General features: G+C 51.6%; 5 protein-coding genes across 11 annotated transcripts; 2 read left to right on the top strand and 3 right to left on the bottom strand.

The window, feature by feature from the left end:
* The first annotated feature begins 9,544 nt into the window (after nt 1–9,544).
* Nucleotides 9,545–42,251, top strand: WDR48 (WD repeat domain 48). Of its 3 annotated transcripts, none has more exons than XM_079795538.1 (20): nt 9,545–9,608; nt 19,277–19,417; nt 21,267–21,345; nt 22,526–22,608; nt 22,735–22,894; nt 22,958–23,040; nt 24,752–24,859; nt 25,242–25,343; nt 26,543–26,767; nt 28,639–28,713; nt 29,573–29,675; nt 30,471–30,568; nt 30,988–31,095; nt 31,397–31,493; nt 32,149–32,244; nt 34,389–34,494; nt 35,426–35,513; nt 38,461–38,537; nt 39,891–40,083; nt 40,547–42,251. In XM_079795538.1, the coding sequence occupies exons 1-20, from the start codon at nt 9,561–9,563 to the stop codon at nt 40,640–40,642; spliced, it is 2,166 nt and encodes a 721-aa protein (XP_079651664.1). In that variant the 5' UTR covers nt 9,545–9,560; the 3' UTR covers nt 40,643–42,251. The 3 variants fall into 3 exon arrangements, with proteins under 3 accessions (XP_079651664.1, XP_079651662.1, XP_079651663.1); XM_079795536.1 differs by lacking the exon at nt 22,958–23,040 and adding an exon at nt 36,815–36,850 and having other exon boundaries at nt 22,735–22,864; nt 24,771–24,859; XM_079795537.1 differs by lacking the exon at nt 22,958–23,040 and having other exon boundaries at nt 22,735–22,864; nt 24,771–24,859.
* Nucleotides 42,252–42,388: 137 nt separating this feature from the next.
* GORASP1 (golgi reassembly stacking protein 1) lies at nt 42,389–52,455 on the bottom strand. 3 transcript variants are annotated; one of them, XM_079795540.1, is made up of 10 exons: nt 51,826–52,240; nt 50,832–50,979; nt 49,516–49,596; nt 48,778–48,981; nt 47,001–47,087; nt 46,746–46,876; nt 46,166–46,493; nt 45,300–45,450; nt 44,690–44,839; nt 42,389–44,464 (listed from the first exon to the last, which is right to left on the bottom strand). In XM_079795540.1, exons 4-10 carry the CDS (start codon nt 48,904–48,906, stop codon nt 44,214–44,216), a joined length of 1,227 nt encoding a protein of 408 aa, XP_079651666.1. In that variant the 5' UTR covers nt 48,907–48,981; nt 49,516–49,596; nt 50,832–50,979; nt 51,826–52,240; the 3' UTR covers nt 42,389–44,213. The 3 variants fall into 3 exon arrangements, with proteins under 3 accessions (XP_079651666.1, XP_079651665.1, XP_079651667.1); XM_079795539.1 differs by lacking the exons at nt 50,832–50,979; nt 51,826–52,240 and adding an exon at nt 52,261–52,455; XM_079795541.1 differs by having other exon boundaries at nt 48,778–48,997; nt 50,832–52,240.
* Nucleotides 52,456–52,512: 57 nt separating this feature from the next.
* Nucleotides 52,513–79,992, top strand: TTC21A (tetratricopeptide repeat domain 21A). 3 transcript variants are annotated; one of them, XM_079795534.1, is made up of 29 exons: nt 52,513–52,639; nt 53,842–53,971; nt 54,789–54,899; nt 55,581–55,747; nt 57,041–57,163; nt 59,040–59,197; nt 60,535–60,619; nt 61,087–61,185; nt 62,538–62,730; nt 65,067–65,164; nt 65,272–65,472; nt 66,144–66,273; nt 68,172–68,329; nt 68,543–68,758; nt 71,082–71,320; nt 72,018–72,090; nt 72,184–72,294; nt 72,648–72,786; nt 72,999–73,102; nt 74,802–74,990; nt 75,852–75,962; nt 76,715–76,796; nt 77,597–77,747; nt 77,963–78,124; nt 78,251–78,443; nt 78,535–78,759; nt 79,309–79,429; nt 79,609–79,676; nt 79,808–79,992. In XM_079795534.1, exons 1-29 carry the CDS (start codon nt 52,613–52,615, stop codon nt 79,883–79,885), a joined length of 3,942 nt encoding a protein of 1,313 aa, XP_079651660.1. In that variant the 5' UTR covers nt 52,513–52,612; the 3' UTR covers nt 79,886–79,992. The 3 variants fall into 3 exon arrangements, with proteins under 3 accessions (XP_079651660.1, XP_079651659.1, XP_079651661.1); XM_079795533.1 differs by having other exon boundaries at nt 77,963–78,443; XM_079795535.1 differs by lacking the exons at nt 77,963–78,124; nt 78,251–78,443; nt 78,535–78,759; ... (1 more) ...; nt 79,609–79,676; nt 79,808–79,992 and having other exon boundaries at nt 76,715–77,265; nt 77,597–77,742.
* Nucleotides 79,993–84,530: 4,538 nt separating this feature from the next.
* CSRNP1 (cysteine and serine rich nuclear protein 1) lies at nt 84,531–95,329 on the bottom strand. The gene is made up of 5 exons (XM_079795763.1): nt 95,128–95,329; nt 88,304–88,537; nt 86,465–86,724; nt 85,699–86,013; nt 84,531–85,599 (listed from the first exon to the last, which is right to left on the bottom strand). Exons 2-5 carry the CDS (start codon nt 88,512–88,514, stop codon nt 84,667–84,669), a joined length of 1,719 nt encoding a protein of 572 aa, XP_079651889.1. The 5' UTR covers nt 88,515–88,537; nt 95,128–95,329; the 3' UTR covers nt 84,531–84,666.
* A 24,190-nt stretch (nt 95,330–119,519) lies between these two features.
* Nucleotides 119,520–124,578, bottom strand: XIRP1 (xin actin binding repeat containing 1; the record flags this gene model as incomplete). The annotated part of the gene is given in 2 exon segments (XM_079794610.1): nt 119,520–119,546; nt 119,548–124,578. Coding segments are annotated over 2 exon segments (5,058 nt in total).
* Nucleotides 124,579–139,869: the final 15,291 nt, after the last annotated feature.

Here is a 139,869-nt window from a genome sequence, read left to right on the forward strand (position 1 = left end):
TAAAATCATGGGTTTTCCACCTTCTCTGAACGCTGTACATTATCAAACTTGTAGATCTTTTTCAACCTGGTAGGTGAAAAATGAAATCTAATTTAAGTGTTTCCTTTATTATGAATGAAATTAAGTATATTTTCAGACAATGTAAGCCATTAATTTTCTTTTCCTGTAAGCTGCCGGTTTATGTCCTTTGCCTATTTTGTTTTCCGATTGTGTTATGGTATTTTTCATAGTCACTTATAAGCTCTCCTTCTATGCTAAGGAAATTGGCTCTTTGTCATGTGTGTTGCAAATACATTTTTCTACAGAGGGACCAGGGCAACAATGAAGAAGAAATGGCACAAGGCAAGCACAGTACAACTCAGTGGGTTCAGGATGTGGCTGTGTAGAGAAAGGCTGCCTCTCTCATCTCTTCCTGCCCTCCAGATGTGATTAAGCTGTTACCTTCTAATTCACAGCAGATCAGCAATGAAGATCTAACAAGAGTGAGTGCAAGAAAAAGGGTGCATTGAACAGTCACCATGGAAACTGCCCCTCCCACAGCATTTACCATTCAAAAGCTTTTGCAGGCATTCATGTACAACAAATTAGCAAAGGAAGATTTACAGACTCACAACCATAATTTTGAATGCACTTTGAAGGTGTTTAGAGGCATAAAGAATGCTTGTGGTTTTTGTAGGGTGATTACTAGGGGGAAATTGTCTTCAATTCCAGCTTCTGCAGAGGATAATTGGTCGAAACACTAGAGTGTATTTTGTTTTTGCTGTACTTTTCCTTCCTTCCCAACCTTGTGCTGATGATTGCCGGTCCGCAGTGCTTGCTGATCTCAGAAGTGCTTTGTATTACTGGGCCTTAAGCAGAAGCTCTTAAAGACTACCCCTGGTCTAGCCTTTAGTGAGAGCCCAAGCTCCCTGAAGAAGCTGAGCTGTGAATCTGGGTGGGAAAAGGTGTGCAGGGGACAAATGAATTCTCTTTGTAGGTCAGAGAAGTCAGTAAAAGCAGGAGAGGTTCTGCAAGGTCAAGGACTGTGACTACTGTTGAAAGCATCCAGGTTGGTGATGGAAGCTGGTCAATGATGGCAGGTGATCTTAGGGAGGTGGGGCCTGGACACTGGGATTTCTAGCTGTAACAAAAAAAGCCCAGTGCCAGAGGCCTGTTCACTTTCAAACGACACTGGGCATCTCAGCCGTAACCAGTGTAGCCTGAGAATTGTTGGTGCCTCCAGTATATGACCCCTGGGATTGATGAGTAACCTTAGAGTGGGTTACAGTAGCCAGAGATCCTTAACAACGACTGAGGTTTACTTTTCCATCATTTTGATTGGCTGTGAGCTCCAATTATAATTAATTTTAACAATCTAATATGACATCCTATATAATAAAATCCTAATATGCAAATCGACCCAACTGTGGAACTACCAGCAGAACGACCGATCGCTATGATGCATACTCGTGGTCAGTGCACTCCCACAGGGGGAGCACCGCTCAGCCAGAAGCCGGGCTCATGGCTGGCGAGCGCAGCGGCGGTGGCGGCAGCCTCTCCCACCTCCGTAGAAGTGCTAAGGAGGCAGGAGGAAATCCTCCTAGGGGTCCCGGACTGTGAGAGGGCGCAGGCCGGGCTGAGGGATCCCCCCACCAGTGCACGAATTTCGTGCACCAAGCCTCTAGTCTTTATATATCAGTTTGTGGGATAAGATTCACACCCACTGTACTTTTGTGGCCTAGCATTTTAGGAAGCCTCACTCAGTTCAGCTCCTATATAAAAGTCCCATCACAAAAAATTACATTTGTGATTTTATGGGATCAAATAGATTTCCTAAAAAGGTACTTTGATTGTGGCATTTTATCAGCAGGAAATATGTATTAAATTTTAAGGTCTGACTTGTCAGGTAAGAGCCTGGAAGGTCCAAAATCAAGGATGGCCTGAATGGTTCTCTACTGCCCTCCAGTGGATAAGTTAGACAAAGACTGAAACATTTTTGGAATGGAAAAGAGACTGGTTTGTATTTCTAATACTGTAAAAAATATAGACATGTAAAAAATATAGACAGAAAGAGATAAAAGAACTAACGGCTATTTTTTCCCACTGTGTTAAAAAATAAATGCACTGTGGAATGATGAACCATTTAATACCATGCCTTATAAGAATGTATTTAAACCTGAAGATTTGCTGACAAGACAAAATAGCACACAACTTTTAACAAACACCTCAAACATTCTGTGATTTGTGTCTCTATATTTATTTATATGATAGTGTTTTATTTATGCAAACTTATTTAATTACTAAAGGCCCGGTGCATGAAATTCGTTCACTCGGGGGAGTTCCCTCAGCCTGGCCTGCACCATCTCACAGTCTGGGAGCCCTCAAGGGATGCCCAACTGACGGCTTAGGCCCACTCCTGGAGAGCGGGCCTAAGCCGTCAGTTGGACATCCTTAGCGCTGCCGCAGAGGCGAGAGAGACTCCTGCCACCACCACTGCGCTCGCCAGCCATTTGCCTGGCTCAGGGCTTCTGGCTGAGCGGCGGAGCACACTTGATCACCAGGGGGCAGCTCCTGCATTGAGCGTCTACTCCCTGGTGGTCAATGCGTGTCATAGTAACAGGTCATTCGCAGTTCAGTTGATTTGCATAGTAGCCTTTATTATGTAGGATAATCTTGTAGTCTATTATATATAACAGCCTTCTTGATAGAGAACCATTAAAGAGTTATAAGGAAATTATGCAGCTTCTCAATTTCTCCACAAATCTGATTGATATTATGACCAGCTTGCCCAAAGAAGTTTATTTATTTAGCAATTCTGCATTAAGATTCTATTCTTTTTAAAGTTGATCTTTTAAAAAAATATTTTACTTATTGATTTTTTTTGAGAGAGAGAGAAACATCAATTTGTTGTTCCACTTACTTATACATACATTGGTTGAGTCTTGTATGTGCCCTGACCAGAGATCGAACCCGCAATCTTGGTGTATCGGGACAATGCTTTAACCAACTGAGTTACCTGGCCAGGGCTAAAATTAATCTTTAAAGTATCTAATTGAGCCCAGCTGGTGTGGCTCAGTGGTTGAGCATCGACCTATGAACCAGAAGGTCACGGTTCAATTCCAGGTCAGGGCACATGCCCAGGTTGTGAGCACAATCCCCAGTGGGAGACATGCAGAAGGCAGCCAATCAATGATTCTCTCTCATCATTGATGTTTCTATTTCTATCTCCCTTCCTCTCTAAAATCAATAAAAAATATATTTTTTTAAAATCTCTATATATAAAAGCCTAAGCGACCGTTACAACTAGTCAACCGAATGACTGGTTGACCGGTTGCTATGACAACACACTGACCACCCACCAAGAGGCAGACGCTCAACGCCGGACCTGCCCCCTGGTGGTCAGTGCACTCCCACAGCCAACCTCCCTTGTTCCTTCCTCCCCCCCCCCCAGCCAGCCGCCCCAATCGGCCCCGAATGATCGCCAGCCAGGCTGAGGACCCCACCCATGCACGAATTCATGCATCGGGCCTCTAGTAAATAAATAAAAAATAAAGTATCCAATTGAATGCATTAATCACTAGCAGACAGTAGTAGTTACATACCAAGCCTCTACATGATTTTGTGTTTTTAAACACATTTTTAAAACCTATTAATTCCTCTAAATAATTAAAACAAAAGAACACTAAAGCATTCATGCCCACCCCCCACTCTGGTGATAGCAAGTCTGCAAGGACATACCTGGTTACCTTCCCTTTGTTCACTAAGCAGACTGATCGTGGAGCCAGAAAACATGTATTTAAAGCATGAGGACAATATGTAAAAAGGCTTGATCACAAATCTTTTTCCAGGATATTGAGAAAAAGGGAGAAGGCAAGACCCAAAGACATGACATTTCAAGCTGGTTTGAAAACTTTAAAAAGTGATGAAGCCTATATTACATAAAACTTATGAGACAACCTGCTCTAGGAAATTATGACACTAGCAATGTTTCCTGAACAAGGTGATGATTAAAAATAATACCTAAAATATATTGATTTCCCACATACCAGGTACTGTGCTAAGATTGTTTCATTTACCTTGAGATAGGTAATGTTTTTATTCCACTTTACAGATAAAGAAACCTAAGTTAATTATTTGCTCAAGTAACTGGCAGAGGGAAGGACCAACCTCCAGAGCAAGATTTAACAAGAACAAGCCTGGTTTATTTGGAAGCAGAACCCTCTAGAATTCATATTTGCTTTTATTTTTCAAAAATATATTTTTATTAATTTCAGAGCGGAAGGGGGAGAGGGGGAAGGGAGGGGGAGGGGGAGGGAAAGTGGGGGAGAGGGGAGGGGAAAGGGGAGAGGGAGAGGGAGAATTATTAATGGGCTGCCTACTGCCCCACACCGGGGATCGAGCCCAAACCCAGGCACGTGCCCTGACTGGGAATCGAACCATGACCTCTGGTTCATAGATGGATGCTCAACCCCTGAGCCACATTGGTCGGGCTTCATATTTACTTTTAAATTTTACTGCATTTTTATTTAATATGTGTGTGCATTTCTTTTTTTGGCAGGATGTCAAGTTTTCATGTTGTCATTAAGCAGAGTTCTCAAAATCTGAGAACAATATAATAGGTGTCAAGCCTTCTTACATTTTGAATAGAGATGCCAATCTTTCTATGCAGGAAATGCCAAGAGGAATTCCAACAGGATAAGCCTCCTGGCAGTGACACAAGAGAAGACAAAGAATTAAATGGAGTTTGATGAGGCTGATGGTGAAAATACCTTCGTAGAGTTGTGAAGGTACTCTGACATTTCCCCTCCTTGTGGAGAAGGGAGGATGTATTAGTTTTCTATTGCAGCATATAAATTACCCTACCATTAGGACACTTCAAACAATAAACATCTATTATCTCATACAGTTCCTGTAGATCAGGAATTTGGGATCAGTTTGGCTGAATGGTGCTGACTCAGAGTTTCTCATAAAGTTACAGTTGAGATGTCATTTGATTAACCAAGCTGAGGTCACATGCACGCATTCTTGCTGTAAGAAGGCTAGAAAAAAAGAAGTGAGTAACTGTCTTTTTCATTTTCTGTAAGCAGTGCTCACCACCACCAAGATACATAGCGGGGAATTCCTCCAACACAGAAAGAGAATTCAAATGATGAACAGCGGTAAATAAAACCACAAAAATGTCAAAGAAGTCATCCCTTTAGCTGCCCAACACCAATATAACCACTGCTTTCAATGTTTATATGTCAATTAAAATTGTCACTTAGAATACTGCAACTATCCTTCATAATCAAAGGTGTACTCACTGTCACCCTCTGAGGAAGTCAATCCAATGTTTCATCAGTTACCACATCCATCCATCCATTTCTAAGTTTAGAACCTCATGGTGATATCCATTCCTCTGTAACTTATGGACTAAATAACGAAATTTACCAACAATAGCACACCCCACAAGCAATAGTGAAGTAAAAGGTAAAGAAAGAAAATAAAGGTTAAAACATATAAAAATACACATGATCTATAATAATAAAAGCAAAATATGCTAATTAGACCAGACAGCTGCAAGACCTTCCAGATGTCCTTCCAGACAAAGCCAGGGCTTCAAGGCCGAGGCAAGCCAAGGCAAGCCACCGCAGCTGCGAGGGCCTAGCCCCATGCGTGAATTTCGTGCATCAGGCCTCAAGTACATTAATAAAGGAAATACAAATAGCAATGACAGCTCTCATATCTTTCCCTGATCATGAGGATTTTACCTCCATTATTTACTGCCTTGCTTTACCAGCCAATCTGTGTTCCCTTTACCTTCAACTAATACCTTCATTTCTAAGGAATCTGAGGGTCTGATTTCTAAGGAATCTGAGTGTTTATGTAAACCAGCAGACCTATTTCTGCTTGGTTATCAGGGTTAATCACTCCCACCAATACCATAACCTTGTTCTTCTCCTTCTCTTGACTATCCAGTGACACAAGACATACAAAATAGATAGCAGACTCAGCTCCAAATCAATGGAACCACTGTTCAGCCTTCGTTTGAAGAATTCCTTTCTTGCTGAAACCGGTTTGGCTCAGTGGATAGAGCGTCGGCCTGCGGACTCAGGGGTCCCGGGTTCGATTCCGGTCAGGGGCATGTACCTTGGTTGCGGGCACATCCCCAGTGGGGGGTGTGCAGGAGGCAGCTGGTCGATGTTTCTCTCTCATCGATGTTTCTAACTCTCTATCCCTCTCTCTTCCTCTCTGTGGAAAATCAATAAAATATATTTTTTTTAAAAAAAAAAGAATTCCTTTCTTTAGAATATAAATGTTCCACATTTCCTCCTGCCACAAGATCTTTGCTCACACCGTTCCCTCTCCTTGCCTAGTTAACTCCTCAGATCTTGACTCAAGGATCATTACCTGTCTTATACCCATCTTTCTTCATTGAAATTAACCTCTAAACCAGCAAGGCCAGTCTCAAAGAATGGCAGTTTTTTTTAAAAAAAACTCTACGTGGGGGTCACTAGGTATATTTCTTTGTTCCTAAATCCATCAAATTTTGCTTATGGAACTGTGGTGGTTTTAAAAACATATCCACAAATTCTTTTGACACTTCTACCATAAAAAAGAAATCTGCTTAGATATAACCACCTTTAATAAGTCCTAATGAACTAAATGTAGTTTGAAGTGATGCTGCAGAACTTCCACTGGTAGTTTAGAAAAGGCATTAATTAGTGTCCACCCGAATTTCTCTTTTTTGGGGTGCCTGCGCTTGGAACCCAGCTACTATGTTGTAAGGAACCTAACAGCACTCTGTAAAGGCCATGAGTAGGTGTCATGGTGCAGATTCAGCATCAGTCACCAGACAGTGAAGGAGTGAGTGTCCATTAGATGATTTCAGTCCCCCAATTTTCAGCTGCCCCAACTGAATCACGGGAAAAGTAGAACACAGCTAAGCTGTCCCCACTGAGCCCTGCACAAATTACAGATTTGCAAGCAAAGCATATTTTGTAGTTGTTTTAAACCACTAAGTTTTTGGGGTGGTTAAAGAGCAATATAGGAACAGGAAGAAAGAGTGCCAAATATTGGACACTAGTTCAAAGCATATACTGCATCCTAAAAGTCACATCAAATAGGGTTATCTCCCAGAAGGCACCATAACTAAGGCTTCAATAAGACCGGGTACTTCTTGGTGACATAATATACAATTAGACCAATGAATTCTATGGACATTAGCCCATTGTACTGCTTCTTTCATTACAGAGTGAGTTTCTTGGTCAGAAGCATTATGGCGTCAGACACAACAACAGGCTATGCAGCATTCTGTAAGTCCCCAGATGGTGGTGCTGACAGAAGCACAGCAAGCAGGGAAAGCAAATCTCAATCTACAATAAATGTGTTTCAGAGAGGACAGATAACTCTTCCCTCAATGACTGGTAAGGGCCAATGGAATCAACTTGCCTCCAAGTGGTTGGCTGATCCTCCTGGAGCATGGGGTATATCACCAGCAGAGGACTGGTCACTGCTGCTGGCAACCTCAACATTCAGCAATGGCTTGGTGATCCCAAGCATAGCTCAATCCTGTCTATCATTGCCATTTTTTTTTTCATAATTCCACTGAGCAACCACTGAGCCTGAGATAGGGGCTGAGTTTCATCCACACAGTGGTTCATGTCATCCATATTGTTCTTCAGATTTATTCTGCAAGGTCCAGAACATCCCTTCCTGAGTATGCCTTATCACCAGTTCTCCATTCTTATTCTTTCCATGTCCTTGACTAACTGGCCAATTAGTCTTTGATCATGAATTACTTCCAAAGGCCATTTCTCCTTTCAGGCAACGTGAACTTCAAGACATACTGCAGGAATTCTGCCCATTAAACAGACTTCACAACTTTAATGTTCTTCAGGTCCCAAGTGAGAGCACAACCACCTAACAATCCATTTCTGGCAGGTATGAGCATATTGTCCTGAGTAACTTGGTGCCTGGCACATCATGGGTAGCCAATAGGTATTTTTCAAATAATCTTTTAAAATGCAGATTATGTCCCTTCCCTGCTTAAAGCTTTTCAGTAGCTTCCCACTGATATAAAAGATCCTGCTAGGTATGGCCTCTGTATACACTCTTTCCTCTTGTTCTCTGTACTCTAAACCTTGGTCCCTAATTCCTGGAATGTTCCAAGCTCCCTCCTGCCACAAGATCTTTGCTGACTGTTCCCTCTCCTTGCCTAGTTAACGCCATCCTCAGATCTTGACTCAAGGATCATTTCCTGTCTTATAACCATCTTTCTTCACTGTAATTATCTCCATATCCATTTATATGTTTAATTCCTATCTTACCCAGGATTCTAAGTTCTATAACTATGTGCACTTAACACTGATTCCCTGCACCTAATACAGTGCCTGATACTAAATAGGTGCTAAATAATATTTGAATAAATGAATAATGTGTCTGTAATAAAATGCAGTACAGGTAATTTACCTATAAGTTATCACTGCCAGTTTTGCTTACGAAGCTTTCTGCCATTCGTTTCTACTCTTCTAATTTGCATGTATTAATTTAAAAAAACATTTGTCTAGACAAGAACTTTCCTAAGCATTATATCTATCCTAGCACTATACAAAAAACAAAAGTGAATACATATGAAACTTTAATTATACGAATAGCCACGTTATAAAAAGGAAAAAATGATGGTCTTTATTTTATTTAACCCAGTATATCCAAAACATTATCATTTCCACATGTAACCAGGATGAAAATTCTTGAGATACTCTGCATCCTTTTCTTTGTACTAAGTTTCCGAAATTTGGGGGGCATTTTAGTTACATATCCCAATTGGAGCTGGCCATGTTTCAAGTGCGCGCTGGCCACCGGTGCCTAGTGGCTGCTGTGTGGGGCAGTGTGGTGCCCAAGGATTCACTTTCACCAGAGTCTGCGTGTCCCGGGCACCTAGACGTGTCAGGAACACTCCAAGTCAAACCTTCACCCACCAGGGCCTCTCAGGATGAGATGATTTAAACCAGGTTCCAGAGCGAGCCCAACTCCTTCAGCGCCTGCAACTGACGAAGCTGTCCCGGAGAACACGTTTGGGCAGTGTGTATTTTTTCACCTTCCTACTATCCTTTTACCTCGTAGTTAAACCAATACTTGGCTCCTCCTGAAGATGGGGGCCGCCTCCTTTGCAGTCTCCTCCTTTTTGAAGCCAGTTTATGGGGTGTCATGGCACATCTGCGGGTTCCCTTGGCTGCCTAGGGAAATTTGGGGGGAGGGTTTCTGTCCGAGCCGCCCGTGTCCGGCATTATTAATTCTTTCATTCAGCGCTTCCCTCAGGCCGCTTGGGCCTCTGGAGATGGCACTGGGGAGGGAACAGCCAGGGGAGAGGCTCACAGAACTGGACTGGATTGCTCCCTCGGCCCGGAAACTAGCTCTCTCCAGCATGTCACTCACGCGACAACTTTCCGGTACTTCCGCCTCCCCACAGGGCCACCGGCCGCGGCGACACCCAGCCTAACCCTCGCCTCGCCGCCAGCGCTCGGCCCCAGGGGAAGAGGCGCGACTTCCGCCTGGACCGAGCCACTTCCGGAAGTGACGTAGGAGTGTCAACATGCAAGATGGCGGCCCATCACCGGCAGAACACGGCCGGGCGGAGGAAAGTGCAGGTATGGGAGCCCGGCTCCTCGACCTCTCGGACGTGGCTGCCAGCCGGGGGCCCACCTCCAGCGAGCAGATGCCTCGGGCCGCGATCGGCCGGGGTAGCGGCTTGGGGCGAGTGGGACGGGGCGCGGCGGGTCGCGAGGGGTGGGGCCGCGGCGCTAACGGCTTCTGGAGGGGGCGGGGGGCTGGGGGCGGCCCACCCAGGCTTCCTGGGCCCTGTCCCGGGACCCTCTGGTGCTCCGCTCGGAGCCCGGGGTTGCCGATCCCCCGCTCTCCCAGGGGATTGGGCTTGCGAGGTCGGGAGACGCTCGTTCTCCGCCCACCAGCCTCCCCCGTCCGTAAGCGCTCTGCCCGAGCCGCGTCGGAGCGGAGGCCCCCGGGCGCTTCCCCGCTGGCTGGCGGCCGCGGCGCGAGTGGGCCTGTGCGGGGGCGTGGCGGGGCACAGACCGCTCTACGGGATCTCTGCGGGGGCTTGTGCACGTGAGAGCCCCCTGCGGCCTTTTATGCAGGAGCTTTTTGCCTGATGAGGTGGAAACGGCGGGGGAGTGTGGCTGGTGTTAGTGGGGGAAATAGGAGTTTTACTGTTTTGGAATTTAATTTCGTCTTCACCATTTCGTCATCTCCACTGTGCATCCTTGAATTTTCGTTTCTGTTTCTATAATCTGTTAGCCAAGGGTAAAGAGTTATCTTATCCTTCCGTGTGTGCTTTCTGCCTTCGTGAACCTACTTTTGTTTTATGGGTACGTTTGAGAGTTACTGTTAGCTCTTTTCAGCGATGCAGGGAGTAAAGCCTTACTACAGGTGTTTGCTGCAGGTATGTCTTACGTAGTAGTGAGGATATGGTGCACTTATTCATTAAACATTGCTGAGCACTTCGTTTGCAATTCATTAAACATTACTGAGCACTTAGTTTGCAAAGAATGGAGAGAGTAGAGGAATAAGAAACACCCAGACTTTCTTTATGAAACAGCATGATATGTAGGTTGAAATCAGTGAGTGTTCCTTCAGTAAGGTAACCCCAGCAAGTTGCTGTAAGCCATAAAGTCCTCTGGACAGTTCACTTCTTTGTTTTATTGATCTCATTGATGAGTACAGTAGCCAGGCATTCAGTAGATGTTGAATTGAGTGAAATGAATAAAGATCTAAAATAGCTTACCCTGTAAGGTGATTTAAAAAAACTTTTTTAATCCTTACCCAAGGATATATTTTTATTGATTTTAGAGAAAGGGGGGGGGGGGAGAGAAATATCGATGTGAGAGAAAAACTGATGGGTTGCCTCCAGTACATGCCCCATCCCACCGGGGATCAAACCACATCTTAGGTATGTGCCCTACTGGGGAACCAAACCGGAAATCTTTTTGTGTCTGGGACCACACTCCAACCAACTGAGCCACCTGGCCAGGGCTGTTAGGTGATTTTTAAGTGTATCATTGACAGAATTTAAGTAACCCAGCATGCAAACCAGGTGGGGAGAATGTCTGCTTCTGAGTATAATGTAACTCAAAATGGTAACAGTATTCCAGACACTAGAATGGTACACTCCTTAGGATAGTAAGGAGAGCTAATCAGGCCACTCCGTTTCTTGTGTTTAGACTTAAAGGCAATATAAAAGTATAAAATGGGCAAATATAAATCTGCAGTGTGTGTGGAAAAACTGAGTGTTTTAATAAGCTGAATATGAGCTATTGCATGTAGAATGAGAGAGGTGATAATTCCACTCTCGCTGATCAGAGTACAGAATTAGAGTTTGAGATATGGCAATCAGATTAATAAAGTGACTTTAAACTATTTCCTATGAAGAGCGCTCAAAAGAACTAAGACTAGTCTGCTGAACAGAAGATTCAGTGAGTCTTGTTAGCTGCTTTCAGAATTTTCCCCCAAGGTCTAGAACCAATGTGAAAAGCCACAGAGATTGATTTTATCTCAACCTGAGGGAGAACTTCTGTTTATGGAAGTGTTTTTGAAACTAGAGCATGTTCACTGCAAAAACCCACAAACAGTACAAAAGTATAAATGATAATTGTCCTCCACTTCAAAGAAAACTATGGACAGTGTGACATATAATCCTAGACCAGGGATTTTCACTGTGAGTGTTACTGACATCTTGGGCGGGATAATTCTTTAGGCGGGGTAGTTGTTGTCCTATGCTTTGTAAGTCTTGCATCTTCCTGGCTTCTTCCCACTAGATGTTAGCGCCTTCCCTGTTGTGACAACCAAAAATGATTCTAAACATTTTCCAATGACCCCTGGAAGGCAAAATTGCCACTGGTTGAAAACCAGTGTTCCGTAACTCTTCATTACGGAGTTGAAGAGTGACGCCCTGGCTGGTTTGGCTCAGTGGATAAAGCGTTGGCCTGCGGACTGAAGGGTCCCAGGTTCAATTCCGGTAAAGGGCACATGCCTGGGCTGCGGGCTTGATCCCCAGTTCGGGGTGTGCAGGAGGCGGCCAGTCAATGATTATCTATCATCATTGATGTTTCTATCTCTCTCTCCCTCCCCTTAACTCTCTGAAATTAATAAAAATATACTTAAACAAACAAAAACAAAAAAACCCTGTGATGTCAGTTTAGAACAGGGGTCTGCAAAATTTCTCCAAAGGGCTAGATAATAAAGATTTTACACTTTGGAGGCCATTCTGCGTCATAACCAGACCTCTGCCATTATAATGTGAAACCACCCATAGAAAATACCTGAATGCATAGGTGTGACTGTGTTCCAGTAAAACCTTGTTTACTAAACAGGGTTTGGCCCGAGGGCATTTTTTTACTAACCACTGAGTAGGAAAAGTCAGGCAAGACTGCTTTTCAGAATGCTTTTTAAATTAACACTCTAAAAATACAGGTTCAAGCAGAGAGTCATGGTCCACAAGATTGAGCGGGAAAAACAGATGTGAGAATTATTGATATTTAGCCAGTTTTTCTTGGCCAAATTTAGCCTGAGTTGGCTTGATAGCTAGAAGTAGCCTTATATAAAAGAGCTGTGTGATTCCATTTACAGGATATTATAGAACAGGCAAAGCTAATCTATGGAGAAATATCAGATCTAGATTGGGAGTTGGGGTATAGAGGTTGGGGACAAGGATGAGGCAACTTGGTAGGGTGGTGCAATGTTCAATGTCTCTTAGTAGGTGTTTGTACTACAGAGGTATATTCATTTGTCAGAAGTATCTATGTACACTTATATCTGTACATTTCACTCTAAGTTTACCTTTTAAAAAAAGGAGCCATGAATAAATAATGAACTCTAGTTAACGATATACATGCTGAAGTATTTAGGGGGAAGTGTTATTGATGATGTGCAACTTACCTTGAAAGGCATTGAAAAATAACATGGATCAAATGAATAGATGGCTATGAAGTAAAGCAACTATAGAAAATGTTAATTGTAGACTAGATATATGTGGCAGGTATATGAATGTTTGCTGTGTAATTCTTTCGACTTTTGTGTTTTAACTTTTTCATAATAAAAGGCTGAGATAAAATAAGTTTTAAAGGTTAAACAATAGTTAGATAGTGATAAGCAGCAGAAGATGAGGAAGTGACATTTTAGTTGCAGTGGCCAGAGAATGCCTTGCTGAGAGGCTGACTTCTGAGTAAGGATCCAAAAGAAATGAGGAAATGAGATAGCCAGGGAAGGGGCGGGCATTCCAGTGAGAATATCAAATGCAAAGGTCCTGAGGTGGAATGAAGATGCCTTTGTGGCTGGCAAGGAGTGAGTGAGGGGAAGAGGAGCAGGAGATGAAATCAGAGCGGTAACTGCAGACCAGACCATGTAGAGCACCAGGGCATAGAGGTCTAGAGTGCAATGGGACATATTGATGGGTTTTGAGCAGAGGAACATACAGGATATGCATGTGTTTTAATAAGATTGGCCTGGCTTCTGTGTTCAGAACAGACTGTGTGGGCACAGGGCAAAGTGGGGAGGCCAGATGCTGGGTGATAGTGACCCACCAGGCTCGTGAGAAGTGCTTGAAATTAAAGTAAGGATGGCACCAAGGTTTTGCGCCTGAGCAACTGGAAAAATGGAGTCACCATGAACTCCATCAATGAGGAAGACTACAGGAAAAGCTATTTTGGGGATGACTCTCAAGAGCTGGGTTTGGAACATGCCATGATTAAGATGTGTGTGAGGTGCCCAAGGGGAGATGAGTTAATGCACACACACCTCAGGGGAGCCTGGGAAAAGAGCCCAGAGCCGTGGTTGGCAAACTGCGGCTCGTGAGCCACATGCTGCTCTTTGGCCCCTTGAGTGTGGCTCTTCCACAAAATACCATGGCCTGGGCGAGTCTATTTTGAAGAAGTGGCGTTAGAAGAAGTTTAAGTTTAAAAAATTTGGCTCTCAAAAGAAATTTCAATCCTTATACTGTTTGTTGATATTTGGCTCTGTTGACTAATGCGTTTGCCGACCACTGGCCCAGAGTATCCCCTTTGTGAACCGGAAATGCTTTCAAAATCTCCCTTCTTTTCTTAAAAGTATTGTGAATTTTGTACTTATTCCATAATATATCCACATTTGTTTTCACATAAAAAAAAGTGTTTCGTTACTGTAGTAGGCAGAATGCCTCACCACCAAAATGCCATGCCCTAATCCCTGGAACCTGTGAATATGTTATGTTACTTGATAAAAAGGACTTTTCAGATATAATTAAGGTTATAGACCTTAAAATAAGAGGGTTATCCTGGATTATCCAAGTGGGTCCAATCTAATCATATTAGCCCTTAAAAACAAAGAACTTTCTGCAGCTGGCAGAAGTCAGAGAGATTTGAGGCATGAAAGGGATCTCTGGAGAGGGTGGGAGTAAACAGAAGGGAGACATTGGAATTCAGGAAACAATGGCTGTAGCCCAGAAAAGCAGTAAAGGGAGGCACTGAAGATGAGGCTGTGCCAGCAGACCGAGAGGGCAGCCAGCCCAGACTGAGTGCAAGGTGGAGGGTGCTGAGGGGCAAGCCTGGGAAAGGGGGATGGGTGGATTCTTGCTGTAATATCTAATATGGTGCAGCAATTAAAGAAAATTGAAGTTAAAGCATAGGAAACCATTGAAGAAAGGAAGAAAGATAGAACTCTAGGGAAAAGAAAAAGCTCTCCGAGGAAGGAAATGTATTCATAATATAGTACTTAGCTAGTCAGCAGATAGCAATTACAAAGTCAAACAGTGGAGCACTGATTATTTATTCAACCGAAAATAGCGATATGTCTATATCAGAAGAGGAGAGGGAGGAGTTATTGGGGGTAGATTCAGAGTTACATCCTAATCTACCATAGGCTGAGTAAATAGGTGAATCTAAAATGGATAAGCCAGAAAGCTGTAGAATAAACACAATATTTCAAGAAATGCAGTAACTATCCAGAAGAAACCAAGAGTTGAAATTAGTTACTCCTAGGGAGTAAGACTGGTGTGGGGAGTATTACACAGACAATAGGTATGTGATTTTTCATTACAGTCTTTCAGTATTTCATATTCTGAGTATAGGCAAGAATTAGTTAGATAAAAATTAAATTATAAATTCAAAAAACTAAGTAATATATGCCTATTGTAAAACGTTAATACCATATAAAAAAAGGCATGAGTGACAGTCACCATTATTCCATTGCTTGGGATAGTTTTTTATGTGTATGTTTTTCCAAACTTGTATATGTATTTTTTAAATATATATTTAATATTCTGAAACATTTTTATAGTAATGATTATTATACACGGCTGTGTTAGGCCACACACATTTCACTTAAATATAGCATGGCTGTCTTCCCATGTCATTCATTCTAGATCTGCGTCAACATTTTTTTTAATATATTTTATTGATTTTTTACAGAGAGGAAGAGAGAGGGATAGAGAGTTAGAAACATCGATCAGCTGCCTCTTGCACACCCCCTACTGGGGATGTGCCCGCAACCAAGGTACATGCCCTTGACCAGAATCGAACCTGGGACCTCTCAGTCCACAGGCTGACGCTCTATCCACTGAGCCAAACTGGTTTCAGCTGCGTCAACATTTTTAATGATTAAATAATATTCTGTTTTATGGATGTGCCAAAATTTATCCGATTAAGATACTTCTAATTCTTTGCCATTTTTAATCACGAATCTGTGGTAGATACCTTTGAAGAAGTGGCCCAGGCTTGTTTGCTAAGAATTACTTTCTACCTGAAATGACCTGACCCTTCCCCACTGGACCAATCAGATAATCTCGAGAAATCTGAAAATTAAGATTTACATGCTACATAGTCTCTGTTAAAGGAAATGTGTGGAGAAAAGCAGATAAGGGGTCATAAAGCCCCAGAGAAAGAGAGATTGAGAGAGACTGAAATTGACATTGAAGCCAACTTGGTTCCTGATGGTTTTCTAATATCTGATTCATGCAAAAAATATTTATTAAATGCCTTCTATACCAGACACTATAATGAGTGGTGGGAGGAACCAGGCAGACAAGTTTCTTGATCTCTTGCAACATTAGAATGAAGAAGATGTCACAAAAAAGATAAATATGGAGTGTGGTAAGAACTGTGAGAGAAATAAGTAGGGTAAGTGATAGAGGGTGGAGATCAGGGAAGGCCTTTGAGAGGAGGTGACTTTTCTGCTAAGACCAGAAGGGTTCAGGTGAGCCAGACAAGATATAAGCTGGAGAAGAGTGCCTGTGGGGATTGGAGAGGGGGAATCTTCTCGGCATAGGGAACAGTAGATGGGAAGGGAGGGAAGAAGAAAGCTCGATGTGTTGAGGAACAGGAGTTTGGTGTGACTACCATGAAAGAAGCTGGGGTGGGGGGGGAGTTAGTTTGAGGAGAGTGTGAAGGTGCAGGAAGCATGTGAGGAATTTGAACTTTAAATGTAGTGAAAAAAAGCCTTTGGAAGGCTTCAGCAGAGAAGTGTCATGATTTTATTTTTAAATGTCTTTTGTGAGTCATAACTGTATTTCCTGCCCCTGGGCTGTTAGATATCTTGTATCCTTATGTTAAAATTTTTCTTTTCTCAATTTAAGCAGGCTTGAGTAGATTTCAGCTACAGTTACTTGTACCCAAAGGACTGAGTTAAGACAACATCCTTGTTGTCTTTATGTATACAACTCTGACCCTTTTCATGTCATTGACTGTTTATGTTCATTGGCCATTTAAAAAAAAAAGTCTCCTCTTCATGATCTTTATTCCTCTTTCTGTTGGAGAGTTTGACATGTTACTATGTTGTAAGGAATCATTGTATGTCAAGAGTAAACTTTTGTCTTGTGTATTTATTTCATTGTTTTCCCAGTTAGATGTTTGCCCTTTAACCTTGCTCATACTCTTCTTTTCAGAAAGCATTTTTTAAAAAGTAACAGCTTTATTGAGATACAATTCACATATTATAAAGTCACCCTGTTAAAGTATACAACTCAATGATTTTTAATATATTCATAAAGTTGTGCATTGATCACCCAGTTCCAGAACATTTTCATCAGCCCAAAAAGAAACCCCGTACCCGTTAATAGTCACCCCATTTTCCTCTCTTCCAATTTCATGGCAACCACTAATCTACTTTCAGTCTCTGTGGATTTACATATTTTGGACATTGAGAATAAATAGAACCATAAAATATGAGCCATTTTATAACTGGCCTGTTTCACTTAACCATGTTTTTAAGATTCATTCACATTATAATATGTGCCAGTACTTCACTCCTTTTATGGCTGAAAAATATTCCATTGCATGCATATGCCACATTTTGTTTATCCTTTGTCAGTTGATGGACATTTGAGCTGTTTGCACTTGTGAAGAATGTTGCGGTGAACATGGGTGTACATGCAAAAGGTTTTGACTTGTATTTAGTCAGATCAGCATTGCTCTTTTCCTTTGTAAAGATTACTGTATTTCTTGTCATGTTAGCAGAGCCTTCTCAAAGTAGTCTATGTAAATATTCACCTGTCTTTTTTAATGTATTTTTATGAGTAAATTATTCTATTTCAACCTTAAGTCCACATGAAAATTCATTTTAGTTTAAGATTTGGAAAAAGGATATATAATTTTTCCCAGTATAGTCACTAGATGTTCCTGGATAATTTATTATTTAATAATTATCATGCCCTCATTGACCTGAAACACCATGTTTACATCAAAATTAAAAATTTATAATAGAAAAAATGTTTCCAGATTTTGTTTTATTCCATTGATTTTTTTTTTTAATATATATTCCTGTTGTGGTACTTCATTGTAATTCTGGTAGGTTTAGCTTTATAATACCTCTTAAGATCTTTAAAGAATATGCTTTCATTTTTTAAAATAATTGGGTATTCCACACACACACACACACACAAAATTATCTTTTCTATAATAGACATATATTCTTTCCAAGTTAGGAAAAATTTAGGGGTTACTTAAAAGTCTATCTATCTATATATATAAAAGTCTAAGTGACCATTCAACCATTTGACTGGTAGCTATGGTGTGCACTGACCACCAGGGGGCAGACGCTCAACTCACAGGCATGGAAACATGGAACAGACTGATGAATCTCAGAGGGAAGCGGGGAGAGGGGAGGGTGGGGAGAGATTAACCAAAGATCTTATATGCGTACTAAGGGCTGGTGCACCGATTCGTGTACCGGTGGGGTCCCTCGGCCTGGCCTGCGGGGATCAGGCTGAAACCAGCTCTCAGATAACCCCCGAGAGGTCCCGGATTGCAGCCAGGCCAAGGGACCCCACGCACCGGGCCTCTAGTACTATATATTTTGTCAGCTTCTAGAAAGCAATCCAATGTGATTGTGGCCAAAGTTGGGTTTAAATTCACAAATTTAGGAAACAGTTGTTAATTTTGAATCTTCCTGTGCCATAATATGGCACCTCCTTTATTCAAGTTTTTCTTTTATGTGCATTGTTCTGTTCTATTAGTTATTTTAGGTATTCATTCTTGTTGCTATTGTAAATAGATCTCCCCACTTCCCCCGAACCTCCTGTTCTTTTCTTAACTGTTTATTTCATTAAATTAGAAAAGTTTTGCTTTTGGCTGCTAGCCAGTTTGTTGACTTTTTCATAATTGTAATTGGTTGATTCTCTTGAGTTTCACATGAAGCCAACAGAACTTTAACTACAGTAACAAAATAGTGGAAAGTGCTCAGAACGAGAAGTTGATTGTGTTAAAGGAACCCAAAACTCATTTGCTTGCCAGGTCAGAGAACACCTTTTTGAGGAAGCATTATTTAAACAGAAACCTAAAGGCTGCAGCAGGAGTGGCCAGAGAGAGGGGAGGAAGGCCTTCCAGGCCTTCCAGGACATGTGACACTCTGGAGGCACGGTGTGTGCAAGGAACAGGGGCAGAGTGAGCAAAGATGAGTGAAGGAGAGGTGAGCAAGACACTTGCAGCCGTATTGAGGAGTCCTGGTCACACCGGGAGTCTAGGAGAGCAGGCCCTGGAGAGGTGTTTGAGCAGAGGTGAAGCACTCCAGTTCGCTGCTTTGTGGGAAATGGATTAAAGACAAACCACAGAGTGTGGGAGGCCAGTTAGGAAGCGGTTATGGTAGCTTGTATTAATGTCATTCTTCTCTCCTCAGCTCTTCACTCTTTTATAGAGTAAAATAAAAATTTTATTGGATTGAAAAATAAGTTTTATATTGGAAAACATGGGATTTTGAATTTCAGATCTGCCACTAGTAGGCTGCATTTTACTGCATGTTCTGTCACTTCATAAAAAGCAAATGTTGACTCACTTGTCAGGTTTCCTATGTTATTCGAGATGAAGTGGAGAAGTACAATCGAAATGGAGTCAATGCACTGCAGCTGGACCCAGCCCTCAATCGACTTTTCACAGCAGGTCGAGATTCCATCATTAGGATATGGAGCGTCAATCAGCACAAGGTAAGGCAGGGGTTGAGTTGACACTTGAAATCCATACTCGGAAAATTTTGCTCTAAAATGGCAGGCCTTTCCGAGTTTCAGATGTAATCTCTGAGCACTGAGTTATTTGGTACACTCTATAACTACCTTGCAACCAGCATTCTATGAGCCTTTGAGAAAAACACCCCTAGGGGAGTTTCAGAAGTGTTTCAGCTAAGGCAGGGACTCCATAAAACGAGGTCTGTGATAAGAAAGACATAAAGAGATTTGTCTGGTGGGGGAATTACTTCCAACCATTTATTTTTCTGCTGTAAATATGTTCCCAAAAAGCTTCTTGGCAACCCTTTTCACTGCTATCAAGAAAAGGTTGACTATGCTTTTACAGTTATGACTAATCTTGAACAAATATTAGATTTCTTCAAGGTTGTTGTGAAAGTATGAAGTATGAACATGCTGCCCTTCTTCAGATTTAAAGCCTGCTTTCTTAAACAGGGACCAGTATTTAAACACATGTGAAGACAAATCCCCAGTCAAATTGCAAGGAATTCTTTTTCTATTTTGTTTGAATGTCCGTATTGTGAATGACATAGGCAGATTCGGGGAAGGAAAAAGACATTTATTGAGCTCCTAGCTATGTACCAGACACTCTTAGCACTTTCATATCCAATATGGTCTTGATTCTCACAATCCTCCTTCAAGGCAGCTGTTAGGGTTCGTGTTCATAGATGGAAAACAGGCTTACAGAAATCCATGGTTAAATCGCTCTTAAGTGGCAGGGAGTTAGAGCCCTTCTACCTTCAAAGCCCTGGTGCTGATCCTTATAGTATTAAAGGCTGTGGCCTCCTAGCGAGCTCTGCAAGTCTGATGTTCAGTCCAAAAAGACCCACTATTTTGCACACTTGCTAGATGATGTTTCTTTAAATGGACTTGGGTCTAGTGGGCTTTGCATTCTTTCAACAGTGGCAATAGAGGTGGCCCAATGTCAGAACATGGAAAGTAAGAAAACCATGGCTTTTAAGTGCTTCTTGAAACTTATAGTTTAATTGGAATGTCACCTTTCTGGGAATTAACAGTACTGTATTTCAAACAAATTGCGGGAAAACATTCACAAAAACTAACCTGGGAGAATCTAGAAAGCTGCCTATGCTGCCCTTAAATATCTTTTTTTCTGATCTTTGTTTTGTGACAAGATTGAATAGTGTCATTTCTCAAATAGACTTGGAGCGAGAGCTGTTCTCTGTGCCAGGAAGTGTCTTGAACTTGCCTATCTTGGGTGTAGGATGTAACTAAATACTTGGCTTGGTAATTAAGCCAAGTGAGAGGAATAGAAGAATCTCAAATTACTGAATTGAAATGGTGACCAGGGTAGTACTCCTTTAGCCCTTGGCTTCCATTTCTTCTCTGAAGGACCTTAATTCAGAAGGTAAAAACCACAGTAGGAAGCTAAAAGCAAAAGTGTCCATCTCCCTGTGCAGTAGGCTGGGCTCCTCACCACTCGGCCGCCTCGTTTCTGCCCTGCTGTCTGCTGTGAGCCTTCGGCACCACTGATTCCCACCCCCAGCCTGCAGATGGGTTCCTGTCCTGTCCTTTGCAGTAACGCCTTCCTGTAGCACTGTTGCCTTCACTGACTCTAGGCATAAAAATTAAGCATTTGTCCTGGAAACCTAGGCTTTTATCAGTAATAAAACTGTCCTGAAACAAAACTTCTATGCACATGTTATCTGGAAGCATCAACTCTTGGGGCTAGATTTTAAGGTCATAGAGCAGTGGGTCACACTAATTGAAGAATCTAAACATATCTATAGTTTGTAATACAGCTCATTCTCTAAGATAAGCTAATGATATCCTGTGATTTTTCTTTTAATTTCAGCAAGATCCATACATAGCATCTATGGAGCACCATACCGATTGGGTAAACGACATTGTACTCTGTTGTAATGGGAAAACATGTAAGTATTTCTCTGATATTGGGCTTCAGGAAACTTTTAATTTAATTTGATGTGTTTTTTTCATTTTTCATGTAAGCTTTTTATTAAAATACTAGAGGCCCAGTACACGAAATCGTACACGGGTGGGGTCCCTTGGCCTGGCCAGCAATCGGGGTCGATCGGGCCAGGCCGTCTCACCCAATCCGGGAGGAGGGACCGTGGGAGGTTGTGGGGCTGGCCCCAATCAGGGTCGATTGGGCAGCCGGCTGGGGGGAGGGACCGTGGGAGGTTGGCCACTGCAGGAGGTTGGCTGTGGGAGTACACTGACCACCATGGGGCAGCTCCTGCATTGAGCGTCTGCCCCCTGGGGGTCAGTGTGCGTCATAGTGACCAGTCAACTGGTTGTTCGGTTGCTTAGGCTTTTACATATATATAGATAGATAGCATACATACAGAAAAGCATACACACCTTGAGAGTACAGCTCAATACAAGTTTGTGAAGTGAACACCCTTATAAGAAACATTACCAGAAGTGTCCCCTGCCCCGGGCCACCCTTTCAGTCACTGTCCCTTGCCCCACTGTCTTCTAAACACTATCGATTCATTTTGCCTACATTTGAACTATCTATAAATAGACTCACATAATATGTATCTCCTTTTAACCTTATTAATATCTCTTTCTGTTCTTATTATGGTAGGATCCATTTCTTGGTTTTTCAGTCTGTGTTAGAAAAATTTTCCCAATCAAATTAGTTCAACTGGAACTTTAAAAAATGTTTGCCTTAGCTATTAAAAAAATAAAATTTTGAGGCAGAATACAATAGGTTCTAGAAAAAGCTTTTAAATATATATATATTTAATTTTTATTGATTTCAGAGAGGATGGGAGAGGGAGAGAGAGACAGAAACATCAATGATGAGAGAGAATCATTGATCGGCTACCTCCTGCACGACCCACACTGTGGATCGAGCCCGCAACCCTGGCATGTGCCCTTGACCGGAATCAAACCTGGGACCCCTCAGTCCACAGGCCAACGCTCTATCCACTGAGCCAAACCAGCTAGGGCTAGAAAAAGCTTTTAGATTATAAATGTACTATATGTGTGTATAAACATGAACAGATGTTTGAATTAATAGTAGGAATATTATAAATATTGAAGTATATATCACTAAGGTGTTTGTTAATTCTTTGCATCTTCTAGTAATATCTGCTTCTTCTGACACGACAGTAAAAGTATGGAATGCACATAAGGGATTTTGTATGTCAACATTAAGGACACACAAGGTAAAAGAGCTAACATAACATTTCAATTTTCAGTGTCTTTATTGTAATATTGGGGTCTCAGTACTTTAAGTGGCTCATTTCTTATTGATCTACAATGTAGATCATAGTACGTGTGTTCTGTTACAGGATTATGTAAAGGCCTTAGCATATGCCAAGGATAAAGAACTGGTAGCATCGGCTGGGTTGGACAGACAAATATTCCTTTGGGATGTGAATACTCTAACAGCATTGACTGCCTCAAATAACACTGTCACAAGTAAGGTGTTTGAAAAAAATGTCTTTGAAAGTGCTCCAAGTTGACATTAAAAAAGAATGGTTTATAAAATATCTTTGATAAGTTTGCATTGAGACAGTGGTTCATATCTAGAGAGTGCTTCTACCTCCAGCGTTCTAGCTCCCAAGAGTATGCTTGGACAAGGAGCTGGTTCCTCAGTCTAAAGTGGTAACTTCCCCAGGTGTCAGCTGTACATGTGCATGTCTTAGGTCCCCAGCTGAAGTGTGAGCTCCTGCAGCCAGGAGAGTCTGTCTTACTACTACTTTGTATCTCCCACAGCATCGCCTGCCCAAAGCCACACACTCAGCAGACACTGTTGATGGAGGTGGTAACCACCTGACAAAGTAGGCAGTTTCTGACTTTCAAAAGTGTTACTGTGTAGTAAGAACCTTTGAGTTCATGGCCCAGATGGAAAATACCCAAAGCAAAGAAAGAAAAGGTTGTCAGGGCGAATTTGCAGGACCTTTTTAGAGCAGCCCAAAGAATCCAGCCAATTCCAAAAGAGTTCGGCAAGGCTAGGGTGTTGCGAAGGGCAATTCAGAACGTTCACAGCAGGTAAATAGCATGGATGCCTCTTCAACTAAGAGATCTCAGGTGACCAGGTCAGACCCATCCAAGTCTAAACTTGAAACTCAGCCTCATGCTTGGCCCAGCCTACTAGAGTCCAGTAGGCCAGGTGCCAGAAGGGACTCTAAGGAGCACGTTTTTGGGCCAAGCTGGCCTGGAAGGTCTGTGTTCAGGACGTGGGTTTGAACTCTCTAGATCCCTGTATTATAGATTCAATTTGTCATGACTGTGGACACTCACACTGACATAGCCCGGGCAGTTCTAATACAACCTAGTATGTGCCAAGAGGGGCAAGTTGGGAGGCTGGTTTATAGTTTTTTTAATATTGTTTTGCTTCCCCTTCCTGCCCCCTCTCCCCCCCCCCCCCCCCCCCCCGCCCCCGGAGAGATATGTGAAGGTCTAAACACTGTTCTCCCCTTGTTCTTGATTTTTCACCTGTACACTATCTCAGTGCTTCAGTAGCTGGTCCCTGCTGAGGTTATCATGATCCATTTACCTCTTTGAGGATGTAAGGCCTGCCTCAAAGAGACACTAACAAGATGGAACAAGGCAAAACAGCAGGATGGTCTCAAGGTCAGAGACTAGGCTTAGTGGTTACAGATTCTGCGACAGATATGTCTTGGCTTAGAATAGTTTAGAGAGGACCTCACATAAGTTTATTGTGATTATAGAAATTATACTAATAGCTAATATTTATTGAGCACTTCTACAAGTAGTTACTTTTCTAAATACTTCACATATATTATTCTTTATTGTAAAATTAGGATCATACTATATAGTTGTATATGCTTTTTTTTTTTCCACTTCAGTGATACTTTGTTCTGGATCAAAGGGCATGAACATGATTCTTGCTACATGTTGCCTAGTTTCCTTCCAGAAGAGTTGTACCAAATGGTCCTCCCACAAGCAATGTATGAGAGTGCCGTTTTACTGTGTTTTCTGATAATTGAACATTACCTTGTTGTTTTCTTTTTAATCTGATTTGGTGAAAAAAGTATTTTTGTTTATTTGAAAATAGTGAGTTTGGACATGTTTTTCATATATATTGGTGGCACATGAATATCTTGGAAAATCTATTATTTATGTGGATAGGTTTTAAATGGCAGTGCAGTTCAATTTAGCAAATATTTATTGAACATTTGTGTATACTCAAATCCAGAAAAGAGGTGAAACTTGATATCTCTGTTATAGATAGATTTCTTTAGAGCACTCATAAAGATAAGATTTTTTAAAATTGAATAATTAAACTTGCAATTTTTGCTGACTAGCTACTAAACATCTGGTAATTTTGTTAACATGTAGCTCCTTTTATCCTTAATAGCTTCGTCTTTAAGTGGGAACAAAGATTCCATTTATAGCCTGGCCATGAATCAACTGGGAACAATCATTGTATCAGGGTCCACTGAGAAGGTAAGGGGGAGCTTAAAGGGTGTATCTTAACTCTAGAAAACAAAGAAACCAAAATAATTTGATCTGTGTCATTACTAAACATATGGACAGTGGTTTTGCCTGGTGGAATGCTAAAAGAAAGGTTTTATCTGGACAAATAAGCATAACTGTAATTACTGTCGTGTGTGGTAACGGGGGTGTGGGCGGGTGGGAAAGGCTGTTCATTTTTGACGTTAAAGAGGCTTCCTCCCCCTTGAGAAGGGGCCTTAGACAGTGTCCGTTGGCAGGAGCAGCGTTTCTTTCTCAGAATTTAGTGGCTGTCATTGATTTATAGAAGTCATCTATTACTGAAATTTGATCGTGGATACACTCAGTTTGTGTAATATTTTGTTAAAATTTGCAGGTATTAAGGGTATGGGACCCAAGAACATGTGCAAAACTAATGAAGCTTAAAGGGCACACGGATAATGTAAAAGCGTTGCTGCTGAACAGAGACGGCACCCAGGTACGCAGCTTCGCGTGGGCATTGACCTAATGGCTTTACCAAAGTTTCATACAACAGAAATCCCCCCCACTTCGTGTACTGCTGCCTATACCGATTGAACAAAGCTGTATCTGTTATAAACGGTGGACTAATTTTAAATCCTTAAAATACTAAATTGTACGTATAATAACCCCAGTTTTGAAAAACGATCTTTCATCAATGTAGATAAAAAGTGAAAACTAAGCACCATTTATTTCATTTCATTTTTCAGAGCCAGAAGAGAGGCTCTCAGTTAATGTGTAGAAGGCACTCAGTGTTAATGTATTGAGTGGCCTGGAGGAGAGGACTTCATCCTGGTCCTCAGTTAGCTCATCTGCAAAGTGGGAATCATATTTAGTTTGTGCAGTAGGTGAGAAGATTAGAAGTAATGAGTATATTCTTGTCGTAATCCCTGGATTTTTAGAGCTCTTGAACCCTTTGCAGCCCCATTTTCACGTGAGTTAAGAAGCCTAGTGCAGTCAGCTCCAAGTTTTGCAGTGTAGCTGCTGGGCTGCGCGGGAGATGGGTCCATGCCTTGTTCTCTAAGCTTTGTCCAGGTTGCCTGGATCCTATGGTCTCCATGGGACTGCCCTTACATATGAGCTATAGACATGATGGTTTCCAGAAGGGGCTCTGGGCCTGGCAGACTTGCCAAAGCTCCTCCTGACTGCTGCACTCCAAGCCTTGTTTCTATATGTAAGTTTATGAATGTGCTCTTACCCAAGATGACTTAAATACAAGTCAGTGCACTTCACTAAAGTCAGCTACTGATTGTCAATCTCTTGTTTGAGACAGAAGCGCTAGGTATCAGTTACTGGGCCAGAGTCTATTTTGCATCCTGCAGAATTACCCTGCAAGCTTCTAATGCAGGGTCCCTGGTGGCATTGTGATTCAAGGACTTATGATATATAACAGGCCAGTGAATCCCATAGACAGCAACCTGTTGCCTCACTTCCTCTGTTGTAGCATAAGATCCTTAGTTAGCAAATCTTATGATTTGAGGTCCGTCACCATTGCAATTATTTTGATTGGTGTCAACATACCTGGGCCAAGCCACTTTTCAGAGGCAGAAATACAGGTTGTTAGAGGCGTGCGCCTGACAGTGTGGCGTCAGGAGAGAAGGCTGGGCAGAGCACAGGAACTTCGGACAGGTCTCTAACCTTTACTTGCTTTGTTCCCAGTGCCTTTCTGGCAGTTCTGACGGGACAATTCGCCTGTGGTCCCTCGGTCAGCAGAGATGTATAGCGACGTACCGAGTCCATGATGAAGGCGTTTGGGCTCTGCAAGTCAATGACGCCTTCACACACGTGTATTCTGGAGGAAGGGACCGGAAGATTTATTGTACAGACCTAAGAAACCCTGACATTCGAGTGCTGATTTGTGAAGAAAAGGCACCAGTTCTCAAGGTATGTGATACATATTTTTAAAATTTTTAAATTGATTTGAGAGGAAGGAAGAGAGAGAGAATAATATCAACATGAGAGAGAAGCATCGATTGGTTGCCTCCTGTATGCACCTGTATGCAACCCGACCAGGGATCGAACCCGAAACTTGGGTATGTGCCCTGACTGGGAATCCAAACCACAACTGAGCCACACTGGTCAATCAGGGCAGCCTGTCATATATTTTAGTTTATATAATTAAGATTGTTACATTGTTCCTGAGAGCGCCTGGCTGTCTTAACCTGTTATTAGAGGAGGAATATGAGGAGTTCAGTTATCTGTAAGCAGAAATGTGTCCACTGCTCAAGAGGGAGGGAGGGTGTGGAAGAGCGCTCCTCAGGAGGAGGGAACGAGCTGGCTCATACCCCACCCCGTGACTGCTCAGAGTGGTCCTGATCAGGGTCTGGATGTGGGCGAACGGGTACTTGGGAAGCCACCCATATCGACACCTATCAGAAGTAGAGCCTAGGCTAAAAAACGGCCAGGCATCACGGGACAAACGTCCAGCCTCACTGATAATCCTAGAATTGCACACTGAAACACAGTGAGGAACTTTAAAAGGAGCATAAAGACAGACTACCCTGTCTTCTCAGAAACCATCTGACAACAACAGGGAAAGCAAGAAACAACTGCAAATACCCATCGTCTGTGAAGCTGAGTGACATCTGAGACCCAGACCACAGCATAGGAGGAAGGGCTGCAGAAGGGAGCAGCGGTCCGAGGAGACCTTGGGAAGATGCCTGTGGTCTGGCTGAGAGCAGTTCTTTAAAGTAGATGGCACACCCTAATGGACAGGCCAGTAATGCTTTAGAGAAAAGCAAGAGAGTTAGGGCTGCAGTCACAGACACAGCGTGTGTGCAGGAAGCAGCTGGTGGGGTGACAGGGGGGCGGAGGAGCACTGCGCTGTGAGTCCTGCAGCTGCCAGGGTCTCTTGGCTGGAGAAAAGGACCTTAGCGCAGACAGCCGTGTGTTACAAGGAGCGTCGCTCTGAACTGAAGAGGATCCGGCTGGCCAAGAGTCCGGCCCTGTCCCCGCAGCTCCAGTCCTGCAGCTTCCTGGTACAGGAAGAACAGTGGGCTAATGGGGAGTGATTCCCGTTGCATAATGCATGGGCATTTGTATATTTTATACGTTTAGTATTTTAAAAATACAGACGGGCACACAGTAAACTGTTCACAGGTGCACTGTCCTTGGATGAGGGGGTAGATAATGTGGGGGTACTTTTCACTTTTGCTGTGTTGTATTTTTACTACTAACATTTTCAAAGAAAAAATAAATCCATTTCTTTGTTATTAAGAACATAAAAAAAGGGTAGCAAAAACAAAAAAATTCTGATAAGTCATCCTTTGGCCTGTACCCATTTCGATCCCTTAAATCGGGGGTGGGAAACGTCCGGCCCGCAGGCCATGTAAGGCCCGAAAATCATTTGGTCTAGTCCTGCCAAGGCATGAGGGGTGAGTTAATTAAATGTTTGACCAAATCTAGCAGGCTAATTTTAAGTGGATAATTTTGTGTGGCCCTCGAATGATGTTATAAATATCCAAATGGCTCTTGACAGAAAAAAGGTTCCCCACCCCTGCCTTAAATTAACCACACTTAAACCTTTGAGCCGTTATTTTTGGTGAGAAGTCACTGTCCTACACTTTTATAGAGTCATGAATTTCTTGAGCACAGACTCCCTCATTCACTTGTTGAATCCCTAGCTTTTAACACGTGCCATGGTCTAGTCAACACACAGTGTTGAATGGAGGGGTTATTTAACAATGTAGAGCTGGTCCTGGCAGCTCAGAAGAGTCAGCATTCCACACAGCAATATTTTTGTGCCTTGTTTTCAGATGGAGCTTGATAGATCAGCTGATCCACCTCCTGCAATCTGGGTTGCAACAACAAAATCTACAGTAAATAAATGGGTAAGTGAGCCAGTATACAGCTGACAAAGGATTAGAAGCTGATAAAGGATTAGAACCAGTAGCAAATGCTCAGTATGAACTGACTCAGCATGCCTTTCAACAGTGCAAAAATCTGAAAGCCCCTATGAATGCAGGTGTGGGCCGAAGGTTGTACAAAAATTAAGGTGGCAGTCAAAATGGTGCTTCGATGTCTTTGTCAGGAGCCAAGAAATATATTTGACTGCTTAGAAAGGCGCTGTAGCCTGATACAGCCAGTAGATGTACAGCTCCGACCTCATGGAGCTGCATTTGAAAATCGGCAGCCCAGTACCAGCACAGCAGGGAAACGGGTCAGGCTTCTGTTTCTCTAAACACAGAAAACTGTGCTTTCAGACTCATTTCCTTTTCTTCATAGTATGAAAAACAGGGAGAGAAATAGGATGATCAGAGAGAAGTCATCAAAGGTACTATTAATTCTTAAATCGTAATTGAAGACTTGAAGTTTTCTTACCAGACTGTTTGTGGATAACCAAAGAGAAAGTGTTTATATTTATTCCTGATTATATGCAGGTCAAATGGTATTTCTCTGTGCTTGTAACAAATGTTACATTTCTTGTCTACATTTCATTGGGTTAATTTGAGATCAACATAGTTTACCTGGAAGAATGGCTACTGTTCTCTCCAAAAAGACATTCCCTTCTTAATGTTTGTTTGGGTTTTTTAAATCCTGGTAGATAATCATACTTTGTCACTATGTATTTTTGGGTTGATGTTTTTATTATTGGGTTCTCATTTGTTCTTTGTTTTTCTTGCCACTTTAAACAGATTGGCAAAGCTTATAAGGCATAAAATGATTAAATAATGAATTTTGTTCCTTCAGACATTGAAGGGAATTCACAACTTTAGAGCCTCTGGAGATTATGACAATGACTGTACAAATCCTATAACACCCCTTTGTACACAACCTGACCAGGTTATTAAAGGTGAGTAAGGAAATTGGAACGTATTGTACCTTTTGTGGAGATTAATTGTAGTTACTAAGAGACTGACAGAAATGGAGATGACCTTCCTTTAAATATAATTCTGATGTCAACAAAAGACTCATAATAGCATTTTGATTTATTTTTAATAGAAGAAAAGCTTTTAAAAACTGCTATTTAGTGACTTCAAAATGTGGGCTTTCTTTAATTAATCTTTTTACCCAGCATCAGAATAGTCACGGTCTTGGTAAAGCCAACAGCCATTTTGAAAAATATATAGAGTTTAGTGTTGTCTTTTAGCACAAGCCAGAAAAGTCAGATCTGGTCCTAGAATTCTACAGACTACAGCTGTAATGGCACCTCTGACTCAGTGTCAGAGCTTAGGATGAGAATATTGAATGACACATCAAGAACGATGTTCCTTCCGGAGGCGTAAAGAGCAGGAAGATAAGAAGCAAAAGCTGATGAGAGCTGGGGCTCAGGCAAAGGTTTCCTGTCATCATTAGGACTTTCCCAGCGGGTAAAACTGTCTGCCCTTAACAGTTTTCAACCAGTAGCCCTGTGTTGAAGTGAGGATTCTTTTCATCTATAATCTGTATTAAAACCAGACTATTTTCGTTTGATTGACCTTAAATTGCCTTAGATATAATGACATAGTCTTCTGATTTGCCTTCTTCTTCCTGGGGGGCTGGTATGATTTATATTCTGTTAGATACCAGTTCACAGTTATTGCCGCACAGTGAATTTAAATGTAGTAGAAGGATTGTTCTGCTAATTGTGTGGATTTTTCTCCTTTAGGCGGTGCTAGTATTATTCAGTGCCACATTCTTAATGATAAGAGACATATATTAACAAAAGATACCAATAATAATGTGGCATATTGGGATGTATTGAAGGTGAGTATCTTTTTTATTAAATATAGGTTACTGGATCATGTATTCCATTTATTTTTATGATATAGATATAAATATACGTAGATGTAGATATGTAGATAGATATACACCAAGATAATAAATATATAAATTAAGATTTAGTTTCAATAATACTTTATTTGGGGGTTAGATACTTTCTTATGTGAATATTAGATAAGGCTATAGTTTCCAAAATGAATATTTTGTGGGGGTTTTTTATTTAAAATTGTAATGGTTATTTAACAGTAACTGCTCTAAAATAAAAATGTTTGACCATTTCTTTTTAAAATGTTTTAGACTGCATATTAATAGGCAAAATGTGAAAATGTGTAAAATTTTGAGTAGCTAAGTCAGAATCAAATTAAGTTGCCACTTAATTATTATACTTTCTTTCTGATGTATAGGCAAGTAAAGTGGAAGATCTGGGCAAAGTGGATTTTGAAGATGAAATTAAAAAAAGATTCAAGATGGTGTATGTACCGAATTGGTTCTCAGTAGACTTAAAAACAGGGGTAAGTTAGCAATTGATAGTTGAAAATTTCTAATGTAGCTCAAAATTAAGTATCATTAGTTACAGAGTCCTACGTTTTTAAGTGTGAAAGGGAAAAAATTATTAATTCTTGCAAAATGCAGTTTAAATATCTTTTGGTATCCTAGTAAATTAAACTGTAGTTGCATAGAATTGCATGAAACCCTTTTTGGTTCTGAATCTGTGGCTTCGCACGTTAGTTAAATAGTACAAATAAAGGTTTAACTACGCGTTTGGAGAATGTATCCAAATGGCATGCCACTAACAATTTTTATTTCTGGCAGATGTTGACTATTACTTTGGACGAGAGCGACTGTTTCGCTGCTTGGGTTTCTGCCAAAGATGCTGGCTTCAGCAGCCCCGATGGGTCAGATCCGAAACGTGAGTGTGTCCTTCCTTCTCTTCCTCCTTTCGAGAGAGGAGGTGGGTCTGTGCTTTCTCCTTTGTGCTCGTCTTTCTAAGAGTCTGTGCTGTTGTGTTGATGTCTTTGGTCAGAATTTTCCTAAGAATATAGCATGTACCCAATGTATACAAATACCATCCTAGTGGCTTTATATGGAAAAGCCTTTTAAAGAATTGCTATATCTGAACAACCAAATAGAATATGTTTGCTCCATATTACCACTGCTTTAAACATTCAAAGATAAAATTTTAATAGACTTGGCAAAATCTCTGAAGTCTTGCTTTTAAACATCATTGGCATTGGGTTGAGAATTTAACATCAGGATCTGGCCAGGTGGCTCGGGTGGGTGGAGTGTCATCCCATACACCACAGGGTTGTGGGTTCAATCCCCAGTCGGGATACATGTGGTGTTTCTCTCTCACATATCTCTCTCTCTCTCTCTCTCTCTCTCTCTCTCTCTCTCTCTCTCTCTCTCTCTCAAAGCAATAAAAACATATCCTTGGGTGAGGATTAGGAAAAAGAATTTAACACCAGAATATGTGGAAACTTGTTTTTATTTCTTTCCCTCTATTTTTAGGTAAAAACGAGTAATTCTCTTTTCCATTTTTTTCTTTTTAATTAACTCTGTTGCAGTGAACTTAGGAGGACTTTTGCTCCAGGCACTCCTAGAATATTGGCCTAGAACACATGTGAATCCCATAGACGAAGAAGAAAATGAAGTAAACCATGGTTCGTGCTTTTATATCAGGATAAATGGTTAACAATTACTCAGAAGTTAAAAAGACTTAGACTGGTTGTTATTTTAAGAAACATTTTAAGCATTTGCTAAATTGTGACATAATATTTGTGATGTGCCCAATTTATTGCCTTCCCTTCCACATCCCAAAGAAGGAACATCCATCCAGTCTTCACTGAAAATCCAAGGAACTGTCAATCAGTGAAACTGCTCAATATAGAGAGAATAAATCCTGTACATTCACATGACCTTTGGCCTTAAAAGTAGACAGCTTAGCAGGCTTATGCTGAAGCAGTTTCTCAGAGTACCCATGGACCTGCTGGACTTAACCTCCAAACCTAGCTAGTTAGCTGCATCAGAAAGCCAGGTTTGGCCTTGTATTGTCATAATTCTTGTTGGCCTGAAATGTTGCTGTTACCTAGTCTGATGATCTGCCTGATCCTGGCTCTGAATGTTTCAAAAAAAATCAAATTCCAACTCAGAAGTGTCAGGAAAAGTGAACACGTCTATATAAAGCATGAATGCCCTTGAGGACATTCAAAGACCGTGTGTGCCACAGGCCGGGGCAGCAGCCTTCTCCTAGGCTCAGTCTGATTAAAGAAAGGGGAGGGAAGGTCTTAAAATTTGACAACTCATGTGTAACCTACAGCCAGCTGAGGATTCCTTGTGTCCTGCCTCCTGCGGGCCTACTCTGCTGAGGATTCTGAGCTCCCTGAAGTCTGCTGAGGATGCCCGCTTCTGGTGGTCAGCAGCGATGCGCACCAAGCAGAGACTTCGCTCTGCTCACTGACTCGTCCAGAATGATTTTTGGACTTTAAATCTCTTTTGTAAGCATGGCATGCTTCCTTGAAAGCCAGTCCTCTGATGTCCCTGCCAGAGAGAGGACACTGATCCCCCCATGGTGGCTTTTCTTTTATGTCACCTCCCCATCAGAATAGTCCAGTGGACTGTGGCCCAGAGAAACCCAGTGGAAAGATCTCTCCACAGAGGGTTGAGAAAGCTAGGCTCTGGTATGGCTCTGCCATTTATCAGCTGTGTAGCTGTGCGCATGTCATGTCCTGTTCTTGGCTTGTCCTCCATCTATAACATGACAGTTAAACAGGATGCCCTCAGAGGCCCGTGTCCGATAAAGATTAGTCAAGAAACAGTCAGCACCTCTTGGATCCAGGTTTTGGTTGGAGGAAGAAGTCCCAGGAAACCCCAAATCATTCTTCAAGTCAAAGTGCCACAGTAAAGCAGGGCAGGGCCCGCCCACCTCCCCAGCCAGAGCTCAGGACACTATGGTGTCCACCTGTCTGGTAATCTGCTGTACCTGCTCCGTGCTCAGCGTATACTCAGGAGCTGCTTAGATTAGATTATTGAGCTCAAGTACTCAGAGGCCTGTAGTGAGTTGTAGGTGGGGAGAATGCAGATAAATGGGCATGGACCCTGTCCTGCAGGGACTGACGTTCTGCTGGGCAGAGAGCTGCCTACAGGAAGCACTGAGTTCAGGGAGAAGTGCCGGGTGCCATGGGAGCGGTCTGAAGGTGCTGTAGGACTTCAGAGGATGGGGTTGCTTCCGGGTTCATTGGGGAAATACTCTGAGCAAGTTGGCACCTGAGTGGGGGTTAACTGCACTTGGGTCAAAAGATTACAAAGAAAACAGTGAAATGAGATGTGCAGAGAACAATATGAACAAGAGCATGACCCCTGAGGATTTTATTTTTCACTGGTCCCTCTGCTGTTAGTTATGGCCACCATTAAAATATTTTTTTTTCTGACCCAATAAGTTTTTCCGAGCTTGGAGTTCTAAAAACACACACCAGATTACCATTTATAAACACACTTTCCTAGACTTCCCTGTGGTTCAAGTAGATGGTTATGCTTTTGCTTCAGATCTCAAACATTAATCTCTTCTACTAAAACCCTCTAAAATGCAGTCATTTCTCATGGGGCACATCACAAGTTGCTATACCAAGTATTGCTTACTTTCAGGAATTAGACTTGGTTTGTTTTTTGCCTTTATTTTTTACTCTGGCTGACTTAAAGGACTTTAACTTTAAAAATATTGCAGTGTTTGAAGCCTGGGTAAACAAAATGTTTAGAATCTGTTCATTGCACTAACTCTGCATCTGACGCCATCTGTATCTTTCCCTAGTAAATGGGGAGCAGGAGAACCGAGTACAGAAGGGGAATGGCTATTTCCAAGTGCCCCCCCACACCCCCGTGATCTTTGGCGAAGCGGGAGGCCGCACACTGTTCAGGTATGAGCAGGGGGAGGGCAGAGGCATGTCTAAGGATGCATCTCATTGCTCAGAAGTAGTAGTCCAAGCAGAGGCTATAAATGGTTTATCATCACCTCTAGAGGTGTCAGAGATTGGGAAGCTTTTCCATCTCCGTGAGATAGTTAAGTGATGCTATTAGACCACGTTCTAACTGGGAGCTGAGCCTCTGCTGTTAAATGAGGTCGACACCTTGCCTCGAGGCAGCTTCTCTGGTGTTGTCTGCAGGAAACTCACTTTCACTTCTTCAGCATGACTGCCGGGTCAGGGAACAGATGGCAGCACCAGAAGTCCCTGTCCACAGGGCAGCGTCAGGGTAGGTGACGGCCCGCAGGCTGGGTCAGGCAGGATGGACGGGGCTGCTCCTGGGAATTGTTGGGCCCAGCGATGGCCCGATGTGAGGTGCGAGGCTGGCCTTTGTGTGGCCCTGCAGGAAAGAGCTACGCTGGCCTTACCTCCACGTTGCCAGCAAGGCCTGCTAGAGAGATGGGGAGAGCTCACAAGAGCCTGCTGTAGGGCCATGAGTAAGAAAAGGGCTTGTCTTGCCGGTGAGCGCAGAATTCTCTTCCTTTATGGTGGTTTCCTGAGCGCGTTACCAAAATACCCTGCCCCCGCTCCGTGGGGAGGCCTGTGCCGTGGGCTGCAGCGCTGGCAGGGGATCTTTCTTGAGGGCTTTGCCTACACACAGGCTTCCCGCCCTCACGCAGGGACTCAGAGGCAGCGCTGGTGCTGCTGGCCTCGGAGTCTGCTCTCGCTCTAGCTGAGGGAGCCATTCGGCTGGCTGCACTTTCTCTCCTCAGCTCAGTGGGTTGTCCTGAATGAACTCTGTAAGGTCCTGGCCCTTTGTCTGGTGTTTATAACGGGTTTTGTCATCTTGCTGTCATGTCACTTACTACCTGATGGCTGTGTTTAGGCTGCTCTGCCGGGATTCCGGAGGGGAGACGGAGTCCATGCTCCTTAATGAGACGGTGCCACAATGGGTAATTGACATCACTGTGGATGTAAGTGTCCTCCACTCCCACTTTGCCCTTGTGTTTTTTCCAAATCATGAAGCCCATGCAGAACTGCTTTAGACTGGATAACCTTAAAGTGTAATAAAAACTAGATTGCCAAAGAAAACAGATACCAAAAAGCTAACAGGACAGCAGTTCCCCGCATCCTGAGCTCCAGCTTAATCAGTGTTCCGCCTCCCGAGGCTCCATCAGAAAAGTGCGGGAGAGTAGCCTTCCCGCTGCGGCCGCTGAGCCTGGGGAACCGGGCCAGCGACAGAGCCAGGAGCCCCGTGTCAGCTCTAAGCCCTTTGCAACCACCGGGCAGCGTCCACCGGGGCCACTGCTCAGCCCTGCGCCGGTGCCAGACTGGTTGGCGTGTCTACAGTGACTTCCTACCTCCTGTCAGTGAAAGCCAGGCGGCACCCAGGGAGGGCTGCGTGCAGTTCTGCCAGCTGACGCGGGAGCCACCCGGTGCCGGTGACACCCCTTCAGACCTGGCAATGTGAACCGCTCCCAACACCTTAAGTCCTGGGCTCCCCATTCACCTCAGAGATGTCTTTTTGATGGAGGATGAGGAGGGAGTGGTTGTAACTCCCTTTTTACTTGATGTTATTACAGCCTTCCACCTGGAGGGTCCCTTGTCTCCCAGCCCTATATACAGAGCCCTCCAGGCCCCTGCCCGTGGACCCCCGACCCTCTACAGTCTCACTTTCTGTGAATAAATTTATTAAGTAAAATCTAGACTGCCAGGTAGAATCCTGTTCTGCTTCCCTGTAGTTCCAAAGTGGCAGAAGTAGTATTGGTATTCATCTGTTTATATCTGTATTGGTTTTTAACTATAAAAATAATCTATGCTTATTAAAGAAAATAAATGAATAAAGTGAAACGCCCATCCCTTTCTCAGTCACTCCTTCTCTTCCATTTGCTCCCTGTCCTTCTGCCCAGAGGTAATAACTGTTACTAGTTCAGTGCAGAGCCGCTAGTGCTTTTTTCTATGCTACACAAGCATATATTACCTGTATATATGCATATAGCTTGTTTTATTTTGCACAAGATCTATTACTGTTCTGCAACTTGGTGGGTTTTTGTTTTGTTTTTTTTACTTAAAAATCTATCTTGAGCATTTTTTCATGACTCAACAGATTGGATCATTTCTTTTAAATGACTGTATACTATTTCGTTGTAAAAATGTACCATAATTTATTTAACCAGTACCCTATTAGTGGGCACTTAGGTTGTTTCCAATGTTTTCTATTACAAACAATGCTTCAGTGAACATCCTTGTACATATAACTTTGTGTACTTTTTAGGATAAATTCCTAGAAGTGGAATTGCTGGATCAAAGGGTATGCACATTTTAAATTTTGATAGATATCGGCAAATTGCCCTCCACAAAGGCTGTACCAGTTTACACTCTCACCACAGTGTATGCGTGCCCACACCCTCACCCACACTGGATACTTTCAATCTTTGCTAAAAGATAGGCAAATACTATCTCATTGTTTTAATATAATTTGGGGTTTTTTTTAATATGTAGTGGGGTTAAGCATCTTTTCATATTGGCCATTTCTATTTCTTCTGTGAATTGCTTGTTTGTGTTATTTACTTATTTCTCTATTGAGTTAGTTGTCCTTCTTATTAATTTATAGGAGCTCATCATATTAAATATTAACTCTTTGACTATTAAGCCTCTTAATTGAATTTTTACTTTGTTCATGGTATTTTTGTCAGGCAAAAAGTTTTAATTTTATATAATCAGATTGACACTTCAGGGTTCTGAGTTTCATGTCTTGCTTATGTATTTCCCTCTCCAAAGTAGCAAAAGTGTTCTCCTGTATTCTCTGGCATGTTTATGATAATTGTTTATATCTAGATCTTTAATCTGTTAGAAGTTATTCTGTTTGGTGTGAAGTAGGATGCTAACTTTCTACAAATGGACAATAGCCAGGGTGCCAACACAATTTTTAAATAATCTATCCTTTTTCTACTAATTTGAATGCTGTCTTTTTCATATACTAAATTTCTGTATATACATGGGTCTGTTTCTAGACTCTCTTCTGTGCTGTTGACTTATTTTGCATACCCCTAAAGCCATATGAAAAGAGATTTAATCTCTAGAACCTTCAGAAAATACTTTGTCCCAGATATACCACCCCCAAGCCAGTGTGACACCTGGTGGATATTCTGTGGTCTTCTCCAAGTCCGAGCTCCCCATAAACCACTACTCCTTTGAGTGTGCAACTCCCCTGGGTTACTTAGGCCTGTGGCTTATTCCTGAGAGGAGACATCTGGATGGGCCAGGGCATGGAGGCTCGGAGGGGATTAATACCCAGAGAAAAGGTGACCAGTTAGATTTATCCTTCACCTAAGTATGTGGTTCACTGCACGGTGGATGTCTAGCTAGTTGGCTGGCGTTTCCACTCTTGTGGAAAACCTCAGCCCTCACTCTGACGTCAGAGGGAAGGAGCGTGGGAGGACCTGGTTGGCCTTTCCATTGCATGAGGGGCCTCGCCAGCGTAGAGAGTATGGTTTTGCTCAAAGACAAATGTTGTGGGTTTCTCTCAAGACACTTAATTTTTTGTTTGGGCCTTTAGGGACCAGCCTTAATATTTTAATGTAGAATTTAGATTTTGGTTTGTATGGCTTCAAGAATTAAAATAAAATTTTTCTCCCTTTAATACCTTGAATTGTTACTTGAAAAGAGCCATGTTTGCAAGTTCATATTGCCGCTGACATTACACATGATCTTTGATTACAAAACTGAGCATTATGCTTTTCTGATACATTTTGTCTAAGGCTGACTTAGATAATGTGGTAGCTTACTGTAAACTTCATAGAAAGTGACTTTTAATTGTAAAACAACTATTAACTTGTAAATCATGTTCTCCTGTTGACATCATTTTAATCTATCAGCTAATAGAAACTATTATACCATTTTTTACTTTTAATATTTCAGAAAAATATGCCCAAATTCAACAAAATTCCTTTCTACCTCCAACCTCATGCATCTTCAGGAGCAAAAACCTTAAAAAAGTAAGTAAATGTACTGTCATGTGATGCTTTTACCTAATTACCAGACAGGTTTTTTATTCCTTATTATTGCTTTTATAGCAAAGGAGGCAAGGACTAGATGTAAGGCTAGTTTTATAATATCACTTGACACAGTTTAACCATTTACCAAGTACCTGCTGTGGTAAGCTCCAGATGTTCAAAAATAAGACATGGATTTCGTCTCTTGCCATAATCTGTGCCCTACACTCTCCTATGGAAGAGTGACGGTGACCTCACCCTCCATTACTGACAAGTCCCCGTGCCGGGTGGGTGCGTGCTCCTGTGTATCCGTAACAACTGCCTTTATGGGTACTGAAGAAATGATGAGCGTCGGGGACAGAAATGAATTTTTGGAGCTTTCCAGAAAGGCTCCTCGAAGGACCTGGGATTTGAGCTAGACATGGAAGGGTGGATAGGGTTTCCAGAGAGATTCCAGGCGCAGGAAACGGTTTGGTCAGGGATGTGGCAGTGGAAGTGGAAGCAAGCGCAAGCACTGGAAACCAGCGAGGACCTCTGTGCCGCAGCCTGGGGTTGGGGCGGGGGTGGGGGGGATAACTTAAGAGGGAAGTCCGAGAAGAAATTCCGGTTTCATTGGTGTATATCCTAGCAAATAAAATCCACAACTTTAAAACCTTTTGTTGGGGGATATTTCCAAACATATACCCAACAAAGAACAGGAGAAGGAACCCCCATTATCCCATCCAGCAGCTTCCATTCTCCACACACGGCCCAGCTGTGCTTCATCTGCTACTTCCCCCTACCCTCCCCCCACCTGCCTGCACTCACACAGGAGCAAGTCCTAGATCTCACTTCACTAGACGTAATGACCGGACACTCAGGATGCTTTCGGAGTTTGAGCCCGAGCCTACTTGGTTCGACCATTAACTGACATCAGAGAAACAGAAGTAGGTTTGGGGTGAGGCAGTGGATGAATCTAGATGTGGACATGCAGAGTTTGAGGTTCCTGGGGAACAGCCAACTGGAGATACCCAGTCAGCTACTGGGCTTGTGGGTGTGGAGTGGGGGCAGGAGGTTGAGACTCAAGGTGTCAGCTGTAGGGAGGCAGGCCCTGGGGGAAATTGGCCTGGGCGCCCGGGACCCCTTCCCTTCCGGAGCAGTTGGTGTGTCTGTTCTGGTGCGGCAGCAGCACGGCTTACAGGGCACCACGGAGATCGGTTGGCAGTTCTAAAAATGGTGTAAGGCGATGACTAAAAATTGTATTGGTTTATGTTTCTGTGGTATGTTTTCACCTTTATAAAATGTTAACACCGAAGAATATGGAAGAGATAATATCCAGTGACTTCCTGATGTCAAGTCTGCCCTTGCTTTTTACAGAGATAGACTTTCTGCTAGCGACATGCTCCAAGTCCGGAAAGTAATGGAACATGTTTATGAGAAAATCATCAACTTGGATAATGAGTCTCAAACCACTAGCTCTTCCAATAATGAGAAACCCGGAGAACAGGAAAAGGAGGAGGATATTGCTGTGTTGGCAGAGGAGAAGATTGAACTTCTGTGCCAGGACCAGGCAAGTGGACTTGCGGACCAGAGCCCCACTTGGCCAGGGCGGTGCTCGGACAGTTACATCACGGGGTCCGATTATGGTCCCAAGTCTGTTGCCTTTGGGGGGGCTTCTGCTTTTAAAGAGGCTCTAAGGAATTCTGGGTGTCTCCCAAGGAAAGGACACGGGGTCACCTTGATCTGCAGAGCAGGTTCTGTTGTTGGTTTAGGAAGTGAAGTGGAGGTGGGTGGAGCTGTTTTAAATTAAGATGCACTGAAGGCCTTCGCGAGGAATGGCTGGAGCTGGTGTCCTGCGCCCAGGGTTGTGCCTGTATGCGTGGCAGTCAGGCCCACAAGAGCAGGCCACCCCAGGGTGGGGGTGGGGTGGGGGTGGGGGAGGGGAGGGCACTCTGGATCACCTGTGAGAGGCAGCAGTAGAGGCCTTAGATGGCAGAGGCTTTGACATTTCTAATTTATGTTTTGCTGTGCAGGTTTTGGATCCAAATATGGACCTTCGGACAGTGAAACACTTCATATGGAAGAGTGGCGGTGACCTGACCCTCCATTACCGACAGAAGTCCACGTGAGGGGGGGCGAGCGCTCCTGGGTATCCATTTACTGACCTTCCTCTGTGGCCCCGAGAGTAGTCCTAGGAAGCCCACTGAGCCAGTGGGAGCCAGACTTCTCACGGCCGATTGGTATGGACAGATTCTCTTTCAACTGCAGTGACTAATGGAAATGTAATATAGAAACAGTCTCCTTGTGTAGAGTAAGCTGTCCCCAGGGAGGCAGAGTCCGAGAGCAGAACCCCAGCCAACTGTCTCTCGAGGTGTACAGAGAACTGACAGGCCAGCGCAGGCCTGGCTTCCTCCTTTTATTTCAAAGGACCTTATCTTCGTTAGCACTTGTTAGAAACACATCCCGTTGGGCCACATCTGTCACCGTGTTTCCCCTTCACACACGCTGTGTAGCTTTTCTAAGAGAGTACATTCCATTCGTGCAGTACCTATGAAGGCTTTTTCCACGTTTGTCATTAAAAACAAATTGTTTTCCCACTTAAGACAGTTATTTTTAATAGGAACTTGCTGTTGCACAATTCGAGAGCCAGCCCATTTCACAATAAATGACTGTGTTGGGCTTGTTTTTACTACTGCACCTCAGATGTGTTCCTGTGGCTGGGTCTGTGGAACCTCCAGGGGCGGGGCCATCACACTTGGACTGCTGTGCCCCGGACCGCCTGGCAGCCACAGGGAGGTGCGGCGGGCTTCCTCCTTCCTCCTCTGTCATTTTATTTACGGGCAGAGCCAGGGGGTGCCAGAGGTACTTGCTCTGGTGAGCAGCAAGGCGCCATCAAAACTGAAGACCGCGGTGAGATTTTAACTTCGTTTAAAATGCTACCTAAAATGTATGGTGTCCGTGCAAGCCTATCCTGGGAATTCATAGCCTGGAAATACACATATTTGTTTCCCAGTTTTATATGCAGGTTTTTGTTGTGGTACCTATATCCAGATTGCTTTTCACTGTTCTTTCTAACAATCTAAAGCTTTCATAGAACCATTTGGATCTTGTACAGAATATAACTTATTGGGGATAAACACTTCCACTTTTGGCATAAGAACACTTGGGATTCTCCCCAAGGTCATTTGTATTCAGACTAGAGCAGCCCGACCAGACTCCGTGAGACACGCCTCCTGTTGGAGCCAGAAGCACAAGTGCCTTCAGAGGCAGTTTCTTCCCGTCCAGGGGCCTCCCCAGCCCGTGCGGCGGCGCCCATAGCGGCAGGGCCTGGGGCGGGGGTGGGGAAGGGTTTCTTTTCTACATCTTCACGGGTTCAGCTGAAGGCAGCCGATGGGCCTCGGTCCAGACCTTACCGTTGGAGACTCTCGGATTCGCACAGCCGTAGGGCCAGGGCTCCCGCACCGCGGGCAGCCTCCTCTGGGAAGTGGACAGGTCACTGCCGCTGGCTCTCTGAGGCCGTGAGCCCCCTCCCTCCGAGCCCTCCCCTCACGCAGAGAGCAGCCCACTTCTTTTGTAAACAGCCCTTTCTATCTGTTGGATACACAGTGCACTTTGGCTGCACATTTTTTAGCAATAGGTGTGAATTCATGTCCAAAACACCACCAAACTCATTAGCAGCCCCGTTGTGTTTGCATGAGGGGCCCTTGGGCTGAAGGGATGGGTTTTGCTGTGGGCCACGTGGCCCTGCTCCCGAACCCCGAGGGGCGGCTGTGCTCCCCCCCTGCCATAGATCTGACCCCAGCATGGTTGTCCTTTTTTCTTTTCTTCCCATCAAACCAGTAAGTTTCCGGAAAAGTTGACAGTCTGCAATGCCAAAAGGGTAAAAATCTGTATTTCACAGTTGTACAGAATAAAGGCTTTAGTTAAAATATTCAAAGCATAGTACATGTTTATTTTTTCACTTGTCATTTTCCTTCAGAGCAGATGATAGAGAAACTGAGAAACCTCTGGTTTTCCTGTTTACCCTGGAAATAATTATCATTGATACCCACTTTATCCTCCAACTTAGGAAGAGGCGAGTGTAAAGCGAGGAAGAACCAGAACCCTTGGGTGAGGGTGACGGGGCCAGGGGGCCAGGCTGCCAGGCTGCAGCGCAGGGACCCTGCCCTCGCGCAGTCCCTGGTGCTTGTTCTTCCTGCAGCTCTGCAGCAGAGCTGGGCTCCCCGGCAGCCCAGGAACAGGCCACCCAGGCCTCCTGCTCGGCGTGGACAGGGCTCGCTGTCCGTGCGGTCAGAGAGCTAGAAACTTAGTGTTCACTAATTGGGGCCTCCCTCCATACTCCTGGCTTGTGCCGCCTTCGGCTGATAGTCCTTGTGCTACGGGCTAAAGCTCTGAATTTCCTTGTACATGCGGACGTTACAAATCAAGCAGCAGCGGGGACTCAAAGTGGACAGACACTAGAGGACAAGGCCAGAGGCAGCCTTCGTGGTAACCAGCAGGGAGTGTGGGAAGGCAAGGGACTCTGGCCGGGGCAGGTGAGGACCCCGTCCCTGGGGGAGCCCTCCTCTTCCTGCAGGACAGAGCACAAGACCCATGCGTGCCTTAGCCTCCCCAAGGCACCTGGTGGTAGGAGGAACCACACACACACCCACACACACACACACACACACTATGGGAAAGAACAGAAGGGCCCTCACCCACTCTTGCCCTGGCCTCTCGCTTCCCCTTGTGGTGGGAGCTGTGTGTAGAGATCTAGTCAGGACTGGCTTTGAGAGTGTGCTTAGGATGAATTTAAATTTGTAACCTATTCACCACTGGGGCTGGCTGGGTGCCTTGTGTATGTAGAAGAGATTGTTGTGTAACTTTGGGGATACTAGGTCTGTAGGGAGTCAGCCCTGGGGAAGAAGAAACATCGTGGTCTAAGCACAGGTAGGTGTCTGCTGAAGGTTCTAGAATTTCCAACCCTCCTCTCCCATGAGAGGTGGGCAAGTTCACTGCCTCTCTTTTCCAGCTGTGACTGGCAGGTGTCAGTCAACCTGAGCCGGCTGTGCAGCGTGGCACAGGGATGGGGGCACATGACAGAAGAGACAGTAATTGGGGCTTCAAGGGTCCCCGGGGCTTGGGGTGCCTTCCAGTAGATAGCACTGGCTCAGCTGTGCAGGAAGAATCAAGGCAAGCTCTGCAAAGCTGTTAGGCAAACACCACACCAACCCCTTCCTCCCTTACCCCATGATCACGTCTGGACCCTGCTGTCCTGGGAAGCCACAGTGACCACGCAAGAGCAAGCACTGGGCCTCAGCGTACACAGCCAAGATGCCCTTCCCCAAGGCCCACGCCTCCTCGCCCCACCAGCAAGGCTCCGTGTGCCACACAAGCAGCCAAGAAGCCTTTCCTCTCCTACCCCAGCTCCCTGCCACCCCAAAAGGATGTGCTCAGGATTCTCAAACAAGGGCTCCATTCCCCAAAGCCAGACCATCACGCAGAGTGCTGCTAGGTCATCTCTTGGAAACCAGGAGGGTGAGTGGACACGAGCCCCCCACCTGCAGAAGTCCCTGCACATCACTCGGAGCCACAGCCTAGGAAGCTGGACGTGCTGGGCTGGGATCGGGCGAGGGGCTGGGCCCGCAGTGTGGCCTGAGCCACCTCCCCACACCTGGACCTCAGGACATGCCATCAGGGGCCTGGCCGTTGCCCAGGGTGTTATTCGGGGGTAGCGAGCTGGGCCTGGCTGGCTGCCTCGGCTTCCGCCCTGAGACCTGGACTTGCTGTGCTTGCCGGCTCCTCCTCGGCCTGAGCTTCGAGCAGCTCAGCAGACAGCCCGTCCTCTGGCGAGGCTGCAGAGGTGAGGCTGTCGGGAAGGGTCAGCTGAGGCAGGTGGTCCTGCTGGGCCTGGGCACCTGGGCTGTCCGGGAAGGAGACCTCAAACTCTGATCCAGACCACGTGGCCTCACCTGAAACACACAGGATGGGGCTCAGGAGGCCTGCAGAACCTGGGGCCAGTGTGCTGGGGGCAGTAACCTCACTGACCTCCAAATCCCACCCCAGACACTGAGGGGGAGGAGAGAGCCAGAGTAAAAACACCTGGACGTGGCTGGATTCCTCCCAAATGCCAGCCTCTGACCCACTGCGAAACGGGGCGGCCTTCCCAGAGGCCTCGGCAGGTGCCAGCCACTCACCGGCACGCTCGTGAGAGCCACTGCTGGAGCAGACGTCCTCCGGCGCTGCGGCGGGCACGGCGGTGGAGGTCAGCTCTGAAAAGGAGGGCAGGCTGGGCCAGATGCCGGCACTGCTGTCCGAGAGGGAGATGCCCGACACGTCCAGGAAGCCTAGGGCACGGGGCACAGTTCTTTGCTAGCACAAGACCCTGCCTGCTGAAGGCCGGTACCCTGGCTCACTCTGCCCCGTTCCTGGGGCATCTGGCTCAGCCTGAGACTAATCTCAGCCCAACCCAGAGGTTCCCCTCCCCCCCCCCCAACTGCTTGTTTCACAGGAAAGAAAGGGGCCTGGCGTTGGGCATCATGGGAGTAGCACAGTGGCAGAAGGACCAGGCCCTGCTCTGTCCCCAATTTGCTGAGACCTTGAGCAGGCCACCTCTCTCCTCTGGACAGTAGTCTCCCCGTCTACACGCTGTATGTGGTCACTTGCAACCATCCTGGCACAGGGTAGGGGTCAGTAGGTCTGAGGAAGGTTTCGGTACTGTCGCCCAAGTCCAGGCCTGAGCCTGGGGCCCATTTCGGCACCAGGGGTTGCAGGTGCCTAGCCTCCTTGCCAGGGCCTGCTCACTACCTGGGTCCATGACTCGCTGCACCGGAGGCGGAGGCTGGAGAGGCGTCTCCATGGGCCGAGGCAGTTCCCCAAGGTCAGGCACACCATAGCCGAGGTGCCCAGGCTCGGGAAGCAGGCTCTCTACGGAGGAGCCAGGTGCCTGCAGCAGGGCCTAGGGGAGCCAGGGAAAGAGGGACAGGGAGAGGGCCGTTGGACAGTGTAGTCCAGCTTCACCCCCAGCCCCCACTTGCCCCAGAAGCATCGCTCTGCCTGAAGGAGCCAAGAGCCTTGGTGGTCGGTCCCTCTCTATGGGTGAGGTGAAGTCAGACGGGCCTGGCTGGCCTCCCTGGCAGTGCCGGCATGGAGAGGGAGCACTCTTGCCACTCGGCTGAGGAGCCCAGGTGTCAATGACCCACAAGAAGCAAGGGCCTCCCTGAACCCCAGCATGCTTAGAAAGCAATCCTCCCATGCCCCGGGCACAGATCCCAGGCACCAGCCGTGCCTAAAGGCATTCAGGGGACCTGCTCAACAGCCGTGAAGACAAGACCAGCACTCTCCGGCAGGCGTGGCCGGACCACCAGCCCAGCTGGGACTCTGGATGCCAGCCTCTGGCCCAGCCTTCCCACAGACTCCCTGAGGCCCAGAGCAAGGCTCCGCCCACCCGAGCCTGCTTCCCACTCAAAATACAAATGACTCCTAGTGCCTTGCCACTACCCTCACCTCCCCTCAGTGGCAGAACCAAAGCGGGTTTCATTGTCCCAGAATGGGCCCACCTGCTCCCATGGGGTCCCACAAGCAGGTGGGCCTAAGGGCCTCCAGAACCCCCTCTTCCTTCTGTCCACATGAAGCTCCCCTCACCCCCTAGTTGACAGGTGTTCCCCACGTACCTCCAAGTAGTCACCCTGCCTGGAACCCATCTCTGGGCCAGGAGGGGCAGGAGACTCCAGGGGGGTGGTTCCAGGTGGCAGGGCACCAGGTGGTGGGGTACCAGGTGGTAGGGCACCGGGTGGTGGGGTACCAGGTGGTAGGGCACCGGGTGGCGGGTTACCAGATGGCAGGGCACCGGGTGGTGGGGTACCAGGTGGCAGGGCACCAGGGAGTGGGGTGCCAGGTGGCGAGGTACCAGATGGCAGGGCACCAGGTGGCTTCTTGTGGTAGCTGGGGGGCTGGATTGGGATCCGATGCAGATACCCGTAGCCGATACCACACCCCAGACTGCCGAAGTCCAGAAACATTCAATCCAGGAGTTGTCCCACAGCCTTTCCTATCTCTGCCACCCCCACCCACCAATGGCAGTGAGGGGGCTACAAGGATGCCTCCTGGACCATGGTCAGCCTCAGGATCCCTAAACCAGGGCCCAGCCCTCCACCCCCAACCATGGGACTCTGGGGTCCATGCCCACCGGCCAGGCCCACCCAAGGGCCCCACCAGGACCCCACCCTACAGCCCTCCGACCCCCGGAAGTACCTGCCCTCTCCACCCCAGGCTGCGTTGGGAGTTACAGACACCTCCCGGCAGGAGTCGGACTCGGAGTTATAAACCATCAGCTTCAAGGGCTTCCCCTCGTGGGACTCGATGAGAGTGAAGAAGTCCTCAGACTGGGACAAACACACAGGCCTGAGCCCGGGCCCCAGCGCTGGAACTGGAGGCACTTCTCGTGGACAGCACCCACATCTCCACACCCACTGGGGTCTGCAGAGGGCTGGGCCTCGGGTTCCTCACCTCCTGCAGGAGCTGGTCTGAGCCAATCACATAGTCTGTGTAGGGGCACAGGCCAGCGAGGGAGGCGGGCGAAGAGGGTTCCACTTCCTGGGGAAAGAATTGAGATCCATCACCTCACTACTGGAGTGGAGGAGGGGCTGGGAGCCGTCTCTCCAGGTAGTCTGTAGGACACTTGCCCTCCGTCCCCAGGCCAGGGCCTCGAGCCCAGACTCTCCTACCTTACCCCCGAATTCCCCTCCGTCCCCCAGGTCCACAGCCTGCCCAGCAGAGGGCAGTACCGTGACATGGCTCACAGCACTGAGCTCTGGCACCTGACCTGGGTTCAACTCCTGACTCCACCAACTGCTAGCTGGGTGACTGGACAAATACTTAACCACTCAGCCGCAGGTTCCCAACAATTAAAACTACGGCATGCAGCGCTTACTCACAGGGCTGCTGAGAAGATTTTAGAAATAATATACGTAAAGAATGAAAACCACACTTTGGCCCACAGTAAGTGCCCAATTGCATGGCTGTTAAGACACCTGGGTAGGGGATGGAGGCGAGGGCAGTGAGCAGGACTGGGTACAAGGATACCCTCTCCCTTAGAGGGGGGCCTTGAGACACTGGACCAGTCCTAGCCTCTTAGAGCAGTGGTCGGCAAACTGCGGCTCGCGAGCCACATGCGGCTCTTTGGCCCCTTGAGTGTGGCTCTTCCACAAAATACCACGGCCTGGGCAAGTCTATTTTGAAGAAGTGGTGTTAGAATAAGTTTAAGTTTAAAAAATTTGGCTCTCAAAAGAAATTTCAATCGTCGTACTGGCGATATTTGGCTCTGTTGACGAATGAGTTTGCCGACCACTGTCCTAGAGGAACGCGCAAGGATCTCCACCATCGCCCCGTGGCACTAGTGGACAAGCTGAGGTAGGTCAAAAGGTTGAGAAGGCTCCCCAGGAAGTCGGTGAGCAACAGAGGAGGCTAGAAAACCAGCCAGTTTCCAACTCGGGGCACCCTCCTGTCACCAAGCCGCGGGACCAAGCATTCTTGCGAACTTGGGCACCATCAGTGGCCGCACGTGTCACATGTGCACGTGTAGCTGTGATGGACACTAACAGCAACGTCGGTGACAATTCCGTCACTGAGATTCACAAGGTTCAGACCCCAGGCACCAGCCCAGTGCCGAGGTGCTCTCAGAGGACCTGCCAGAAAAAACACCGAGGCGTCCCGGCAGCGCAACCACCCTCCAGTAGATGGCAGCACCACCTTTCAAAATCAGAAGCCGTGTATAGAGCAGGGGGGAACCTTTTTTCTGCCAAGGGCCATTTGGATATTTATAATATCACTCGAGGGCCACACCAGATTATCAGCTTAAAAATCAGCCTGCTCTATTCAGTCAAACATTGAATTAACTCACCACTAATGCCTTGGCAGAGCCAGACTGAATGATTTCACAGGCCTTCTATGGCCCGCGGGCTGGAAGTTCCCCACCCCTGGTCTAGAGGGTAAAAAAGTGCCCAAAGTCATCCGGCTAACAAGAGGCGAGGCACACCATGCAGGTAGAGAGCTGCCCTCTCTGGACACTGGGATGAGTGAGACCCTGCCCTCAGGGAGTCCTCGCATAGTCCACCTGGCTCCGGACCCTGTCCCAGTTGCCCCCACACCCTGCTCCCTACCCCCAGAAACCCCCCAAACGCCCTCACGTGTTCTGGCCCCACCTTCCCCTGCAGTGCTTGGCCTGGGGCCCGAATGCCCCACTCATCGCCCCACCCACATCCATGCCCAGCCCCACCCCACTCACCAGCACGTGCCACACGTGCTCGCTGGCCCTGTGGAAGCTGCAGAAGCGCACGCTGGCGCCCAGCAGGCCCGGGCCGCCCCACATGTTGCTGGGCACCACCTCCACCTCGCGCACCCTCATGGTCTTCATGTTGAACACCTCCAGCTTCACCGGCTTCTCCACGTTGGCCTTCAGCAGATCCCTCAGCGTGTCCGTCTCCTTGTTCTACGGGGGCAGGGGGCTGACTCCGAGGACCCCCACACCCCATCCGGGCCACTCAGACAAGTCTGGGTCTGAGGTGGGGCAAGGGCCTTGGTGGCCAGCTGCCCCAGCAGGGCCTGGGGTGGGATGGGTCATACACACACACACACACACACACACACACACACACACACACACACCCAAGTAGTGCTAAATCTGCCTCCCTCCGCTCCCCCTCTGCCCCAGAAAGCACAACAAACACATCAAAGAGCCTCCTGGGTTCAGGGCCCTGCAGGCTGTCCCACTGTGCGCTGCCCCTTGGCCAGAGCCCTCACATCTCTCATGCCCCAAGAGGCAGGTCCCTTAGGCCCCGTGGCCACCTCCAAGCGCCCATTAACCTCCAGTCCACCCCAGAGAGCTCAGGAGCTGAGCGCTGGGCAGGGCCTCCCTCCAGAAGGAAAGGGAGGTGGGAGCTGGGCTGGAGCCTCCTTTGGGACATACGAGACACACACACACACACACACACACACACACACACACACACACAGCAAAGCTCACCAGCCTTGAGTGCCCGATGGTGATGATGAAGTCAAAGTAGGGCTCCAGGCCCGCCTGCTGGGCGGGGGAGTTCTCCTGCACCTGTCCCAGGGCAGAGGCCGGTCACTGAGCCAGCCCCGTGACTTCCAAGAAGCCCCAGCCCTCAATTTCAGAGACCAGCACCACTCCCCGTGTCCCAGCGAGGAAACGGGCACTGGCATGAACTGTCCCGGACAGGCCACACGTGGGCATGGTTAAGGTGACCTCCCTCCTCTCTCACCACCTTCCCGGGCACACATGTGTCCTCTTTAGGAAACAGCTCTTCCCTGACCCTGATCCACAGACCACGCTCCCAGGGATGCCTCGTAGGAGAGCCCAGGGCAGTCCTGCGGGCTACCAGGAGGCCCCACGGAGCAGGGTGGCGCAGGCCTACAGCGAGCGCCAGGAGGGTTCCCAGAGAGGTTAAGATGTGGGCAGAAAGGGAGGGCCCTTCGTACGGAAGTGGGCGGGGCCCCATGGTGGACAGAACCAGGGCTGTGGCCAGAAAGAGGCAGCGGGGAAGGCAGCCTGTGGCCAGAGGGCCCCAGACCCTGTGGTGACAGAGCCAAGGTCAGCCCAGCAGGTGACGGGGGCTGCTGAGGAGAGCAGACCGCAGGGGCAGGAAGGAGCCTCAGCCCTGGAGCCTGGTGAGCAGTGCCAAGTCCCCGCCTCACGATTCAGCCTCCGCTCCTGTGCAGGACAGGGGAGTCGTTCCTGGCCCCAGGGTGCTCCCTCCCTGCCCTGGACTCCCAACTCCTGCCATCGCCCAAAGCACAGCAACCAGGGCTGCAGCTACAGCCCCAATCCCTCTCAGAGGCCCCATTTACAGAGCCTGGCCCAAACAATGCGGCCTTTATCTCCGGTCCAGGTCCCAGCCCCGAAGGTGGGCTCCACCCCTCAGGCCTCGGGTGTCCTCACTTGACGCCCTGATGATCAGGCATCTGCCAGGCCCCAGCCCAGAGGGCATGGGGCTCCTGTGGCCTCCGGTTCCGCTCACCTCTGCCAGGGCAAGGCCCTGTGGCTTCTGCCACCCACCAGCCCCTCCAGTCGTGGAACCCCCAAGCCCGTGGTCGGCAAACTGCGGCTCGCCAGCCACATGCGGCTCTTTGGCCCCTTGAGTGTGGCTCTTCCACAAAATACCACGGCCTGGGCGAGTCTATTTTGAAGAAGTGGCGTTAGAAGAAGTTTTAAGTTTAAAAAATGTGGCTCTCAAAAGCAACTTCAATCGTCCTGTTGATATTTGGCTCTGTGGGCTAATGAGTTTGCCGACCACGGCCCCAAGCTGAAGGAGAGCTCACCGCTGAGTTTTCGGATCAAAGCCCCTGCATGCCGCCACCTCCAGAAGCTGCCGTGGCTTCCAACGAGAGGATCCACTCCAGCCCCAGTTAGCCTGGCTCAGAGGGCCCCTGCTCCCCACCCCTTTAGGGGGAAGCTGGGACCACGTGGCTTTCGAAAACCAAAGGACAATCCGTCAGGGAGAGCTTGGCAGAGGCATTCCTACCTGTTCCGGGGCCACTCTAAGCCACCCCACCCCCCTCTGGTAAGACCCTGCTCCTAAAGCCATGCCACCTGGCACCTGCCCGCTACTGCTGCCCTCCACCATGAAGGAGGTTCCAGAGGCTCAGGAACCCGGTCTCCAGGCCCAGCCCCCTCCCAGCCACCCAGAGCCTCTGCCTCCCCTCTCCTGTGGCCTTGTGCCGGTCTGGCTGTGCTGACTGCCCTGGGCCTGGTCATTGACCACTATGGCTCTACAGAGGAAATGGTCTGTGCTGCTGCCCACTACACCCCCACCGCACCCCCACTCCCGCAGCAAGCAGGGCCCTCTGTCTGGCTTTCCCTTGGGGGTTCCCATCACGTCCAACCCTCCAGCCCCCCCACCCACAGAGCCTGCCATCACAACACAGAGACCATGCAACAGCCAGGCACCAAACTGACAAGCTTGCACCGCTCTCTGCAGCCATCCACGCTACACAAGGGAAACGGGGTCCTTCCCCAGTGAGTCGGAGCGCCCCCTCGCCCTGGTGTGCTCACCTCCGTTACCACCCCTCCTTCTCTACAGTACACATCTCGACCCCGAATCCCCATCGGGCTACGGGACCCTCGCGACCCGCCGCGATCTTTTTCACCCTGGGACCCTCCCCTGCTGCAAACTCTGTCCCCGCGTCTGCTGCGGGTTCTCCCGCCCCCACTTCCCCCCCGGCTGGTTAGCACTGGTCCTCGAGCCCCAGAAGCCTTTCGGACCCCCGGACGGGCGGCGTGTGCGCCCGCCAGCCCCCAGCAGCTGGCGTCCACCTGGTTTTCCCGACCCGCGGACTCGAGAGCGGGGACCGGGTCCCAGGTCCAGCACGGAGCGCGGCACACAGCCGGCAATCACACAGGTGACCTACGAGCACCAACGCGTCCCGCCTGCAGCTGCTGCAATCTTCGCCCGGGAGAAGGGCTGCTCCCGGCGGCCCGACCGGACCAGGAAACGCGCCCGCTTCCTGCACAGCTGGCACTGGGCGGGCGCCGGGCCGCCAGCGGCCGCAGACGGGCCGGGGCCAGGACGGCCGCGGGGCCGCCTCTCGCGGGCCGTTCCCCTCGGCCAGGGGGCCTCGCCCTCCACCCGGGCCGCCGCACGAGGGCCGGGTCCCCGCCTCCGCCGCCCTGGGGCCGGCGCTAAGGGGTCCCGGCGCGTCGGTGTGGACGCCCGGCCCCGGGGCCGCCGGCGCCGCGGGAGCGACTCACCCCGTGCAGGTGGAAGCCCTCGGAGGTCTCCGCGGGCTGCTCGGTGCTGGAGCCCAGGCCCATGGCAGCGGCCCGGCTCCGGCGCCGGCGTCCCCGAACGCGGCGCGGACCCGGTGCCACCAGCGCCGACTCGCCCTCTCGGCGCTCAATTACCAGCGTCTGGTCACGTGGGCGGCTTGCCACGCCCACCCCCCCGGTTCTGACGCTCTTAGCAACCGGCGGGCGGCTCCGTCTCCAAGGACGCGCGCGCCTCCAGCGGCGGGCGGTTAGAGGCGTGCCCGGGACCCTGATTCGGGAATCCGGCCCCGCTCCGCCCCGCCAGACCCGGACTCCGAGCCGTTGGCGTCCAGAGATGAACAGCAATGACTCCTCCCTGATGGTGCGTGGCCCGGGCGCTGCCGGCCGCTCCCTTTGGGGCTCTCCGCCCCCCTAGCCCGGTGACCCCCGAGCCCTGCCGCTCTCCTGCCACCTCTCGACCCGCTCCTGCCATCGCCCTGACCCGCACTTCGCTGTCTTCCACTGCTCCTGGGGGTCCTGACGCTTTCTCGCTTCGCTCTCCCCTCTGGTGCTTTCTGTGCACCATGAACCCCAAGTCAGCATCCCCACCCAGTCCTGTCCCCAAGGCTCCTCCAAACCAACGCACCCAACCCACCTCCATCGTCTTGCCATCAGCTCCCCTTTCCCTGCCTGTGCCTCTTCTGTGACCCCGACCTCGGTAGATGGCACCACCATTTGATCCCCCAGCTTTAACGCTTCCTCATACCCATCCCCTGATCATATCTATCAGCAAGAAACATCCACTCGGAGCCCTGGGTCACCACCACCTTTCCCCTGGGCACCTGTAACAGTCCCCCACCCAACTGGTTTCTCTGCTTCAGCTCTTTGCTCCAGCCAGCCCCCCTACCCAATCTAACACACACACACACACACACACACACACAGCCACCAGGGTGGTTTTTGCAAAAACGCACATCTGAATACGTCCCTCTCCCCTGCTTAAAACCATTCCCACGGCTTCCTATTATCCTCAGGATGGTGTCTGGGCCCTTTCATACGGCCCACGAGGCTGTTACAATCCAACCACATCTGTCTCCAACCCCAGCACCCACAAACCTTAGGGGAAGTGAGACTCGCTTTGAACTCTCAGCCCCTGTTGCTGTGTGACTTTTGTCAAGCCACAGTCGCCATGGCCTTCAGCTTTCTTAACTGGGAAGGCTAGGAAGAGAATAACGCAGAAGAGAATGGATGGAAAGCCCTGGGTACAGTTTCCAGGGGTGGTTAGCCCACAATAAGTTGTAACTAACTCCTGATGCAATTATCCTCATTATTGGTCCCCTCTCTTTCCCTTGAGCTCCTTCCTAAGACAGCTCGAGTTGAATTTTCCACCTTTGAGCCAGAATTCTGTAGATAATTCCACAACAAACACCTCCAAGCTCCTTCCTGGGCCTGGTGAACAGGATGAGGCCGGGAACGTCTCTTTCTCTTCCCTTCACGGAACTGAGGAGGAGCAGGAGATAGGGGAGGGAGAGGTCAGAACAGAGACAGAGAAGGGCTGTTGCAGTGGCGTCTTCCCTCCCACAGGCCGGGATCATTTACTACAGCCAGGAGAAGTACTTCCGCCACGTGCAGCAGGCGGCGGCCACGGGCCTGGAAAAATTCAGTAATGACCCTGTGCTGCAGTTCTTTAAAGCCTACGGAGCCTTCAGGGAAGGTAAGGACTCGTCACTGGTGGCCTCCTGACCTGGGCACCCGCCCAGCACTAACACGGACTCCACCCAGGTGCCCACTTCTACCCCAGTCGTGACAACAGTCTTCCACTCGGTGCCCAGGTCCCCAGGCTCGTCCCCAGGCTCGTAGGTAGCTGACTATGAGACCTCAGAGGGCTCACTGCTGCTGCTCTGCGCCCCCGTTTCCCTACCTGGACAGTGAGCAGGTGGAGAAACGACTGCACAATTATTGAACTGACCCCCAGGTTGGAAGCTGAGAGCTGATGGTGCAGGAAAAGGAGGGAGTGGTAGGTGTGGGTACCAGCAGGTATGGTACAGGAGCAGGGGGAGGAGTGGGGCCCAGACAGGTGCTGACTCAGACATTCAGAAGGACCCTGGGCTAGGGGCAGGCTGAGCTGCCCGTGGCCAATGTCCGTGGACCTGGAGAGATAAATGCAGCTGTGGGCTCTGGTGCAGCTCACTAGAAATGCCCCGAGGTTCTTTTTCCAGAACTGTCCCAAGGCAAACATCTCCACCTCCCGGGGATCCCTTGTGTACTCACGGGTACATCCTCAGCTCCAAGCCCTCCGGCCCCTGGCAGCCTGAACCATGGTGCCAGCGGCCTTTTCAAGGAGCTTCCGGTCTTCAGGGACCTCAGGCCATTGGGGACCTTTTGTACCAGTTAGTCCTCTGATCCCGGGGAAAGCCAGGCGGTGCCAAGCCTCGGGTCAGCCCTAATGAGGATCCCCATGTACTTGCCATGGAGCCTTCTGCCCGCTGGGCCTGGAGCCCAAAGCTTAACCACGTGGCCTCTCTTGGCAGAGCACATCCAGGATGCCATCAGCAGCCTGGAGAGCCTTCGGAATCACCCAGACGTGTCCCTGTGCTCCATCATGGCCCTCATCTACGCTCACAAGTGCTGTGAAACCATCGGTGAGTGCAGCTCTGCCCCGCTGGGCCTGGCCCCACTCCGGGAGACGGCCCCTCAAGGGCTGCGGAAGGAAGTACCTGCCCTGGTGGCTGCAGGTTCTGTTGGCCTGTGAGGAGTGGCTGCTGTTCCCCCTTCCCTGCAAGGCCTCAAAGAAGACCCCGTGCCCAGGCCCAACTGAGTGGGAGCCATAGACAGAGAGCATAACAGTGGGAGGGACCCTCCATCCAGACCCCAAGAGTTGGGGAGATACCTTGCTTTCCTTTGCCAGGATGTTGTCAGGAAAAATCAAACTGATATAAATAATTCTATTACTAATCGCCACTTCCCCAGAGAGGTTCCAAGAGACCACAAACGACTATTTCCCCCCCCCCCCCCCCCCGCCAGAATGAATGGTGCACCTGAGGTGAGGGAGTCGGGTTTGGTCTGTCTGCTCAGCATACTGCTGGGCACCGAGGAGAAAAGACAGCAAGCCCAAGTCCAGGCCTGGGCAGCTCCCGGGGCAACGGGGCCAGTGTTCCTTGTGTCCAGGCCCCGGGCTGGTGTGTCATTGGCTCCACGTGTTGCGGGAGCCCCCGAGTGTCCAGAGGCAACCACCAGGATCCCTCAGTGCCCCCTGCGGGACCAGGCACACCCCCTCTTCCTCCTCTCTCCTCACTCCTCTTCCTCCTCTCTCGGATTCACAGACCAAGAAGCGATTCAGGAGCTGGAGAGCAGCCTGAAGGAAATCCGCAAGACGGCCAGCTGGATTGCCCTGTACTATGCCGGCCTCTTCCTCTGGCTCATGGGCCGCCATGACAAGGCCAAGGAGTACATCGACCGCATGCTACAGCTGTCCAACAGCGCCAGAGAGGTACCCACCACGGGCATCACCAGGGCAACCGCCCGAGAAAGCAGCGTCCCAACACAGCCAAGTGGCGTGGCCATGACTCCCCCGGACGGCCACGGGATGGGGGGAGGGCCCCAGCCCGGCACTGCCAAGACCCTGGGTCTCCACATGACCCCACCCAGGTTGTCTCCGGGCTCAGTCCGGTACAAACTGGCATTTGTCCAGAGTCCCATCTGCAGATAAGGTGTCCCGTGGCCTGCACTATATTCTGAAAATCTTGAATTCATTGCTGACATTTAGAAATCAGAAGATTTTTACCTAAAAGTCCAGATGTCATTTTTTTAAAAACTAGATGAACCAGCTGCCCTGGGCCTGCGTGTCCTCCTCGCGGTGATCTGCTGGGGAGCAGGGGGCGCTCAGACACCAGAGACCTCCCAGGCACAGAGCCGCACAGAGAGCAGCCCTTGCGGCCTCAGCCAGGGCCATGCATTCTCAGCAGGGGAGATATCACCCCCAACAGGCTGGAAACTGGTTCTGGGAGGAGGGGGTGAAAAATCGGCTACGTGTAAAACACAGATATACGTACAACACGTATCACAATATATCTGTGATATTAAAATGTCCTGGAGCGGGAGGGAATGATTAGGGGGGGAATGTCTAAAAGGGCTCCTTCGGAGGGCAGTAATGGAAGAGTTGAGAAACACGGGTCTGGGCCATGAGGGAGACTCCAGGGTGGGCCCTCCCTAGGGGTGGGCCCTCCCTAGGGGTGGGCCCTCTCCCGATCCTCCCACCCTCCCTGCCTGCCCCATCTGCCAGGAGAGGCTGGGTGAAGGCTGGAGCGGGGCCGGCAAGGCCGGGGAGCTCAGAATGGCTCCTGCTCGCCTGCTCAGAGGGCATGCCTGGAGCACAGTGTAAATTAAGCAGGCCCTGATGAGAGGGGTGAGAGTGCCTCAGCGAGAGAGCTGGGGGGTCCGGGGGAGCGAGAGAGCTGGGGGTTCCGGGGAGGGCCCAACACCAGCCCGGAAGGTCAAGGAAGGCCGCCGAGACTGAGTTTTAAAGACTAGTGGTAGTTAATCAGGGGAGATGTTTTGGTTTGGGGGACATGTGCTGAGCAGGGCGTTGCAGGCAAAGGGACAGTCAGGACAAAGGAAGGCCTGGCCGTGAGAGAGAGCAGGGCGGCCCCGGGACCTGCATGCCGTTGTGCCCGGCAGGACCTCAGGTGTGCAGTGACACCTGGTGGGACGGGAGGCAGGAGACCAGGCTGGCTCTAGGCTCCGCAGGACCAGAGACCTCACCTTCCCTCTTGTTCTTACCCAGGGCTATGTGCTGAGAGGCTGGGTGGACCTCACCTCAGACAAGCCCCACACCGTGAAGAAATCCATCAAGTACCTGGAACAAGGCATTCAGGACACCAAAGATGTGCTGGGGCTGATGGGAAAGGTGGGCAGTGGGGAGGAGGGGAGGGGGTAGCCCTGACCGGGCCTTTGGAGCCGGCGACCCCCGCCCCCACCCCCACCCCCTCTACCTCAGCCCCGACCCTCAGTCTCCAGGATGAGGAGCAGATGGGGTCAGGGTCACATAGCAGCCCAGGAGCCACCCCAGTTCCCACCTCCTTCCTGCTCAGGCTGTTTCTGTCTCATTCTGCATGGCGTCTTCAGGGTCTCCCCCTCAGGGTCTGTCCCGCCTTAGCTTTTCCAGGCTTTCTGTGTTTGCCTTTTGGCTTCGCTCACTGGCCCCCTTTCTCCGCATCTCTCTCGCATGCTCCTCATTTCACCTTTTCTCCTCCCACCTGTTCGGTTCACTTAGTTGGCCATCAGTGAAGGGAGGTATGTTTTGTGTTTTTGTATTTTCTGATCTTAAATTAAGTTCTTTGTTCCTTATGCGACCCTCACTAAACCAGCCTAAGAGAAAAACTACCCCTTTATGCTCTTCTGTTTGTATATCTCTTCCTTACAAAATGTATATGCACTCATTCAAGAGCAGAAGTCTAAAAAAGTCAAAAGATGAATGGAAATGACACCCTGAGCCCTCCCACTCCAAGACAACTCATGTGAACTCTCCGGGGCGGTGCCTCCCCGTCTTCCTTCGGGGCGTGGCTTCGGGGTGTTCTGGGGGCTGCTTTTCATGGAGATGATCATGCAGGGGCGTTCGCAGGGAGCACCCTTGGGACCAACCGCTGTGGGGAAGGAGAAAGACGTGGGACTGGGCAGAGGGAGATGCCGGGGGGCGGGGGGGGCACAGCCGACACAGCGGAGGTCTCGGCCCACTCTGCTCGGAGTTGTGGCGCCGGGATGGCCCTTCCCTGCCCCCCTCGTGGACAGGATGCTGGGTGTGGGCCGCCCCCGGGGAAGGGTCTGACCTGGCACCAGGCAGCTCCCTTCAGTCAAGGGCGATCCCAGGATGGGGGGCTCCCCTGAAAGCCACCAGCTGCCAACTCTCCTGGACCTGAGGGGACCGGTCACACACGGCCCCCAGCACAGCCCCCAGCGTAGGGTGGGGGGTCGTGTGGTGATTCAATATAGTCGTCATCCTGGGGCATCTTACCATTTGGGTCCGTTCCCTCGGGTGAGATGTAATCAGCAAAGGTCATTTGGAATGGCTACAGAGAGCCGGTCCCTCACTGAGTGGCGCCTATCGTAACTTGCCAACCCCCGCTCCTGTTCGGGTACTGAGGTTGTTTCCGGTTGCAGGCTTGGAAAAAGGGCTGTGGTGGACACGTTTATTTGTGAGTTTTTATTGAGAATAGTCCCCTCCGTGGAAGGTTGCTCTAGGTCCAACATAAGCATCCTCGCAGCATTTTCAGGGTGCGGGTTCAAGTCTTTTAGGAGCACTGCCCTCTACCCCGCGGGCACCCCTAAGGCAGACTCACCTGGGAGAACCTGGTGGCTGGCACTGGCCAGCCCAGCCCAGTGGCAGTGAGAATTAGCCCCACAACCTTGCTGTCGAGGAGGTTGCTCTCAAACCCTAATTGACACCAACTTGCTGTCCTGGGCCCCAGGGGGCAGTTTTCAGTGACAAGCTTCAGGAAAGCGGATGGGAAATGAATGGGCGGGTTCTAGAATTGGCAAGTGCCCGCAACCCCAGCTCTGTCCCTAGGGGGCAGCCCTCGCATGGCCTCCGAGAAGCCCAGGCCTGCTCAGGGCTCAGCTCTCTCTCTCTGAAGCCCCTGCCTCGCCCATCCTGGAACCCAGGACTGTGGTGGACCTGGACTGGCCACTGGGTGCCCAGGTGTCCGCCTCTGCTCCTGACCTGGTGGAGGCACGGGCATCTCCACCCCCCTCCGTGGGCACTGATGGAGGCTCTTCGGCTCCTGCAGGCAACGTACCACATGACCCAGCAGAACTACTCGGGGGCCCTGGAGGTGGTGAACCAGATCACCGTGGTCTCGGAGAGCTTCCTGCCCGCCTGGGTGCTCAAGATGAAGCTGTTCTTGGCTCGGCAGGACTGGGAGCAGACGGTGGAAACGGGGCACAGGTGAGGGGCGAGGGATGAGGTGCGAGGGGCGACCGTGCCCCTAATATGCTCCCATCGTGCAAGGTGGGGAGGTGGGAGATACTGTGTATTTGGTGGAACAAGACAAAAGTAAAAATTGTCACCAGAGGAGTCGTGAGTACCAATAGCATCTTTTTTTCCCTCCTCTCTTATTTTTCTTCAGCAGTGTTAAAATAATTTGTCTCTTTTATCTGTCTTATGAAAGAACCAGCTTTGAGTTTTGTTGATGCTATTATGTCTGTTTTCTAGTTTATTAATTTCTGTTCTTTACTATTTCCTTCCAACAGCTTCCTTTGGAGTTATTCTGTTGGGTTTTTGTTTTTGTGTTGTTGTTTTTTCTAACTCTTGAGGTGAATGTCTGGCTCATCCATTCTCAATCTTCTTTTAGAATATAGCCATTTCATTCTATGGCTGGCCCTTGAGGTACCATTTTAGTAGTAGCTACAGATTTTTTATCAGTTGGTTCTCAGAACTTCCTGATATCCATTCTGATTCTTTAGTTCGTAAATCATTTAAAAGTGGTGGTTTTTTCCCCCAAACGTATGAGGTCCACAATCATTGTAAATGGTTAGAACTCCTTGAATGTGGACTGTGCCTAATTGCGTTGGAATTTTACATGTTAATTAGAGTAACCCTCTATTAGACAGAAGGCCATTCCCTGACTAGGCTGAACAAATAGGAGGTTTCCTATAAAGAAACGGAATATTGTGAAGTCTGCAGTATGACCAGAAACAGCCTTCATAATAGCAGAGGATGGACACCAAAGCGCCCTTTCCATCTCTCAGCTGCGTGCACCTCCCGCCCCTCCCCACACCCTGGTGCCATGGTCATGTCTGGGTTCGGTGGGCTATGAATAGGCTTCTCTCACAAAGACACCCCCAAATACATTGAAGGGTGTTCCTCTCTTAGGGAAAAGTTTGACTGGTGGTTCAGGGCTATAGGATACCCAAGCCCCTTCGGTCTCGCTGCTCGGCCATCCCTAGGATGTGGCTCACAGGGTCCACGTGCCAGCCAGCAGGAAGGAGGAAAAGGAAGAACTGGAAGGCATGCTGTAAGGGCACCACTGGATATCACACTGGGCACCTTAGTGTACATCCTATTGGCCAGAACGTAATCACATGGCCACACCTAAGCTGCAGAGGGAGGCTGGGAAGTGTAGTTTTTGTTCTGGGTAGCCATGTGCCCCACCCGTTTGGAAGTTCTAGTATTAAAAGATGGGAGAATGGATATTGGAAGACAACCAGAAGTTGCCGCGGCTGCGCCATCCTCGCCTCGCCCAGGAATACTCTCCATTCACGTGGCTCCTCTTCCTCTTTCAGAATCCTAGAAAAGGATAAAAGAAATATCGACGCCTACCAAATCCTAGCTGTGCATGAGCTTGCAAGAGAAGGGAACATGACCACAGTGAGTTCTTTCAAGACTCAGAAGTTGAGCCTTGAAACCAGCATGGCCGTGGAGGAACCCCTCATGGCACCTCCAACCCCGAGGCTTTGGCGGATGCTCCCTGGCTCTCGGCTCCCTCCTCCCTGCCAGGCAGTCTGCTGCGGGCCCGGTGCCCTGCGGTGTGGGCACGGTGACAGCTGGCTCCAGGCTCTGCCTGGGTGGGTATGGAAGGGCAGCTTCTCTTCACACACGCCAGGGGCAGTGCCAGCTCTGCGATGGACACTGCTCCCGAAAGCTCCCCTGTGAGGCTCTGAAGCAGTGCCAATGCCCAGGCCCACGTCCCGTTACGTCGGGGTCTCTGGGGCTGGCACTCAGGGGTGGGTGTTCGTGAGGTTCCCCAGCTGATGGTGACGCGCAGCCAGGGTGGAGAACCTCTGCCCAACTCCCCTTGGACCCATTGCCTCTGCCGTTGTGTTTTGTCCCTGCAGGCTGCCGATCACGTTAGAAATCTGATTAAGGCCCTGGAGACAAGAGAACCCCAAAATCCAAGCCTCCATCTTAAAAAAATTATTGTGGTCAGCAGACTGGTAAGAAGGGGCTTTCCTGGCTCCGAACGACTGCTTCTCACGGTGTCCCTTGGGGGAGGGGGGGCTGTGGTCCCCCTGGAAGCTCCCTGTGCACTCCACCTCTCCTCTCTCTGGTTCGAACTTGGCCTCTCGGGCTGATGGCCCTCACCCTGGGGCCCCTACCTGCCTCTGGCCGACACCTGGGTCATGTGGGCTCTGTCTCCTTGGCCCAGCTGCCCCTCAGAGATGCTAAGATCAGGGAGATACAGTCATGCAGGAATCCCTTTCCACGTCCCGCGTGGTTCAGGGTTCCAGTTCAGGGTTCGAGTTCTGGAGAAGGGCCGCACACAAATGAAAGGAGACTTGAAGAAATTCAATTTGGCGAAATGGGGGGCCAGGCGGTAGTCCAATTCTAGTGGGAGAACTACTCCCTGCTCTGGCCCTGCCATCCCTTTTATTGAGGCTTTGGGGAAAACATCTTAGCCAGGATAAACAGAAATTTACATGGGAAAAACAAAGGTGGAGGCTGCTTCAGCTAACAATGTCTCAACTAAAGGGTGAGTGGTTAGAGCAATTAAGGTTGTTGACCAGCCTTCCTGGCTTCCTGTCAACATCTCTCTTTTAGTGAAACTGATTTGTTTCCGGCACAGTCAGGGAGCACTTTTAGAATGGGTGGCGCCACTTTTCAGGAAAGAGGGTGGTAGTATGGCTGTTGCACAGCAGAGCCATGCCCAGCTCTGGCCTCAGGGTACCGGGCACCCAACTCCCATATTCCTTCTGTGGAAGCGACCTGGGAAGGCCGGCCCATCTAGGAGGCCGCTCTGACATCAGGCAAGGCAAGAACAGGCCAGGCCGCCAAACCGTCTGCCTCTGTCAGCCCCATCAGCCCCAAAGCAGGATTTACTAGAAGGACATGCTGTAAGAACAGGGGTAGCACTCGGGCCTCAGGGGACAGAACCGCGGGGTCAAATGCCACTGGGAGACTATCTCTCCCTCCACGTCTGTGCCGAGTCTCTCTGCAGACTCCGCACCTGGCAGGGAGCGTGGCTGCTCGCAGTCCTTGGGGTCACTTCCCATCGGCGGGGCACGAAAACCTCTCTCACCTAGCTTCAATTTCTGAAAAGCCCCATGGTGATCCATTGGACCCGTCATTGCGGCCAGACAGGGGATGGGTCCCTCTGGCCGGAGGCAGATGTGGCCCGTGGGAGGTTCTTGGGGAGCTGATCAGTGACACAGACCCAGCTGCCTGGACACAGGGTGCCTCCTGAGCGCCCCCTCCTAGGCCTGTTAAAATGTCCCCCAATTCTGATGTGGCCTTGCCAGACCCGCTGGGCTGACTGGTCTCCCCATCTCTGTGTGTCCCTTCCTCGCAGTGTGGGAGGCACCAGATGATTCTACAGCTCGTGTGCAGCTTCATCGAACGTACCTTTCTGGCCGCACCCACCTACACGCACCTGGCCATAGAGCTGGGCTATCTCTTCATCCTGCAGGACCAAGTGAAAGAGGCAGCGATGTGGTACTCGGAGGCCATGAAAGTGGACGAGAACAGTGTGGCCGCCTTGACAGGTCTTTGCGGGCTGGGGAGGGTGGGGCGCTGGAAGGGCAGGGGTTGGGAGCCAAGCAGGGTGGCCTTCCTGGGTCCAAAAGAGAGGTGAGGGGGAGCATTGTCCCCGGAGGGTGTGTGAGTCCGGGGGTGCATTGTATGGCAGGGTGCTTTTCCATGAATCTACAGGCATAGAAATGCTCACACAGGAGAGGCACAAGAACTCTCAAAAGTGTATTCAAAGCAACACTGGCGACCAGAGACGGAATCAGGAGGCTCTGAGGAATCAGAGCCCCCGGTGGCTTCCCACCACCACCGGGACATGCAGGACGACAAGACGTGGCTGCTGGGCACATGGGCAAAATCCCCTCAAATGTTCCTCCGCCCGGCTGACTCCTTCCCTGTTTCCTCATCCGAGGGAGAGCCCCAGCGGTGGGCCAGAGGGAAGTCCACGGGACAGGCCCACGGGCTCCAGCCCCAGGCCAGGCCCACTCGCATGCATCCTGGCGTCACCATCTTATCTGGCCCGGCTGAGAAAATCAGTAACCTTAACAACTCGGGAATCTGCCCAGCTGCTAATACGGATTAGCCTAGTCCCGTGGTCGGCAAACTGCGGCTCGCGAGCCACATGCGGCTCTTTGGCCCCTTGAGTGTGGCTCTTCCACAAAATACCACGGCCTGGGCGAGTCTATTTGGAAGAAGTGGCGTTAGAAGAAGTTTAAGTTTACAAAATTTGGCTCTCAAAAGAAATTTCAATCGTTGTACTGTTGATATTTGGCTCTGTGGACTAATGAGTTTGCCGACCACTGGCTAGTCCTTTTGTAAATCTTTGGCAGTTGAATGAGGGGCCGAGCGGGGCATGCAAGGTCATGGCCGATACAGAGAAGACGTTCCCCCACAAAACACCTCCAGCGTCGGCTGGCTCCAGAGGCTATGATGTCAATAAGTAAAGAACATGCTACTGTGAACAAATACAGGGGACAAAAAAAGAGTTGTTAAAAATTAAAAATGTGATTACAAAGTAAAAAATTCCCTAGATGAGCCAAATAGCAGGACAGATAGCATCGAAAACCAGGATGGTGATTAGGAAGACCAAAAATGGCCAAAAAACATCAAAAGAAGAATAGTAGAAACAGAAGGGATTTGTCCTCCCAAATTCAAAACATATCCCCAAACAGCAGTCGTTAAACCAGCTTGAGGCCAAGACTGGAGTAAACAGACAAAATGGGATAGAAACAGGTTTTAGGATAAAGATGACACTTCAAACCAATAGGCTTCAAACCCAAGTCCAATGGTCATAGTTGGATAATTGGCTATCCAGTAAGAAAAAAACCAAACGCAACTCTCCGCCTCACACCATATTCAATAGTAAGTTCCGAATGAATTAAGTATTTAAACATAAATATTAAATTGGACTTGGGTTCACTGGGGATTCTAAGCCTGACCACAAACTCAGAAACTGTAAAGAAAATATTTTACTGATTTGACTGTGTAAACATTTAAAACTCATGGATGGCAAAATACACTAAAAATAGTTACAAGGTAAATGCAAACTAATAGGAAATGTTAGCTACAGAGAATTAATTATATATATATAGAAAAAAAATCCCCCCAAAAGAAAAACAGGAAAAAGCTCTGAACAAAAAATTCATAGTAGAAAAGAAGAGGCCATTAAATATATGAAAAGACGTTCATTCTTCCTAATAATCAAAAACATGTGACTTAAACCCAGTGAGAATTCACTTTTTAGACTGGCAAAGAGGAAAGTGTGTCTGCGAGGTGAAAAGGAAAAGCTACTTTCAAATTCTTGGCAGTAATACGAATTCAGATATCTGTGGAGGACAAGCTGGCCTTATCTCTCAGTGTTTTAGATACACATGTTCTTTGACCCATCGCCTCCACTTCAGGGATTGGAACGCACACAAAATGCTCACCACAGCAGTGCAATGGTTAGTCACTGAACACAAACCAAATGTGAGATGAGGCGTCCTTCATAGGGCAGTAGTTCAATAAATGGTCCCAACCACCATGGAATAGCACATCATCACGACAGAGGACGGGATAGAGGTGTATGACCTCCTGGGAAAAGCCGTGTGTGCGTTAATAACCCGAAGTTACCTCTGGAGGGAGGCACGGTTAAAGCCAGAGCCCCAGCTAGGGAGGCTTTTCTGCTTTGCCTTAGGATTTGAATTCTTTCCCATGAGCATGTATCACTTGAAGTTTATGAAGATGTTGGAAAAGGTGCCCCCCCCCGACCCTGAGACCCTTCCTGCCGCGGTCCCGCCACGCTCCTTGGCCTGCTGGCCTGCTGGCTGTGCTTGGGAGCAGGCTGCTGATCCATGTTCTGGTCCATTCCCAGGGATCATCTGGGGCCAAATCCTAGAGGGCCACCTGGAGGAGGCCGAGCACCAGCTGGAATTCCTGAAGGAGGTGCAGCAGTCCCTGGGGAAGTCTGAGGTCAGAGCTCCCTGAGGGTAGCCAAGATGGCCTGGACCTCTGCTTCACCCCCGTCTACCACCTCTGCCCGCCGGCGTTGGTTCCAAGACCTGGGCCTGCCTCCACAGGTGCTGGTTTTCCTCCAAGCCCTTCTGGCGTCCAAGAGGCACAAGGGGGAGCAGGAGGTGACGGCGCTCCTGCAGGAGGCGGCCGAGCTGCACTTCTCCTGCATGCAGGGCCTCCCCCTGGGCCCCGAGTACTTCGAAAAGCTGGACCCCCTCTTCCTGGTCTGCATCGTCAGGGAGTACCTGTTCTTCTGCCCCAAGCAGGTGAGACGCAGGCGCACCTTCATGGCGGGGGTCGGAGTGCAGGTTCGGACAGAGGCAGGGACCCCCGCTGGCCGGTCACCGGGCTGCCGCGAGCCCCGGTGGGTGGGGGGCCCGGTGCTCTTCAGACTCGCACGCGCAGCACGCAGATCGCCTGGGGGTCATTCCGGGGCAGGTACGGACTCGGTGGTAGAAGCCCTGCATCTGGAACAAGCCCCCAGGCGATGCCAGTGCTGCTGGTCCAGGATCCTCACCTGGAGGAGCAGGGCCCTGGCTCGTGCCCCGGCCTTTATCCCGGAGAGGAACTGCTCTCCCTTCTCCCAGAAGTCTTCCAAGAAGTATGTTAGTCTTGACTTGTCCGTCCTGCTTTCCCGGCCAGCTGAGATTCCTTGTGGGCAAGGAGCAGATCTGACATGCCTACTATCCCTCATGCCTGCTCATGAGTCATCCCACAACTGTTTACCGAGTGCTCTGCCCCGTGCCCGGCACCACGCTAGGCACTCGGGGCACAGCATGGACGAAACAAAGTCCCTGTCCCCGGCGCGCCTGCTCCGCACCAGGTAGTACAGAGCGGGTACTAAATCTGCGTGGAGTCCCGTTCCTTCCCGGGAGAGCTTTTTCTGAGGCTCCTCTCAGATGGGCCAAACCTCACAGCCAGGCCCGCGTTCCCACAGCCCCGGTCGCCAGGCCAGATCGTGTCTCCGCTTCTTAAGCAAGTCGCTATGATCTTGACTCCTGTCGTGAAAGCAGCACCAGCTCTGATTGGCCCCTTGTATGTGATGGCTCAGGTCAAGTATCTCTCAGGTGAGCCCGTGGGTACTGGTGGCCAGGAGGGGACTGGCGCCCTCCCGCATCTGTTCAGACACCTGGTGGGACTTCCGCCCCCAGGTTAGTGTCCATGGGCTCCCTGCTGGGATGCTTTACACACACACACACTCACACATACACACACACTCACACTTACACACTCACACACTCACCAGGCCCGCCCAGTCCTGCCTTCCAGCCCTCAATCCCCTGAAACCTCCCTGACCTCCCTCACCAGCAGGGGTCTCTCACACCCAGGCCTTTTGCTGATGGTGTGGCCTCTGCCAGGCAGTGGTCCCTGAACTTGCACTGCGTGCCGGCACTGCTCTGACACCAGGACACCCCAGCACTCAAACAGGCAGAAATTCCTCCTGGAGTTTGCTTTCTAGGAAAGATACGACAGCTAAGCACATTGTGTTGTTTCATTAGGAGAAAACTACAGCAGCAGGTGGGGAGGGTGGCCAGAGTGGCTTCCTTCTCCCATCTCAAGGCCCAGATCCTGGAGAGAGAGAGAGGGAAGGAGAGAACCCTTTGGGTGCCCTCTCATCCTCTCCCTCCCTCCCTCTCTCTCCCTGCGGCCTTTCACCCCCTCGGCCTGAGAGCCACGCTGACGTCTGTTGTCTCGGGGCTTCCAAAGCCCCCCGAATGCCATGCGCCTGTCTGTCCTCTGGCGCTGTATTGTCTGGGTTGCACTCTGCCGAGGGCTCCCCCGTCTTCATCCTCAGTCCTCCCAGTGTTCATCTGGGTACCAGGTTTGCCCCCAGCTTTAAGGTCTCCTGGGTACCAGGTGAGGGAAGGAGCACGCCCCCTGGGGTGCTGGCAGCTGCCAGCAGGTGTAGGGCCCAAGCAAGGCCTCCAGCGGGTGGTGTTGCCATGGTGACATCTTTTTTTTTTTTCTGGATATTTACTTTGTTTTTGTTTTGTTTTTTGTTTGTTTTTAATTTCTTTATTGATTAAGGTATCACATATTTGTCCTCATCCCCCCATCCCCTCCCCACACATGCCCCCACACCCCTGTTGTCCTTAACTGCTGGTTAGGCTCATATGCTTGCGCATGGTGACATCTTGACATTTCTGCAGCACACAGGGAAGGAGCAGGGAGCAGGGGACCCAGGAGCAGGTGTGCCCCACCCATCAGGTCATGTGGTGGAGGGCCTGGCTGCTGGGGGGCCTGGCTGGCCCATGGTCTGTTTTGCTCCCAGCCTCTGGTGACCCCCGAGCTTGTGTTTTCAATGTTTGTTTTTCCTGGAGCAAGAGCTGTTGAGGGGCCTGGCTCCCCTCCCGGCTCACTGCACCCCACCCCTGGGATGCCCCTGCCACCGCCAAGGGCCAGCCCAGCCGCAGGGAGGCTCTCAGCCCCGCGGTGCCAGGGCACCCGCAGCTCAGCCTCAGGAGCTGGGGGGCCCTGGGTCACAGGCTGGCTTTGTCCCAGTCTTCCATCTAAAAACCAAGGAAGACGATACCAACCTGGCAGGGCTGGGCAAATACTAAGCCCGCCTTCCTGACGTGCTTTGCGTGGGCTGGGCATCGAGCAGGTGCTTCGTAAGTTGTGGCAAGTCTAGTTGCCGTTACGATTAGGTTTCATCCTGCTCTCAGGTGTGGAACGAGGACTTAGGTATTCCCTGGAGCTGCCAGGTGGGGCAGTGCAGTGACGCAGCCGTCTCCCTGAGGGTGACAGAGCAGGGAGGTGTGGCGCTGAGGTTTGAGTTTCACAAAAACTGTGCCGTTCTCATTTTAGGAGGAGCCCTCTGAGTGAGGCGGAACAGAACTGGGTAAAATGCCAACCCTGGGTGCTCCTGGGCAGCAGGACACGTAAAGGTCACTCTGCCTTTGCGCACTGGGTCCCGGGAGGCCCCCAGGCTCCCTGGATGCAGGGGTCTGTTGGTTATTTCTAGGGGAGCTAGAGAATGCCCAGAACACCGTGCAGCGCTGCCTGGAGCTGGACCCCACCTCCGTACACGCCCACCTCCTCAAGTCCCAGATCTACCTGGCTCAGGGCAACTTCGCCATGTGCTCCCACTGCTTAGAGCTGGGCGTCAGCCACAACTTCCAGGTGGGGGTCCTCTGCGCCCTGTCACCACCTCAGCACCCCCAAGCCCAGCTGGCTGCGGTCCCCACAGGCCTTGGGAGAGAAGCCCCGGGGGCTCCCTGCATCCTCTGACCCTCCGCTGGCCCGCAGGCGGGGGCGGGCTCAGTGGGCTCAGTGGGCTCAGGGTGCTCTGCGCAGCAGCGGTGATGGAGCCCACCCTCTGCCCGGCCCATCTAGGTCCGAGACCACCCCCTGTACCACTTCATCAAGGCCAGGGCCCTCAACAAGTCTGGAGACTATCCAGAAGCCATCAAGACCCTGAAAATGATCATCAAATTACCAACTCTGAAGGTGGAAGAAGGCAAGAAGGTCCGCGGGCCTTCTGTGGGGCCCAGCGAGCGGGTGTCCATCTTACTGGAGCTGGCCGATGCCCTCCGGATGAATGGGGAGCTGGTAAGCAAGGCCAGGCTCTCCTCCCTGGGGTCTGGGGCATGCTGGAGGGCCAGGGTCGGCCTGGGCACCAGGCTTTTTGATTGTGGCTAATATTTACTTAGGCCAGTGGTCGGTTGACTAATGAGTTTGCCGACCTCTGACTTAGGCTAACATTTGAGTCTTTATTCGTTTGAAAGCACAGCTCTCTCCTGCCTAAAAGGCCTCAGTGGCTCCCAGGGCCCTCGAGATAAAGCCCCACTCTGACTGGGACCTGCCTGATCTGTCCCCTGCCAGTGTCCCTGTCCCCGTCAGCATCTCAGGGAGGCGGAACACACAGGCCCCTCCGGCCCACCCCAGGTGGCTGTGCAGATTGGGCAATGCATACCTGCCGGCGGATGCCAGTCACGCCACCATCTTTATGAACCGTGTCCCCTGGAGCGTTGCAGTGTGTGACCTGTGTGAGGCAGCCTCGGGGCTGTGGAAGGTCTGGCAGGGGCAAGGCCAGGGCTGGGGGAGCTGGACTCTGCATGTGACCCTTGGCCTCACTGGCCTTGCCCACTCACCTGCTCCCCAGGACCACCTCCCTCCATGGTCCACCAGTGCTGGGCCATCCTGCTTCCTCCGAAGGGGAAATCAGTCCGTGAGGACTTTTCTTCCTAAAGTTAAAATTTGCCTCCTGGGCAAAGATGGGAATGTTTCGCAGCTCCCTCGGCCAAGATAACAGACCTGAGAGCTGGGATGGGGCCCGGGATAACGGAGAACAGGTCACAAGACCCCCGTCCTTGCCGAAGCTACCCTGGGTGACAGAGAGGAAGCAGGGTGCAGTGAGTGGGGGGCCTGAGGTTCTGGCCTTGGCTTGAAACTTTCTGAACTGGGGATGTGGTCAAGCCACAGGAAAAGCAGGGACATTCCTGGAGGAACCCACATCCAGCCCGTAGAAGGGCAGGCTACTGAGCAAGGACTCCCCTCTGAAATGCCGGTGGTTTCCGCTGTCCCAGACTCCTTCATCGGGGTGGCGGCCAGAGGAAAGTAAGGAGGGGAATAACCTGGCCACAGTTTCGCAGCTCCCTCGGCCAAGATAACAGACCTGAGAGCTGAGCCTTCGCTGTGAGCCAGCAGGCTCCATCCTGACCCTGGCTTCTCGAAAAGGCTACGTCCAAAGGGAGAAAGCTGAGGGGAGGGGTGCTCCCAGCCCAGCTCGTGAGAAAGGGCAAGGTTAGAGGAGGCTGTTCCCGAGAGGACGAGGGGTGATCAGAATGCGCCCCATGTGGAACTATAGGTTACTGAATGGAGGGAGGGAGGGAGGGAGGGAGGGAGGGAGGGAGGGAGGGAGGGAGGATAAAATAGACAAAAGACAAGATTATACTTTAGGAGAAAGAATACTATAAGAAATAGAAGAAATAAATTTTTTTTCCAGAAAATTTTTCTGCACTAAGTGAAAAGAAAAAGAACATGGGGTCTTATAAAACGAGCTCAAAGTAGAACATAAGAGGTCAAGAAAAGGGTCCTAGTAAAACTGGGAGAGATGAAAAGTCAGCTGGCGGAGTTCAAGAGAGTAACCACCGAAAACAATGATGTCGTAATGAAACTATGATTTCATGAGAAAGAGTAGGAAGTAGCCTAGCCCTTGCTGAAGCTCTCTGACTGGAGGAAAGGGTTGAAAAACCAGGAAAAATAAGTGATTTGAGCGGATGATGGATAAGAAAGACAACAGGTCTCCAGTAAAGGCTTAACCAATGTCCCTACAGATGAGAGAACCAATGGAACACAGAAAGCATTGAGGACACAGTAGGAGATTGGGCAGAGGTTGAGGAAGAAATGCTGGGGAGGCTGAATGCAAGGCAAAAAGCACCAAAATGGGCAAAGAAAGTATCTGTGTTAAAATAATCAAGGCTATAAATATAATGAAAATGTAAAGAGACCTCTATCCACCCAATCCCACAACATTTAAACAGGGAAGTTCAAGGACATGCGTCCATAGGTCTCCCATGGGAAGACTTTGAGGTGGTAAGGAATAGGGAGGTTTTTACAGTTGGGAGTTTCTGTACCCCCCAGCTAGCTGGGCACCTTCCCCCTGCCCTCCAAGGACAGTGGCCCTGGACAGCTAAGCGATCTCTCCTCTTTCTGCCCCGGAAGCCCCTCTGCAGAGGGAGGTGGGTCATCCTGTGTTTGGCTCCCATGTAACAGGACTGCTCCCGGCAGCCGTCTCCCGGTTTCATTCCTCTCCCGGGCCAGGTTGGGAAGGGGGATTGCTTTGAGTTTCCTAGAAGATATTTTAAGTGTTATCAGGCCACGTGAGGTGGGTGGAGGCAAATGGAGGGTGTGTTGGGTTCCCGTGTCTTAGCACGAGGCCACCAAGGTCATGCAGGATGCCATCGACGAGTTCAGCGGCACGCCGGAGGAGACCCGCATCACCATTGCCAACGTGGACTTGGCCCTGAGCAAGGGGAACGTGGACATGGCGCTGAGCATGCTGAGGAACATCACGCCCAAGCAGCCCTACTACACGGAAGCCAAGGAGAAGATGGCCAGCATCTACCTGCACACCCGCAAAGACGTCCGCCTCTACATTGGATGCTACCGGTAAGCGCACCCACAGCCTCCCCTCCAGTGGCGTGGGATGAAAGTGTGACGTTTCCCTGAGGGCTAGAATTGAGCGTGGTGGGTCAGCCAGGCTGGCTCGGTGCCGAGTTCCGAGGACACTGAACCCTGCTTGCACCCCCTCCCCCTTGTATGGCCCACATTCTGGGGGGGACCATGGGAACGCACTTCTGCCCTGGCCCCCGGCTCTGCCCATCCTTGAGGCAATGTCCAATGACTTGAATGTGACTAATGTGAGGTGAAGGAGGATGGAGAACGGATCTGAAGCCCCAAGTCGCTGTCTCTATGATTTGACATTGGGACCCAGAGGTTACCTTCCCAGTCCCTTTCCTCAGGCAAAACTCCATTTAGGCAATTCAGGTGTAAGGGGCATGCTGGGAGCGGGGGAGGGAGACTATCCCAGTGGCAGTGGGAAACCGTAAACAGTGGGGTGAGGTGGTCAGATTGGAGTCCTAGAAAGAGCCGTGTGGCTGCCTCGTGGAGAGCGGTCTGGAGGGCTGGGTGGAGGCTCTGGCCATGGCCCAGGTGACAGAGGAGAGCCTCATGAACATTGGGCTTTCAATGAGTATCGGAGGAATGAATGAATGTCAGCCAGGACTAGTGGAAAGAAGAGAAGGAGGTGGGTTCAGGAATATGAAGGACACACAGGTCTGAGATAAGCTCCTGGTCACTTGTGCAGGGAGCTCTGTGAACATCTGCCTGGCCCCGACACCAGCCTGCTCCTGGGCGATGCTTTCATGAACATTCTGGAGGTGAGCAAGGGCTTCATGGCCCTGCCAGTCGCCCCCCAATCTCACCTCCCCAGTGGGAGAGAAGGCAGAGACCCCTGACCCTTTCCCCACCAGCCCGAGAAGGCCCTGGAGGCTTATGACGAGGCCTATAGAAAGAACCCACACGACGCCTCCCTGGTCAGCAGAATCGGGCGAGCTTATGTGAAGGCCCACGAGTACACCAAGGTCAGGCTGGGCTGGGCTGGGCTGGGTGAGAAGAGGTGGGGAGGGCCAGCCCAGCAGGGAAGGTGGAGGAGGGCGCATGGGTGGGAGAGAGGGTCAGGATGGGAGGAAAGTGGCCGAGTTTCCCCTGAGCTCCCTGCTGAATGGGGTGCCAAGGGGAGAACTCAGCAACTCTCCTCCACTCCCCACACCTGCTCAGGTTGAAGCTTGAGCCCTGCCAGCTGGGAGGGCCTTTTCCTCTCAGGCTTCTGTGTTCTGGAGGGGCCCACAGGTGTGGCGGCTGCCGAGGGGAACACAAGGGGAGGCACTCAAGTGTAGAACCCGACCTGATGCCAGTATTTCCTGTTTGCACAAAGGCAATTAATTTTTATGAGGCTGCCCAGAAGATTAGCGGGCAGGACTTTCTGTGCTGTGATCTAGCTGAACTGCTCCTGAAGTTGAAGAAGTTCAACAAAGCAGAAAAGGTTTTGAAGCAGGCACTGGAACATGACGTAGGTGAGGTAGCATTCTAGCTCACTCCCCTTGCATTGGGAGCAGGCTTATTCTGTGCCCCCCCCCCCCCGCCCCACCCCGTTCTGTCTTCTCTTGCAGAATGATGCAGGGACTAGACACTAGCTGAGGTCCTGAACCCAACCCCCTCCCTCCCACCCACCCACCCCAGGGCTCCCAAGGGGCAGAGAACAGTAATTTGAGTTTCCATTTTGCAGCCACAGACATCCCATCCATGATGAATGATGTCAAGTGCTTGCTTTTGCTGGCAAAGGTTTACCAGAGCCATAAGAAAGAAGATGTGCTGGAAACCTTGAACAAGGTAATTGACCAGTAGACTCAAGCTCGTCATCTGCCATTTTCTGATGGAGCTGAAGAAGGAATGACGGGACTAAAGGTTTGGAAGTCTCTAGGCTTGGTCCTCAAAAGAAGACTTCGTTACACCGCTGAGCTCCACCTTCCATTGACTCCCCAACCCTTGCTCACTAATTTGATGGTGCACCCAAGTGCTCTAAGCCTGGCTGGGCTGGGCTGGGCTGGGCAGGGAGCAAGATAGTGCCTTTGTCCTCAAGGATGCTGGTGGTGATGATAATGGGCAATGCCCATAGCTCTATGCTGGATTTTGTACTAGGCTTTTTGCCTTCTTATTTAATTCTCACAGTAGCCCTTTGAGAAAGGCACTGTGACATTGCTATTTGACACATACGGCTCAAAGAGATTAAGAAATGTGCTCAAAGTCACACTACTAATAAGTGGTGGAGCTGAGGTTTGAATCAGAATATGGCCGGTCCCAACCCAAACCCTTCCCTGCGCCAAGCTGGCCCCAGGTCCCCATACTCAGCCCCACATTGGGTGCCATATGTGCCTAGCTGGCACGGTCATGGGTGAACCTGCGAGGGGCCGGTGAAGGATTTAGAAAAGACAGACAAGAGAATAAAGCTGGATCTAAGTGGGACGCTGCTCTCTGATGGAGAGACAGCACCACGGCCTGCAAGCCGTGTCTTTATTTTATAGCCAGATGCCACGAGGCAAAGTAAGGGCGTGGTCAAGATGTTTACAACATTCTTGTGGGTTTCGAATCTACTCAATTACATGCACCTGATCAAGCTTTGTTTACTTGCTGCACCTCCCGCAGCCTGTATCACTCAGCCACGTGGGACCACAGATTCGGACCATAAGGTCAAGCTCACAACTATAGCCTTTGGCTCTAATTGTGCTGGGAGGGCTTTGCCCTCCAAGCTGGGACTTGCACGTGGCTTTGCCAGGAGAGGACCGTGCCCTCTCATTAGTCCGAGGCTTGAACCTGTCCAAACGCTGTAGCCGCTCTCCATACTTCCCCACTGGGCTGCCCCTGACGGGACAGTTCCTGGCCATTCCTGTTTTGCCTACCTCACTCTTTGCACCCAAAGGTGTGGCCTGCCACTTGCTCCTGGGGTGCATTCTGTGGTCGTAGAGGGAGAGCCCACTCTGACTGCTGGATTTATTCCATTGTTTGCCATGGGGTTCCCGTTCCTCTCTCTGGCCCCTGGGGCGTGTCCTCTTCCCGGCATCGTCATTTTCCTCCGACCCTGATGCTCTCTAGTGACTCACTTGGTCATTGCATGTCGTGGACATGTGTGAGGGCTGCCTCACATTCGCAGCAGGGCAATATTCAGAACAAATGCATCCATCAAAACACAGCTTGCATTGAACACCTACTGTGTGCTTGTTCTAGCCCATGGGTCCGGCCTAAGCAAATTAGACACAGTAAGTGCCAAGGTGTGAGGGAAACAGGTAAACAAGTAGAACACAATAGAGTGTTTTGTTGGAGTGCTGTCCTGGAGGTGGTGCCAGCTTGCCACCGGAGCACTCAGCCAGTGGCCTCGCGTGTCCAGAGGGACCCAGATTTGCTAAAGGGGCTTGAGATGCCCTTTCTCACACGGCGAGCTCTGGAAACAGAGCTGGGGACTTGCTGTGAACTGGCCTGAGGTCTGGCGCATCAGGCTCCAGGTTTCTGACCCTGAGTTGACTGGTTTCCCAAGGCCCTGGACCTCCAGTCTCGGATACTGAAGCGTGTTCCGCTGGAGCAACCGGAGGTGATTCCCTCCCAGAAGGAGCTGGCAGCCTCCATCTGCTTCCAGTTTGGGGAGCACTACGTGGTGGAGAAGGAGTACGCCAAGGCGGTGCGCTCTTACAAGGATGCCCTCTCCTACGCGCCCACTGACAACAAGGTGGGGTCCTCAAAGCCAGACCCTACTCCTTCTCTTGGGGCACGATGCCCCGTCGAGCTCCCTGAGCAGGGCACAGGCCAGCAGGGCACAGCCTGTGGCTCCCTGAGGGGTTCCGGCGTAAGCGGCATGGGACTTCCGGTGTGGGGGCCCGCTCTAGCTGACCCCAGGGCCTCTCCCCCCACAGCCCTTGGAGCCAGGCTGGGGAGCCCCCACTTTGACAGCCATTTGTGGAGGGCAGAGTGGGAAGACGTTGCTGAAAGTCATGTCAGTCTGGCGTCTTCAGGTCCCTCTTGGAGGTGGGGAGACAATGAGAGGGCGGCTGCCAGGGGCTCTGGGCGTGAAGCCCAGGCTAAGTTTCCAGGGAGGCTTGGCGGCGTGAGGGAGGTATGGCTCCGGTTAGGGAATGCGGCCGGAGTTCACGCTAAGCGAGTAAATGAAAAGCTGAGTGACAGGCCCATTCATTCATTGACTGTGTGCTCACCTCCCAGATTTCTAATACATGCCAGGTGGTCCACTAGGCCCCGGAGACACGTGGGGCAAGACATGGTCCCTGCCCTCGGGCAACGGTCTGTGGACAAGTACACAAGCAGTTCTCCCACCATGAGACCCGAGCCTCATGTGGGTCAGGACACGGCAGGAACTCAGAAGAAGGGTGCCAGTCCCTGAGTCTGGGGTGCCGAGGGCTTCCCAGAAGAGGTGAGGTCAGAGTTGAAGCTGAAGGATGAGTGCGAGGTTGGGGGGAGCCTGAGACTTATCCTGGAAGCAGAGCAGGTAGAACTGGGCGTGAGAGAACGGGGCGTCCATCCCCGAGTGGTCCCCCGACGCTCCTTGGTTGGCTCATCACTTCCGGTCTCGGTCCAGGTGGTGCTGGAGCTGGCGCGGATCTCTCTGCTGCAGGGCCATCTGGACCTGTGCCAGCAGTACTGCGCAGTCCTCCTTGAGACCGACAAGTACCGTGAGACCGCCTGCGTGGTGAGAGGCCCCCCGGACCTCCCCCCCGCCCCCCGCCGGCTCCCACAACCCCATGCAGGCTGCTTCCCAGCCCCGGCACCTCCGAGGCCTGGCCGGCCCCGGAGACCTGCGGGGCAGAGGAGACTCCTCACTTGGACCTGCTGTCCTTCAGACGGGAGGGGGCGGGCTGTCAGCAGGGGGCAGCATCTACCTCCTGGGACAATCGGGGGAGGCGTGAGGTCCATTCACTCCAGGGGAAACCACACCCGCAATTGATGAAGGCCAGGGTGGGGCTGGTTCCTGGGGCTCGGGGAAGTGTGTGTGGGAAAAGCCCCCCTCCCCAGAGCTACTTGTCCCTATCGCCTAGGGCCACCTCCAGGGCCACCCCAGCAGAACAGGGGAGCCCCCAGCCTACCTCCCCTGCCTGGGGCTGGCAGTTCTCAGACACGGGTGAGGGGCTGGCTGTGCTAGCTGTCAAAAGGTCCCATGGGTGTCCAGCCCTGGCCTTCCCTTCCCACTTCTCACTTCCATGCTCCCACCCCCACCCCCCACCCCGTCCTCCCCCCCCCCCCCCCACATCCCCCAGGCAGCCCCACCTCTGGGCTCCTCCTGTGGCAGCTCCTCCCAGTGCCCAGGGAAGCTTTTCTACTTTCCCTCCTTACCCTTGACGCACCCCCCCCCGTCACCCCCCCTCCTCAGCCCCACCCTTAACCCCGCCCCCACCCCCTTGCAAGCTGCTGTCAGGAATTCTGGAGCCCTGTCTTTTCTGATAGATGATGGCAGACCTGATGTTTAGGAAGCAGGAATACGAAGCTGCCATCAACCTCTACCACCAAGTCCTGGAGAAAGCGCCAGGTAGCTGCCTGTGGCCGGTCCCACCAGCGAGGGCCGCTCTCCCCAGAAGGGTGGGCCCTCTCCCCTCCTTCCGGACTGGGCCGAGGAAACCCCTTCCTCTCCGATTGTTCCCAGAGAGGCCGGAAACTGATAAAGCCCCGATGGAACGTGCTGGTCCTTCCCTTGTCCGAGGGGCCGGTTCCGGGTCTCAGGCAGGGCAGTGCTTGGCACTGGACCCAGGACAGCCTGTCTGTCCCCAAGCCCCAGGCAGTGGGGTTCGACCCAAGTCCCCTTCTGAGGCCACTGCCCCCTGGAAGTGGCTAAGACATTCTCCCCTGGTGTGTGGCTCCCTTGCCTCTCTCTACGGCCTAGGCCCCTCCCCCGCTTCTGGCTGGAGAAGGCGCCAGACACAGCAGGCAGCAGCAGTCTGCCCAGAGGCCCAGCGGATTGTAGCTGTTCGGCGCGTGGGTCCTGGAGCCAGAATGTCTAGGTCTGAATCCTGGTCTTCCACTTATCAGCTGTGGAACCTTTGGCAGATTTCTTCGCTTCTTTGTGTCTCATTTCCTCATCTGTAAAATGGGAACAATAAGAGTTAACTGCTTCATTGTGTAGTTAACGTCCAGGTAAAACCACGTAATGCCAGGTTCAGTATAACTGTCAGCGGCGATGATTGCTACTTGACGCATCACGATCGCACTCTCAACACTGGAGACCAGTGGAGACCTAAGCGGCTGGAATGACCCTGCTCAGCCCGGATGGGCAGTGTCTCCTGGTCCTCCCTGCTTCTCCCAGCTTCTCCCCTCGCTGCTCTTTTATTTTAGACCATTTTTCTGTCCTGAATAAACTAATTGACCTGCTTCGAAGAAGCGGCAGGCTCGAAGATGCCCCTGTCTTCTTTGAATTGGCCAAGAAGGTGTCTAGCCGAGTGCTTTTGGAGCCAGGGTTCAACTACTGCACAGGCATCTACCACTGGTGAGTGTGGGGGCAGGGAGGGGGGCGTTGGGGGGGGGTCGGGGGGGCGGTGTCCAGCCTTTACAGTGAGGAGGCTTTCTCCTTCACAGGCACGCTGGGCCTTTGCAGAAATTCAGCTTCCAGACCAGGGAACAGGGAGACCAGCGCTCCAGCCCCTGCACGCCCCGGGTCTCAGTCTCCCCATGTGATTTTGGTGTTTCTCTCCTCCGCTGCAGGCATATAGGGCAACCCACTGAAGCGCTGAAGTTCCTAAACAAAGCTCGCAAGGACAGCACCTGGGGCCAGAGCGCCACCTGCTACATGGTGCAAATCTGCCTGAACCCAGACAACGAGATCGTGGGAGGAGAGGCTTTCCACAACCTTGTGCCCGAGGAAAGGTCAGGGCCCCTGGGGGCGGGGGCGGAACCCTGGGAAGGGCGGGGAGAGCCTGCAGCCTCTGGGCCCAGAGGCACTGAGGGCGGTGCAGGCCGGCCCGCGGCCTCAGGCTCCCCCGATGCCTCCAGTTGCCCCAGCAGGAAGGAGTCAGAGCAGCTGGGCGTGCGAACCGCTGAGAAGCTGCTGCGGGAGTTCCACCCGCACACGGCCTGGGGCCAGACGCAGCTGCAGCTGCTGCAGGGCCTCTGCCTGCTGGCCACCAAGGAGAAGGCAAACATGGAGGCCGCGCTGGGCACCTTCATCCAGATGGCACAGGTGGAGGTGCGCTGGCCGGCCGGGTGGGCAGGGGCGCAGGCGGGAGAGGTTGAGGTTCCCAGCGCAGACGTCCGCTTCCCACCCCCCTCGGGCACAGAGGGACAGTGTCCCCGCGCTGCTGGCCATGGCGCAGGCCTACATGCTGCTGAAGCAGGTCCCCAAGGCGCGCACACAGTTGAAGCGTCTGGCCAAGGCCCCGTGGGCGCTGGCCGAGGCCGAGGACCTGGAGAAGAGCTGGCTCCTGCTGGCTGACATCTACTGCCAGGGCGGCAAGTTCGACCTGGCCTCGGAGCTGCTGCGGCGCTGCGTGCAGCACAACAAGGCAAGGGGCCCGATGCCCTGGGGAGCGGTGGGGGGGGGGGGGGGGACACCGGGTGGCAGGTGTCTAGGGTAGAGCAGATGTGGGAGGAGGAGAGACCAGGAAAGAGCAGGATGGGAACAGGGAGCACAGCACGGGGCAAGGCAAGAAGAGGCGTACAGCCCGGCCGGTGTGGCTCAGTGGTTGAGTGTTGACCTATGAACCAAGACGTCACAGTTTGATTTCCCCGTCTGGGCACATGCCCGGGTTGTGGGCTCGATCCCCAGTGGGGGATGTGCAGGAGCCAGCCGAACAATGATTCTCTCTCATCATTGATGTTTCTATCTCTCTCTCCCTCTCCCTTCCTCTCTGAAGTCAATAAAAAAATATATTTAAAAGGAAAAAAAGAGGCGTACAAAGTCAGGCAGCCAAGGGGAACGTGGGATGGGGTGGGGGTGGGGGAGAGAGTTGGGAAGAATTCCTGGGTCCAGGGGTCGCTCAGGCGAGGAGGGGCCGCGGGTGCCCGGCGCTGGGCCTGCCCGCTGCAGAGGCTCTGATCGGCCTTCTCCGCAGTCCTGCTACAAGGCCTACGAGTACCTGGGCTTCATCATGGAGAAGGAGCAGTCCTACAAGGACGCAGCCGCCAACTACGAGCTGGCCTGGAAGTACAGCCATTATGCCAACCCTGCCGTTGGTAAGGCCGCCCGTCAAGGTGCGGGTACACGTGGGCGCGGGAGGGCGTCGGCAGCAGGACCACCACCCTGACCTTACCGCAGGCCTCACGGCCTGTATTCAGGCCCGTGGTGGGAACCAGAGGGTTACTCCGGTCATCAGAGTGCCACCACCGTCCGTATTCTCCCTGCCCTTGAACAGGCTTCAAATTAGCTTTCAACTACTTGAAGGGCAAGAAATTCGTGGAGGCCATCGAAGTCTGCCACAATGTAAGCCACCAGCACGGGCCTGGGGTGGGGGGTGGGGGGGGAGTTGGGGGGGGCAGGGGTTGGGGCAGCGGCCTGGTGTGGTGGCAGGGAGCCCATCTGATGTTTGTACCCCCTTTCTCTCTTTGTTCCAGGTCCTCGGGAAGTACCCCAACTACCCCAAAATCAGAGAAGACATTTTGGTAAAGGCCCAGGGGTGCCTGAGGGCCTAGCTGTGGTCGGTGGGAGCCAGGTCGGGTGGAGCCACCAACCTACGGAAATTTCCTGGAGGGGGTGGGATGTGGGTCAGTGGAGTGGAGATTCAGAAAATGACATATTCTTCCCCAGGCCTGTAGTGTGTGATTTATTCGAGCCATGCCTCCTCTGGTCTGAAGGGCGCCCCAAAGCTTTATGTGTTTAAGGCACAAGAAGCCGTTTTGCTCTGGGGACCAGGGACAACAAGCTCACGGGGCACCTCTTTTAGATCAGGTCCCTTTCGATCAGCCACTTTTATTCCAGACTCTGGGAGGCGACAGAGGGGAGCAAAGAGGTGGTTAAAAAAATGCCCTACAGCTATTTTAATGTTGTTAAGGTAGCCCTGTAAATGCCTCTCCTCTCCTGTCTGGTCCCCCGAGTCCTGGAGCTAAAGAGGCAGCCCTTCTTAATGATGCTCTTCCCTGCCACGGTGCTCGCTGCATCCTCCCTGGCAACAGGAGCAGATGGGAGGACCAGGTGCACAAGGTCCCCATGGCTGCGGTGCCGTGTGAGAGAGAGACCGCCACCCTGCATGCAGGCTGCAAGGGTCGTTGGCCCACTTTGTCCCTTGCATTCTGTCTCCTCCTCCCCGAGTCCCCAGCTGGCCTCTGCTGGTCCCCACTGGTTTGGGCAATTACCCTTGCCTAGTACAGGGAAATACATCATAAGAAAAAATAGTTCCCACTTCAGCTTCTGTAAAAGACACTTGACCAACTCATTCATCCTCCAGAGAAACCCTTTAGCACCTACGGGGACAAAGGCAGTGGTCCCTACTTAGGTGAGTATCGTTCGTTGTGACTGGCAAGAGGGTGATAGAGGTCACCTTTGCTGTGCTCCCAATGCCTCTCTTCCTGTTTATCAGGATGGCAATAATGGGCCCGGCTGACCTCGGGGGAAGGGACTCTGGGAATCAGGAGGTCTCTAGAATGTCCGTGTGTGACCTTCCTAAGACCCTTCCTTCCCCTCTCATGGACTCAATGTCCCCATCTGTGGCAGGAAATTAGACCAGATCTATGTGTTCCCAAATCAAGGTACAAATCCCTGCCAGTGATAGTTAGAAAACATGCTTCAAGTTTAATAACTATGAGTTTAGTTTTATACAATGGAGAAGAACAGCACAACCAACCCATGAATCCGTGGGTGGTGTTACATAGAATGGTTCTAACTTTTAAGCATGTTGATATAATTGATATGGCGTAAAATGCTTAGTATGAGTAGCGTGTGGATATGGCAAAGTTATCGAGAGAAGTCCGGTGACTAAGGTTTGGGAACAGCGAACGAGTGAGGGTCCTTTTCAGAGCAGCTCGAGTTGTCCTTGCTGGCTGGCCGAGCCTTGTTTGACGTGTGGGGTGCATGGCCTCATGGTATGAGTCGATGACCTGGAAGCCTTTCCCCGGGTACTCCCCTCTTTCTTATGGGAAAACAGTCCACTTGACTATGAGGTGCTTTACAGCTCCGTTTCTTCGGGAGGGCTTGGGCCGCGCCTGCACAGCCAGGTTCGGTGAGCCTGAGAGGGGGCGGTGAAGGATTGAGAAAAGACAGACAGGAGAATAAAGCTGGGTCTGGTTGGGACGCTGCCCTCTCTGATGGCGAGACAGCGCCACAGCCTGCAAGCCAAGTCTTTATTTTATAGCCAGATTCCAGGAGGCAAAGTAAGGCCGTGGTCAAGATGTTTACAACGTTCTCGTGGGTTTCAAATCTACTCAATTACATGCACCTGATCAAGCTTTGTTTACTTGCTGCACCTCCCGCAGCCTGTATCACTCAGCCACGTGGGACCACAGGTTGGGACCATAACCTGTCCGAACACTGTAGCCGCTCTCCACAGGGGCTATGTTGAGAGGTCTGTCTGTATGGAAAACGATGCCGAAAAATATTGTATATTCAGCACATTTATATTGCTGTAAAACCTAGACCAGTGGTCGGCAAACTCATTAGTCAACAGAGCCAAATATCAACAGTACAACGATTGAAATTTCTTTGGAGAGCCACATTTTTTAAACTTAAACTTCTTCTAACGCCACTTCTTCAAAATAGACTCGCCCAGGCCGTGGTATTTTGTGGAAGAGCCACACTCAAGGGGCCAAAGAGCCGCATGTGGCTCGCGAGCCGCAGTTTGCCGACCACGGACCTAGACTGTCTTCATTTATCTTAAAAAAAACAAAAAACCAAGTGGCCCTGTGGCTCTAGAGGGGGAGTGAGCAGGTTCAGTCTAGCCATGGGCGGTGTCCACGGGGTAGGAGCTCGCGGGGCCTAACAGCTGGGGTATTGGAGCTGCTGGAGGCTGCCACCCAGACCCCAGGCCAGTCAGAGCTGAGCCTCACCGCCTTTGGAGAGGTGGGCTTGGGGATCACGCAAGCTGAAGCAATCTCTACCAAAGCATTCCAGGGGCCAGTGAGAGAGGAGACCGGGCAACTCAGTGTCCACCATGAGAAGCCTAGGACCTGGCTGTCCCTGCCTAAGTTGGGCACAAGGACAGCCTACCCCACCACGGGCCAGACTCGAAGCCTTGAGTCCTCTTGTGGCCACTGACCTTATGGCCATGTGCGTGCATGTCCCGAGGCAAGAGGTGTACCTAAATAAGGTGACAAAACTGGTAAGAGAAAAAAAAAAAAAAAGAGGCTAAAACATAGAAATAGAGGCCAGAGCATGAAAAGAGCATGGAGGTCATGAGGCTTGCATGTTCCAGACTCTCTTCGGAGTGCTGTACATACATGAACTAGACAAGCTTAGGAGGTGAGCAGGGTTATTTGCACAGTCAGTATTGAGGACACCTGGGCACAGTGAGGAGGAAGTCATTTGCATAAGAAATCTCACTTGGTAGTAGAAGAGCTGGGATTTGAACTTGGCACTGTGGGTCCGGGCGCTTAACCAGTAAACCGCAGAGAGCACGAACAGAGGCAGAGGATTCGAACAAGAAGTCCGGTCTCCTTGTTGGGTCCCCTTCCCAGCACTTGTGCAAATCAGTATTATTGCTAAGAGGGAGGCTGACCTTGCCCCTCAAGCCCCCATGGGGCTCACCAGGGCAGAGTGCAGCTTGCTGCTCTGGCCTGCAGCCCAGGCGGCCAGGGGCAGGTCAGACAGGTCTGGCTGGTGCAGATGGATGAAGTTCTACAGCTTCCGGCGTGTGGTGCTCAAGTCCCCAGGGACCTCAGTAGCTCAGCCCCACACAAGGCCTCTACCCACCCCACCCCACCCCTCTGCCTGCCTCCACCTGGGGGAGGGGCGGTGACTTCACCCTTAAGAGCCCCAGCTCCGTGAGGGTGAGTGGGAGTGCGTGCCCTCACCCATCCAAGCACACAGCTTGTCTGACTACCCACCCCAGGAGACCCCTGGAGAGAGATGGGTTCTTCCACAGGGTGAACTCCGTGAGCCCAGCCAGCCTCTCGTAGCTGGCTTCCAGTCTGCAGGTTGCCTGGCCTGCACAGGAGGAGGCCCAGCGTGTTGTGTCCTCAGTTCCCGTTCCCAACACGGCCTCAGTACCCACGCGGCCCTGCAGGGCCTGTCTCCCCTTCCCTCCCCCCCACCTCCTGAGCATATACACCTGTGTTCTTAAGTCTCCCCACAAATGCAGACCACACCATTAAAAATAGAGCCTTTTTATTGGTGCCTGCGAGTTCAGGCATAAGGTGTTCCCACAAGCGCGCAGGCTGACGGCCTCCTGGGTAAGAAGGCAAGCGCAGAGCCTGGGCTCCTTGGCACAGACACAGAGAAAAATGAATAAATTATAGTTACAATATTCAGGGGCAATATAGAAATTAGGATGCAAAATTCATCAAGGAACGGGCAGAAGAGCCATAAGGCACCACCCCTGGCCCTGGCCAACCGGCCCAGGGAGCAGGCAGGTGGGCCGGGCGGAGTGCAGTGTCCAGAAAGCCCTGAGATTGTCTTCCAGGGCGTGCGGAGGGCCCGGAGGCACTGAGGGGAGCCCCTGGCTCTCTCTCGGCCTCCTGCTTCCCCTTCCTGCATTGATGGACCGGGACTAAAGGCTATGGCCCTTGGGGGAGGGGAGAGATGGGGCAGAGGACAGGAAGTGGAGGGGGCTGAGTGGGTCACGGTTGGTCAGCTCCGTCCCTCCTCTGCCCAAACACTGTCCGAGGCTAACCTCTGCCTGCTCAACCACCCAGAGCCAGGCAGCTGCCACAGCAGACAGAGGGTTTGAATCCACATCGGGTCTACACCCAAGACCAGGCAGGGCGGGGCTGCAGGCCTACAAGGTGAAAGGGACTCCCGGGGTCCGTGCCCCACCCTGACCTCAGCATTGCCTACCAGCCAGGGATGAGAAGCCTAAGCTGCCTGTCTCCAAATAAATTATGGAAATAAATTAGAGTCTTCACAGTCCAGAGGATTCAGCCACCCGGGGGGGAGGGCTCAGGGTGGCAGAAGCCGGAAGAGGTAGATGTTTCCAGCCCTGTCTCGCTGTCATCAGGCTAAGAAACATCATGCCCTCCTCTTCCTGGCATGCGCCATGGAAGTGGGAGAGACTGGGCACCAGGGGCTGGGTGGCCGAAGGGGGGAGCCCCCTCCCACTCTCTTCAGCACAGAAAGTTACAAAAATAAATAATACATCGATCCAGAGTGTTGCATGAAAATCAGGAATGCCCACATGGGTGAGTCAGCCAATGGGAGACGGTTACATACAGGCCACCCCGGAGCCCCCAAATTATGACACAGCAGCAACAGGGCGTTCGGGGCCGGGAAAAGGCACCCTAGTCCTCGCACAGGCACGGGCTCCAGCAGGGACGCCAGGGCAGTGTCCTCACACAACTGGCAGTCCCAGAAGGAAGCCAGTGTCCTCGGCAGCTGGCTCAGACAAGCCCATGATGGATTCCAGGAAGCAAACGCCGGTGTCCCCAGGCGGGGAAAAGGCAGGTGAGGGAAAGTGGGGTGCCTCCAAGTTGTCCAGGGCGTCAGACACCTTCCGAGAGGTGTAGTGGGGCCCCAGACTGTAGTCTGGCAGGGCCTGGAGCAGCTCAAAGGAGTCGCAGGAAGACCAGCTGAGGTCCACTGAGCTGCTCTGGCCGGCGTCCACGCTGGGCGGCACCTCGGTGCCAGGGAGGCTGCCTTCTCCCAGCCCTTCAAGGCCACTGTTTAGGAAGCAGCTGGCATCCAGGTTGGCATTCTCATCCAGGATGCCCGATGTGAAGCTGGTACTGGAATAGCTGTGGGTCCAGCCGGCCAGGCCACCGGGGTCACCAGAACCAAAGATATCAGCCAGGTGGAAGCAGCTAAGGTTGTCGAGGTTCCCCACACCCCCTTCTTCCTCCTCCTCTCCACCCACGTCTGAGTCACTGAATCTCAGGATCTGCTCCAGGCTGTCGTCATCCATGCCAGGCTGGAAGCCAGGGTCAGGCAGGGCTGGATGGGCAGGACTGTCGGGGGGCTCGCTAGTGCCCGATGCTGCGGAGGAATCCGTCATGTCGCTGCTGCAGCTGTGGTCTCCCAGCTCGCTGCTCACGGGGGGGTTGGCCAGTGGGAAAGTGGGGGTCAGGATCTGCCCACCAGGGCTGGGTGGACTGCCCAGGGCAGGGGCCTCCAGCTCCCCGAGGCTCTCAGCCCCCTGCTCCAGCTGCAGGCGGGTGAGCGTGTGGAGCAAATGGGTCTGAACCCGCGCCTGATTAAATTCCACGCGGCCCTTGGGGTTCTCGCAGCCCTCCTTGCAGCAGCCACAGGGGAACGCTGTGTGGTCCATCTGCAGGGAAGGCAGAGGCACGGGTGAGGATCCTGAGGAGCCCAGGGAAGCAGCCCCCCAGCTCAGGCTCCCGCTCCCAGCCCAGCCCGACCTCCGTACCTGGCACTTGATGCCCGCCAGGCTGCAGCTGCAGGTCTCAGGGTCACAGACCCTGTCGCAGCGACAGCCACAGTCCTCCCGGGACTGGCGCAGCGCCTGCAGCTCCCGCTTCTCCTCCCGGTCGATCTTCCGCACGCCTGCAGCCCGCAGCAGGGCCCGCCGCTTCCGGGCTGGGTAGGGGTGCAGGGAGGTCATTTCCTCCAACCGGCCACCTGCCATGGCCTCTGCCAACTCCTCATCCACAGAGGCATCATCAATGGCATCCACTGTCAGTGTCAGGCCGGCCTCCACCTCAGGTACCCCAGCTTCTGTCAGCTGCATCCAGGGGAGAGAGGAGGGATGTGAGAGGCACAGACGCGGTGGTCTCAGTCCCCACAGCCACCAGTCATCCGATCAACGCCCCCCACGTGCTACTCTGGGCTGGATGGACACTGAGGGTATCCCAGTGATCAGGACAGCCAAGAACACTGCCCTCAGGGCATCTGCGAAGAGATTTCCTGTCCATTTCATGGACAACGCCCTCCCCCCGCCAGATACACCCACCCCCCAGTGTCCGTCAATTCCACATCCTCCTCCCCAGTGAGGTCAGACAGGTTCAGGTACCATGCCCCATTCTGCCTGCACATCATCCAGGCAACAGGTCCTGATCAAGCCACCACTGGCCCCATGCATGTCTTTCCCCAACAGCGAGCAAACCAGCACCTGCCCCTGGTGCCCCTCCCGCCAAGGCTAGGCCTTCACTGTGGACCTCTGTGGGGTCTCCTACCTTCGACCGAAGCACCTCCAGCTTCTCCTCCTTCAGGCGCAGGCGGAGCTTCTCTCGCCGTGCCCGGGCCTGCTCCTGGGCAAACTCGGCCAAGGAGAAGCGGCGGCAGGCACTGTGGCGAGGGGCCATACCCAGAGTGCAGCCACCGCGGCTGGGCACGCTGGTGAAGCCCTGGCACCGAGGGAAGTAGAAGACGGTGGTGCCATTGAAGGCTACGCGGCCTGGGCGCTTCCGGGGAGCCCGCTTCAGGATGGACGAGGCTGGAAGGCAAGCAGAGGAGGGGTAGCGCATGAGTTCTCTGTGATACGCAGCACGAGCCCCTGGAAGAGGACCCTGATCCACCGCTCCTCACACCCCCCAAGAGATGGATTCAAATTTAGAAGCCAAAAAAAAAAAATGAGGAGCCAGCCTGGCTGGGATTAGAGTTGGTAAAATTGAGCACCACCCCTATGCCAATACCAGCCTATTGCTATTACCAGATGAAAGGAGAGCATCTGTAAGTGTAAACATCTTTCCCATCTTTATAAGCAGATTATAGGTCCCTTGTATCGTTTTCTAGTTGTTTTTTTTATTGATTTGTAGGCGCGCTTTATATATGCTACTAGAGACATTAGTGGCAACGTGGCCTGTCCAATGCAATACGTAGAATTCTTATTCCCTCTGCGAGCTGAATTGGCTAGCACTTCCTGAACAATGGGAACCCGCAGTGGTGACAGACAGCATCCTCCTCTTGTTCCTGACCTAGTGGGAAATGCTTCCAGTATTTCCTCATTAGTCAGAACCAGCTTTTGGGATGAAACCTATTTTTTAACCATTTAAGTAGAATTCACTTACGTCTATCTTACCAAGAGTCTTATCTAGAAGGAATATTATGTTTTATCAAATATTCTTTCAGCGTCTAGAGTAGCTCTTATATTTTTCTTCCTCTGACACAGTCAGTTGGCAAACTATGAGATTGGTTTTTATATTAAACCATCCTTCTATTTCCAGGATAAACCCACAGTCGTTTCGTCAGTTAATGCACCGTTAGATCTATGTGCTAAAAATCAGACTTTAACCGGTTTGGCTCAGTGGATAGAGCGTCGGCCTGCGGATTGAAGGGTCCCAGGTTCGATTCTGGTCAAGGGCATGTACCTGGGTTGCGGGCACATGCCAGTAGGAGGTGTGCAGGAGGCAGCTGATCGATGTTTCTCTCTCATCGATGTTTCTAACTCTTTATCCCTCTCCCTTCCTCTCTGTAAAAAATCAATAAAATGTATTTTTTTAAAAAATGGAAAGGCTCCTTGGGCCTAGGGGGAGTGATCATACAAAGCAAGGTTGAGAAACTGCTCCTGGGCCTCCTCTGTCAGTTTGGAACCAGAATCTGCCAGCTTGAAAAATAACCTTTTCACTCCGGTCAGGTAAAGCCAAGTGGCATTTTGACAGGAGAGGGACCGGCTTGACAGGCCTCGCAGCGGAGAAGTGCGGGCGTGGGGCTCCGGCAGAGCAGCTGGAAGGAGGACAGGGCGAGAGCTGGAGAAACGAAACTGGAACAGAAGGGAGGAGCCGGGGCGGGAGGGCTGAGGGCCACTCTCAGGAGCTCTGCTCTGAATGTCATGACTTTGAAACAGGGGAGTCCCAAGGTCAAAGGTGAATGTAGCCAAGACCAAGCGCCTCTGGACAGTGGGCATTCCTCAGTGCCCATGGTATTCCAGGAAGTGGATGAGGTGGGGAGCGAAGGCCATGGGGACACGGCCTCCAGTGGCTAGGATGGCTTTGACACACGTCTCCCGATTTCATCTTTAGGAAGGAAGGAGCGGGGCGGTGTGTGGTGGGCTCCCCAGGGGAGTAGGGACTCACGGGTAAAACTTTGGGGGCCACAGACGTTCCGGTCAGGCGGGGACATCTGATCCCAGGGGCCCTCCTCTTCCAGGTCCCAGGCTGGGGAGACTGAAGAGCTTGGGGAGCAGGAGCCAGAGTGGTGGCCCGAGGAGGACGAAGACGAAGACGAGCAGAGCGAGGAGTCATCCTCTTCCAACTGGTCCAACTTCCTTTTCAGCAACCCAGCCATGGCGGGTCCCGGGCGCAGACAGCCTGGAACGGGAAGGAGAAAGCTCCCAGAGGCGGGCCTGAGGTGTCCCAGATCGTCCCCTCTCCCACTGACCCTCCGAGGTGTCCCAGGCCCTCCCGCCCCAGCCCCGGAGCTCTATGTGCAGGGGGCACGTCCCCAGGGGGCTCCTTTGCACAAGACAGAGCAGAGAGGCCCGAACCCTCGTCCTGGTGCTTGGAGACTCCCCGCCCTCGGCCCTGAAGCCCTTCCAGGACACGGCCAGGCACCGTCCCACCACCTCCTACCGCCCACCTACACAGGCGCGCACACACCAGACTAGCAGATGGACCGACAGACCTCTGCCTAGCCTCGCTCGTTCCCCGACAGGAATCCTGGGGGCTGACTCACGGGCTGGGTGATTCACAGGGCTCGCATCTGTGTGCTTGTGTGTGTGTGAGAGACTGTCTGCGCGGCCATGGCTCCCCCTCCCCCCCTCCCCCCCCCCTCCCCTCCGAGCACACCCACAGGCACACCGCCCTGCGGCCCCGGTCCCGGGCCAGGCCAGCCAGGACACTCCGGGAGGGACACAGGCTGCTCGGCCGCTGGCCCTGCTTCCCACACCCAGGCCTTTCCCGGGCCCCTCCTCTCCCGGGAAGGACCTGCTCAGACTCCCCCTCAGAAACCCCCGCCCCACGGAGGGCCTGCCTCCCGCCATGACTGGGGGACACCCAGGCTTCATGCCGCTTTCCTATCTCCTGTTTGGTCTTCAAAGGTCACCTCCATCTGCCTTCTACTCTAATATCTAGCCCTGTTTGTTTGAATTAACTTCCCATGGAAATTATTGTTTCCCATTAAAAAACAAAACAAAACAAAACAAAAAAAACTCTTCTAGTGAAACCGACCTGCCAAGACAATGTCCCCTCTCTCCAGTCTGTAGCTCGGTGACTTGGAGCCTCCCCAGGACACCCTGCTCCGGTCTCCCCTTTGCAGGTCCCAGTCCTCCGCGGGAATGCAACCAGACTCCCCCAGTCTGGCTGGCCCCATCCAAGTGGAGTGGAGGGGACTTGGGGTTCCCTCCCCTAAACACCAAGGCAAATAACAGTCCCTTCCACCCCCTTGGGAATCCCCGAAGGACGCAGTCCTAAGGGCTGATCACAGCTACCTTGTCTCCGCACATCCGGTGGCACTCAGGGCTCGGCCCCCAGGAGGTCACCGAGAGGAAGGGGAAACGATGCAGGGGCCCCAGAGCTGGGGAGCCCCTCCCCCACAGCCATCACAGGAAACGAGAGAGAACAGGAAAAGCCAACCAGAAGGCTGGCGGATCTCCCCTCCTCAGGTGTCCTTTCCAGACACCCCTTTCTCCCTCTGCCCAGCCTCCCTCCCACCAAGTCCCTGCATCCTAGACCTAGAGGGTGTGCTGTCCATCGACTTACTGGGCAGGCTGACTGGATAAAATTCTTTGCAGGGACAGGCTGTCCCCGCAGGCACAAGAGGAGCAAGAGAGGGCTGGCCTCCTTGCAAACTCTCCACATTGGGCCCGGGGTGGGGGTGGGGGGATGGGGGGAAAGAGGACACACAGGTGTTTCCGGGGGCTTCTCGGCGGGTGCGTTCTCAGGCTCGGCACCCCCTCCCAGGCTTAAACCACAAACAAAAACAACCCAGCTCGCAGCTGACCTGCAGCTTCTCCCAGGAGATGGGGGGACTTGGCGACCCAGAATCAGGCTTGCACACATATAACAACACATGCAGGCCAGAGACGCTCAGACACACAGGGACCAACCACACCCAGGCTCGCTGTCCCCACCACAGTCTCCCATCCTTTCCCAAGCTCCAGATGTGTCTCCGGGGTGCTGAGTGGCTCCCTAATCACACACCCAAGCCTGAGACCCCTTCCCCCAACGCCAAATGCCCACTTGGTATTTCTGCCTGGCTGTTCCCTAGAAACATAAAATTCTGCAGGCCCCAAATCGAACCCCTTGTCTGTGCCCCCCCCCACCCGTGCCATCTGTTCCTCTTCCTGTGTTCCCTATCTTAGTAACAGCACTGCCACCCACCCGGTTACTCAAGCCAGAAACCTGCAGCCATCCTCAACTCCTTCTCCCCTCTTCTCTCCCTCCATCCACACCCCGTCACACGTTAACTCGTTTAATCCACCCAAGGCCCGGCACGGGCTCGGTAGGTATCATGGAGGCCACCCAGCACAGGGTTAAGAACCTTGGCTCCAGAACCAGACTGCTGGCATTTAACCCTGGCTTAGCTCTTAATTAGCTGAGTGACCCTGGGTCAGTTCCTTAACCACGACACTCCAATCCTCTGTCATAAAACCTCGCAGGGTTAGGAGGCTTCCCTGAGTCAATTCATGTCAAGTGCTTAGTGCTTAGTGCTCAGTGCTCAGTGCTCAGTGCTCAGTGCCTGTGTCAATCTGCACCGTGAAGACAAGAATGAGCTCCTGGATACACACACACACACACACACACACAGATGAATCTCACTGATGCCACATTAGATGAAAGGAGCCAGGCGCAAGAATGCATGTGAATGAAGCTCAAGAAAAGGCAGACCCGATCACTGGTGATGCAGGTTAGAACAGTGGTTACTACTGGGGGAGGGGAGGGATGCACTAGGAACAGCCAGCAGGGAATCTTGGGGAAGTGGTGGGGTGGGGGGTGGGGGGGCAGTCTGGAAATGTTCTAAGTTGATCTGGGTTGATATTTGTTCCATGCGTGTCTAAAGCCATAAAATCCATCTAGCTGTGCGTGTAAGATTCATATACTTCATGCATTTTCTGTACGTCACCTGCAATTTAAGAAGTTTATTACCCTTATGTCTCCACCCCCACTGCTATTACCCATGTCCTCTCCCCATAGCCATTCTTTGCCCTGCAGCCAGAGTAATCTTATTAAACCCCCTATCTACCTGCCACCTCCACGTTTAGAATCCCCTGAGGGGATTCCACGAAAGGCTGAGAGGCCAGAGCAGGCCTAGCTGCAGCCCATCCTCCAGGCTCATCCTGTGAGTCTCCCCACCCCCCCTCACTTGACACTCCAGCAGAACTTGTGGCGCCCCTGATCGCCACAACTTGTTCACCTCCTGGACTATCATCTCCTAGAGGGCCTCCCCAAAACCCCCACTCCTCCTCACTCACTACAGGCCTCTCTGGGTCCTGGGAGCCCCACATCACAGCCCTCACCTCCCCACCTTGCAGTGGTCTCATTGCTCATCTCCCTCTCCCCAGGCTGGGGGCCTCCCAGCCTGGCTGTCATGGTGCCCAGGCCTAGAACGGAGCCTGGCATAGAGAAGGCCACTGAGGACCATCAGAGGTAGGCAGGTGGGTGCTTTGTATCACGTAGAAACAAGATTAACCCTTTGCACTCGCTTGCTTTTTTCTCGATTCCTTTATTCTACTCGGGATTTAATTTTTTAAATACCCCAGATTCTACAAAGCGCGGCAGTAGAATAAAAAACTGGAGTTTCTTTTCATACAAACTTACTTATTTGGATTTTTTTATATTTCAAATTATTGAGACATTCAAAGAGTAATTTTAATCTTCGATGCTAACCGTGTCGAGTCACACTCGACATCGCAAAAGGTTAAGCACGTGAGTTCTCTGGGGTGGGGGGAGGGAGCGAGTGGTCAGTGTGATCTCATGCTCCTGTCACAGTCAGTTTAAGGGGGGCGGGGTTCACACCCCTCCCCCAGCCTGCAGCGGAGGGTTTGAACCAGAATGGTACCCAGAAGGGGGTGGCTCTGAGGGAGACGAAAGTCTGCTGCAGGCAGGTGCCAAAGCAGGTGCCCACACATGCACCTCCGGAGGCTCCCTGCTCCCGAGTAAACAGAGAGAGAGGTCGAGGAAGCAGGTTTAAGCCTTGGATCTCCCATGGGAACTTAAGGTGAGGGGTTATAGGCTCCAAAACTGCAGATGGAGAAACCAGGGCTGTGCTGCAGGCTTTGTGATGAACCCCCCCCCCCCCCCCCGCAGGATCTGCAGGCCTGGAATCAAACCAGAAACCGTCTCCTCCCCGATACTCCTTTGGGGTGAGGGAAGAAGGAAGAGCCACCATCCCACCTGGGAATCCAGGGGCTGAGAGAGGCAGAGGCCGGCGATAAGACCAAAAGACTCAGCCAGAGACGAGGAGAACCAAGAAAGAGGAATGAAAGATAGTGGAAGAGTCCAAGGAAAGTGTCAGACAGTGAGTCAGAGGGTGGGGGAGGGGCCTCCAGCAGCTACCCAGGAATCAGGATCCCCGACCGTGGCCCTGTTCCCAGGGAGCACAGCCCCCTCCCGGGGTCCTGGAGGAAGGAAAAGCAATTCCCAGGAGCTGGCTCAGACAGAAACACCACACCCCCCGGAGCCCCGGAGCCAGGCCCGGAATCAAAGAGAACCAGGCTTCTTCCGGGATCGGCCTGGGCCCTGAGAATCAGACCGCCTTCCTGCCAACACACACAGGAGCTGACAGTCCAGGGCGAGGGGGGCACACCTCCCCACCCGACTCACCATAACTATCTCCACACTCAGGCCACACCACGTGCGTCCAGGAAAGGGCACCTCACCCTGGGCACCAAACAAACCAAGGCTATTGTGGGGGGCGGGAGGGGGTGGGGTTTAGGGGAAGAGACAATCTCGGGGGCCTCTGAAGTCACACCCATTCCTCTGTCCCAATGCCCCAGCCCCCACCCCAAGCTGGGGAGGGGGCACCTTCAGCAGCCGCCTTCTAACTCCAAGAATCTGAAACATGTGTCTTTTAACCTCAGAGCCCCTGACCTCGGGGGGCAGGTCAGTTTCCCCCCAAGACCCGAAGGGGCCCTCAAGAACTACTTCCTGGGAGAAGGGGAGGGCGCCTCTGAGCACTGCCCCCCCCCCCCCCCCATGGGGCTTGGCTGGAGAAACAGCCTGGGCAGCCCAGAGGCGGACAGGAAGCCTGGGCACACCCCTCCCCCACCTCTCCCTCTGAAAGTGATCAGAGGGGGGCGGGGACAGTTCCTCCGCCTTGGCCTCCAGGGCCTGGCACTGGGCAGGTGTCAGATGCTTGCTGGCTACGTGAGGCCATCGCTTCTGCAGCAGGGAAACTGCACCTGACAGCGGCCGCTTCCTCCACCCCGGCCCGGCCTCCTGCACTCTCATTCATTCATTCATTCATTCATTCCTTCCACAAACAATTATGGGACTCCAACGAGGTTGCCAGGCACTGCTCTGGCCCTTGGGCACAGAGGGAGCAAGACACACATGAGTGCGGCCCCCTGAGGTGTTGAGTTTAGTGGGCAGGGGTACCATCAGAGTTTACAAGCCCTGCTGTGTGCTGCGACGGTGGGTGGCAGGGGTGGGCAGGAGGGGTCCGGGGCTCTCGGCGGGAAGGATGGAGAGAGAGTTCAGACCGGGGGCACGTGAGTGAGGGACGTGAGAGGAGAGCCTGAGTGGTGTGCGGTGGGCGGTGCTGCAGGGCCAGGGCGCCCAGGTCAGGCCACGGCCCGAGGGCACAGGAAGCCACCGCAGGGTTGAAGCAGGGAGTGACAATACCAGATTTGCATTTTAAAAAGATGGCTCAGCACCGGGACGGGAGGGGGTGTGCCCGGGGGTGACGCGGTGCAGCCCGAGCTCAGGGAGAGGTGACAGGACAAGGGCACGGGAGAACGGGGAACGGCCTGGGTGACCTCGGGCGGTGGGGACCACGGGGGGCAGGGATCTGAAGGATGTGGGGCTGGGGGGGTGCGGGGGGGGATGAGCGGTGCTGGAGGGCGGTGGGACCCTCGGTGTCGGGAGTGTGGGCTCTGCGTGTGACTGTGCCGGGGAGCCGGAGTGACTCAGTGCGTGCCGGTTGCCGTGGAGTCGGCATCTCCAGTGGGTGCCGGTGGAAAAGCCCCCGGGGGGGAGACCCGGAGGCCGGGGAGGAAGTGCGTGCTGGGGAGGGGAGAGGAAGTGCGTGGGAGACCGCCTGCGGGGCCCGGGGTGGCCGGCGGAGCTGCGCCGTGACTCACCGGTGGTGGCCTCCGCGTGTGACGGCGACTGACAAACAGGTGAGTGTACGACACAACCCCTCCTCCCCCCGCCCGCCTCCCGCCTCCCTCCCGCCCGGGGTCCGTGACTCACGGAGCCTCCTCCTCGCCCATCCCTCCACTCCCTCCCGGGCCCGCCTCCCCGGGGCGCCGGGCACGCGCCGCAGCCCCAGCATCCACCCCCGGGGGGAGCCCGAGGAAGAAAGCGACAAATGTCACCTGCTCCGGCCACGAGAGGAACTTCTGAAAAGTTCTCCCGCAACTGGGTCAGAAGGGAACTCGCCCGCGGACGCGCGCACCCCGCCACCCGGCCTCCGCGCGCGGCTCGGCTCGGCTCGGCTCGGCCGCCGCCGGCGCGGGGCTCGGGGCGCCGGGACTTCGTGGGGTGCCCGCGGCGGGGCGGGGGGAGGGGAGCGGGAAGCCTGCGCCTCCGTGCCCTGCCCCCCCTCCCCTCCCCTCCCCCTGCCCGGACCCCGGCCGTGTCACGCCGCCTGGGGCCCGCTGGGCTGTCCTGCCCCCGCGCCCGCTCTGGGTGTCAGGGGGCAAACGGCAGGGGTCCGCGGTGCAGCGCCCCCCGCGCGGGACGCCCCCTCCCCAAAGTCCCCGTCCGGTCCGGTCCGGCCCAGAACCCTTCGCGCCTACCTGCCGGCCAGGTGCTCTCCACGGACCCCGACGCGACCCACGTCCCGCCGGGACGCCTTCCGCTCCGCGACCCCGCGTCCACTCGGCCCGCAGCCGTCGGCCCAGCCTCCCCGGGCTCTGCGGTCCGGCAGCGGCGGCGGCGGGAGACAGTCTGCGCGGCCCCGCCCGCCGCTCCGCCCTCGTCGTCAGTGGAAAACTCCGGGGCTGGCCGCGCTGACGCAGCCCGGCCGCCGGCCAGGCCTCCCGCCGCCCCGCCCCGCCCCGCCCCGCCCCGCCCCGCCCCGGAGGCGCCGCCCCCGCCCCGCCCCGCCCCGCCCCGCCCCGCCCCGCCCCGCCCCGCCCCGCCCCGCCCCGCCCCGCCGGCGCACGGCCTCCCCGCCCCGCCCCGCCCCGCCGGCGCACGGCCTCCCCGCCCCGCCCGGGCCTGTCCGGACCGCCAGCCCGCTCTCCCCGCACTCCCGCGGGGGCACGTGTGCACGCCCCGCAGCGAGCCCCGGCCCGGGAGCCCGCCCTCCGCCTCTCTTCCCGGCCGCAGACGCCACCCTCCCCACCACGCGTCCCTGAGCGTTTCCACCCTCACCCCTTCGCTGCAGCCGGCCCTCTCGCCTTTCTGGCCCCTTGCTGCTGACTAGCACCCCATCGCCTTAAGCCTCAGCTTCCAATGCCTCCTCCAGGGAGCCTTCGGGGACCCCTCTTCGGCCAGAGGTGTATAAGTAGAAGGGCCGAGGGGGGCCTGCCTGCCTTGACCTCTCCAGGGAGGAGCCCTAGGAGAAAAGCGGGCTGCGGGAAGCCACCGTCCCTGGGGGCCGGCCGCGGGAGGTGCCTGCACAGCTGGGGCCAAGTTCCCGGGGACTTCGCAGCGCCCTCAGGGTGACGTCTCCCCTAACTCCCGGGCCCACCTTTGCAGGCTCAGGGCTCTCTCTTCCTACTCCCACCTCCACGTTAATGTCTTTCATTTGTGTTCATTGCTTTTTTTATTTGTGCATTGTGCTTGTAACGTCGGTCCAGCTGCACAGAGTTTGAACTTCCACGTGAGGTTTTCTGCTCTCTATCTCATTAAGTTTCTCCCAGCCTTACCTCGACACTCCCCACCCTACACACCCTTGATAAAGCTCCAGGGTGTGTTCTGCCCTCGGCCAGATTGCCGAGTGAATGAAAGGTGCCTAGTGAGTGTGTGCCGGGAGGTGGGGCTGCAGGAGAGGGCTGGGCTGGAAGTGGCGATGGAAGGGTCATCAGCATTAGGCTGGTGCATGGAAGCCACCGCTGAGGGCGGAGACAGCTCAGGAGGGCGTTTGAGGCTGTGGAGCTGGGTGTCCGTTGCTAGAGGTGACTCAGCCCTTAGGGCTATGATGCCCACCGCCCTCCCCATCAGGCACTCAGCTACGCCCTCCCTGTGGCTGCCTCCTTCCTGTCTCTAATTCTCTGGCCAGGTCCCCAGGAGAAAGGGAATCTCTGTGACCTAGAGTGGAGTTCTGGTTTCTTCTCTCTCTCTCTCTCTCTCTCTCTCTCTCTCTCTCTCTCTCTCAATGGGAGCACTAGACCAGAGAACCCCACCAGCTTCAACATTCCTTGAATGAGAAGACCCTGCCTGCTGATCAGGGAACAGGGCCAGATTGAGCACTGGAGTTCATGAGGATTTCTCAGGCTGCCTAGGTTTGCATCCTGCTGGGCACCAGGCCAGGGAGCTGGCAAGGGATTGGGGGCCAGGGAGCCCAATGGGTGACGGGGTTTGGGGCCAGGAAGAGAGGAGAGAATAAAGGGGAAATATAGGAGACTAAAAAGAATCAAATAAGGGATGCGTTTTCTCCAGAAAAGACTCTCTGACGTGGGATGGGCTCGCCAGATGTTGCCCAGATGTTGCCGATGATGGAAACCATCTCCCTCTGGGATCCCAAATAAGCGCTTCCTGTTGGTGGGGAAATAAAGGGTCTGTTCCAAGTCGAGGAGGGTGGGGTCTGGAGCAGCATCCATCTAGGACTATGGCACATACATAGGCAGGAACACACCCACCCACCCTCACGGAATTGCTGAATACTTGAGAGAGTCCAACAGGTTTCTCAAGCATTCAGCATCCATGGACCACCTGTTTTAGGTAAATAAAAAATTACTAGTTTTAAATATTTTTAAAAATTAATGATGAGTTCCCATCAGAAAGACTAAAAAGGATTAAAAAAAATAGTAGCAAATGCAGCAAGATTGAAAATTCACCAGCTTTATTAAACATTGTTGGTGGGATAGTGAATTAATACAGTTTGGAAAATAATTTGGCAGTTCCTACTAAGATCAAACATAGGGTAAACTCTATGATCTTATCCTTCTTTTCCTCAGTATATACCCAAGAGAAAAAAGGTTTTTATGTTCACCAAAGGCCACAAGAATGTTATGGCAGCTTTACTCATAACAGCCTAAAACTGGAAACAACCTAAATATCCAACCTGCACGTGGGAACAAATTGTGATTTATTATACAATGGAATTTTACACGGCACTGGAAAAAACATACAATTGCCTCATTCAATGACAGGGATGACTCTTTAAAACATTGTACTGAGTAAAAGAAGCCAACCATAAAAGAGGAATAACTACGATTCCAGTTATTTGCATGAAGTTTAAAAATAGGCAGAACTAAAGCACAGTGACAGATAACATTACCTTAGGGAGTAGTGAATGAGAAGAGCCACCAGTCTTCTGAACACTGGAGATGTTTATTTTGATCTGGGCAGTGGTTGGACAAGTATGTACACATGTAAAAAGTCAAGTTCAACACTTCAGATTGATTCACTCCATGCAGGTTTTGCCTTGACAAGAGGGGGGAGAGGGCATGACAATCGGTGCCCTTGTTTTCAGCCTCCCACCAGTAAGTCTACCTCCTTATCAATGAGGGATACCTGGGGCTCACAGATCAGGTTCAACGGTGTAGGTCTAAATTAGTGGAGCGGGGAAGAATTTTATTCCACCATGATTCTTAGGTTGCCAGGAGCTGCATGTTATTTTGCATCTAAGGGTTTTATAGTTTTAGCTCTTACATTTAGGTCTTTTATTTAAGAGTTAATTTTTGTATGTGGTATAAGGTCAGAGTCCAACTTCATTTTTTTTGCAGGTAAATACCCAGTTTTTCCAGCAACCTTTATTGAAAAGATGTTATTTTTCAAAGTCAAATCAAAGCAGCTGAGTCCCCAGAACTTCAACCTCAGTCAGCAGGGACACTCTCCCATGTGCTGCCCAAACCCCACTACCTCCGAGACTTGTCTCACAAATGGGGGTGCCGTTCTCTGTCCAGGAAGGCCTGGCTCTCTGATGTTTCATCCATGTTGTCTGCTTATGGCTAATGCACCTCTTATCCAAGCCTATGGATTTACCCAGAGTAGGTGGTGGCACCCTCTGTTGTGGGAGGGAAGGCAGGGAGTCTTTAGTGAGGCTGGGAGTAAGGACTAAGGTCCTATCTCCTTAGGATGCTCAAACACCCCTCTCTGGACAGCCCTATCCTTCCAGTCCTGGGGAGAATCCTGTCCATCTCCACCTTCCCTCTTCCTCCTTCTACTCAAAGGAACTTACTTCTCCAGGCTCCTGCTACGGATGTAGGTGTGAATGTTCTTACAGGGAACATTCTTGTTTATCGATGAGAGAGAAACATCAATCGGCTGCCTCCTGCATGCCCCCTACCGGGGATCGAGCCCACAACCTGGGTATGTGTCCTGACCAGGAATCAAATGGGCAACCTCTTGGTGCATGGAGGTTAACTCAACCACTGAGTCACACTGGCTGGGCTAAACTGGAAGGCTTTTGAGTGTAGATCTGTGGATTAAAAACCCGAGCTGTTGAATTCTGGGTCAAAGGATTTTGACAGATATTGCCAAATCATCCTCCCAAAAGTTGCACCAATTTCACTCAGCCAGTAGTATCTGAACATGCCTGTTTCCTAACACCCTCCCTGGCATTAGGTCTTATCTAACTTACTGATCTCTGCCAATCTGATAGGAGAAACAAAGAAGATATCTTACTGTTTCAATTGGCATATCTCTAATTATGAGTGAAGTTGAGACTTTTATAAGCCATTTGTATTTCTCTCTAAACTGCTGGCCTATAGTCTTTACCTATTTTGTGTTGGGTTGTTTTAAGTCTTTGAGGATTGAGGAAATAAGCCCTTCTGCCTGTCACACATGTCACACTTATTCCTGGTTGGTTGTTTACCTTGGTTTCTAGTATGTTTTATTACCATACGGAAGTTCTGAATGTTTATATAGTCAATTGAGGGACCCTGGTTTTGTTGTGCTGCACTGCTATCATAATATTATAAATAAATTTACCTGTTCTTTTCTTTAGCATTTTATTGTCTTATTTTTAATAACTAAAACCTTTATCCATTTGGAATTTATTTTGATTTAAGGAATGGAATAGGGTTCCCACTTTACCTTCCCCTTCACATCAGTTACCTTAAACAGAAATTGACTTCTCATGTATATTGGGATCTGCTTCAGGTTCTCCATTCTGGTCCACTGGGTTATATCTATTTATTTCATCTTTAAGTACCACATTGCTTTACAAATTATAATTTCATAGTGTGTTTTATCGTCTGATAGGTCTAACCCCAGGGTTGGCAAACTGTGGCTCGCGAGCCACATGCGGCTCTTTGGCCCCTTGAGTGTGGCTCTTCCACAAAATACCACGGCCTGGACGAGTCTATTTTGAAGAAGTGGCGTTAGAAGAAGTTTAAGTTTACAAAATTTGGCTCTCAAAAGAAATTTCAATCGTTGTACTGTTGATATTTGGCTCTGTTGACTAATGAGTTTGCCGACCACTGGTCTAACCCATCGTGTTACTTTTCTTTTTCAGGGCTTTCCTGGCTCTTATTTATTTCTGCAGTTGAGTTTCATATCATTTTTTTTTTTTTTTTTTTTAGGAATTTCCACTGACAAGTAAAAAAGTCCTATGAATATAGTTGACTCTTAAACAACATGGGTTTGAACTTCACACTTACATGGAGACTCTTTCAATAAATATACAGTCTGCCCTCTGTATCCTTTGCATCCGAAGGTTCAACCATCCACTGACGGAAAACAGTATTTTCAACTCATGGTTGGGAGCCTTCGGATGCAGGGGGCTGACTGTGCGCATTGTTCTGTGCCAGTTTATATACGGGGCTTGAGCATCTACAGATTTTGGTATCTGCAGGGGGTCCTGGAATCAATGCCCTGTGTATACCGAGGGAAGACTATTGTTAAGTTTTGGGGGAGTCCGAAGTTATATTCAGACTTTCGACTGCAGGGGTTGGTGCCTCTAACTCCATTTTTTAAAGGGTCAATATATTTTAATTAGGATCACATTGAATTAATGTGTGAATTGAGCACTGACATTAAAATTTTTTTAACTTACTGATTTTTAGAGAGAGAGACAGAGACAGAGAGAAATATTAATTTGTTGTTACACTTATGTATGCATTCATTGGTTGTTTCTTGTATGTGCCCAGACTGGCAACCTTGGCGTATCAGGATGACACTCTAACCAACTGAGCTACCCGGGCCGGGAGCACTGACATTTTAATATTGTGTCCTTCTATTCAAAAGCACAGTATAGAATGTTCCCTGTATAACTTTAGTATTATCTTTGTAAAGGCCCTTATAGGTCTTTTGAATATTTTTCTGAATTTTTTATCTTTTTGAGTGCTATTGTCACTTCAATTTCTTGCTATTATATTTTCTGATAAGTTGTATTTTTAAAAGAAGGCTACTGAGTTTTTTATATTAACCTTGGAAACCACCCTCAATTCTCTTATTGTCTCTGATTATTGTGATCATCTTTTTCAATCACATCATCTATACATACTTTTGCTATTCTGTTATGGTTTTGTTTGTTTTAAGCAGGACTAGATGTAGATATGTATCAAATCTCTTTTTGGCATCTATTGAGAAGAAATTATATCATTCTTCTGTGATCTAATAATGTGGTCAATTTTATTAGATTCCCTAATATTATTGAACCACCTGAATGTTACTACGATGAACTTACTTGGAGGTGATAAATGACTTTTTTGAGATATTGATGATTTATATTTGCTTGTATTTTATTTGAGATTTTTGCACCTCAAGCTCAATCATACTTAATATTATTCAGATGCTCCACATTCCTCCATGTCTTTTGTTTTCTTACTAGCTCATGAGCTGATGTGCTCAATTAAAACGTACTCTTCACCCCATTTCTACTTGCGTCTTCTGTATATTTTTATTCTCAACTATCATCTCGTACTCTTGATTTTGAAGTTATGCTATTTGGTGCATAGAGATTTCTAAAAACTAGATTCTTAACATGGATACTGTTCTCTCTTCTGTTTAACTTCCTTTTGTCTCATTTAACATTTTTATTTTAAATTTACCCTTGACTGATGGTAGCACTGCAGCCTCAGCTCAGTATTTTCTTCTCTATCTGATTCACATTTTACTTTTAACTTTTCCAGGTTGTTTTGGTAATGATGTATCTCTTCTATACAACACACAACAGGACATTGTTTTTTGATCCAACGTGAGAACCTTTTTTCTATTATAAGGACGGGTTTATCCTATTTATATTTGTTGATATAACTGATATATTAGTCTTAATTCTGTCATCTTCTGTGTTTTCTATTTCAATGCTTCCTCTGTTCTCTGTTCTACTATGTGTATTTTTTTGTTTTCTTTGATATGCATGTGTGCGCGCACATGTGTTTGTATTTTTGCCTGGTGATTTGAAGGTTTATAGTCTGCTTTTAATTTTTCTAGTGGTTGCCTTTCTATTGAGTTACTTCTCTGCCAAGAGAAGAAAACCTTCATATGTAGGAAGGAGTCATATTCTCAAAGGCTGAGCCTTGGCACCACCGTTCTGTCTTTGAATTCTTGATATCTTATCTTCAACGTGAAAAATGGTGATAGTCTTGCCCTGGAGCCAAGAGTTTGGAGTAATCAAGATTCTGAACATGCCACTGAGATGCTGCTTGAGCTGACCACCTATAGCAAAGAGCGATAGCACAAAGGGATGCTGTATCGCCTCATATCAAAACCTCATGTGAATATATTTCCCTTAACAGGCAGCATACTGTTTAACAGTGTCTCTTACTTGCTGTCCATCTCTCCCCACGGTGTCTGAAAAGACAGTCTGTCAGAGAAGACATGAATATAGGGCATTGCCCCTTCTTGCTATTTGTTTCCACACATACCGAGATCAGGAGCCAGATTGTTGCCTGACAGCTGGTGTTTATAAATACAGTGGTGTATGATTGGCGTTCACATGCAAGTTGTGTGTGTGTGTGTGTGTGTGTGTTTTCTTTTAAACCTGTGAATTGATCCTGGTTGATCAGCCAGTTACCAATATATAATAGCACACTCAAAAAATAGGGTACTTTTAGGAAAGCTTATTTTCAAAAAAACTATCCACAGACGTGTGAGTGTAGGAGCATCCCAAGGAATGGTGCAATAACCTGCATGAGCGCCAACAGAGCTGTTATCACCTGGAGAGGAAAGGGGAGGAAAGGCTCACCAGAAGGAGAGAACCGAGTAACGTGGGCTGGCTGCCTTGGGAGGCTCAGTGGCCCCTCGGTGAAGGATGCATCCAACATATGGAGACTCACAGACAGGGACCCAGGGGACTAAATGCCTTGATCTCAGTCTCTTCCCTTTCCCTTTCTTGCTGAGGCTCCCCATGGCTAAACCCAACTGGGATCTATAGCTCATTCATCTTAATACACACACACACACACACACACACACACACACACACACACTCACTCACACTGAGTGGCCAGATTATTATGATCTCTGAACGCATAATAATCTGACCACTCAGTGTATATCCTATCTAATAAAAGGGTAATATGCAAATTGACCATCACTCCAACACACAAGATGGACACCCTATGTGGTCAAAGATGGCCACCCCCATGTGGACACAAGATGGCTGCTACAAGATGGCCAGCAGGGAGGGCAGTTACAGGCAATCAGGCCAGCAGGAGAGGGCAGTTGGGGGGGGGGACCAGGCCTGCAGGGGAGGGCAATTGGGGGGACCAGGCCTGAAGGGGAGGGCATTTGGGGGGGGGACCAGGCCTGCATGGGAGGGCAGTTGGGGGCAACCAGGCCAGCAGGGGAGGGCAGTTGGAGGCAATCAGGCTGGCAGTGGAATGGTTAGGGGGTGATCAGGCTGGCAGGCAGAAGCAGTTAGAGGCAATCAGGCAGGCAGGCAGGCAGGCAAGTGATTGGGAGCCAGCAGTCCTGGATTGTGAGAGGGATGTCTGACTGCCTGTTTAGGCCTGATCCCGGTGGGTCCCAGATTGGAGAGGGTGCATGCTGGGCTGAGGGACACATACTCCAACCCCGTGCATGAATTTCATGCACTGGGCCTCTAGTCCTATATAATAAAAGGCTAATATGCAAATTGCCCCCTTGACCAGGAGTTCAACCAGCAGGCAGGCAGGCCAACTGCCCATGTCCCCTCCCCCTGGCCAGGCTGGCCGGACCCCACTCATGCACGAATTCATGCACCGGAACTATAATATATATATACTGAGTGGCCAGATTATTATGCATTCAGAGATCATAATAATCTGGCCACTCCATGTGTATGTGTGTGTATGTGTGTGTATATATATATATATATATATATATATATATATATATATATATATTTTATTTTATTGATTTCACAGAGGAAGAGAGAGGGAGAAAGAGATAGAAACATCAATGATGAGAGAGAATCACTGACCGGCTGGCTGCCTCCTGCACGCTCCACACCGGAAATAGAGCCCACAACCCAGGCATATGGCCCAATCGGGAATCAAACCGTGACCTCTTGGATCATAGGTTGATGCTCAACCACTGAGCCAGGCAAGCCGGTCCTCATTTGTCTTATCTTGCAAATAGAACAAAAAGTCATCCGGTACCTTTCTCTCATGTTTTCTGCAAATATCTGGAGAGCAGACACATCAGCGGTATGCCCATTAGGAATGCTCTCAACTACCGTATTAGAGTGGCTTTAAACAGAGAGAGGTTTGCTTCTGTGCCAGAAGAGGCAGGCTGGAAGTAGGCAGCCACTCACATGCAGTCATGTCAGTAATGTCAGTGCTGGTGTCTAGAATTCTCAGGCTTGGCCTTGTGTGCCAGCACCAGGATCATGACCATAGTTAAGTTAGGAAGAAAGGGGAAGTGAGGTCCCAGCATGTTTGCCTGTTTGTTTTTTGAAATCCAAAAATTTTTATAGAAGTACCCTCAGCAGACTTCCCATCATATTTCATTGGCCAGAACTGGCTCTCATGGTCTCCTATACCAGCAAGGGAGATTGGGAACATGGAAAATGGGCTGGTCATAATTGATTCAGACCACTTGTCATTTATTGCCTGAGACTGGAGATCTGGGTGCAAGGATCAAAATCAGAGATCTGTTATCAAGGAAGAAGGGATGGAATAAATTCTGGACCCACAATGAACAAGGCTTGCCACAAGTGGTTTAATTCAACAATAAAGCGATTGTCTGCTAGCTCTCAGGACAGCGATGGCTCTTTCACACTGTGTGCCATTGATTCTATGTGACGTCCAAAAGTGTTGTTTGATAGAGGAGTTTTGTCAAGGGCTTGCTCTACTTTTTCTCTGATCATACTATTTCTCAGTAGCCTATGACTCAATTCACAAGCCATAGTGTGAATTGTGGTGGTTTTCAGTGTAAGTTGGACAACTTTAATGACGCTTCTCTGGTTTTGATCTTTTCTCTGTCTTTAATGATAAAATGCATTGATATCACACTGGACATCAGTACTTTCCACATTCTGGAGAGACTTGATGCAAACGTCTCAATGGGCTTTGTGCCACTATTTGACAAAATTGCATAATAGATAGTGCCTTTGGGACCCAAGGAAATGTATTACCAGCTAACAAAATCCCATTGCAGATAGTCATTCCCATAGCTGTCTTTCTTATTCATACTTTTTCCCCTGCTCGTATAAAATTATCTCATTCTACAACCTCATCTATACTGCTATACATAATCACATTTTATTTTGCAGTGTTTTTGTTCCTATTTTCAATACTGCTTTTTTGCTTTAATGAGCCTCTTTGGAACTTCTGATCCATCTTTATGATTTGGGGCCATACTACTGTATAATAGTACCCGTAAAATGAAAATATAACAAATGTAAGCAATAACAAGAAAATGGTGTAAAAATAATATTTTAGGGTGGTGGGCACACGGTGCCATATACAGATCTTGTAACATAGAGACCCACACCTGAAACCTATATGTTCATGTTGACCAATGTCACCTCAATAAATATAAAAAAATAATCATATTTTAGCAAGTTGAACTACAGTTAGGGGCATTCTTTTTACTAAAAATGAACCGAGCTCAACTGGCCAACTCCGTTCTGGTGGCACGGGTGCACCTACAAGGCCATGATAATTATTACAAAGGTAATGGGTTTCTATGGACATTATTGCTGATCTCACGTTTGTGAAATGTGCATGAACAAAATCGCTTGTCTGCGTAGCAGACCCTGCCACATCTTCCTCTGTGCCCTCGCACTCACATGTGCTGATGGCTTCTCCCCGTAAACACACGCAACTCTCAGCCCCGGGGGATTTCTCTGGCCTCAGAACTGTGCTCAGCTGGCACACAGGGCAGGCTGGGAGTGCCAGGGAGCCGATTCCCCGGGCTGCAGCCCTTACCCTTAGTGGGCTGGGGTGGGGGGCTCTGAGGCGGTCCCACACCGTGTCCCGGAGGTCCCAGTGGGACTGAGCCGTCACTGCAAAAGCCCATCCACACACCTTGGATTGGTCCCTTTCCTTCCCTGTGCACCTTCTCTTTCCTCCACTGGTGCTTCCTGGGCTCACCTGCCAAGCGAAACACCCACACTCACATCTCTGTCTCAGGGCCCGCTTCTGGGGGAAATGAGCCCCAGGCTGGTTTTTGCTCTGAAATACCCTTGCTGACCGTGAGATTCATGAGCCTCATTTTAGGGAAAACTGCTTTAGACAACTCTGGTCATTTTACAGATGAGAAAACTGAGGCCTGGTGTGGGGGACCTGCTGTGCCGAGGGTCACACTGTGTCACAGGCAGCCCGGTTGGTCCTGGAGCCCCTGTGAGGGAACCAGCACAGGCCGATGTCCTATGCCCTTGGGGCTGTATTAGAGGGTCTGATGGAGCTCCCTGACTCAGGCGTGGCACGCGGGGCCCTCAGCCCTTCTCAGGCTCACCTGGAAGAGCTGCTGAGAGAAGACAGGAAACTGCCGCCATAAACTGGGCTGGAGAGGAACAAGAGGAGGGGAAGCTGAGGCCGGATGGGGCCTGGGCGTGACCCCTCTGCACCTTCTCATCCCCCTGAGCCCTCCTCCCAGCTTGTTCTCCAGTTCTTGTGGGTGCTCCTCCTATTCCCTGCCCCATCACTGAAATGAAGGTTTTCTGGGTCTTTCCTAAAGAAGTCACCCCAACATCACACACACACACACACACACACACACACACACACACACACACACACTTTTCTCTGGGGTTAGGCCCCAGGTCTGTGGATCTCAGACACACTGTGAGAAGGATTCATGTCCCACAGAAGAAGGCAGGAGATTTCTCTCTGCCTTGTCTCTCCCTGTTTCCTCTGAGAGCAGCTTGTGACCTGGGCAACCATTGCCAGAAGAAGAAATTGGCTTCCAGCCCAGCTTCCTAAATAATAAGATGATTTGTTCCAAATGCCCAACCCATAGACCTTTACTTACTCCCAACTGACAGAGTGGGGAACCTGAGGCCAAGGAAGCAGTGAGACCACGAGCCCATGACCTGACTCCCAGACGGTGACCTTGCCATCCCAGCTTCAGTGCAGGCCTGTGAGTGAGTTTATGTAAGCCAATAACTTGCCCTCATGGTCACCCACAGCCCCAGGATGAGTACAGCCAGTGGAGGTCATGGTCCTGCTGGTAAAACCACCTGCCCTGCCCAGGTCCCTCTCCTTAGTTTCTATGGGGCAAGCAGGGATGGCATCCAAAGAAGCCGGAGCACCAAGGTCAGGGCCAGCTCCTGGGAGAGGAAATTCACTTCTGTAACCTTTGTGAACTCTGCAGGATTCCCGTGGGGAGCAGCGGGGTGCAGGCACCTTAATGAATCCCTGCCCTTCCACAGGAGCTGAGGCTAAGAAGTAGGGCAGTTCACTTACTAAAACTTAAACTATGCTAAGGGCCACAATAATCATATTAGCTGTGATGGTTTAAAAATGTCCACAAACTCTTTCACAATCTTCTTATCAAAAGGGAGTATCTAATTCCTCTCCCCTTGAATATAGGCAGCCTCAGTGACTTGTTTCCCATCAAATTGTGGAAGAAATGATACTGTGTGGTTTCCAAGATAAGTTTAAAAAAGAAAAAAAGATGATACAGCTATTGGCTGGCTTTTTCTTGGGATGCTCAGCCTTGGACCCCAGCCACCATATGGTGAGAAAGCCCAGCTTACACGGAGAAGCCATGTGTGGGTGTTCTGATCTCTATCTAACCCCAGCTGAGGTCCCAGCTGACAGCCAGCATCAAATGCCAGATGTATGAGTGAGCATGGTTTCAGATGATCCCAACCCCCAGCCTTCATGCCTCTTTAGTTATGGGTTATGGGCTATCTTCACCAAGTCCTGCCCATACTATGGATTCTTGAACAAAATAAACCTTGTGTGTTAAGCCACTAATTTGCGCGGGCGGTTTGTTATGCAGCAATAGATAACCTGAACGATACTAAAGTGGATTGTGTATTTACTAGTAGCCAAACATGGTGCTAAAGACATTACAGGACTGTAATCACATGTCATCCTCCAGACGGTCCTGTTAGGTAGGTTCTGTGGGATCGCCGTCTTAGGGAGAATGGGAGCTCAGAGTGACTAACTTGTCTGGATTATAGAACCTGTCAGTGGCAGAAACAGGACCCGAGGCAGTAGTGAGCTGATACATGTTAAACAACCAACTCTCTGGGGGGAAGGGGGGATAGAAAAGGTCATAATTTGCCGTGTTTTCCAATTTCCGTGGTGTCAATTCTCTTACCGTGGCTGGTTTCAAGCTACTGGCACTGCAGGTGACGTTGGGAAGAGATGGGCACACTCAGCTCTCCAAGCAGTTGGTGGTGGCTCCAGTCCACCACGGGGTGCAGGCTGCCAGCCCAGGACCCCTGTTCTGAGACGATGATGGAGAGAATGTGTGTAGTGATGGATGGTCAGGAGAGTGTTTCAGACTTCTTCCTTGAAATCCAGGTTGAGCTGCGGAGAAGTCATTTTGCCAAGCTGTTTACTGAACTACGACACCAGAGACTGTTCTAGTCATGGATCATTAGTGGCACATAATACAGACAAGGTCTCTGCTCTCCTGGAATTTTCTTTTTCAGCAGGACAGGGACAGACAAGACTCAAAGGCGAGGGCATACTGAGAAGTTTGAGCTATTCTGGAGTGGGAGATGGAGAGTGAGCATCTCACAGTCCCTGAGAGGGGAGATGGGCCGGTGGCTCCCTTACCTTTCTGGGCCCTTTGGGAGAAACCCTGAGTTAGAAAAGTCACAAGCCTGTTCCTTTTGGAGTCTCCCCTCCCCGCCCAATGTAGCAACCCCAGGAAAGGAGGGGCACAGGTTTCCCAGGGCACCCCCCCCTCCCCAGCCCCAGCCCCAGCCCTCTAGCTGATGAGAAGCTTCCTTAGTTGTGCTGAGGCTACTGAGAGTCTGGTTCTGCTGGGACCCTTAAGTGGGTCACCATCCTCAGCATCTGCAACAGAGATCAGAATCAGTGCACAATCCTGAAATAATTTTCACCTGGAGCTGATTCTTAACTGGGGGGGGGGGGGGGGGGAATGCTTCTGATCCAAAGGAGTCAGACTCTGTAGAGAAGTCACCTGCCTAAAGCACAGCTTCCTCGGAATTAAGGGGACTCGCTCTCCTCCAAGCGTGTGCAACTTCTTCCGAGGAAGCGGATTTATTTTTTTATGCACAAGATTAAAAATCTTAAAGCATGACATGTACAATTATTGAAAAGATACTACGATGTGAAGAATGGAAGTTCTCCTGACATCTTGGGTGGGGCAGAAGCAGGGTGAGGGGTGCAAATCACAGGGGACTGCAGTGAGCAACAGGACATGGCTCACACCAGATTTTTGGAGTCACTGCTCCTAAAGCCATTGGCAGAACTTACCCAGGGAGAACCTTCTAGCACCTCTGTTCTGGCTGCCCTCCCAGGCTCCCTCAGGTCTCTCCCTCAGACCCAGTGCCCCCCAGGCGATGAGGGAAAACTGGGTCTACTTTCTGTAAAATTGTATCTTTCCTGCCGTGGAGAGTCTTTTATTTTTTTAATTATATTTTCATACCTTTGATAAAATTCATATATGTACATGGTTAAAAATATCCAAACGGGAAGAAAATGAAAAGTTACGTCTTCTTCCTTCGGCTTACCCTTGGGCTCTCTACTAGAGGCACTATTAAGAGGTTTTATTTTTGTTCTTGTTTTTGTTTTTTTTTAGTCTCTTTCCAGAAACAGTCTATGTACACTCACACCTCATCCTACGTGACCTATGGGGGCCATTTGTCCTGGCCCTCCCTGCCCCTCCCTCCCTCTCTCCTCCTAGTCACATTTGTGACACTGGGCCATGACATGACTCTCTGTCCTCCTGTCTCACCCATTGCTTTGCTGGAGGATCCTTTCCCAGTTCTATTTTATCTCTCAATCTCTAAATATCAGATGACCCCAGGGCCAGTGATGGCGAACCTATGACACACGTGTCAGCACTGACACGCGTAGCCATTTCTGATGACACGCGGCCGCATGCCGAGGATGACACATTTGCTGCTCCTGAGGATGAGACATTTGCGACTAGAGTCTTGGAGTTCGTTTTTTCCTCAAAGTGACACACTACCCGAGTTACGCTCAGTTTTTTGGCGAAGTTTGACACACCACGCTCAAAAGGTTGCCCATCACTGCCCAGGGCAATGACTTCGATCCTTTCCTACCTATATCCAGCCCCCCAAGTGGCCTCTTCTCCAGCCATGGCTTCGCGTATCAGATGACCCTGTGCTGGGCCTGTTCACTCGCGGTTCCAGACCCACTCTCCAGCCTTCTCCCCGCCCTGCTCTGTGCCTGGGGGCTGACCTGTATGAGCCGATCAGTGACTCCCTTGCCCTTTGGCTCCCCATGGGGTTTGACCACTGGCCAACACAGACATGCGTGTGGAGGCCGGGAAGGAGAGTGAGGTGAGGATATATGTTCTCCCTGTAGGGTCGCCATGGACTAGCTGCACTCCTCCTCCAAGGGCCTCAGCTCTTGTCAGTTGGCAACGTTCAAACCTTGTAAATCAAAAATAAATCTCCTTCCTTGGATGAAACCACACAAGATTGGATGTTGTCCTTTCTACTCGGCTCTCTCTGTCCCCAGGTTCCAGCAACTCCCGCCTCTCCCCCTTCGGAACTATGGGCTGCCATTAGCCCTGGGGTCCTGCATGGCCCTCCCGTTCCTCTATACCCCGCTACACTTCTGTAAAGAGGGCTGTTATTAAACCCTTCTCAGATTTCTCAACCCAAGTGCGCCGGCTGGTTCCCTCTGGGACCCTCCCTGCTACAAATTCCAAACAACGCTCATATTTCTGTCACCCCTGAACCCCTGACCCACAGAAGCAGCTCAGACTACTGACTCCCTACCCCACTCCCTAAAACTGCTCCTCCCACAGTCTTCCCTGTCCTGGTCAGTGACACCTCCATGCTTATAGTTACACAATCGCTCTTGACTCCTCTTTCTCTCACAGGCACAGCTGTTCTATCAGCAAATTTTATCAGTTCGACTTTCAAAATACATCTAGAAGCAAGCACATCACTGACATCTTCTATCACCCTTGTCCAGCCACTGTTGTGTCTCCCCTGGATGGTTGCAACAGCTTCCTCCCTGGGCTCTCGGATTCCACCCTTAACCCTTTGTCATCTCTCTCCACGCAGCGGCCAGAGTGATCTATTAAAGTCTGATCGTGGCCTTCTTTGCTTAAGACCCTCCCCTGGTTTCCCACGAAAGCTAAACCCCCTACGGAGGCCTCCATACCCACCCCCACCGCCCCCGCCTCCCGCACCTTCCCAACCTGGCCACACTCCCTTCTATCACTCTGCCCCTTGACCCTTGTGCTTGGACTCCCCACTGCTCCTCGCATTCCAAGTAAAATCTTGCCTCGGGCCTTTGCACTTTCTCTGCCCTCTGCCTGACAGATACCCGAACTTCTCTCCCCTCATTCTCTGCTTAGTGTCAACTTGTGCAGGAGGCCTTCCCTGACCATCCTGTCTAAAATAGCAGGACCTCCCGCATTTTCTGAACTCCTCACTCCCATTCCCTTCACTGCACGTACGTATCCACACCGAGCACGTTTCATTTGCTTGCCCCCACCTCCGTAACCTGCACGAACCACTGCTCTATCCACAGTGTCTGCAAGATGCCTGGTACAGGGCAGGTGCTCAATATATATTTGTTAAATGAATATATATCTTTAAAACGTCACAAGGCGGGGAGGGGCACGGACAGGAGGTCAGAGGATGCTCCCCGGTTTTGTTTCCCCAACGCTAAAGCTTGGACGTTGGGCCCCTACACAACCGCCTCATTCTTTTCCACAGGGCACAGTATCCCGGGGCACCGAGTGCCCTGTGCTTCATTTAATCCACTTCCTGTGGATGGACAGTAAGGTGGCTTCCAATCTTGGGTATTCCCCCCCACGCTGCTATGAACCATCTTAGGCATTTATCCTTGTGCTCATGTCCCTTGGATAAACCCCTATGTGTGAGCAATTGGTTGGGCCAAAGGGTATATTCCTTTAAAATTCTGATCGGATGGCCAAGCTGTTCTCCAAACTGGAAGGCCCAGCCAGTCTCCCCCCACCCTACCTCCACCTCACCTCTCCCTCCTGTTGGCCACCTGCTCCAACATCCAGACCTCGGTTAACACAGACCGGTACGTTTGTGCCTCATTAGCATTTCTGATTTGTGGGAGGAGCGAAGCCTCGTCCTCGGAACCTCTCCCTGCCTCAGAACTGCCCAGGCCAGGCTGAAGATGGAGCCTGGGACCCAGCCGGCCAGGCTGCCCCCGGGCCAGCGACAACCAGGGCTGCACCCTCTCCCTCGTTTCTGCTCTTTCCTGCCTCCCCCACAGGCAACTGATTCCTGGAACCCGGCTCGGTGACCTCACACCAGTGACTTCACGTCCGGGACCTTCTGGGAATTCTCAGCAGCACTTTTTCCTAAGAAACCTAACAGGGTGGGCGGGCGGGGAGAAGGAAAGACGTGCGTCGGCGGGGTGGGGGGAGCACGGGGCGAGGAGAGAGAGGCGCCGAGCCAGTTTCCTTCTCGCGATCAGGGGCGGGTGGAGCCGGCAGGGGCGTGTGGCCCAGCGCCGCCTGCGGGACCTGAGTACCCGCCCCTCCTCCCCCTCCCCCTCCCCCCTCCCAGGCTGGCTGCCAGGCACCCGCACGCCACGCCCCCCTCGTTCCTGGTTTGGGGCCAGGGGGCTATTCCCTGGTGCCCCCAGGCTGAGCCTCTGCTAGAGTTTTCTTTGAAGTCAGCTGGCTTCCAACTTGGCAGCTCTGCCAAAGGTGGGGAGCAGGTACCCAGATGGAGAAAAGCGGGGGAGCGGGGGGGGGGGGGGGGAGCGGGGGAGGGGTGTTGATCTGCAGATACTAACAGTAGAGTGAGGGAGAGACGCACAAAACCGAAAGGTTACAACCGGATTATCTAAACTACAGGATTTCATAAGGTGGAGAGTTCAAAGGACACCCTCCGTGGCTTTGGCTTCCTTGAGGAGGTTGCCTCAGAGCTGAGTCTCCAAGACCAAGTCCCCAGGGGGGACACTCAGGGGGTGAGGCCCGCACAGCGCCAGCAAACCCAGGGCTGCGTTATGATTATTGTAAGCCGCTATGATTATTGTAAGCCGTAGGCACTTTGGCCTGCCTGGGCTCCTTCCTCCATAAAGGTATTTTTTAAACTATATTTTATCAGCTTGTGGTATAAAGATGCATACATACCGTATTTTCCGGCATATAAGACGACTTTTTAATCCAGGAAAATCTTCTATACGCCCAGTCGTCTTATACGCCGGAAAATACGGTATGTTATTGTTATGTATTAAAACATTTTCTTCTACCTAAAAGTTCTTTTTTTTATTTTTTCCTTCTGATTTTAAAAGAAGGTAAAACAGCCCTAGCCGGTCTCAGTGGATAGAGCGTGGGCCAGTGCCGTGGTCGGCAAACTGCGGCTCTCTCAAGCCACATGTGGCTCTTTGGCCCCTTGAGTGTGGCTCTTCCACAAAATACCACAGCCTGGGCGAGTCTATTTTGAAAAAGTGGCGTTAGAAGAAGTTTAAGTTTAAAAAATGTGGCTCTCAAAAGAAATTTCAATTGTTGTACTGTTGATATTTGGCTCTGCTGGCTAATGAGTTTGCCGACCACTGGGCCAGTGGACTGAAGGGTCCCTGGTTGGATTCCCATCAAAGGCACGTACCTTGGTTGCAGGCTCCATCCCCAGCCCTGATCCTGGCGCGTGTGGGAGGCAACCCATCAGGCAACCAATGGATGTCTCTCTCACATCAATGTTTCTCTCTTTGTGTGTCTCCCCCTCCCTTCCACTCTCTCTGAAAGTCAATCGAAAAATATCCTCAGTTGAGGATTAACAAAAATAAAAATTAAATTAAAAAAAAAGAAGGTAAAACATTTCACGGGCGCTTAAAAATATGGTTGGCCCCAAACATGCCTGCTGTGCCCAATGAGTAAGCTGGCCCTAGGCAAAGCCAGGGTGGCCTGACAGCCCCTTATAGAACCTTTCAGCCCCTAGAAGGTAGATTCTCACGGGAGAGAGGATGGGGAGAGGCAGGAAGCAGCTGCACCAGAGGGCCTGATGATCTGGTGTGGGCTTTACGGTGAGGTGGCGGGGAGCAGCTGTGGGGCTGGACTGGAGGATTGACCGTTTGGGGGAGGCACTAGAAGTGGGGAGAACATTGGGATGGCTGTTGCCGCAATATGACATCCAAACTCTCAGGACAACAGTGGAGAGATTTGGGAAGCCAGACAGATGGAGGTGAGGTGGGGGGCAGGGACACGGCTGGGCTTGCCCCTCGTGGAAAAGGAGAAAACGAGAAGAAGCTGGATGTGCCTCGGGGCTTTGGGAAGAACAAGTGGAAGGCCCTTCACCCGTTGCACCGCAGGGAGAATCTCTGCATCCTTACAGGCCTGTGGGCTCTGCGGGGGCTCCTGAGGCATCACAACCCGCCCCCCGCCCCTCCCACTGCTGCTGGAGGTACCCCTCCAAAGCTCCATTCCCACTGGGCCATTTTCCTGCTCCCCGTGGCCTGGAGGACAAAACCACAGTCCTCTCCTGGGCATTTCAAGGGTTCAGAATGCGAAAAAACAGACTGGGTTTTCAACATCCCTTACAAGGAGAACACTGTTGCAGAATCTCTCCGGCTACACATTTCTCAATCCCCAGTAACTCCATTCCCTGTGTCCCCCAACCACCGCCCACTCCCCAACCAGAAACAAAACAAAAGCTACAGTTGCCTTCTAGTGCAAGCACTGGGCTTCCTCCGGAGCAGACCAGGCCTAAATCAAGGACTGGAGCAGTAAATACACTTAGAGGGAGAAGAGCTGCGCTCAGATGACTCTTCGAAAGAAAAACCTTTATTTATTCATTCTAAAACATGGATTGATCACCTTTGCACCATGCCAGGCACTGGGGCTGCAACAATAAACAAGTGAGAAGTGGTTTGCGTGGAGATGATATTCTAGTGGGGGAAGACTTGACTGAGTAGGTGGCAGTTTCCAAAGACGGCCACATGTCTTCTAGAACTTTGCCTCTTCCTCATCAAAAGGTGGTGTCTAATATCCTTTCCATTCAGTCTAGGCAGACTGGTGACTCATTTGTAGCCAACAGAATGCAGCAGAAGTGATTCTGTGTGACTTCTGAGGCTAGGTCATAAAAGGCAATGCAGCTTCTGCCTCGTTAGCTGGGACACAGACATGCCTTTGGAGCCTGGAGATGTAGGAAGTCCTACTACCCTGACACTGCCATGCTGTGAGGTGGCCCTGGTCACATGGAGAGGCCGTGCATGTGTGTTCTGGCTGACATCCCAGCTGAGGTCCCAGCCAACAGCCAGCATCAACTGCCAGACATGTGAGTGAGTGAATCTTCAGATGTTCCCAGCCCCTAGCTGTCCAATCCCTCCCGCCTTCGAGACTTCCCAGCTGTGGCCCCACACACATCGTGGCATAGAGACAAGCCATCCCACTGTGCTTTGTCCAAATTCCTGACCTACGGAATTCATGAGCATTATAAATGGTTGTTATTTAAGCCACTAAACTTGAGGTGGTTTGCTATGCAGGAATAGTCTGAAGAACACTGACAATAAGCAAATACATAAGCAAGATAATTTTATATTGAGATGACGGGTCCTCAGGAAAACATACTGCAGCATGATGATTTGGAGGAAAGCCTCCTTAAAATGGGGGGACAGGAAAGGGGTAGGAGAGGGAGGGAGGGGAAATATGGATCGGGAAAAGCCTTTCTGGAGAGACATTTGAACTGGAGTCCAGCTACTAAAGAGCTGAGAGAAGAGCCTTTGGGGTAGATGGTACAGCACGTGCAAAGGCCCTGAGGCAGGAATAAGCTTGGTGTGTTCTGTGAAGGTCAAGAAGGCCAGTGTAACTAGGGGGGTGTGGGTGAGGAGGAGAGGGGGGGCAATGAAGATGGAGAGGAAGACAGACAGGCAAGTCATTCTGCTCTTCCAGGGGGCTAAGAAGTTAGATTTCAGGCTGAGTGTGCTGGGAAGCCAGCGGAGGGAGGGTGTTATACAGGAGTGACTTGGTCTGGTGAGCGCTTGATCAGAGCTTTGGCTGCCTGGTGGATGACAGCCTGTAAGGACAGACAGGGTGAAGGAAGGAAAGACCACTTACTAGTAAGAGGTTATGGCAGTGGTCGGCGAAACAGGGGCTGGATGGTGGCCCGAGACAGGATGATGGCAGTGAAGGCGGGGCTGGTAGACAAACTGGGGACCCAGGCAGCGACAGGGAAGGGAGGTCGGTCCCGGGCGGAGCCGCGGCGCCGTGGGTGAGGACCGGAACCCGGCATCCCTCTGGAGTCACACAGGGAGGCTCGGAGCCAGGCGGGCCAGGACAGCGCGTACTGGCGTCCCGGGACTGCCTCGGAGCCAGCCCCTGGCTGCGCGCCGGCCCGGCGTTTCCCGGCAACGACCGCCGCCCGAACATTCCGAACTCGGTGGCCTGGTGACGTCACCGTCACCTTGGCGACAGCGGGTGAGAATGCGCCTCCACCCACCCCGCTCCCCGGGCTCGGGGGCGGGGCCTGGGCGGGTTGTGCGCCGCCTTCGGCGAGGGCGGGGCTGGGAGGGGAGGGGCGTGGCGGGGCCCAGGCGGCGGCGGCGGCGGCGGCAGGTGTGGCGGCAGGTGTGCAGGGGGCTGGGCCAGGCCTCACCCAGCGGCCGCCGCTCTCCTCGGTGCACGCAGCCGCCCACGTGATCACCAACCATCCATCCCCACGCCTCTCTTCCCTCCTCCCCCTCCGCCGCTGCCTCCAGCCAGGAGGACCGGCTCTGCTGTCAGGTCAGGTCACCCAAGAGATGCCTTCTCCCACCACCCAAACTGAGTAACTGCCGCCCTCTTCTCGCGGACCCACCTGGTTTTTTTATTTCCTTCACAGCATCGTCCCCCTCTAAAATTATCCTATCTGCTTATAATACAGTGTCTACCCTCTTTAAACCCAAGTTCCATGAGGTTAGTTAGGGATACATTCTCTCTCTATTCTTAGCACCCTGGAGGGGAGTCTGGCATGAAGTAGATGCTCAATAAATGTTATTCGGATGAATCAGTGAATTCACGTAATCATTTCATTCATCTGTGTGTTCATTGATTTGACATTTACGCAGTGCCTTCTAGGCACTTGTGATGAGCGCTAGGGATACTGAGATGAACAAGACAGGGACTCCACCTGGAGGTGAGAAGAGATATGTTAAAACTAATCATTACAATATTAAAAGTGAACATTTTTTTTTTAGTTCCAGATGCTAGGCATAGCTCCAAGCACTTAATTCACGTAATCTTCACAATAGTAGCTCCTATAATTGTGCCCACTTTACAGATGGGCACTGAGAACAGCCACCCTAGAAGATGCTGGGCCCTACAATCAAGTGAGATTCCACAGAGGACATGGGAGGGAGACACGTGCCAAGGGGCCCATCGAGATGTGGGTATCGGGCTCAGGCGGGTAGATTTGGTATCTTACTGCTTCCACACAGCAGTTTCCCACAAGTGACCGGCTCCTTCCAGGTCAGAACTCTACTGCCCTAGGGGAGCCCCCCATATCAGCAGAGCAGGCAACGAGTAGGCTGTGAGGGTATGAAGGGCTGAGCCCTTGGCTGCTGGTGGTAGGACAGGAGCCTGCCTGTTCAACTGGAGCCAAGTGTGGGCAAGTTCCCACATAACCTTGTAGGGGCAAGATGGGGGGTGGCAGACAATCTAGTTGTTAAAGCCCCTTCCTGCAGAGGGCCCTCTAGGAAATCCAGCAAAGAACTCCCCACCTCTGGGTTTTTGCACATGCTCTTCCCACTGCCTAGCATGCACCTCCCCCTGATTCTCACACAACTGACATTTTACTATTCAGATCCTAGGTTGTGTGTGTATGTGTGTTGTTGTTGTTTGTTTGTTTGATTAATTGATTTCATTAGAGAGGTCTGTCTTGGCCAAGGCCTCTAAGGCAATCACCTATCAATGTCACATTACTATATTTTAAGACCTCTACCCCAGAATGGGAGAGTGGCCCAGTCAGGTGCGTCGTCCTGACCCAATGTTTCCTATCCATGGGCTCTGTCTGCTCATTCTGGAAAGTCCGTACCTTGTGAGCAGGACCCATTAGAACTCACCTGCTGCTAGGCAGGCCTTGCATGCAGCAGGTATTCAATGCTTTTTGAGAGTGAAAGGGCCCTTCACCCAATCACTCTGGCTTCTCCTGGCATGGAGTTCTCCTGGCATGGAGTTCTCCCTCCTTTCCGGACCTGACTGGGCCACTCTGCCACTCTGGAGCAGCGTTCTGGTCAGCTGCCACTCCAGGAGGATGTCGAAGAACCACCAGGGAGGGGAGGCCAGAGGTAGAGGGTCAGCAGTGTATGTGAATGTGTGTGTGGGGGGGGCAAGAGGAGTGAGGAGAACAGGGGTGTGGGCAGGCTTTCGTGGGTCCCAGCCAAGATGGTAGAAGAAGAGGTGGCTTCCCCCAGCCTTCCAGCACTGCTGTTGCCAGGGAAATGGGGCACCTGGAGGTTGTGGCTATTTTCCCCCACAGTGGGGACCCCGATGCACAAATGGTCAGACACACACAGCAGAGAGAATAAAACCTGGGTTTATTCAGACTGTTTCCTTCCCATTTGGGTGCCGAGTGAGGGGCAGTGGGGGTGAGGACCCAGAACCTTTGGCTTCTAGGGACATTACTGATTGGCGACATTGTCTATGACCTTTGGGCTGCCAGGATGACCCTCTGACCCATGGAGATGGTGACGAAGGGGCTGCAGCAGGGCCCTTCTGGAGCCCTCAGCCTGATCCCGAACAGAGCCCCATCCAGTGTCTGGTTGGCCCTGTCCTCTCCAGGAATTAAGGCACAGGTGGCTGAGAACATTCCGACTCCTGATAGAAATAAAGGCTGAGGGTAGCAGGTCACTCAGGGGGCTCCGGCTGGAGCAGTGGCATGCAGACTCATGGATGTCAGCGTGCCGGCCAGTCCTGTGTGAGGAGCACAGTGTCTGCTCATATCACCTCCACAAACAGCTGCGAGCCCCCATCCTACTCCTGTGCCCGGCCACTCGGTGGGCCTTTTCCCAATCTTTCTCCTTTTGCAGGAACTGGGCCTATTGAGGGAGCTGACGAAAGACGCCCTTTCTTCTTGGTCCTGCCGTCCTGTGTGCAGGAAGTAGGCACCCACCTCAGTTCCCGGGACAGGTGGGAGGTGGAGGGGCTCACTGGGCTGCAGGCTGGGAGTGGCTGCTGAGCCCGGCGGGGCTGCGCAAGAACTGCTTTAACAAGGGGGAGGCTTGGAGCCCGAGGTGGGGACCTGGGCCCCCCGCGGGCCCTGCCTGCTCTGTGACCATGGTGGAGGGTGTGAGGAGGGAGTTCCCGCACTGGCCCACCTCCTTGTGCTGCTCAGTCACAGTTCTCACGGCTTCACAGCGCTGGGAGCCCCCAGGCCCAGTCTGGAGCTCCAGAACACTCTTCTGCCGCGCCCCGGGCAGGGTGCTGGCTGAGGCAAGGGTGCTGGGCTGAGGCTCGGGCTGTCCAGAGCACTGGGTGACCTCTGTTTCCCCGGCCTTGTCCCGGATACCTTTCTGGTGGAGCAGGGCCTGGCTCACATCCTGGGCCAGGTGTGTGCTTTTCACTGAGACATCTGGGCTGCCCCCGGGGCTGGGAGCCTCTGGAAGCTTCCTTGTGGCTGACTTAATGGAGATGAAGGTTGGGGAGGAGGGTGCATCTCTGCTAGAAGGCAAGACTGGAGGGACGCCTGAATCTTCTCTCAATGTCTCCAGCCTCCTGGTAGAAGGCGCGTCTGAGTCTGCTGGACCTCTGGTCTCTGTGTGATTTCTGACCTTGGCTTGACTCTGGACCTCACTATGGCATGTCACCTCGGTTTGGCTCTTGATTGCAGTTTGACCCCTGGCCTTCTCGCCTGAGCAGTTGGGCCTGGCTCTACTGCTGTCCATGACACTGACCTTGGGGGCACTGTGGTCCTCTGGGGGGCCTTGGGAATAGCCCCTGGTGTTCGCCTCAGGCTGGAGGCTAGACATGGAGCTGAGGGCCTTGTGCACAGCTTCCTCGATGTCCAGCAGCCTGGCCAGGGTCTGTTCCTTCAGCCGGGAAACCTCCATGCTGACCCTCGTCAGCTCCCCAAAGGCCTGCTCCACCGAGGCCTCGGGCTTATGGGGGGCAGCCGGAGCCTGAAGGGCCCCTCCTAGCTGGGGCACAGCCTCAAAGAGTCTCCTCAGGGCCCCCACGTCCACGCTGCTCGCAGCCTCCTTCTCCAGGGCTTGCACCTGGCTCAGGAGGCCCTGGAGCTCTTGCTGGCTTCCCTGCTGAGTCTCAGAGCTCCCAGGGGCCCCTTGCTGGGAACCTTCCATCAGCTTCTCTCCTGGGGTGCTGGGGCCCTGCCATGGTGAGGTGGGGTCACTGTTGAGAGCTGAGAGCTTGGGGGGCTCAGGGCTCTGGGCATTGCTGCCCATAGCCTGACTCTTGGTCGGCCCAGGGGCCATGGTGCTGGGGCCATGCTGAGGGCCAGGCTGGCTCTGACCCCTGGAGAATCCAGCCAGAGATGCATGTCCCTGGCCTGTAGTGGTGGGGACCTTGGCTGGCCAAGGCGTGGCTGCCTCTGTCTCACCTTGTTTGTATTTTCCTTGGGAGGAGCTGGGAGATAGAGCTGAGGGCTTGGGCAGCCTCCGAGGAGGGGGGATTTGGCTTAGGTGTGCAGGTTTGGGGGGCAGCTGGGGCTTCTTCCTTGGTGGGATGGTGGGCTCCAGGTTCGGGGTCTTTGTCTGTGACTCCCCAGGGCTTCTTTGGCCGGCAGGGCTGCTGCGGGAGTGGAGAAGGGGGTCCTGCAGGGGCTCGGAGGCCTGCGGGCTGGAGTCCTCATCATGGTGGACTTGGGGTGGGAAGTCAGGTCCTGTCACAGCAGCTGGGAGAGGAGGAGGAGGAACAGAGGCATTATGGGAATGCAGGCCGGCACCTGCAGCCTGAGGCCCAGAGGTCAGAGTGTAATGGGCTAAAGAGGCAGCCTTCAGGGTGGTCTCTGCAGCTTGGAGGCTCCCTGGGCTGACTTCGGCCATGGCTTTCTCTGGAGGCCCCCAGGCTCTCTGTGCGCAGCCCCCAGGTTCTTCCCGGCTTTGCCCAAGACTCTGACCTGGGCATTCGTGGAGTGGGCTGGAAGCCTGGGCCAAACAGGCAGTCTCCCTGCCCCTTGGTGGGTGTCCCCTCTCAGAGGGCTGAACACCCCCAGGTAGGTCACAGGTCCTCACGGGGTGAGCATTGTAGATGCCGTCCTGAAGAGTCACCCGCCCCCCAGGCAGCCCTGCGGGCAGTACTTTCTGTTCCCCACTGACCTTTTTGGGGGCTGCTGGGATCCCGGGGTCACCTCCAGCCATGGGCCTGGCGTTGCTTTGAGCAGTCCCAGTGGCAGCGGCCGGTGCTCGCGGAAGACCATCCGGGAAGGGTGTGGAGACAGCCCCAGGGGCGGGGCCCTGCTTGTGCTTGGTCAGCACTTGCTGTTGCAGGCTTTGGGCCTCCGCTGTCGCCATCCGAAGGCTCTGCATGGCGGCCTGGAGGTCTGCTGCCCCGGGCCCTGGTGATGTAGTCGAGGCTCCTTCCGACTTTCCCAAAGCTTCCATCCCTTTCTGCCCAGTGCAGCTGTCTTCTGGCTTTTCTTTGCCAGCCAAAAGGCTTCTCTTTGCAACGGTCCGTGGGGGACAAGGGGTGGCCCCTGGGCCTCTCAGGTGCCCTATCTCCATGCTGGGGTCCAGTGGGGGAACATGAATGATGCTCTCAGTTGCAGGCAGCCTCTGGGCCTCCTCGCTGGCTGGCACTGGACCTGGGTCAGCCGGTGGCTCCCACCGCAGGCTGTGCAGGCCGCTCAGGTCTCCTTTGTCTATGCAGCTGGCCAGCAGCTGCACACTGCTCCTCTCAGGGGCCCTGCTGGTGAGCCAGGGCTGCAGGGAGTAGGCAGTCAGTGAGACCAGGCCCTGCTCTGTCTCCTGCATCACCAGCCCAGTCCTCGCCACTGAGGTGCCCAAGCCACAAGCTAGCAACTGCTGGAACTCTGGGTCCAGATCCTCCACACTCCCGCTGCCTCCCGGAAGCCTCATGGGCTTGAGCCGGAGATGGCCCGCTGGGTCCTCCTGAACCAGCAGCCCCTGCTGGTCCACGTCTGGCCGGCTCAGCACTTGGCGGACAATCCTGGGAAGCTCGCCAGATACCAGCTCCTCCTTCCGTATGTGGGGGGCCCCCTGTCCTGGGCCGGGGAGCACATACTTGGCAAGGCAGAGCTCCCCTGGCCCTCGGACCTCCATGAGGATGCCTCCCCGGTGCAGGATGCCAGGCGTGGCATGCAGAGTCCTCAGGGTCCCCTGGGTTGCAGTCTCCTGCCGCTTGGGCACCGAACCTGACAGGCCTACTGGCTGCTCTTCCTGGAGGTCGCCCCCACGGATGCTCTCGGCTGCCAGGGAGCCCATGGGGCAATTCTCAAAGAGCCAGGTGAACTTGTGCACAGAGCCCACAGGAAGGGGCTCAGGGATTGCCCTTGACCCCTGGTCTTCCCTCTTGCCTGCGTCCAGGGCCTGGAACACCTCCTTCTGACGAGACACCTGCCCTGAAGGAATCTCCACACGGCTGCAATATCGCACAGGCCCTCTTCCACAGGGACGGCCTGACGCCTGCAGAGGCTCAGTCTCAAAGACATGTCTGTCTGTCTGTCCTTCTCCAGCCCGGACCTGGCAAACCTGCAGGTGTTGGTCCCTGGAGCCTTCTGGCCTGTCCAGGGGTTGGGGCACGAACATCCAGGTGCAGGACCGTGCCTCGGCCTTCGCTGTGGGATCTGTGACCTCTGACCCCTGCTTCTCTGCCAACTCACTCATTGGGCACGTCTCAAATAACCACCGGATGGTCTGCACGTCACCCTTGGGGGGTGCCTCAGGCTGGGGCCCTGCCTGACTCCTTCCTTCTTCTTCCTGTCGTTCCTGCCGCTCCCGCTGGTGGATTACTTCCAGGGGCTGGGTCTCAAAGAGCCACCGGGCGGTGCTCACATCTCCAGCCACCACTTCCTGCCGGGTGATGCCCCGCACCACGTCGATGGTACTGGGGTTTCGGCCCAGCTGGTCTAGAGGCTGTGTCTCAAACATCCACCGGTAGCCCTGCACATCACCTCCGACTACTTGCTCTCTGCTGACAGAGGTCAGGGCATGGAGGTGGCCTTTGCCATCCTGCATGGCATACACCGGGGACCCTGTGTCCTGGGACTGCCCAGCAGAATCAGTTCCTTCTACTGCGCTCCCATTTCTGGGGGTGGAAGGCTCACCCTGCCCGATGCTGTCCAGGGGGAGGGTCTCAAAAAGGTTCTTGAAAGTCTTCACGTCCCCCTTCACCCCATCCTTCTGGGGGGCACTTGGAGAGAGGGATAGTGCTGAGAAGCTATCACTGGATAGATGCGCACACATGAGCCCCTCTCCCTTCCCGGCACCCACCCGCTGCAGGTGACCCACTTGGACCTTGTCTCTGGGGGTGTCCAGGGGCTTCATCTCAAACAGCCACAGGGTGGAGCGGACGTCGCCAGGGACTACTTTCTCTTTGGGCGGGGCCTCGGTCTCAGCCTCCTCTTCCCCCTTGAGAGTGTCTAGCGCTCTGGTCTCAAACAGACGCCGCTGCTGCTGAACATCTGGACCAGGAGGGAGAAGGTCTGGGGATGGCTGGAAGTCCTTCTCGTCCACCAGGATCTCCCGGATGGCATCCAGGGGCTGTGTCTCAAAGATCCAGCGAGTCGCGCTGACATCCGGCCGGGCCCCCTCCTCCAGGGAGATCCCCCGGATCACCCGCACCTGGCTGGGGTCCCGGTTGATGGCATCCAGAGGTTGGGTCTCGAAGAGCCAGCGAGCTGACCTCACCGCATTGCTGTGGATCTCCTCCCGGCAGGCGGCCTTGACCTCGTGGATGGCGCCTGCTGCGTCCTGGATGGCACACAGCGGCTCCGTCTGGAACAGCTTCACCGTCTTCTTCACGTCGCCCTTCAGCTCCTGGATCTCCGAGCGCAGCTCCAAGGGGCTCTGCTCCTGGGTGGAGGGGCGGGAGCCCAGGCGGTCCAGCGGCCGCGTCTCAAAGAGCATCCTGGTACCCTGCACATCGCCGCTGGCTGCGGGCTCCTTCGCTGGTGCCTCCGGGGCCTCGGTCTGGCCCGTCAGCTCAGCCAGCGGCTTTGTCTCAAACAGCCGGCGGGCGGCGCGCACGTCCGCTCCAGACGGCGGCGGCCCGGCGGGCTCCTGGTCCGCGCTGCTGGCAAAGGAGCCTTCCTCAAACTTGCGGGAGGTGGCCTGGACGTCACCGCTGGGCACCGGCTCCTTGGCCGCTGGCTTCTCATGGTCCCCAATGGCGTCCAGCCGCCAGTTCTCGAAGATCCAGCGCATGCACTGGACGTCCCCCTCGGTGGGCTCCTCGGAACCCAGGACCTCAGCCAGGTCCTCAGCCACGGCCTCGGCCAGGTTCTTGCGGAGCTCAGGGTGGATGTGCCTGTAGAGGCGGCGGAGCTCGTTGGCTTGCCGCTGCTGGTGGAACTTGGAGAAGGACTCCTTGGGCGGTGGCAGCGGCAGATCCTCCAGGGCCGGCGGCGGGGGGAGGGGCAGGTCCTCTGCAGTGGCCATCGGGGTGGTGGGTGTGGGGGCCACCTGCGTCTGGGTGTTGGACATCCTTCTGAAGAGAAGGGCAGAGGTGAGGATGGGCTGGGGCCTTAGGTGGGAGGGGGGCTGGCTGCTGGGAGAAATGGGGTCAGGGTAGGGCTGTGGTGACACGGCCTCTCCCAGACTTCACTTGGGTCTCACTCTGCCGCCTGCATGCTTGGTGTGTGACAGATCTTAAACCTAGGGCACATGGACCCATCTACCAAGGTGGGTCCAGGCTTCCCAGGATCCATCACCTGAGCAAGCAAGACATTGCTGGCCATGAAGCTCTGTCCTTGAGCCCCACAAAGGATGTTCACACCTCCAGCTGGCAAACTGGACAGGCCCCATCCTCACCTTCCTTTACCAAAATCAGTGTTCCCTGGTGGAGTCCCAGGTGAGTGGCCTGAGGAAATCCTGATTTATGGGATCCCAGAAAGGGAGAGGCAACAGGTCCCTAAACAAGTGCCTAGGTAGTTCCCATAGAGAAGAAATTCTCTTCCATGACACCAGAGGGCGCGCTTGCCACGTTCACTGAGAGTCTTGACCAGCTTCTACCTAGGCTTTCAACTCACTGTCCATCCTTTCCCAGGCCCAGGGGGCCCACAGCCCGTGCTCTAGCGGAAGCAGTAGAGGCTCACCAGGTATCTCATGGTTAGGCAGAGCCAGATCCAGAGTCCCACGTAGGGGGTTCTGTGCTATACCCAAGACTCAGAGGTCTGAGCTAGGGGGATCTCGAGGGTCTTCAGGCCCAAGCATTCATAATTAAAGATGAGGAAATTGAGGCCCAGAAAGGGTCAGATCTTGGTGAATGAGTAACAGGTAGTGCTAGCATGGGGTTCCTGGACCCTTTTGGGGCCTGGCTCCCAAGAGATTAGAGGGTAGGGGGTGTAAAACTTTCCTATCGGCTGTGGTGCCCCTCTGTTCCCCAGCAGATACTCCTAGGAGAGTGAGGGTGACACCTACAGGGGAGGTGGGCAGTGGGACCCTCTGCAGAGACAGCCCTGCCCCTTGCTCTTGGAGACTCGGTCCCAACTGTGTGCAATGAGCCCGAATCCAGCTCCGTGGTCCTCTCCTTTCTCCGCCTATGTCAATCAGGTTCCACCATGGCGTTTCCACCCCCCAGCTCACCCCTGCCCCCCCTCCATGGCCTCCCACCCCTCAAGCCCTTCTCTGGTCTCTGTCCTCTGTGTCTTATCTGTCTTGTGACAGGTGTACTAACAATCCCCAGAGGCCCGTAGGAAAAGAATGAGAAGCATGTGCCCCTCTTGCCGCCCCTGACCCATGGCTCTGCTCCACACTCGATGCTAAATATAGCTGAGGTCCTGGCCTCAGCAAGGCAGCCCTGGGCTCCAGACAGAGGCTCAGGCTCAGCCAGTGGGACCCTGGGGGCCTTGGCCCATCTCATCTCCTTATCTTCCCTGGGATCCCTGCCCCTGCCCCTGCCCCGTTAGCCAGTGGAAATAGACATGTGACAAATAATTACAGTGCAATGTTTTTGCATTTTGATAAAAGTTTTAAAGGAAAGAAGGGCTGGCTCTTGGGGAAGGAAGACAATGTCACGGGGTAAAGCTTTGTCAAGGTTCCAAAGCAACAGCAACGTTTCTTCCTGGGAGCATAGAATCCTACCTTAACCTAGTCAGGCCCCTGGCCTCCAGGATGGCCGGTGCTGGGGCCTGAAACCCTTCATGGACAAAGGGGCATGGGGCTGATTGGAGGCTCAGGGACAGTGGCCACAGGTGGGGGCAGGGTTTCAATTCTCAAAACCACTAGAGCAGGCAGGCACTTTTGGGCATCCCCAGGGCAGAGGCTCCCGAACATAGCTATCTCAGAGCGGGGAACTGAGACCTACTTGCCACACCCCCACCCCATCTTGTCCACCAAAGTCATCAGAACCCTGAGGAATTCGAACTCTGAAACCTGCCACATGAGTCTCACCACACGTTCTTGGGTCTCTGAGTTCTAATGAGGACCCCCTGCCAAAGGCAAACCGTGCCTGTCCCCACCACTTCCCCATCCTGTCACCACCAGTGTGGCCTGAGCAGATGGCTTATGCACGGCTACCAACTCCACCACCCCCAGGAATCTCCAGAATCTCTGCTATGATCCCAGACAGTTAGAATCACGGAGTCCAGGGATGTCAGCCCTGAGGACCCCCAGAGGTCACTGAACCTGAGGACAAGCTCTGTGTCCAGCTATTGTGGGTTCAGACAGGGAAACTGAGGCCCAAAGAGGGGAAAGGTGCTGCCCCGGTAGGCTCCGCAAAGCAGTCGCAGGGCCTGAAGCAGGTTTCCGAACTCTTGGCTTTCCCCTGCCTGCCCCTGCCTGGAGCTTAAGTTTCTAGAAGGCAGGGATGAGGGTTGGGGAGAGCAGAATTCAGAACTGGGACCAGACTTAGTGTGCGGGCTGAGCCCCAAGCAGTGTTCCAGAGCTTGGCCCCTAGGGCTGGCCAGCCCCTCAGGGTGACCCCACCTCTGTTCCCAGTGTGCCCCTCCTTGGCCCAGTCCCTCTGCAAGTCTCCACTTCTGGCAGACTCAGATCTTGTCCCCACCTTGTGCCGCTCCCCAGATCGGCCCCCAGGGTGTTCCCACTGGGCAGGATGACGGCCTGGGGCAGTCTCGGTCACGATATGTGGGGAGCCGGGCACAGGCCAGCCCTGGGGACATTCCTGGGGCCAGATATGCCAGGACTTTCACCCACAACAGCTGGGCACCAGGCTTGTCTAGCCATGCGGAGTTGGACCCGCTTCCCACCCTCCACCCCTGTGCCCTCCCACCTCTCCTCTCTCCCTTTCCCTTCCTGGGAGGAAGCCCTGAGCTCAGGGGGCTCCATACCTATTTTACATAGTGCAACTACAGGCCACTTCCTCCTGAATGCCTTCCTGGATTTTTATCAGACTGGCAAGAACCTGTCCCTTTTGTTGGCCCAGGCCTGTGGCCGCCACTCTGAGAGCTCCCATGGGGCTCATGTCAAATCTCCCTTAACTTCCTCGTTAGGGGAGGTCCTTGTGGAATCTTTATATCAGAGATCCCTCCACTCACTCACATCCAGATATAGGGCCCCTGAACCTCTTTCTGCCACCCCTAATGCGTGCTGTCCAGAGAGCCATCCCGAGGGTCCAAAGGGGACCCCAGCTGGCTAGCCAGCCCTGCCCTGAAAGACCAAGGGCAGGCTACTCACCCGCTGGTCCCACTTGGCTGGTGGGTACTTGGGGTCTGTGGCAGGTGCGGCCCAAGGGTCTGTCCTTCCTCTCAAACTTCTAGCTCGCGGCTGGTTCTACTCGGCTGGATCTGTGAGGTACCTTCTCGCTGCCCTGGCTCCGGGTCTCTGTCCCCTGCCAGGCCCAGCAGCTGCCTTTATCTTGCTGGCTGGGGTGGGGGTGGGAGGGTGGAGGGGAGCGGGCGGGAGAGGCTAAGTTCGGAGTATGAAGTGGTTTAGTTATTTTTAGGGCTTGTGGAAGTCACTCTTCCATCCTGGGGAATCGGTTACATGTCCTTTCTGGAGGGGAGGGGAGGAGAGGAGCAGTGAGGGCAAAGCTTCATTCATCCAAGTCTGATCTGAGGACGGGGCTCCATGACTCAGCCGCTGGGTGGGGTGCCGGTGTCCCAGACTATTTTGAGAAAATGAATAAGGGGGGGGGGGGCAACTGACACCTGGACGGCCCTGCCCCCTAGCCCCATGAGCCCCCCACCTCCCTACTGCGGACCGGCCTCTGACTATTCCTGATGGGTGGTTGTCGGGTGCCTGGAGACTGGAGGCCCCAGGGCAGGCCCGGCCCCTCTTCCTCTGTTCCCTTCTCCCCATGCCCTCTGCACTAAAGATGCCTCTCTCTGTCCATTCCTCCCCAGGCCCCACCGCTCAGGTCTGCACAGCCCTGAGCACAGCTGGATTCTGGGAAAAGGCATCTGAATTTCCAGGCCTCGGCTCTTTTCGAGGTCCCTGATTTTTTTTTTTTTAAATATATTTTATTGATTTTCTACAGAGAGGAAGGGAGAGGGATAGAGAGTTAGAAACATTGATGAGAGAGAAACATCGCTCAGCTGCCTCCTGCACACCCCCTACTGGGGATGTGCCCGCAACCAAGGTACATGCCCTTGACCGGAATCGAACCTGGGACCCTTCAGTCCGTAGGCCGACGCTCTATCCACTGAGCCAAACCGGTTTTGGCAATCGAGGTCCCTGATTTATCAAAGAATTCCACAGACGGGTTCTGCGGTTTTCATGGCAGCTTATCTGGGTCCTTGTTTACTTTTGGGCTCTCCCTCTGACTCAGGGCCCAGGTTTTCTGGGAATGGAGGGGAGGGGAGGGGAGGGTGGCCGTGGGGAGCTGACTGTGGGGTTATTTCTGACCCTGGAGTCATCAGCTTCTGGTCACAAAGGAAGGGGTGAGTCCCAGTGACCCCTTCTCTGCTGCCCAGACAGAGCCTGAGGAGCTTAGCAGAGACCCTGGCATTTAGGCCACGAAGGGCCCAGTGTGGTGAGGGGACCACACAGAGCGCAGGCAGAGGTGGCATTTTGCCCAGGCTGCCTGTCTGAGGCCGTGCAGGTGCCTTCTGCGACCTGGCAGAGCAGGGCCTTCCTTCTGACATCCCCAGTGCTCTCTGGTGCCAGGGAGTGATACCAGGCTCTGCTCACTTTTTCCACTGAGTCAACCTCGGTCGGGTCGCATTGGCCTGGGGGTGGAGAGAGGGGCAGCCAGGAAAACCTCTCCCAGGTCTCCTACCCCGTCCTGTTTCCCCTGCTTTTTTCTACCGTTCTGCCTGCTCCCCAGGCTCCTGGCTCTCCCCAGGAAGGTCAGGAAAATGTCATTCCCTTTGAGGCCAGGGCAAGAGGAGCCTTCGGGGTGTCCGGGAGCCGCTGCCCTGGGGATGCCCAAAGTGCCTGCCTGCTCTAGTGGTTTTGAGAATTGAATGAATTAAGACGTGAAAAGGTTTTATGAGCCCTAACCGGTTTGGCTCAGTGGATAGGGCGTTGGCCTGCCAACTGAAGGGTCCCGGGTTCGATTCCAGTCAAGGGCATGTACCTTTGTTGCGGGCACATCCCCAGTGGGGGGTGTGCAGGAGGCAGCTGATCGATGTTTCTCATCGATGTTTCTAACTCTCTATCCCTCTCCCTTCCTGTCTGTAAAATATCAATAAAAGATATTTAAAAAAAAAAAAGGAAGAAAAGGTTTTATGAGCGTGCTTAGTACACACTCTATAGAAAAGACTGCTATTGTCACCCATGTGAGAAAAGTGAGCGGGTGCTGGAAATGTCGGGGACCACTCTGTAAAGTACCTGATTGTCTAACCACGATGCTGTACATCTGAAACAGCAACACTGAATGTAACTGTAACTGAAAAATAATTTAAAAAAGAGAAAAACACCCTGTGGAACCCACGTTTGTATTCACCTCAAGTGTGATAACTCCTGGTAAAATTTTCTCAGGCCTCAATATTAAGAAAGAGGCTTTTCCTGACCCCCACGTTCATTTTCATCTAATTCAACTGCGCTGCTTAATGCAGCCCCTACTAGCCACATGCGACTACTTAAACGGGTTAAGATGAAATGAAATTGAAAATCCAGTTCCTCGCCGAAACCGGTTTGGCTCAGTGGATAGAGCGTCGACCTGCGGACTGAGGGGTCCCGGGTTCGGTTCCGGTCAGGGGCATGTACCTTCGATGTGGGCACATCCCCAGTGGGGGGTGTTCAGGAGGCAGCTGGTCGATGTTTCTCTCATTTCTCTCTCATCGATGTTTCTAACTCTCTATCCCTCTCCCTTCCTCTCTGTAGAAAATCAATAAAATCTATTTTTTTAAAAAAAGAAAGAAAATCCAGTTCCTCCATCACACTAGGCACATTTTCAGTGCTCCATAGTGACATGCACTTAGTAACTATCACATTGGACAGTGCGAAACATTTCCATCCTTGTGGAAAGTTCTATTGCATAGTACCATTATCTCAAACAGATGGCATTTCCCTCTTTGCCTTGGCTGTTAGGAAGCTCTGAGCTAAACTGTTAGTCTCCTACAAGTAGACTCTGTGGCCTGTGTCCTGTATGATGAGGGTGACCGACTGCCCCTGTTGCCCGTCTCTGAGGGGCTTAGAATAAGAAACCTTTCCGCTTTAGAACTGGGGAGGTTCTAAGAAAACCAGGAGGGGTTGGCCAACCCATGTGCAATGGTCTAATGGTATCACATCATCAAGGTGTCAGTTACAAGGCCAGTAAGGCAGTAAGCCAGGCATGACTTATCGGAGTATCTTTGGTGGAGACACTGTGCATCTATCCCTCGGATTTCTGTGGGAACGAGGCTGGAAATAAATAAATGCACTGAGGTCGAATGGCTGTGCTGATGGGAAGGCAGAGGGGACCTGGGGGAGGGATGGGAAGGAAAGGGTGTTGCTTTCCAGAGATCACTGTCTCTCCTTCTGGCCTCCTGCTTCTTGGTCCTGGGGGCCTTCCCCTGCCAGCCCCTCCCTCCAAGTGGGGCTCCACCGAAGTTGGGGATTGTTCAGAAGTTCATGTCTGTCTCCCTGAAGAACTGGCACTTAAAGGTGGAGCTCAGGGTGAGTAGCTGGCCGCAGACTCACCTGAATTTTCAGGAAAGGCAGGAGGAATTAAGAGCAGACTACCCGAGCTTGAATCTTAACCTGTGAGACCCACTAGCTGTGTGAGCCTGGCTAGTTACTTACCCTCTCTGTTTCTCAGTTTCCTCATCTATAAACTGGGAATAATAATTATGCATGTCTCAAAGGGTTGTTGTGAGGAATATACATTTGTTACACAGACACACACATACACAGACAACATTTAGAATAGGGCCTGGCACACTAGCTGAGTAAATCCAGTAAGTTTTCCCCTGGATCCTGGCCACCCCCAGCCTCTCCAGGTCCCAGATCCCAGTGTGTCCTCTGGGTTTGAAGATGAGTGCCCTTCAAGGCACTGGCTGGCAGTCCTGGCTTCCCTCTAGCCAGGAAGTAGACACTGGTGCCAAGAGACAGCTCTGGCCACGCCAGGCTGGGTCTGTTCCAGGCCTCTAAGAGACAGGCCCGCTGAGCCTCTTGATAGAATCATCGGAACCCAGAGGAGAGATTTTCTGCTCCGGGTCAGCTCACAGGGCGGACAGGTGGGCCGGAGAGCTCCACCTCCTCCCATGGGAGTGTTGTGACGGGCGCATGAGAGGCAGCAGAGTGTGGGGATTGAGTGCGGGATCTGGTGTCAGACTGCCTGGGATCAAATCACCAGCCCGTCTCCCTGTTTATATGACCTCTGAGAGTCTTTCAGCTCTCTGCACCCTACCATCTTAGTTTGGGATCTTCCAGTAGCAATGCGATTTAACTGGTGAGGGAGGGACTAAGTGAGTTGGGGAGGGAGGAAAAGTAGATTACTTCTGTGGGCAACTGGGGTTCCACCCATAAGGGACTCTCTGAGAGCTGGTGTAGAACATGCCTCACCTGGATGAGGAAACTGGGGTGCTTATCCACCAACCCTCACCCCACCAGTTAAGGGCTGCACCCTGGAAACACTAACTCCCCCATACTTCGACCTGCCCCTCAGTGAGAGGGAGTCAAGTTTGAGATGGCCGTGAACTATGTGTCCTACAGAGTGTCCATTAAAGCTGCAGGTAGCCCCTGGAGAGGGGAGAAGGGATATGGGGAGGGGGGCGGGCACTGGCAGCATTTGCTACATTAGGTTCTCCCATCTGTGATGATAATGAGTGTGTATCATGTGTCTGCTTTGAAGATTTAGACATGTGCTTTCCAGTTGATCTTAGAATAAGGAGACCATCTTGGTGGGCCTGGCCCCACCAGGTGAGCCTTTTAACAGTGGAGTTTCCTCCAGCTGGTGGCCGAAGAGGACATCAGGAGGATGTGACACACCATCACTGATTAGGAATGCAGGCCCCTGGCTGACAACTAGCAAGGAGATGGGTCCTAAACCTAGGAACTGGATTCTGTCACCAACCCGAATGAGCGTGAGAAAGGATTTTGCTTCAGTTTCCAGATGAGGACGCAGCCTAGTTTCAGCCTTTTGATGCCCTGAGCAGAGAACCCAGCCTGCCATGCCGGGCTTCTGACCTTTAGGACTGTGGGCTAATAAACGAGTGTTGTTTGAGTCACTAAGTGTGTGGTATCTTGCTAAACAGCAATGGAAAACGAATACAGAATGGAAACTAGAGCAGTTGAGAGAGGGCAGGAGACCATGGTTGCTCACTTATAACAGTCACCCAGTCAGCCAAGAGCTTGGCCTAAGCATTTTCTATCAAGTGGCCTACTTGGAGGTGCTGGGAAGCTATGCTCAATACCCCAGGACTCAGTGGTTGGCAAACCCGTTAGTCAACAGAGCCAAATATCAACAGTATAACGATTGAAATGTCTTTTGAGAGCCGAAAACTGACTTCTGCGCACGGGCCACGAAGTTTCAATCGCACTGTATGTGCGCGCGCCCGCACGCGGTATTTTGTGGAAGAGCCACACTCAAGGGGCCAAAGAGCCGCATGTGGCTCGCGAGCCACAGTTTGCCGACCACTGCCCCAGGTCACCACCAGAGAGCCTCAGAGCATCTCAGAATCAAGAAATCCGAGGTAGGGAAAGTCAAGGCAGGAAGCACCTGCAGTTCTCCATTCCTCCCATTTTACACCTGGGGAAACGGAGGCTTGCAGCAGAGCTTGGATGACGTGGAGCAGTGAAAAGAGCTGGTTTCAGACAATCCTCTTTTGGGAACCCAGTTCCACCACTTCCCAGCTCTACAGCCTTGGACAAGTTGTGCCAACTCACTGAGCCTCAGTTTTCCTGTCTGTACAATGGGGATGAGTGCTTTGAGCAGATGGGGGAAGGGTATTTGGGGCAGAGGGAAGAGAGTGGGCAAAGGCACAGACGTATGGATGGTGTGACTTGAGTGTAGGGTGGACGGGCAGAGAATGGAGAGCCATCTTGAGCGGCGGGGGCGGGAGGGGGGGCAAATTGTGAATTCCAGGCAAGGCGTTTGGGCCCTATCTTGAAGGGTTAGTTTGATGAGGGGGTAGTTGGGGTCACAGGAGGCAGGTGATGAGGGCCTGTTACAGCAGTACAGGTTCTGAATGATGAGGATCTCCGTGGTAGAACGAGGTGGGGAGGAGGGGCTGAGTCTAAGGGATGCTGAGGAGAAGAGTAGGCAAAGCCTAAAAGAGCTATGAGATGCCCGAGTGCCTGGGGCACTGTCGGAGGTAGCGCCAGAGAACTAGGTAGTAGCCTGAGAGGGGAGGGGAGGGAGCACCCGGGAGATCCCAGCTGTCCCGGCGTGGGGATGTGACTGGGTGGTGCAATGGGAGTGAGGGAAAGGGCGGGGCGGTTGGCAGAGGGCGGAAACGACAGGTTGCCTTTGGACAAGATGAGCATGAGGTGCCAGGGTCTCCCGGTAGAGCCGGTCTTCAGATCGGATCTGGATCCAGGAGAGAAGACTGGGTGGTGACAGAGAGCCGAAGGCCGGTTTGTGTGCAGCTGGGAATCAGGCTTGGAGGTGAGGTGATCCATCTCCCAGCGGACTGTGAAGCAGGTGGGCAGAAGAGAAGTTGCAGTGGGGAGGTAGGAGAAAAACCAGTACAGGAACTGGTCACGGAAGATGCCGGGGTGAGGAAGGAAGAGAGCGAGTGCCCTGTGCTCCACAGCGGGAGATAAGGAGTGGGAGGGTTCAACAAGGGCGCCCTTGAGGACTTTGCCCAAAGCAGCCACAGTGAGGTGGAGGAAGCAAAGGCAGCCGGTAGAGGGCCGCCGAGGGCTTGGGGTGAGCCTGCAGAGACACAGGGAGAGATGATGCTGGTAAATAATTCCTCTGGTCCTCACAGATCTCATGGCCAAATGGGAATCAATATAGGAGTCAGGGTTGTTGATAAAAAACAAATGAATGATTCTTCAGGAAAGCGCCCAGGGAACTCACAGCAACTTCAAGGGAAAGAGGTTGCACAGTTCCCAAGGCAGGCAGAAAACGGTGTTGGAATGCTCCCAGTGCCCAGAAGGTGGCAGCACCTCCCCAAGTGACCCTTCATCTCGCTCGATCAAGCACATTTCATCCTTCCACGTATTTAATCTAAAAGAATGCTTTGTGCAGCTACTATGGCAGTGATGGCGAACCTGTGACACGCGTGTCAGCACTGACACGCGTAGCCATTTCTGATGACACGCGGCCGCATGCCGAGGATGAAACATTTGCTGCTCCTGAGGATGAAACATTCGCGACTAGAGTCTTGGAGTTAGTTTTTTCCTCAAAGTGACACACTACCCGAGTTATGCTCAGTTTTTTGGCGAAGTTTGACACACCAAGCTCAAAAGATTGCCCATCACTGTCTATGGGCTGGGCTCTGGACTAAACACTAAAGATAAGACATTCTCCTGGAGCCTACATTTTAGTTAAAGAAGCAGGTAACAGAAATAACGGAATTATCCTCATAACTGTCAATAATCTCGCTAAGCTCCAAAGCTTTATACAGTATTCTCCGAGTTGCAGGGGAACCTTTCTAGAATGTGTGACCTATGTCCCTTCTTCCTTACACAAAGGTACTGAACAGAACTTTGGTCTCAATACTGCGCGCACCACTAAGTGCTGTATCTGCTTATTCATGGAACAGACTGGATGTATTTTCCAAAGATGGTCATCCCCTATGTACTCCTTATGCTGTGAGTTTGACATTCCTCCGACTGAAGGAAAGGAGTCCATGTGTCATTCCCTGGAACCCAGGCAGGCTGAACTGTGGCTTTCGTGAAGGATACTTTATGACTTCTGAGACTGGGCCGTAAAGGCAACACAGCTTCCATCTGGTTCTCCGAGGACATCGGAGCCAGTCACCATGCTGTGAGGAAGCCCAAGCAGCCTGTGGAGAGACCATGTGGAGATGAACTAAGACTCCCGGCCCTAGCGCTGGCTAATCTCCCAGCCAACAGCCAGCGTGAACTTGCTAGCCATGAGAGCAAGTCATCTTGGAGGCAGAAATGCACTCAACAGATATTTATTGACTATTTACTATGGAATAAACAATGTTCAAGATCAGGGATTCACAAACTATGGCCCATGGGCCAACTTGTGCGGCTGCTTGTTTTTGTAAATGGGATTTAATTAGGGCCATTTGTCTGCTCATTGCTTTTTAAGTATTGCCTGTAGCTGCCTTCATGCTAAAATGGCAGAGTTGAACACAGACCGCACGGTCCACAAAGCCTAAAATATTTACTGTTGGATCCTTTACAGAAAAAGTTTGCTGACATTTTTTTTCTATATCAGTGCTGTCGGATATATATATATATAATTTTAAAATGTCTAGTACCCACCTTAAATAAATTTATAAAAAAGAAACAGGTGAGATAAATTTCAATAATTTATGTTTATAACCCAGCATGTCCCAAATACCATTTTAACATATCATTAATATAAGTAATTATCAATGAGATATTTTATTTTTTTTATATATATATAAAGCCTTTCAAATTCAGTGCATATTTTAGACTTACTGCGTACCTCAATTTGGGCTAGCCCCTCGTCAGGTGCTCACTAGCCCTAAATGACGAGTGGCTCCTGTACTGGATGGTACAGTTCTAGAAACAGGGACACCACAGTGGGAAAGCAGACAAATTTCCCTGTCCATGGAACTTACATTCCTAATGGAGAAGGGAGATAATAAACAAACAGGTAAAATAAATGTTATGCATGATGGCGATGTGGATTATTAGGGCAGAAGTTGTGTGTTTTTTGTTTGTTTTTTTTTAAAAGATATTTTTATTGATTTCAGAGAGAAAGGGAGAGGGAGAGAGAGATAGAAACATCAATGATGAAAATCATTGACCAGCTGCCTCCTGCACACCCCCTACTGGGGATCAAGCCCACAACCTAGGCATGTACTCTTTACTGGAATTGAACCTGCGACCCTTCAGTCCGCAGGCTGATGCTCTATCCACTGAACCAAACCGGCTAGGGCCAGAAGTTGTGTTTTTAAACTGGGGAAGGTCACACTGTGGGTCAGAGGGAGAAAATGTGTAACCTTAGCAATTATAGCACATAATTATCAGGTTGTGCAAGTCATAGAAAGATGTTTTCAGAAACACGGGGACTTGAAAATTACACCACCGGTGAACTCTTCCTGAAAAATAAATTAGGATGAAGAGAGCTTCTGCAGTAAAGAGGTATTTTATGTAGGGAGCAATGATGAGCAACGAAACCATTATAAATAGTTATAAACACTCTTGGCAATATGAGAAAGGATACAGTTTGCTGCAAAAAAATTAATAAGGAATTAAGCGCATTTTCCCCAACACTTCAAGCTATGTGGCAAGAGAAAGGGGAGAAGTTATAGTGTTCCAAAGTTTGCTGTCATTTAAACAAAAATGGCTGTATAAGTGATAAATGCACAAGGAAGACAGTCAAACCTTAGGAAAGTGTGTGATTAAGAGAAATTAAACTCTACCCTTGAATTTCTCTTCATTGCTCTCCTCTGATGGATTTACTTTTTCTTGCCCTTTCCTTTCTTCAGTTCTTTCCTTATTTTGTTGGAGTACATCCTACGTATTATGAAAGGTCTGTTCATGCTACCCTCATGCTGTATTGGCAAGTAAACTGGGTCTAGATTTCTTTATCTTCGAAGGCTTGATTTTTGTCTTCTAGGCTCAGGGCTGCTGACAACATTCTTTCCTTTGCAGGGGACAACTTTACTACTTTTGCCATTTATTTTTTTCATACCAGCAGCTCTTAAGAGTGCCTCTACATTCCTGGTTCTGAAACTAGACCATGAAGTGTCTCGCTGTGGGTGGTCTTCCATTTAGTCCATTCAGCATATGGAGGGTCTTTCCATTTGAGGACTGTGTCTTCAGTCACCAACAGCATTAACCCGACCCTTCACTGCAAACATGAGCGGTCAACCACTAACCACTAGACATATCTGCAAAATCCACAACAAAATTGAGAAGAACCAAGATGAACAAACGGAGAAAAACAGATAGGTTTCAGGGAACCGAAAGTTTCAGTGCTGACTGGTGTCTCTCCATGACAACTGCAACCTCAATTAGCCCCCAGTACTGCTCAGTAATCATCTTTCTTTTCCCTATTCCACTCACTCCCTTCCTCCCCTAGACAATAATTTTATATCTTTACCGCTCTTTCAGGAATTCCAATATAGCCTCCCCCATCCTCAGCCTCAGCAGATTACCTTGATTTCCCTGAGAACAGACCCAAGAGTCAGAAGTCTCAGAAGCTAACCACCATGTCAACCCAATGCCCTGATTCACTGTCCATGTGCTCTACCTTCCTCCCTATTACTATTGAGTAATTGTCTCCACTCTTAGCTAAGCCAGCTCCTTTCCCTATGTCCAGATCCCATCCCCTCTATTCTTAAGGACATAGCTTCACCACTTTCTCCCTTTCTCCTGAATCATCTTTTCCTCCTCTACTGCATCATTCCCATCAGCATGTAACCATGCTAATATTTTTCACATCTTAAAACACAACAGTTCTCTGCTTCCCCCTCCAGTTACTACCTTTCTCTCTTCCTTCCTTTGCAGGAAAACTTGAAAACCTTGCCTATACTTGTTGTCTCTGATTCTTCATCTACCATTCCCTCTTAATCAAGATTTTGTCCCCACCATTCCATCCAAACAAATCTTTTCAACATCCATAGTGACCATATTATAACTAAATTCAGTGGTCAATTCTAAGGCCTCCTCTTATGTGGGACACAGGTGATCGGAGCCCCGCCTTTCTTGAATAGTCATCGCTTGGCTTCCAGCATTCTAACACTCTCCTGGTTTGCTTTAGACTTCACTGGTGGCTCCATCTCACTCTCCATTGCAGTTCCCCTTCAACTGTCCACCCTCTTTTTTTTTAATATGTTTTTTTTTTTTTTAGATAGAGTAGAAGGGGGGAGAGAGAGAGAGAGAGAGAGAGAGAGAGAGAGAGAGAGAGAGATATCGACTACTTCATGCACACCCCCCATTAGGGACCGAGCCGCAACCCAGGCATGTGTCCTGACCAGGAATCAACAAGGGACCTTTTGGTTGATTACCAGCCAGGCAGGGGGGGACCCCACCAGTGCATGAATTCGTGCACTGGGCCTCTAGTAAATAAGTAAAGCAGTTTCTCTAAGAAGAGTACGTCATAATGAGGACTCTGAACACATCTGCTACATTCCACAGTCATACATTAAGTTCTCACGGGGCAGTTTTTGATCAGTTTATAGATTTAAAGGAGTGAGGACATTTGGTAAAGGTTTTGTGAATCTGAACATGTAGGATCAGCTTGGGTTCATGGACCATTATTAGGAAACAGTGATCTAAGTCCAGCACTTCAATTTGTCAGATGAGTAAACTGAGGCTTAGAGAGAACAAAGGATTTGTCTCCATTTACACAAACTGGGATTAGAGCCAGGCTGGTACCAGGGTGGAGTGAGTGCCTAGGATGCACAATTTCAGGAGGGCCTGACTCTCAGAGTCATGCAAATGCCCAGGTACCTCCCTGGTCTCCCTTTAAACCCAGCCTAGACTAGAACACAGGGGTGCTGTTCACCAGGAGGGAGAGATCATGTCTGGCTTGGTCCAATCACGAAGGGGGGTGTGGGGGCTTATGGAGCGTTTTCCTGTATTGCTACCTTCAGGGAGAAATGAGTTCCTGAGGAAGTCTGGTTAAGCTAGTTTCCCCAAGATGAAGGAGCTGGTACCTTGAAATCACTGTTCACTGGTGAAGCCTGAATTACCTAGTATACCCAGAGCATTAATCGCCGCCGCCCCCCCCCCCCCCCCCCCCCCCCCCCCCCCCCCGCCAAAGACAGGGCATAGGTTCCCTGCCTGCGTTATGTTTAGCTGACTGCTGAGGGTTGCAGCTTTTCTGAGACCTAGTGAGAGACACTTCTCTTTTCCTCTCAGAAATAGGCCTTCAGGCCGCCCAGTCTTACAGGATCTGTTCTTGCAGAAATGGGACATATACAGTCTGGGTTTCTCTAGTCTCCTGTCTGGCGCCTGCTTCCTTCATGCGGAACTGCTTACTAAGGATTTTAAGAACGTTAGTACTGACTTTGTTGTTGGTTGAGAGGGTAAAACACATCACCAAGATGACCCACAAGACAAAAAAGAAATAAAGGAAAAAAGAACAAAAGCGAAACAGCCCAGACCACTCTGTGATCTCTTTTCTGCTACCACATGGCCTAAGGCACAATCTTTTCTCACCTGACTCTTGCCCCACTCTCACCCTGATTTAGGGTATTCTCAAAAAGGCAGCCAGGGGGATTTATTAAAACATTAAAAAAGTGAAATAAAAGGCATTCAGATTGGAAAGGAAGAAGTAAAACTATATTTGTGGATGATATGTTCTTGTATCTAGAAAAAATCTTGAGA

This window comes from Cnephaeus nilssonii (assembly GCF_951640355.1).
Source record: "Cnephaeus nilssonii genome assembly, chromosome: 17".
In the NCBI taxonomy this organism is placed as follows: Eukaryota; Metazoa; Chordata; class Mammalia; order Chiroptera; family Vespertilionidae; genus Cnephaeus; species Cnephaeus nilssonii.

Coding starts and splice junctions, on each gene's coding strand:
- CSRNP1 (XM_079795763.1), bottom strand. CDS start 88,514: ATGGCTGGGTTGCTGAAAAGGAAGTTGGACCAGTTGGAAGAGGATGAC. Junction 86,725..88,303: donor TGGCCCCCAAAGTTTTACCC/GTGAGTCCCTAC, acceptor CTTGCCTTCCAG/CCTCGTCCATCCTGAAGCGG. Junction 85,600..85,698: donor TGGCGGGCATCAAGTGCCAG/GTACGGAGGTCG, acceptor CCTTCCCTGCAG/ATGGACCACACAGCGTTCCC.
- TTC21A (XM_079795533.1), top strand. CDS start 52,613: ATGAACAGCAATGACTCCTCCCTGATG. Junction 62,731..65,066: donor CAGTGTGGCCGCCTTGACAG/GTCTTTGCGGGC, acceptor GTCCATTCCCAG/GGATCATCTGGGGCCAAATC. Junction 76,797..77,596: donor AGTCCTGGAGAAAGCGCCAG/GTAGCTGCCTGT, acceptor CTTTTATTTTAG/ACCATTTTTCTGTCCTGAAT.
- GORASP1 (XM_079795539.1), bottom strand. CDS start 52,323: ATGGGCCTGGGCTCCAGCACCGAGCAGCCCGCGGAGACCTCCGAGGGC. Junction 47,088..48,777: donor AGCACGTGTGGCACGTGCTG/GTGAGTGGGGTG, acceptor TTCTTTCCCCAG/GAAGTGGAACCCTCTTCGCC. Junction 44,840..45,299: donor GCAGCGAGTCATGGACCCAG/GTAGTGAGCAGG, acceptor CCCGTGCCCTAG/GCTTCCTGGACGTGTCGGGC.
- WDR48 (XM_079795538.1), top strand. CDS start 9,561: ATGGCGGCCCATCACCGGCAGAACACGGCCGGGCGGAGGAAAGTGCAG. Junction 21,346..22,525: donor CTGTTGTAATGGGAAAACAT/GTAAGTATTTCT, acceptor TGCATCTTCTAG/TAATATCTGCTTCTTCTGAC. Junction 38,538..39,890: donor GGAGCAAAAACCTTAAAAAA/GTAAGTAAATGT, acceptor TGCTTTTTACAG/AGATAGACTTTCTGCTAGCG.